Source organism: Poecilia mexicana, unplaced genomic scaffold, assembly GCF_051168715.1.
Source record: "Poecilia mexicana isolate PSO_F unplaced genomic scaffold, ASM5116871v1 scaffold_8, whole genome shotgun sequence".
Taxonomy (NCBI): domain Eukaryota; kingdom Metazoa; phylum Chordata; class Actinopteri; order Cyprinodontiformes; family Poeciliidae; genus Poecilia; species Poecilia mexicana.
The window spans coordinates 17,701,798-17,814,862 of record NW_028263377.1 but is presented as its reverse complement, the minus strand read 5'-3'; the positions used below and the strand labels follow the sequence as shown (position 1 = coordinate 17,814,862).

Genomic DNA, 113,065 nt, shown 5'->3' with positions numbered 1-113,065 from the left:
GCCCTCCCATAGATCAAAGTGATGGTGACACTACAGACATTATTTTAGGGCCTTGAGATGATATTTATATGTTTAAGTTTGCCCTGTGAATGAAATTAACATAAATTAAATAAAGTTTCTAAAAACGTATTCAAATTGCTCACTCAGACACTTTAGCTAAAATAAGAGGTTAGAGGGTAATTTGTAGCCCACTTCAATGGGCTCAATGCTCTAAGCAGGAAGCTGGGGTGCCAAGTGAACACACACAGGTGATGACTCCCCATCATATGACATTCATGCCCACAGTGAGTTGATGTAAACGTCTGAGCATACCTGAACAAATAACTGAAGTCTTTACTGAGGAGCAACATTTATTTCAAACGGGTTATTCAAAATACAAAACAAAAACAAAAAAATAGAAGAAATTACAGTTTAGCTAGGCAAAAGAAATTACAAGCAAAGACACAAGTAAGAATACATGGGTCAAAAATAGTAAGTAAAGAAAGCACCATTTTTAATGTTACAAAATTTAAAACGTTTTTATTTGGAATATCAAGTAAAATGCCAAATTAAAAAAAACAAAAACTTCAAGATTTTATTAACACTTTTTTCCTTTTTTTTTTTATACATACACACATATTGTAGTAGGGTATTAAGGCACAATGTTAAAAGCATCTGGCATTAACTGGAGGTAAGACAATAAAAAAAGACAGAGCTTGATACACTGGAAGCCGAAGTGACATCTCTTTGGTACAGCTGCATGATTTGGAAGAGACACACTATCAATGAGCATGACAATGTTAACTCGACAACATTATGTACAAAAAATATGTAAAAAAAAAATGTTATAAATATGTCTAAAAACCACAGACACTATTTACATCTTCACACTGAAGGAAGGTAGGACTATTCAACGTTTCACACTCGGTGGATTATTTTGGGATGTTGGGAAATCGATTGTCAACAAAACAGTTGTTGGAATCCACAAACGATACTTTCGACATGTGATGGGAAAACTGTATTGCTTGGATGTCAGTTCATTGTCTGTGAGTGCAGTAGGCACAGTGCGATGTTGTGATGACGAGTCTCGAAACTCTTTTATTTTCTCCCCCAGCTTTCTCTGCTCTCAATCCTTCTTCCTCAGTATGAGATAAATGAGGCCACTGATGAGACTCAGAGGGAAAGCCACCCAGGCCAGCACGTAAGAGTAGCCATAGTCTCTCTCACTCTTTGGTCTCATCACGGTGTAGATAATCGCTGCGCACATCACAAAAACACCTGGGAAAGATTTTATTTTTTCAAAATGAGAGAAAGAGAGAGAGAGAGAGAGAGATCAGGAGGGTTGCAGATGATGTCATAGCTCAGACTACTTCCTTTCAGGGTGTAACCCCTCTCAGTAATAAAGTCATACTCACTCGCCAAGATCTGGAAGATGGAGGTGAAGTAGAAGCGTCCGCCCTTAAACAGTCTGAACAGCTGATAAGCGAAAGCTAACAGGGAGACGAAGCAAAAGACTACAGCCAGGATCATCAGGGCCTGCACAGCCTGGATCCAATCTAAGGAAAGGAGAAAGAATAATTTTCAATCCTCATAATCTATAACAACAAAAAAGGTTTGTTATTCTGGAATGTGCATAAACCTTCAGTGCTGGCCTGTGAACAGTGGTAGCCGTTCTGATCTGAGTAGCAGTTATACCAAAGATCGGTGTGTCTGTCTTTTTCTAAACTCCATTGCTAAAAAAGAACAAAAAATAAATAAAATTTAAAAAAAATACAAGCAGTCATAAGCACAAACGTGTTATTCTTGTTTCCAAAAACTACAACACCAAATTGCCGCACAATGAAACAGCTGCAGCCCTAAATAGAATGCGTCGCTTACACTGGATGCTGTAGACACAATGAGGAGAATGAAAACGAGGAGGTGCAAAGCAAGCACTCCCAAAAGAATGCACAGCATGTTGGATGCAGATCTGGAGAGGCATAAGAAAGCAGAGGTAAGAAAAACACAGATTCATTCAGCAGCTCAGCACAAGTATTTACTCATTTCGACACCAGGGGGAGGCATTTCCTCACTTCTGCACCAACCGCAATGTTTACCTCAATGTGAAAGTGTCCCATTACATCGAAAGGAAAAAGAGAAAAAAGACACTTTTTAAAAGTATTTTTTTTAGTTTAATGAGTAAAGTATACTAAGATAAAACGAATCTAAAACACTTTATGTCAATTCAAGACGCCGAGCCACGTAATTATTTAAATGTGAAAATGACTTAATTACTCAGTCTTATAAACAATGTTTTCATAGTTCCTTCTAGCAAATATAACTTTATGAGAAAGCTCTGCTTGAAAAGTTTTTTTTATCGACAGTCTGTTTTACGAGCAGTCAAACTCAATCCATATGCGAGGGAAAATATCCCAGTAAGCGCCGCCGCCATGCGTAAACTTCGTTCGTCTCTGGTTTTCTCAAGAATGAAAAGTCAAAACTACGACAGTCGAGACACGTAAACCACCGAGATTTGAGCTCGCGACATCATTTTTGTATCGGTACAGTAAATCCAAAGCGGTTTTGAAGTCCAAGAAGACCTGATAGTTAAGTGAAATAAATGGTTCTTTACACATAACACTAAATTGAAATAAAAACAAAACATACATTTAGTGACTGCAAAAAAAAGAGAAAAAGTTTCAAAACTTAAATCCAACTTACAAAAGGTAGAGCAGAAGTTTTCAGTGAAAAAGGGCGTGTTGAAGAGAAGTGAAGAGTTGGGAAAGAACCGTAGCGCTTCTGCTCCTCTCGCCTCTCTCTCTCTGCAGTTACTATTCCAGATGTGTCTCATGCAGCCCAATCAGTCTGAGAACACCGCCCTGCAGGCCCTGCACGTCACCGGAGGTCTGCTCCTTTCCACCCCCCCTTCTTTCTTATTCCCGCGGAATGATATGGGCTGTGCTGAAGTGCGGAGGGCTGTACAGGGTGTCCAGTAGTATTTTGTTTTCTTGCTATAAAGTCTTGGAAATGCAGGAGGCGTTGGTCGGCTCAGTATTTTAAAGCGGAGCACTCTGCATTGTGCGTGGCTGACACACCTAATAAAGTTGCACGTTGAGTCTTCGTTTGTCTTATCCTTTTATAGCTCATTAGAAAAACTCAAGTCCTGTCTCTCATGGTTTTGGCTGTTGACAAATTGTGCGTCTTAATGCGCATTCCCTTTTATTGCACCAATAAAAACAATTTAACTCGAAACAATAAAACTGGCACAGCATTATGTTTGTATAAATAAACACGGCTTCTTTCAAAAGTCTGCCGTCTCCCTATCAGAAAGGTCACTTTTTGTTTCAGAGCTAAAAAACATTACGGTCCAACCAACAGTAGGACAATCCCACCCAAATAATAACACATCAGCTTTAAAATCTGTCATAGTCACGCTTGGGATTTATTAAACAGAATGTCATGATCTTTTTCAGATTATTTTACAATCCAGATAAATCATAATTTAACTGGATGAAATTTGCCTCCCAAAAATAATTCCATGAAGTTTGGAAGCGTCACAGAGAGCATCCCTTACAGAGCAGAAAGTTGCTGAGACTAGACTGTATGCTTTAGCAGCTATTTCTGTTCTGAACAGCTTTTTGCACTAATATTTCTTCGTCAGTGGTTTTTTCTTGTATTCTGTACAAATGCAGCACAGTTCACAAGAATTCTGTGACAAGCACTTGTTTCCAGATATTTTAGCAACCAAAAAAAGCAGACAAGAGAAAAGGACCAGCATGTTCTGAAACGGCCGGTTTGATGTTAAAGCACTAACTATATATTCTAGCAGCCATCAGCTTGTGGATCTCTGTATTTTGCCTCAATTATGTAAGGTTGAATTCCTTCTAGGTGGAAATATCCCTCTGTCTGATATTATCTGTGCTCATCACCATAGTTTTCTTTGAGGGAAGTCTCCTTCAGACTGAATGGAAATGTTTAAAAATTCCAAACTAATTATACTGAAACTCACTTATTTGTGTCAATTCTAGTAATTTCATATAATTGCCATCTCTAGAGTCTGTTCTTAAGAGAATCCATGAAATCAAGGTGACCTGCATGATTAACATGTAGAAAAAATAATTTTCTAAGCTCACTTATTTTTTTTTTTTCTTTTTGTTATATTTTGCATTGGGGGTTCTCTTGTTACATTTATGTTTCTTTATTAGACTTGAACAGTTGTTCGAAATGACTTTTTACATTATTCAAACACATAAAATGAACTGATCTGTGATTATGGCATTAGGGAATTATCTTACATTTTATACATCTATTCTAAGGTGACATGAGAACCTACTGCCTTATGACCAGAGCTTAGATTTGCTTTTTGCTGTGTACCTCAGATAATGAGCTTAGCTTGCTATGAAGAATGACTTTGACATAAACTTTTTAGCTAACTTAGCTTTAGCTAAACAAACCAAAGTTTGATGTAAACTTAAATGTGTGGTCCAGCACAGAATGTTTCTTAGCTTTTACCAAAGTGCAGTATTCATCAGTGGCAAGCAGTTCCTGGCCCAGTAAGGTCTTCTCTACACAAAAGGGTGGTTTCCTGAGTAATCCGCTTATTTAACAGTTAGTCTGAGGAAAACTGACAGCTCAACCACACAGCCAGTCCACTGATGTTTCTGTACTGATAAACATAACAAAGTTACATCAAACCGAAAGCCTGAAGCTTGTCTAATTTTGACGAATATTACACAAGCTCACCATCAAGCCAGAAGCCATGCGTTGTGGACAAGCCTTGGAAAAAGGAACAGTTCAAAGAGACAGACTACATGTCTCAGCAAAATGTTTACAGCAACAATAACCTTTTGGATGCTCAGCTTGTGACAGGCATGGGCAGCTGGGTTTAGGTATAGGGTTTGTTATGATCAATTTTCTTGTTGGTTCTTTGTGATAATTACTCTGTCCAGATTCTGTGTGTTGTCTCTGTTATTGTCTCTTGGTTCATTCTTTCATGTTCAGTTTCATAGTTTACTCCTGTGCTCTGTCTTGTGTGTATTTTCATTTATTTTTCTTAGTTGTTTGTCAGACTTGTTTCATCTTTAGGTTCGTTTTTGTCTCAGCTTAGATTAGTAAGATTAAATTGATATTTGTTTATTTTTATTCATTTGATAATGCATTCATCAGTGGACTTTTGTTTGTAGCCTTCTCCATATTAAACACCCTGACAGTTCACCACAGATATTTACTCATACAACAAACTCCAAGCATTCTTTGCTGGAGGGTAATATTTGACTAAACCAGTGTCGTCAGTTAAATTATAATCAAATTGTGTAAGCAGAATTTGTCAAAAAAAAAAAAAAGAAAAAAAAAGAATTGTTGCAAACTGAACATTAGATTTGTAAACTACAAATTGAAATATATTTGATAGGTAAATTTGACCTGCCATCTGATAGGCGAAATTGCATAGTTCAGCCATAACTGTAATTCTGCTGATTTTTTTTTTACCCTGTAAGATCTTCATATTTTACAAACCTGAGCTGCCCATATACTGACTGGTCAGAGATGCATGTCATTCCTTGTTCTGCTCAGAAATTGCAGAACAATTTCTGAGCAGAAATTGTTTGAGTGTTGTTGCCTGTGAATGAGCCCTCTAGAGGACTCATGGTATGCACAGAATGCCTATGCATGGGCGTGTGTGTGTGAGTGTGTGTGTGTGTGTCTGTGAGGCAAGCCCCATGTTCACATCTGTGTGAGTACAGAGTCGGGAGAGCTTGTCCAGTGCCAAAGGGAGTTACCATAGTGCAATGTTTGGATCATACTAAATCGATGGAACTCTCCACACAAACAAGATTTAAGGATGAGTGACCGACACTGCAGGCCACGGCTTGCCAGGTCTCTGAATCCCTCATCTCAGCAGCGTGGCAAGGCTGTAAACCAAAGCAGGATGATGATACCAGTGAAAAACAAAAACAAAACAAAAAAAATCACCCAGTTTAGACCGGGGTATCTCTTGAAAACACCCCAGTCTAAACGTAACTGCCGTCGGAGAACCAAACTCGGGCCTCTCACCCACCGGCTCTTGAAGTTTTTGGCTCGGTCAGGTGGATTCCTGTGGTCTGTGTTAGTAAACACAGAAAGGAATGAGGCTGTTGGCCGCTGCCCGGGCCGTGGGCTGCCAGGTGAAGCAGTTCTGTGTGTCCTGGCAGAGCAGGAGTTGGGCAAAGAAGCAGAGCCCATTGACACCATGAGCACTCAGCTGTAGCTGCTGCTGTTTGTGAAGATCTAATTGAAGCAGTGGTTTGGGGGCCTCTGGGAGGCAGAGCCAACAGCAGCAGGGTGATAAGATGAATATGTCTGATCTAGTGGAAGCAGGTGGGCGCAAGCTGTACACAGAATCTCCAAAAGCTTGTCACGATCCTTAAAATATAAACCTTCATTGTAATATTTTCTTGAGTATTGTGGTGAAAGACCAATACTAATTTGAACATAGTTGTAAACATGAAACAATCCTTAACTTCTGGCCACAAAGTTTAAAAGTACAAAAGGAGAACGACAGAAATTAAACCTTGTTTCCACATATAATCAAAGAATATCTGTAGGGAATATTAGTTATGCAGTCTTAATTATGGAAGCTTCATTTCAAGGAGCTTCCACCGTTTCTTTATCACTTACAGATTTATTCATAAGTGGGTACTCTGATAAACATATCAAAAAGCAATAACATGGAGCTCATAATGACGTTTTTATAAAACTAGCAGATATTTTCCTATGAATATTTCAGAAACACTTGCTTCAAAAAGAAGTCATGAGTCCCAGACGATCATTGGACTGAAAGTCTCGGTTTTGCCATGTCCTTTGTTACGTAGCTGTTTGCAAAATAACCCCCCAGACCTCCCACTTTAAATAAAAAAACACAGCTCTTCTTTCCAAATCTGGGGTTACAAAACAAAAAGGTATAAACAAAGTGAATAGAGCATGGCTTTGCAGGTGTAATTTAAACCTGGGCTTCCTCCTCTACCAAATGATTGAATGGGGGGAGGGGAGGGAGGTACCTAGTTCTCCAAAACAGCAAGCGATCAAGTTAGGGCACATACGCTTTTGCAACTTGATCGTTCGTCTGCTTAATTTTTTTTTTTTTTGTCAGAGAAGCTACTTTGTGCAAAACAGCTGACCAATTGCCAAGCTCATAGAGGCATGATAATGTTCCTACTGTCATTGAATGAGAACATGCGTTGTTAGGGCCCTGCTTAAATATGTTTTACATATGAACAGTATGTGCAGTTTAAGAGATTCTTCTAATCTGCTTTCAGTTATACTGTATCATGTTAACATGCCTGATTCTGATCAAGTCCATGCATCTATTTCGGCTTTGATGCAAATTATGTGATGTTTGTACTGCACGGTTGAGGTCAGGTCATGTTAAAGTGAATTACCATGGAATAAATCAGCCTTTGTTTGGATCCACCTACAGAAGTGGCCGGATGACTCTTTTAGGACGAGCTCATCTACAGCCACACCAAATGTAGGAGGGACGGCGGAGCGAGGAAATCTAGGTTTTGCTTTTGGTTTTGGATGCAGCCAGCACTTGGCTGCATGCAGTGCATTTAGCAGGACAGTCTGACAGGCAATTTTAAGTTTGAAATTAGACATTTACATGCACTGTATATATATTTGCAAAATACCAGCACAAAATAACAGAAATCTTGTCTTTTTTTATTCACCTCCAATTCAGAAATATAGACTACATAAATATTTGATAGTGTTGCCTTTTAAAATGTGACCTGGATCAAAATGTTTTGGGTGTCCTTCCACGGGTTCAGCACAATCATTTTCAAGACTTTTTTTCAAATCCTTATGATATAGTTGACTCAGGTTAGTACACCTCCTTGGTTGCAACTCTTCAGCTCTGCCCACAATTTTTAAGGGATTTAAAAAAAGTGCTTTGTGACGGCCTATCTAAAACATTAAAGCTGTTATCTTTAGTCTACTTTTTAATGAATTTGGAACTGTGTTTAAAGTCATTTGTGTTTAAATTCGCTGCTGATGTCTTTAGATACTGCTTAAAGATTTTCACATAATGTTGATGTTCTCTTCACCCTGTGGTTTTGCTAACTATAATTTGGATGTTTTTGGGGTTACCTTGTATTTCTTTTGGAATAATTGCTCATTTCCTCCGACTTTCTTATAAGTGGGCCTTTGTGAAGGCATAACAAATATATTTTCATCCTCATTTCTGAAGAGTTTTATGGCTGGACAACACAATGCTGTTTATACTTTCATATAATTGAACAGATAAACACTGCAACTTCAAAATTTGTAAATGATTTGCTGATTTAGTCTGATTTAACGTCAGACAGTGACAATGAAAGGTTATGTCTCCTTTTTTTTCAGTGTATCTGGATATTATAAGTGTCAAATTCCCTTTAAACTAAAGAGGCAGAACCAGAACAGTGACATTTTGACATCAGTCAGTTCATTCCACGTCTTCATTCCGTCGCAGGTTGACAAGCTCTCATTGAAAATCTGATCAAAACTGGAATGTCAAAATCCTGCATGTGTCTGTGTGCGTGTGTGTAGGTGTGTGCGTGCGTGTGTGTGTGTGTGTGTGCTGCACCCAGGTCCGGGTCAGATGCATGACTCAGTTGGTGTACAGTCCAAACAGAGGACGTTGGGATCACTCTGCCATAAATTTACTCTTCCTTCTTGTGCGTAAGAGTTGGTAGCATGGTGAAGCCCTGATCTCGGGCCTGAGCTGGTATTTGTGTTTCGTCACTTAGCGACTATCAGATAATGCAGCACAGATCACACAGGAAGAGCTAAGGAGGAATCCCCTAAAACCCAGAGCTATGCTAAAGGATTGCAAACATTCGCAATTGACTGTTGGAGTGAATTGCATTCTGACACAAGACATAAACATACACAAGAAAATTATGTTTCTGGAGGACTCAGCCCAGAACAGGAATGTTATTTTCTTTTATTATTATTATTATTATTATTATTATTATTATTATTATTATTATTATTATTTTAAATACAGCATTTCTTGTACTTCACAAAAAATAGATGCAGGTCCACTCATCAAAACAAGACAGGGTCACATTAGCTCAATCTTGCCATCCACACTTCTCTTATTTAAAATCATTAAAAGTCCAAAATGAAGCATGACTAAACAGAAGAGCTCTATTGGATATGAAATAATTAGATAAAGTAGGCTAAGGCTGTGCTACTCTCCCTTCTGAAATGTGCCTCTCCCTCCCTATAAAAAAAGGGAAATAAATCAGAGACATACATTGTGAAAAAAAAAAACAAACTCTAGATTGTGGCACTTCACTGATCCCAAACATGTGCTAATCATTAGTATCTGGCTTCCTGTTGAAATTGATGTCACTGGCACACACATCCCAACAGGCAGGATCATTATACAAACTGTTGCTTAGAATCTGAGAGATACTCTTCTCAAGGGGTTGCTTGCAGAGGCTTTTGGAACATTCCTCTTCTCTAAGTGCCAGAATGGCATCTGCCAACAAATACTTTCTTACCTAAACTGTCCAACACCTATAAGAAGAAAAAAAAAAAGGTGATTTTAACTTGTATTTAGTGCTCTAGCTTGGCAACCTATTGTTTGCTTTAGAAAGCTTCTCAGCTCAAATGTCACGATAAGGAAGTATAAACACATGAGCTCATTTACTCTCAGGTTTAGGGTGTGTTCAAAAGCTTTAGCGTTCAAGAAAATCACTGATAACCCAGAGCAATTGTGAAGATTTTCACAGATGGTGACACTTTATCGACTTCCTTCAGTCGCGTGTAAAAGCCGAGCTGGTAATAAAAACTCAGGTTGAGAGCGAAGGGTTAGGACAACAATCTTCTTTCAGTACGCTGCCAAGAAAACTTTCGCTTTTTTCACTGCCGAGATCAGACAGTGGTGAAGTCGTGAGTCATCGAGGAGTTGATGTGCGCTGGAATCCGCAATGCCTCCAGGACTTTGGTTGCTTTTCAAATTTCCTCAAGAAGAATAGATCAGATCACATGCCGGGAAATGTGGTGACACAAATACACATGTACTGGCCAGGTGAGTGTACAGCGGCCTGGCCAAAGGAAACTGTGGCCTTCTACGAAGTCCAACTTTGACGCAGCGATGTGTGTCTTTGTCTGTCGGCGTCAGTTTGGACAGCAGCCAAGAGCATTCAGCAACATCAAATCTGTGCCAAACCCACTGACAGCTCCTCTCCTCTGTGTCGGAGAGAAGTAGGAACTGAGGATGAACCGACAAAATCTTTACATGGACATTAGAAAAGCTCTGGAAGTAATTTGGCTTGAAAGCACTGACTGATCCAGAGCCAAATGATACTGTTGCTGCACCGACTTCCCTCCCCTCACCACAGCCTTAACCCTGATGCTGAACTTTGAACTCATCAAGAAAGACGAACTAATTCATTTTGCATTCATTTTGTTAGCCATGCAGGCTGACTGTGTACGGGGATCACAAGTCGGACATGTAGGGCCTGGTGTTCATTGGACAGAAACATCACTTGAAACTGTGCGTAAACGTTAAAGAAAAAAATCCACAATGGAGTATCGCTGATGACTTCGGAAATCCTCTAAACGACAATCTCTGGAATCCTGTGGTTCATATGAGTGGTTCAAAGTACATGACCTCAGCAAAATATTTTACATATCACTATGAATCTTAGTAAACACATTTCTGAGTCCTCTTAAAATTATTTTCACGATTTGTGTTTTTTTTTTTTTTTTTTTTTACATGAATCAGATCCATATAGATTTAGCCAAGTAAACAGCTACGCTACAAATACTTGTGTATGCTTGTTGTTTTACATTAATTTTCTATTTTAGGGCTCAACTTAGGGGTAATTTTACTCTGTACAATCACTGAAAATCACAAGACATGACAGTAAACAGCTCTTAATGCTGCTAGTAATTATCAATTTCTGTAGAGCTTGGTTAAGAAGGGTTCCAGATACTGATTAAATTACTCAACCTTACAGATCTCTATGGAGAACTACTTGAAGGCTTACAAGTATAGCACACCGGACAACTACTGGCACTCGTGATAGAGATGTCAATAATACTAAAATAAAGTAATTATTTATTGCGGAAACGTGACCTCCAACCTTCTTCAATTTAAGTGCATGTTTTGGTGAGTGAAAACAAACAGAAGTTCCAATATTGTTTTTTTTTAACAAGAGGTCACCACCAGCGCCAACCTTCAACGTTCCTATGAAATACATAAGCCTGAAGCATTTTTGTAATTCATTTATTTATTTTTTTTATTTTTTAAATTTACCACTGAGATGTCTTCACTGTAGTCTGTAATGGTTTTCTGGCTTTATGTTGTAAATTCGACCTAAGGCAGAGGCCCGTCCGTTGTATCCCCCTTTAAATTTAGAAAGACAAGAGAACATGGCATTAAAGGAACTATGTGCTGACGAGAGAGAAACTTAATACAAGAAAGTTGCTACAGGCCAGAACTTGTGAATATCTGCACTCACAGGAATACCTAAAATGTAAACCAACTGGTACATACCGAGTACATTTGCCTCATGCATAAGAAGAAAGCAGCTGCAATCACTGCTTTTAACACTAGCGCTAAAAATAGTCACATGGTTTATTTTTGTGGCTGTGCATTTAGTGGTTTTACAATTTGATTGTGATGTCTACAAGGCTATGAAAAGTATTTGCACTCAGATTTCTACTGTTTTCTTGCTTGCTTTTTTTTTTTTTTACTTGAATTTTTTTTTTTAAATGTCATTCATTGCACATTTTAAAAATTTTAAACAATCATTACCTGGATAAATAAAAAAGGCTGATGTGATATGAGGATTTCATTTATAAAAGGACAAACGCGATGAGAAATAACCTGAACCTAACTGAAAAAAACCCAAAAACAAAACAAAAAAAAAATCTAAATGTGGTAGATAATTTACCACACCTAACAGCAACAACTGTCCTTAAACATTTGTGATAACAGCAGGTGGTATTTTACATCCTTGTGGATGAAGAAGCTGTCAGAGGAAAAGGGGTGTGGATGGAAATTTTCCCCTCTTTTCCTTGAATAACTGCTACAATTCAGCCACAATGGACAATTTTTGAGGATGAATGTACAGTTTCAGATCGTGCTACAGCGTCTCAATCAAATGCATACCCAGAACTTGACTTGACCACGGGCAGCAGCAAGTCGTCAAGGTCCCAAAGCAGCAAAGCAGCCCCAAACCAAAAAAACCTACCACCACCATGTCTCACTGTTGGTGTGAGGAATCTCTTTCTGAAATGCTGGGTTGGTTTTACATCAGATATGACGAGGCATATAGATTTTTCAAAAAGTTCAAGTTCCTCTCTTTAGGGGCAAATACCTTTCAAAGAACTGTAAATCAGTTTTACATAGCTGAGTCTGTAAGGAGTGTGTTCCTAAGTTCAAAATCTTGACTGCAAAGAATATTAAAAGCCTGGCTAGATTGGAAATAATGTACCCTGTGCTGTCAGTTGCAAGCAGTGCAAAAAAAAAAAAAACACCAGAAACAAAAACAGTTCCCCACAGATGCTAAAACTTCATCAAAGGGGGCAATCTGGGGAAAGAATCACACCGCGGTCCATGCAATTTGATTGTAGGGCAATCTCTGTAAAATATAGAGCACAAACAACCCAGCAGTCTCGGCTTATCATAAAATGTGTCCAATGCTCCATGAAGCACAGATCTCTCAGATTAACACTTTGACCTTCCCAGAGGGAAACTTAAAAAAAAAAAAAAAAAAAAGCCCTCGCGTAGCTGCCTCGTTTTTGCGTATGGGAAGGCAAGAACGTCTTGATGTATATCGCCCCCAGCTTTTTCTTCTACACTTCTGTCAGGAACCCACCCACTCCCCTCCCAGCTCAACATCGCTTTCGATCCAAAGTGATGAGAGTCGAAGGGATATATTGTTATGCTTTACGCATTCCAGATGAGACATTAGCCCGCCCCCTCCCACACACCACACACACACACACCCATATGAGAGTTTCAAAACATGTGTTCTGCTAAGTCTCTTTATGTGATGGATTTCATTATTTCATGATCCAAAGAAGAAGGGCGTTGTCAGGAACACCAAGCAAAAGCAAGATTGTCGTGTATGTCGTTTTTTTATTTGTTCGTTCAATTAAAAGTTGAAAAAATAACTTGAAATTGTGGTGACTTTGTCATTGTTTTACTTTTTATAACACAAACTTGGCCATGTGGAACAGACTAGCGTAGCAGCTTGGTCTGGTCTCTCCACTTTTTCATAGTTTTAGGGGGGGGGGGATGGGAGGGACAGACTTAATTGAAAACATGGGCTGTTTTTATATTTTTTTCCATTATAAAGTTACCCTTTCAAAACAATTACCTGCTTTCTCATTACACGGAGACTTTCGAGTTCAGCTTCAAAGTCTTTGTAAAAGCTGAGCTGCTGAAATGTGCACCGTGTGCATCTTTTTGATAACTAATGGATTTAGTAAACAGCTGCAGTACCAACACACTTTCCCTCTCCAGACTTAACGGCCGAGAGCTGCAGATTTGTGGAAAAGTGGCAAACAAACAACACCGTCTCCCTCGCTTTCTCAGTCTCTCACAGAGAAAACTGCAACGCATCTAGACGGGACTAAGTGCCACTTTGGTGATGTTGGGGTTTTCCGAGGAGAATATTGAATTCTCTGAGGTCACGGCTGGGTTCGTAGATCTCCAGTGAGTGAAAACGACACACATGGTTCGTAGGAGAAAGGAGAAGGAAGGAGGAGAGACGGGGAGGAAGGCGGAGGCCGTGTTTTTTTTGTGTAGTCCTGAGAATTACCCGAGAAACTGTGGTGAGTTGTTGCACAATGGATGACTGGAAAGTTCATGGAAGAATGGAAACTCTGGGATGACGGCAGTGCTGTCTCACCGCTGCGGCCAATTATTCCTGTGAATATCAACACTCTTTCAGTTTCATTGTTGAGACTTTAGCTTTAGTTACCTAAGAAACAATGACTAACAAAGCAAGAAAAATTAAAAAATAAATAAATAAAAAAGGACGTCAAGACGAGGAGAATTTCCCCATATTTTCACGTTTGAAGACCTTGCCATTTATTTACTCCCTCTCCTTCGTGGAGCACAGATAGGGCAGGCTGCAGACTGCAGGCAGCTGGAGCACAAACATCCCCTGGTCACACCCAAGGCATCCCAAGCATGCAAGGCCAGGCAGTCGCAGTGGTCTCCAAATATCACCAAGTCTCTGTTGGTGACTCACTATTAATGTCTGTGCATGTGTATAAGAAAGGGCCGGTGTTTGATAGAGTGGTGAGAACCAGCGCTTTGAATGTGCCACATGTTGCTAAAAGACGGGCTCAGTGAACGCTCAGACCGATGGAGCTCCACAACAGTGAGCCAAGTGTCTTCTCTCTCTCTCCCCACAGCTATATCCTCCCAAACCCAGGGGCCAGCAGCGCTCTGACCTCCTTCTGCTTCCACCCCGTATACTCCTCCTCCAACACTTCCTGGCCCCAAAAACTCCTGAACAGCTGGAGCCTGGAGCAGGAGAACAGTAAAAAGAGGCATTTGGATGATTACTTAGCCATTCACTCCCTATGTGTTTTTTTTTTTTTTTTTTTTCCATTCCGCTCTGATTTATGTGTTGTCCAACTTCTCTTTCGCTCAGCAAGTCAGTCAAGCACCATGTAAACATTCCTCAGTCGAACATGAGTTCGGCTCCCATGAAGTCTTAGGTTTCTTTTTTTTTTTTTTTATGTCAACATGACTTTTTTAAGTATGAATGAAGCAGCTTAAACAACTCTCTTTGAACATCTCAGAGAGCTGACTGTCAGTCAGTGGATACGGCTACAGATGGAGAGGGTGGAGACGGTGGGTGGGAGGAGACATGCAAGGCTTTTCTACATGAGGTATTCTGTGCTACAGGAGATCCAGGAGATGTGCTCATGCTCAGCTGCATCTTTTGAGCCGACACGCCTTTGCATCACATGTAAAGTATTTTGTGTTCTCTCCCCCGAAACACCCTCCCCCCACCCCTTCTCTCAAGCAGTGTGGGTTTAATTCTCATGCTGAAATCCACCCAGAAACAAAACAGCTGGCAGATGTGTGTTTCTCTAAACTGTTTCGAAGATCAAAAGCTTGTTTTAGTCCAAAATTTGAGCAAACAATTACATTCTTAGCATGTGTGCCTGCAGAAGGGTGTCTGTATTTACCACTGTATTTATGCGATTACAAGATAGAGACAGGGCATGAGCCAGAGATTTTAAATGCAAAATGTGTTTTAGTGAGTAGATACAGTTAGAAATTTGAATGCACTCATTAATGACATGAATTGGGTTTTTTTTTTTTTAGTTTTTATGTGAACCTTTTTTTTCAGTGGAATGATTAAACACCAAACAATGCATTGTATACATATACACATTGTCCCTTGGCAAGTTGCAAGAGCAAATCATCTGGCTTTAGCTTGAATTCTAGCTGAATATTTAGTTGGTCAGACAGAAAATAGAGCTTTTTTTGAATAGTTGGTTTGTTGGAATGGACACAGCTTTTAATCAAAGTCCAAACATCATCAATAGAGATTAGTAAGTACCTTGGGAATGGGTGTTCTGAAATCTTACATTTTGTTTGCTTGCTTTTTTCTAATCCAACACCAGTTTTGATGTATGATGTGGGAACATTTCATCCAAAGATATTCATATTCGATAAATTAGAACATGCGCTCAAATGAGGCCCATTAGTCATATTTAAAGTACCTTTTGAAAATAAGAACCTTTGAGCGGGTACATTTCTCCTTTGAATAATTTTTTTTAAAGATCGGATGTAATATTCTAATTTTGAATGTCATGTTTTCATTACCTGTAAGTGGAAAATCACCATAATTAACAGAAACAAAGGCTTCCAAACGTCCATCTCTGTGTAATTAATCTATATAATTTGTTTCACTTAGTGATTAAGGTTTGTGAAGTCAATTACCTTCAGGAACTTAAGCTAATTTTCTCAGTAATATATATATATATATATATATATATATATAGCTGTGTAGCTGATTTCAAGTTAAATTGATACTGAATTAGAAGCATATTTCTTTATAAACTACTTCATTCTATTTTTTTCAATACATCAGCGTTACTGTTATTTAACCAACCATCTGCTTGATGCCTTTATCACGGCGCTTGACAGTTGTTGTGGTGTTTCTCTACAGTCGGAAAGCCTCCACTTTGACTTTGACGCTTATCGGGCCAGAGAAAATCGTCGGGAAGTTCAAGCAGTACAATAACCTGCACCTCACACGCTGTGTTTCTTTACAAAATGTAAATGAAAGCTTTGCATGCGTTTTACCCATGCACAAAAACGCGTTAATCTGGTTTGAGTCAATCAAATAAATACAGAAATTTAAATAAACACAGCACAAGTCAACTCAGCCCAGCAGAAACACACACACACAAAATATGCAACACATCTGTTTCACTCTGATTGGCTGTGTAGACTCGAAGGAGGAGAGCCAAAGGCCGGGCAGCGGGACAACGATTAGAGCCAGCACCGGACGGACTTTTCCCCCTCTTCTTTCCAGCTCAGCCCAGAGGGAACAGTGACCAGAGGGAGTAAAGCGTAGACCGGATGACGGAGTTGTTTAATTGAGGAGCAACACCCATGTTTTAAAGTCATCTCTCCACACAGATCTCTGGGATTCTTCACCCTCTTGTGTTGTTTTCTGACTCCGTACACACCCTGATTTATGATGCACTCGAGATTTTGGGGGGAGAGTGAAATAAACCTTCAAGCTGTTGCAGTTCTTTCCACTGGTGACAGAGCTTGTGCATCGGTTCGGATGAAAACAGGAAGGTGACAGTCTGTAATGGAAAGTCAGTCTGAGCAGCTGTGCCGGGGCTGATATTAGCAGCTGTGAAATCACAGGGTTTAATGAATTCAAATGGGGGGGGTGGAGGGGTGTTTTATAAATGTGAAAGCCATTATGGCCTGAAAAATGACTTGAATTTGGGGAATTTAAATGTCTTTAAACATAGAGGTCAACTCCAAAGCTGTCGCGCATAAAAGAAGGAACTGTTTAAAAATCTGTTTGCTGGACATTCATTTTTAAGCATAAGGAAGGTGTAGGAGATTAACTTCGCTGGGTGAGACAAAGATATTCAGAAAGTTATTGAAAGCATGCAAGTATGTGAGACATATTTCAACCGCAGAAAGAGAAGAATTGCAATGTGCTGCACAAAAAGCAGCCACATTATCAGCTATCAGTCTCAAAGTCCGTCCCTCATCTCTTTCCTAAGTTTGCTGCATTGGAATTACTCATTATGTCAGCCAGACGCGAAGAAAGACAAAATTAAAGAGGGAACTACAAGGTCAAAGTTCAAATCTGGCCTTTGGGAAGTGACCTTTTCTGATCTTTTACTGCCATATTTGCCCCACAGTGGACATGCAGTGTCTGCTCAAACAAGGTCTTCATTGTGAGGCTGTGCAGCCGTCGTGCTGATGGCTCCGTGTCCACGTTGCTGCGAGATCAACATCTGAAGCCCATTTTATCAATCAGGGGCTGGATGATCGATGGAGCGTTCAAAACAGTAAACTACGTTCACAGTCGAACGGTTAACATGTTTTTACAGGTGAGGGAACTCACAAGTTCGGCAAGTCGACGTTGGAAAATGGACGTCGTGTCACCAGCGATTTTCCTCAAGTTCATGAGCGCGGGTCTAGACTCCAGAAACGTTATCATGGAGATTGCTTTCCGTCAGGCAGCCACGGACTAGCCTTGGAAAGGAAACGGCATCTGGCGGAGACGAGTGGGATGAGAGCAACAGAGGCCCCTTCCCCAACCACTGTGGTCATGCCTGAGTGCAGGCCAGGCTGTACCTCCAAGGGTCCCAAACAGCTGCGGGGCCGTTAGCGGAGCGAGGCTGAGTTAGCGTCAGCCTGCACAACAGAGTATAAAACAGGCAAACTGTAATGTGCCTGAGTAAAGTTGGCTTTACAGGGTCACCATTTGATTCTCTGACAGGTAGAAAATGACACCACTACCGCTAGAACCGCTGACCTGGACAAAGGAAACACATAAAGTTTGTCCTTCATGTACATTGGCAAGTCTGGTAAAGAGTCTTAAAGTAAATTCAGATTTTTTTTTTTTGTTTTTAATCTTACCCCAAATATTTTTGGTAAAATCCAGCTACTAATCTAAGGGAATTTAGAAATGAGGAATGTTATTTCTAACAGAATCATAAGTCTCACACTAGCTGGCAGCCCTGACATTAATGCTTTTGACATCCCTTCTCCTAATATAAAAAAACATTTTTTCTTCACCCTTTCAAATGCTTACAGCATAAAGAAAAAGTTTTTTTTTTTTATCATTATTGCACACGACCGCCCAGTCCTCGCTCTTCTCTTGTGTTCAATGGTTTTTTTTAGCTCACCCTTCAGGTGCAGGATTTAGGCCTGGGTGCTGATGATGACAGTTAATTTGGATTTGATGAACCATCTCCGAGTTTATTTTCTCATATGTTATGGATCATTATTCTACTGCAAGGCTCACTAATCACCAATTTTCAGCCTGGCAGAGGCCAGCAGATTTTGATGTGAAGTCTCCTGCTTTAGATACTGTGCAGTCCAACAATATTATTTGGGGTTTCAGAAGAGAAGAAGACTCAGCATCACAGATCCTTCAACTTCTACAGCAGCAGACCTGAGGCAGCTTTCCGCAAATGTATCTTTGCTGCTAGAAAAACTCACATTCTTGGTTGTAAAGTCCCAGCTGGATTTAGACAGCTGTATATGCTTTTTGTGACAGAAGAAGTGAAAAGGGTTTGGCTTTTTCTTCACCTCCCTACTCGTCATCCCATGTGGTTCCTCATCCAGTCTGGTGTGTCAGTTTCAGCTGGCTTTCAGAAAAACAAACTGTTGATCTAACTAGATACAGGCAGGTCTAAGTAAGTAATGTTTTCTTGTGTCCCATCTTGCAAAGGGGCTGAGAGAAATGGTTTTCAGTGTCACATCATACCCACACCCCAGTCAAACATTTCTTTAATGCTTTTGGATTTCTTTTAAAGATTCTCAAGCACACCTTCAGCAGGGGTGCCAGTCTATGTGGAGTGTGCTCTTCATGTATTACTAGAGCAATTTTTTATTCATAAGAAAGAAAATGGATATTTGCGGAATACCCAGCTGCATTCGGGCGAGTTTAAAGCAGTTTTAGACAGTGTTCCGGCATTAGATGGAAAAACACATTTTATACAGCAGAACTGAGACCAGTCCAAGGAGGTTATGATGCAGCCTCCACTTTTATGAAGGAAACTTTTGGTTGCACAGTGACTGAGAGGGAAAAGGAGCGAGACACAAGCTGCTTCCTTTGGAACTACTTTTCCATATGACAAAGCCATAACCCATATTCTGATATTTCTGTGAGGAAAAGGAAAAAAAAAAAAAAAGTCTCTGTGTGGGAAGACCCTCAGATGCGTGCAGGCTGGTCTAATTTTTCACAGCCCCCAGCTCAGGGACCCAAAACACTTAAGGGCAAGGACGACAGAGAAGTTTTCTATCCTCCCTGATCCTACTCCCCCCTGTTGCAAATGAGTGTGTGTGTGGTCTCCTCCTGCCAGTCCTGCATTTTCTGGTTTAAGGGTCAATAGGTCAATCCTGGGTACTGGAATGTTTATGTTTTTGCTGCTCCCGTTCACAGCAGTATCCATAGTGCCGTCTTTCTCTCCTCAAAGAACAAGACCTAAACAATACTTGTATGCAATCGTAAAAGGCCTTCACTTTTGTACTAGTAAAACATCAATGTACTTGTTATGAACTATAAAATGAAATGTCTTCAGCACTTAAAAAAAATACTGTTCTGTCATGCACCTCGTCTTGGTGCGGTTAAGATTCTAAACGTACTTGAGAAGAGAGCCTCCTCGTATAAACGCAGCATCCCCTGTTGGTTAATAAGCATTTATCTGGTCTTGGTTTTAATGATTATGAGAAAGGATGTCTGGACAGGATCCAGGTTTATCATTCCCACCAACCATCACAACTACACACTTGGCAGTTTCAGAGCATGGCACTCAGCCTCCAGTTGCATGGCAGCAAGCAGCTCCCCATACTGTGGACTTGCCACACCCACTCCCACCCACCCCATCTTGTGCACAACTGCATAAGAGAAATGGCTGTTTGTTCATGACCCATAAAACCCAGTTGCGAAACGCGGCTGCAAAAATAAAAGAAATTACTGTAGCTGCTCAGGGAGGGGCCTGTATATATTTTTTGAGGGGCTCTCGTGCTAATGTGCGGGTGGAGAGGGTTGTGGGTGGGGGGGTGAAAAGGAGCAAAGCCAAAGGGCGGTTTATGAACAATTTTGTATTCTGTTCCTTTCCTCCCCCATCCCCCCCATTTTTTTTTTTTTTTTTTTTTTTTTTTTTTTTTTTTTTTACTTCCTCTCTCCCTTACTCCGTTTTAACCGTCCCCCACCTTCTCTTCCTCAGTCCCCCCTCCACCAGCAGGTTGTTTAATACTTTCCAGATTTCAGCATGCCTTCAGCCTCCTGGAAGAGTTGCAAGTCTGCTGATGGAATTTGGCAGAGAAAGGGTTGCGGGTCCAGACTGGGGCTCCTGACACTGTAAAACCAAAAGAAGCTGAGCGCCTCCCGTTGGTGGCTCCTTTAAGAGAAGAGAAAAAAAAAAGTTTTTTTTTTTCTTAGGTAAGCTAAGAACCAACGGGAAATGACATTTGACAGCCTCAGAAACAGGATGAGTGTATTTGAGCGGGAAAAACAGCTGCAAGGCAAGACTCGAGTTACAATAGGGGTCTGAATGGGGGAGGGAGGCGAGTTGAGCCACCTGAACTAATCGGGCGTCTCCGGTGTCTTGTAAAAAATGTGCGGGACAACTAGAGTAGTTGTTTTTCACAGCTTCTCTAATCCTGTAAATAAGTCTCTCTGGAAGCCCTGAATGAAACCTCACAATTGTAAATAAAATATAATGGTTATAAACTTGATAGAATTAAACAACAACAACAGAAAAAAGTATGTCAAAGAAGTAAGATAAAGAATTTGTAAAAGGTTTAATTTAGACATCAAAAATGAAAGTCAGGGTTAAACGGACACGCCTAGCAAATCCAAAAAAATGAATAACCACTAGATGGCAGTAAATGACTGAGTTTCAATTAGATCAGTAGCAAAGAACATAAAGCGGTTAAATGGATTATTAAAGATAAGATTTTCAATATCGAATAAAAAAATAATGCCTTTTTAAGATTTAGTCTCATCACAAAATTCTTTTAATCAGTCTTCAAGAGGAAAAATGACACACAGTCAGATCAATACCTCCACCGGTTTGTATTGACCACGACCAATCAATTTAAATTGCTTGTTTCACCACAAGTGTAGGAATAATGACTTTTTTCCAGCCCTCTGGCAGGTTAGACTGTGAAATATCGTGACTGTGACAAACAGAGTTAAAAGAGATTAAAATACCACTGAGGTGAGGATGAGAGAATGAATCACCAATTCACACAAAAATAAAACGGTGTTTTTTTGTTAGTTTTTTCTTTTTTAGGGAGCAGCTCTGACGGGAAGCACTCGAGCTGTTAAAACAGGCAGCACCGAACTTCAGCCGAGCTGCCAGAGGCTCGCCTGTCCGTGAAAAAAAAGCGAAGGATGGTCAAGAAAATCAAAAGTGACAAAACTGTTTGGAGTCCATGATGATGAGCTGGATGCTGGCGAGAGCTGAACGTCACGGTGATCCATCTTCCAATCAGCTGTGTGAGAGGCATTATCCCGTTATGCATGTCCGTCAGTTAAGCTTTTTTTTGCCGGTAAATAATTGATCTTTCACCCTGCTCGCATTTTAAACACAACCCATTTATCCACACACACTTTATCTTGAATCATCACATCATTTTAAGATTGTACACTTAAGAAATATAGCTCACTAAGGCCTCTATTGCTTCCTTCCTTCCTCTTCTGGGAGAGCCAAAGAATAGAGACAGGAAACGGAGGCGGCACTCAAGGAATTTCTGTGTTAAGCGCCAACTGAGTAGCACAGCATATTCTATGATGTCCTACAGTGTCCTGGAAAAGTATTTATTCCCCCTGAACTGCTTTATCTCATTTCAGAGGTGTCCAAAGTGCAGGCTGACGGGCCATTTCTGGCCCCTGCACAGATTTTGTGCAGCACGCCCCTCATTTTAAGAATTGTTGAGGTCTGGATGACATCGACGTGCCCTAATTTCCGTTCATCTCATTTTTATTAAACTTGGCTAAATTGCCATGGCTCTGGTCAGAAGTGGCCTAATCAAAGTCTAAACTTCACTGCGCAAAAAATATTCACAGCTCATCATACAATCTGACTGAGCTTCAGATATTATGCAAAAAAGGAATGACCGATGAATTTAGGTCCCCAAAAGTGCAAAGGTGGTGTAGACATACCCCACACAACCCAAAGTAGTAGTAACTACATCAAAAGGGGATCGAGCGCAGTATAAACTTTGGGGGGCCAAGGAGCATAACAGTTTTCAGATTTTTAATCCACATCCCAATTAGGTAGGACTTTATTTTTCACATAAAATTCCCACAAAATACATTGTAGACTGAAGCTGTAAGTTGACACCATGTGAAAAAGTCCAAGGAGTGCAAATACATTAGCAAGGCATCTTACCCTAACAAAATATACAACAGCAAAGTTGCGTGTGGTTCTCTTTTATTGAAAAATATAGGTTAATTTGGGCAATATAGGAAAAAGGTCGAAGATATAAAGCACAGACAACGACAGTAAGGCTTATTAAGAGTAAAGAAAACATAGCGGCTCACTCAAACAAAACAAGAAAGACATAATTACATTGTGTAGTGTGGAACTGATAAATATGTCCAGTTATGCAAACTCATCATGTACCTCCTTTGTCCTGCAAGATTTTTGCCCTTATATGGCCATCCATGTTCAAATCTTTTCATTGTGAAAGTCTAAATTAAGATCATACAGAAAAGACAAGGACTGACATGTTCAACAGGCTCTCCCAAAACCGAGTTTCACAAAATGATTTTTTTTTTTTTTGGCCTCGAATATTATAATTTGGCACATCTGTCAGTTTCAGTTAAGGCACAGAAATCAATCTGCGCAAGTCAGCTCAAGCCTCATGGATCCGATGATGCAAGAGGTAGAGACGAGCTGCAATGACTGTGCAACTTGCATAAAACCGGCAATCTTCTCCTTAATGCTCTTGCATCTATCTCTGGCTGAGGCTTCTGTTTCATCCGCGCTTCAAACGAACACAGAAAAAGAGAGGGACCTGTTTTTTTTTCCTACTAAAACAACTACAGATACTAGTAGCGTCTGGCTTACTTTTACGTGCCAGCAGATTTGAGTTTTAACCATAAAGCTTTCCTCGTGTGTAGTGATGGGGTCTGTTGAGTAATGAGCATCGGTTTTTAACTGCTCAGTTGCAGCACAGCAGATGCTCGGATGTAAAAGTGAGACAAACCGGAAGGAAGTGGTTTTCAACCGCTCTCGAGTCAAGTCAAAAAGCCAAAACAAAAAAATAACGTAGAAGGAATGCAGCTAGTTTGTGCTGATGGGAATCAGTTTAAAGAGAAAATGTGTTCAATGGAAAGGGAGATAAAAGGACAACCAAGAATGTGGCACGCGCTACTCTTCACCTCCCCGGTTTCCTGTGATAACAAGCTTCTTTGTAGTGAGCCCAATGCATCACTTTAAAGCATCCCCCTGACTGAGCTTTGCTCTGCGTGGCATCCACTAGACTAACAGAGCAGAATTTCGGTTTAGGCTTTGTGGTCCTGCAATAAAGCGGGAGATGGTTGCCCTCGGGCGGCGTCACGGGGACCCTGAGTTACATGAGCGAGAATAAGGGCAAAAAAAAAGTCTGAAAGATATGTAGCTCTGCCATAATATTTTCTGATGAAAGGGGTTTGACGCTGGGCCTCGCACTCCAGTCACAAACACAGCTCTCTTTATTGGGTCAGGACACCCACCAGTGGTGCGCTTGTGACAGAGGCCTTCTGTTCGGCTCGGGCAGCATGGTGTCCCCACAGCCAGGGAGAAAAAGCACAATGACAAACAGAAGCAAAGAGAAATTGAAAGGCTGAGTTGAGTTCGTTTTCTTTTCTTTTCTCAGCTAGTTTCTTTTCAGCCAGAACTCCCTGTTCATCTCTGGAATGGTATTCGGACAGTGAACTCCCCAATCCGTGTCAGTGTTCAAAAGGGTAAGGCGCTCTGGTGAGTAGAGTTGGGCACATCCTAAAGGAGTAATCAAACTTTCTTTATAGCCATAAAAAGCTGAAAGTTCCTGGTCCCACAGGAGCCGACTACAGTGTCGTCTTGCTGCTCGGAGTGAAAACCCACACTGCCAAAGGTCTTCCGGAGCCTGGTCATTTTGAGTCTGAACTCTTATACGTGGATCTCATCATCTTCATCCTCCAAGAAAGAGGAGAAGTTGCTCTCCTCCTCAGGCGGCGCACTGAATGTGGCGCTGTCTGTGTCTCCTGTGTAATTCTGGTAGTTTGGCTTTTCATCCAAGGCAGCGGAGCCAGAGCTCGACATGGAGCAGCTGTCCAGGTGCTGCAGATGTTTGGGACGTATCTCGGGAGTGTACTCCGGAGTGTAGGGACCTTCGTATTCCCCCCGCAGATCATTAGAGTGGGCCGGATGCTCTGCTGCATCCCTTTCTGGCTCCACCTGCTGGACTCTGCCTTCATCCTCCTCGTCCTTCTTCTCGTCGTCCTCTTCCTCACAGTGGTTGCTCAGTGCCGGCGAGGCACGGCCCTCGCTGCTTTTGCCTTCCTCGTAGCCAAGATCGTCTTCCTCCTTCTGCATCACGTCCAAGATGTCGTTCAGCATGGAGGGTCCCAAGTCGACGTGGAAGGACATGACCGACTCAGCGTGCTTCATTCCGCCTCCGCCGTAGTGGACGATACTCTCTGGCAGCTCCGTCAGTTCACCGAAGCTTCTTTCTTGCAGCTCGAGTAAGTTCGCCGCTGCAGCTGCACCGCCACCGTCTGGCTCCCCGTGCTGCTTAAACGGACTCGAAGACAAGCTCTTAGACACGAGGTTGTCCCCTCTGTTTTCGTCGTTGAGAAAAGGCAGCGACATGGCGTTTTTAACAAAGGTTGGTGAGCCTCCAGGAACCGTCAGGGCGTGATCGTTCCGCTGGTCCACTCGCGTCACCGACTGCGAGCGCTTGCTGCTCCTGAAGGTGCGTGCCAAAAGGCCGGGTCTAGGAGAGCGGGGAAAGGACGCCGTCTCTGGGGAGGGCTCCCCGGAGCGTGAGCTCAGGAAGGACGTGTCTCCAAAAGCGTCGCCACTGCGACCTACGTGCATGGTGTGACGGAAATCACCAAGGGGAGCACTTATCATCTCCCTGGTCAAGTCCATACGTGAGCGACGCTTTGTCTGGGAAGAGGTGGAAACTAGCTGCTTTAAGATCGGCATGGTGGTGTGTAGTGAGAGGTAGTCAAGATCTCAATCTTTATTAGCCTCGGAGGGAATAATGGTGCTTCTCAACTCCAGTCAGCCGGGAAACCTAGAAGTAAATAGAAATAAAACAAAATTACAAGGAGGGAACAAAAAGATGGTGAACTGCAAGTAGAGAAGGGACCAATGCAATATAAGCTAAAACCTCTCTTCAATTAAAGGTTCATTCCAACCTCACATACTGCATACAAACAACTGCTTAAAAACACACAGATTTTTCAAGCTTAAATATACAGGCAGAGCCGTTTTGTCCTCCACAACCAGAGAGTCTGCAAATGCAGGGCATTTCTGCTGCTCTATTCTGCTCAGCTTAACCTTTATCTGAGATTTTCCTTATGCATTTTGTGTAAATATTGGTTGTAGAAGTTATCTCAAAACTGTAACAATAATAGTAACTCCAGTGTGACACAAGGAAGCCACAAGACGTTTATGTAAGAATATGAAAGCTTAGTGCAATACAGAAAATTGCTTCATCCAAACCGCTATCTGCCAGAGATCTTAAAGCCTTTGGAAATTTTAGGAGCCTGAAAGGTAGGAATATTTACAAGCTAGTAATTAGAGAAAATGCTGATCAATGCTAATGATGCCTAATGTGGAAATGCCTAAAAAAAAAAAAAAAAACAGCTTTGAAATTCATCAGATCAAAAGCTAATACTTTTTGTGGGCCCTCTTTCAGGATCTCAAATACCACAAAATAAATGATGGTTCACAGCAGAAAGGCAGCAGATGGATATTCCGTCTGGAAATGGTGACTTTTCAAATAATTTCACCAGCAACTATCTGCTATAAAGTGTTGTGTTGATGATGGCAGCATTTTTTTAATCGACTTATCTTCTAAAGTTCTTTGTCTCCCCATGTCATGGTGGTATGAGAGGATCACTTGTTATGAGACTTGTCCCATAATCTTACATTTGTGAAATATTTATACAACTGAAATCATGAGAAAACCATGCTGATAATGCCTGATTTTTTTCCTCTTCATTTGCTTACAACAGAAGGACAAAAAGCACCAAGTGTTCAAATACAAGTTCTCTGGATTAGAAGTTAAAGTTATAAGCAAATGTATGTTTGTGAGCTACAGAAAAATAAACTTACAGATTCAGCCATTTTCTCCAACAAAAAAAAAAAGAAAAAAAAAAAAAAAAGGCTCCGCTAATTGCACGAACTGGAGCTAACAACTCGGTAATGAAAAGCAGGGCTCCCCGCTTATCCCTTTACTGCATTTTGGCCACTAAAATGCAGTAAAGGGATGGTGAGAGGACCACAGGATTCTATGTGAAAACGGCATTACAAGAGAGAGCAAAGCACCAACCACAGACCTCGTGGAATCAGAAAAGGATAGCTGAGGGCTGCTGGGAATAACCCGCTAGCAAGCTGAGCTTCGACTGCCTTCACACACACACAAGCACTTAAAGACACAAACACATACATTAAATAACCTTATAATTAGTAAATAAGAGCAAATTACTGCTGTGGCCTGAAGTTGACATTCACTCACTGTGGTCATGAATGTCATCGTAAAACTGAGCTTTAATGTACGACTTTCTTCCTCTAACTCAACAATTAAACATCAAGCTGAACAAGTCACCGCTTGAGAGTTTATTTAGAATGGCTATAGTAATATTAATATGTTAAGAATTATACACATAGGCCAAAAAAAGTAAATAAGATCACAGAGAATATAAGGGTAAAGCTGCCATGTGCCATATAAGTGCAGAAAGTCAGATCTCAGTCTTCAATCTTCTTAAATTAAAAAAAACAAGTTAATTAATATGCACTTCGAAGCGTTGTGTTGAGGAGAATTAGTCATGGTTGAATATAAACACATTAGGTGCTGATATAAAGCTGAGACAATGGTTTTTGGTCATTAGGTAAAGTTTGAGTTTAACAGAGACATGTCACACATTTCACCAGAGCAACACGATAGCAATTAAAATAGACAGTGTTGGCGTCACCCCCCTGGAATTTGTTTCCGCAAAATAAATTCGTAGTCACCAAGAATTAGATTTTATAATAAAAAAATAAATAAAATAAAAAAATCAGTTTTCACTACAGCCTCATTTCATTAGAAATCCCTGCAAAGGTGCAAACATTATTCTTCATAATTGTGTACCATATATTTACATTAATGATTCAACTTTACAAAAAAATACAACCAAAATATTTAGTATAGTGAATTTGAATTTCAGCAAAACATTCAACATGCACGCTTGCTTTATAATGCCTTGCAGAAATATTGATACAGGCTGTAACGCATCAGCAAACGTCAATGTACTTTACCAAGGGCCCAACACACATTAGATACAAAACAATATTTTTCTTCAACTTTAAGCGCTACTTTGCATCGGTAATCGCATACAATCCCAATAAGATACCCTGGCATTTGTGACTCAGCCTGAAAAACAAAATAGGAGGAGTTCAAGGGACATTAATACTTTTGCAAGGCTTTGTATACAGGAGAAACTCGACTTTCTCCAGCACTTTATTATTATTATGGGGAATATGGCGACTTAAGATCAAAAGACATGACCTACAATATTTCATACCGATCCTCTTCTTAAACAAATGTGTGTAAACCCTTGGAGGCTTGAGTGGCAGCTTATGGAAAGTGTTTCTGCATTATTAAAAGCTCCGACTGAGGAAACCTCACCACAGGCAGCCAGCCAGACACGCTTACTTCCTCCTCTTCCTCTTCAGGTGGTGCAACAGAGGACAGGGGCAGGGTTTTTCATTAACTATCCAACCCAATATAAAATAACACAAACAGCGAAATGTCAAGGTGGTCTGTGGAAAATACCTGCATTTGATCTTGCAGACACCTATAAAAATAAAAAAATAATAAAAACACAGACATGTCTGTAACCTGGGTGGGAAATCTAGAGGAAATGATTACCTTGTTGTACTGACGCAGCACCTTGTTTCTGCTCTTTATGCTGTCACACTAAAAACAAACAAAATAAAAGGCATCAGAATAACTGATTTGGGTTTCTAATAAGCTTTCAAAAAAAGATCAAAGGCAAGATTAGCTTTTGTTAGTGGTACCAATAAAAGAAAAAAAACAGTAATGTGGTGGCAGGCTTTTTAGTGCAATGACCTCTTTCTTTTGCCCCCGCCCCCCCTTCGCTGCTACCAGCTGAGGCTCTTCTTCTCTTCCTGTTAAGGCAGACACCTGCTTTGGTTCCCATAGAAACAATCTGCTGCAAGTAAGCAAGCAGCACCATTTCCTGTCAGAGGATGCAGACAGCTTCAGGCCTCATCGTCAAGAAAGCACACAGAACATGCTTTGTCGTTGTCTTATTATTCATTACCTTCCATATATGTTGTTGTTGTTGTTGTTGCTGCTGCTGTTGTTTGGCCCGTGTGGAATTAATTAAAATGACAGAATCAAAGATTTTTGACTGAGCTCGGATGACGATATAAAAACTTTTCCCCAAACCATAAAAGCAACACCAGCAAAACACAAACAATCATTTATTTTCCGAGAGACGTGTTTATTATTGAATCAGCCTCCCCTGCTCTTGTTATGGGAAAATAATGACAGGGATATTTTTCACACCCAGCAACAAAAGCTGCTCCTTTTTGGGCGAGTTTCTCTTGGGTGGCATAAAAGGGGAAAAAAAACAAAAAGCTGATCAAATGAGCGGGTACAAGGGGAAAGCTTGCCTCCCACTCTTCCATCTCAGCCGCAGGCCAAGATCAAGCTGAAAAGCTCAATGGAGCCTGTTTCAGGAACATCCTGGTGAAAAAAAAACAAAAAACAGGGTAACATACCACCACACAGACCATTTATCGTCAGCTCGCTCTAAACCCTTTCCAGAAGCTCTGCAGCCCCACACTGTCAGAGCTGCTCCCTGTAGCTTTAGGATGCATTTGACAGCACTGGCTGGTTTTGAAGAAGAATGGGCATGCACAACGAAGAGTGTGAATGCAAAGAGAAAGGAAAAAAAAAACAAAAAAAACCACTTAGGCCTGAGAAGGCAGCCATAAGCGTGGGAACCTCTGGGTAATAGCCTTGGGAGTCGAAGAGGGGGTTTGACTTTATAAACAGACTCATGGTCTAACTCCAGAATAACCCACTGGAGACCCAGAACGGGGGGGGGGGGGGGTATAGGAAAACAAATGGAAGACCGACTGAGGCACATCTGCATTCTTTCATTTTTGACAGTGACGATTCTCAGAAACAAACACGGTCTTCTACCCCCCCACCCCAAAAAAAAAAGAAAAAAGAAAAAAAAAAAAAAGCAGAATCTCGAGTCTCTCTGAATGATAAGTACAGATTATGAGGTTGACTGAACTGCCTTGATGTGGATGTGGTGTATTTCAGCTGCTGAGTGAAAAGGCAGCAGTGCAAGCATGCATGGAGACCGTGATAAACACGAGCACACCGGGAATGACTCCAATAGTGCCGCCAGTGTCGCACCAGCACTCTTTTCACATCTATTTGCAAAAATGCTATATTTTAGTCTGCTTCCCAAAGACGCATCTATGCCACTGGAATGCAACATTAGCTCCGGTTATGCATCATGCATCTAAATTACCCCCAGTTGTTTCGGAAACTTTGGACGAACCAAGGTTTAAAAAAAAAAATAGTTAGTTACAGTTTTAAAAACACAAAAATCCTAATAATTAGAGAAACTTTAGATACAGAGAGAACATAGTAAAGCTCTGGCATGCACCTCCATTATCCTGCAGACTGTCGTTAAAGGAAGGGTTATTGTGTATTTTCCATGCGCGTAGAGAGTTTTTATAGCACAATCAAGTACTATAAAATTCACTTGTTGCAAATTTGAATCTTTGAATCTATACCATAAGAAAAATTTGATTTCTTGGTCTATGCCTTGAATTTGGCCTCTGCCTCCAAGTAGTTCCGGCTCTTTCTAACATGCCCCTTTCACCACATCATCACAAAAATGACTGTCCCTCAAGACATTTGTAATCGTTGTTGGAAACGTTGCCAAATGGAAATGTTGGAAATGATAAAGGAAAATTCCATACTTCAAAACTGCATAGGGACGTTGAGTTTATGCTATGCGAGTCTCCTTCCAGCTCATGTTTACTCTGATACAGACCCGATATTAACTGAAATTAAAAAGCAAGTGAATATTGAGTTAATTAATATCCATTCCTTTACTTGAGATGAATGACCTCACTAGCACCTTTATCCTGAAATGTAAACCCATATAAATCTGAGACGATTAAACACTACAGAATGTCTATATGTCAAATGGAGTCAACAGTGACTTAAGCCATTAGTCCAAAATTACCCCAATAATAATAATAATAATAATATGCATCCTATATGTTTTTATAGCTTTACAAGCATTAAAAAAGTGCAAAGGACCAGGAGTTTATAGGAATGGTAAAAAGAAAACTGCAGATCAAGAGAACAGGAAAGTATTGACTGCCAGGATAATTTGTGTTTAAGACATTCACAACTTTTCACTTCTTGTCAATACTCTAAGCCATACCGTTCGATACGGATGCACAAGAGATCCCTCCTCGATGAACACTTTAGCGTGACTTATGGTCTATTTCCAGAATGAGGTATCGATGCCTTCTGTCCACTCGTTTTCATACTGTGCATATTTTTTATTCCCGTTTGGGAGAAGAGGACTGCTGCATTCATGCATCATTTAAAATCACTGACCTGAATATAGAACAGCATAACCTGAGGCTTAAAGACATGGAGAGAGAGGGGAGTGGGGGGGGGGGGGTCGCCCTGCGCGAAGACTGGCGATCGTCACTGAGGCTGCACGCGGACATGCATCTTATTTTTCAGTGAACACCAAAAAGTAAACCCTTGTAAGAGCTGCACCAACGCAACTGAGAGGCCAAAGAAGATATGAGCCAGTAATTAAGCAGACAAATTGCTTCTGGTAGATTCCATCTTCCTGCAACTCTGTTAGGAGACCTGAATGTCTCATTTAGGAAGGAGCAACCACAGGACAAACAGTGGAAATCACATTATCTCTCAATCACACAAAATGGGATCAACAGACATCCAAGCAGATGCCCTTAGAGATAAAAAAACAACAACAACACAAAACAAGGTGGACTGTTGAGAATTGACAAATTAAGCCTTCCTTTTTACACGAAAGCCAGGCAAAAACTTCAGAATTGCCTAAATGGACCACTTGAGGATTTGAAAGAAGTATGGCATTGCTAAAAACGTTCACCTCTTTCTGAATAGTTTTTTCCCCCGTCAGTTCTGCTCATGGAGACGATCAGACAAGTCTTTATATGAGTAGATGCCTGCCTGAAGAGACACTTTTATTTTAAATTTAGTTGATTTAACAGAAAAGCCTTCTGCTCATAAACTTAAAAATCTGGTATACATGGGCACAAGTGTTTTTGTAATTAAACAATGTTCATCTTAAAGCCTGTAGACTCAGGAATGATGCAAATCTGAAAGTAAGGAATGCTGAACGTAAACACTGTTACCAGTTTTGTACTTGGAAGTCCAGCTCTGTTTAAATTTTAAGGTTCTTGATACAAGAACACAATACATCACTTAGAAAATGTCATCATCGAATATGTGACTAAATCAGTAACGAAACGAATGACAAGCAGAAAGATGAAATCAGGGAATGCTGTAGTTGCAGGTAGCTTGTCTGACATAATAAATAAACAAAAGCAGAACAAGAGTTTCGAGCCATCTGCAGCCCCGCAATAGCTGACATTGGCCCAGGGGCAGACTACCATAAGCAGACTGCAAGTTCGTCAATACTACAGAGAATCAGACGGACCTGCAAACTCACAGTCGCCTCTTTTGTCGACTTTCCATCCCGGACATCACCATCGAGGATGGTCGCTGGACTGTGAACAAAGCAAGCTACAAACAGAAAACCCACAAGAGAAACGTGGGCAAAACGTGCAAGCCGCACACAGAGGATGTCTGCACTTTACAAACACACTTCCTCAAGAGACATTCTCCTATAGGTACAGCAATGGGAGGAAATACATTCTACCCCTTGAAAAAATAAAACCTTATGAAATCAAATACGCGCATTTTCGTTCTCTGCTCACACCTAGGAAGCTGAAGTGAGGCGGCGTTTTATGCTAATGTAGTGCCACACTCAGCAGTGCGTTCTGCTCTGTAAGGATGAAAGAACAGAAGAGTTTTAGAGCTTTCTGCTGCCTACAGTGCCTGTGGGTAATTGAACTTACATTCATGTCTGGAATTTCCAAATCCGTCTGTCCCGAGGTTAGTGAATAGAATATTTGATGTCAGCAGTAGGTGAGAAGATCTTGTGATATTAAAATTTCACAATATTTCTCAAAGTAGCGTCTCGCGGGGCTCTGTCCAGATGCAGTCAGCATGTTTAAGCTATTATGAGCCGCTGCTATGAAAGTAAGGGCTTTTAGCTTTACGGTTACATGTTTGAGTCTGTTGTTTAGAAGTAAGAAAGGAAGTGCCCTGTTGGCGGCTAAGACTTGCCAACAACTGTGGGTTAGGAAAAAAAAAAAAAATCACCGAATATGCATCCATTAACTTTTTCATCCGTTGTGTGGCTACTTAAAGGTATTTTGATGGAGAACAAAGGAGAATTCGTAAGAACTGTGAGAATACAATTGGCTAACCAGTCAAGAAAGTTAACATCTGCCTCTGAGCGTCTAATTCAAACTTTTAAAGTCTAGACTGCATTTGCTCATCTGTATTACTAGGTTCCGGACAGGATCAGAACTCACAAAATACAGTTTTAGATTCATGAATTGATTATTTTAATTGTGGGAGAGAAAAAAAAGAATTGTCAATGCTTTTATTGACACTTGAGTGTGATAATGAAATCGTAATAAACATTTTAGCCCAACCTAGGCAGTATTATCCTGTATTGATTATGGGCTATTTCATACAATTTGTAATGTGAATAAGATTTACAAATGGTGACAATTTCATTCTGTCCCATACATATTTTGGCTTGGAAGAGGATGTATGGGATTCCAATATTCCAAGCTGTAAACATGTCACTGTTCAATCATCAACCAAAAGTGTAAATATCTATATGTAGAATTTATATCACCATGGTCTGACTTGGTAATAGAAGAATTATGCTTTGGTGATATGATTTTCACCAGTAGCCCAGACTTGTCCTGGAACCTGAGTGTATTAGAATCCTAGCAGTCAGCTATAGAAACAAAACAACTACCACTCAGACATTTAAACATTGCATTGTGAAGGACAGCAGTGCAGGGCACTCACTACATCAAATAAACATTTTCTTTTTTTTATTATTATTATTTTAAGTTTTATAGTCCCCATCAGCTGGCTGTTGCACCACACAACCAGATCAGACAGGAAGAGAAAGGAACGGCAACAGCACTCTATTAAAAAGGCTCCCACAGCCAATAAACTGTTTCCTGTTAGCAAACAGGCCTGAAGTAAGTCAGTTAAATGTGTATCAACTGACCTCCAAGACCCGAAAGGAGATGACTTGTCTCTGTTCCATTTGCAGCCAACAAAGCCTCAAGACATGACACTCAGTCTCTCTCTCTCTCTCTGCCTCCTACTTTCTCTCTCTTGTCCGTGAAGAAACTGACAACTTTTTCCACTACAGATATATATATAAAAAACTGACAGCAGACGAGTATTCTGTATTCCCATTTGTCACATTCAAAAACGAAATGCACTCTGCATGTTAAACCAGACTGATGGGCATCACCTTTACGGCCTTACAATGGCTTTGTACTCACAAACAATGCTTTACATTCCAGCACCGCCATTATCTCTGATCAGAATTCAGTGTCAGGGCCGGGTTACTGAAATTACAGCCATCATTGCTAAACATTTGCGTCATCTGCAAGACTGCCATGGCTGAAAATGAACAGCAGTTTGGGCGAGTGGAAATTATTGGCACTACTCTATATAGCATTTAGTGTCTCAATATAATAAGAGGGACTGAACACTTCACAATGGAAGAATCAATAAAAAAAAAAAAAGCCAGACAACAAATTAGAGTTATTTATTTTGTTTTAAATACTGGGAAACATTATAAACCTCCCAAGATCTGTGAGGTCAAGAACCGCAATGAGGTCATCCATCTACTTTTATACGTAAACACACCCAGGTACTCAAACAGGTGACTAAAATGTGCAGAGAATGATTAGAATATTACCAATTAACACTGGGGCACAGATGTCAGCTTTCTGGAAGAATTACATAAACACAAACTCCCACATTTTATGCAGAAAAAACGTTGGTTGGTAATGTCCACAGGAAGGGCAGGGAGAAAATGAAGCTGCAAACCCTCCCGTCTCTCCGGAAATCAGCCTGCCCTTCCTGACCGTTCCCAGTGTAAACAAGGATTTGCTCCATTATTGTGCATTACTGACCAAACAAACACAGCCCATATCTCCATCAACACTCAATTTTAATAAGCTGCAGGGATGAGAGACCGGTGCTCGAACAACGTGCCTCACACAATGCAACGTATGGAGCTCCTTGGTTTGATTTCATCAGCCAGGTTCTCTCTATTGCAGAAAGCTGAGTCACTTCACCTGCTGACAGATTTCATTTTCGGCTTGTAGGCGTTTATAAAGCGTTTCTGAAGAAAAATGAGGTTCTGTTCTACAATACCCAGGAAGAAAACTAAGCTCGTTGGTGGAAAAATGTGCAGGTAAGTATGGGACATGAATAAATATTAAAAAGTCAGAAAAGCACAGACTGATGGAAGTTAAGAAAGCAGCTCCAAAGGAAACAAAAAAAAAACACAAAAGAGAAAGCTTTATAATAGATGGCACACAAACTGTCGTGAAACGATTAGCCATAGAGAACATATAAATTAGAATATGTAAGATTACGATCGCTCAATGATTTATGCGACCAAGTTCAAAAGGTACAAATCTGTTCCTGTGGAAAGATGTTTGGGACCAAACAGTAAGTTGCACATTTACATAAATCATAGACCAGGTCAAATGACCAACTCAACTGAATCTGACTGCATTTATTCTATGATCTTCATGAAAGTAAAAACAAAAACTTAGAAACCGTTACAATATCGTGCCTTTTCAACTACAGGTTGGTTCAAATCCAAATCTATTCATCAAAAAGAACATTTTATTCAATGTCCCGGTAACGTCTGTATAAAGCCGTCTCGGCGAAGCACCGTATTCCCAAGCAGACAATTTTTCTCCCATGTTTGTATCACTGAAGGGGAAAAAAAAAAAGGAGCGGCAATCAAAATATTTGTGACTTTCTATTTGAAGTTTGGAACAGATCATTTTCATTCTTCAAAATGATGCCGACAGATTTCAACTTTACCAAAACACAGCGCCAATGCTTCACATATCCACTGACGACTTGCTCAAATCGAAGTCATTCTGCAGCGAGAAAGCAACAAATTGCTTGCTTTCACCATGTGCTTCCAATTCATCTAGCTGCTGTTTTTAGTGTTCACAGCAGAAAAATCTGTTTTAGTTTTCCCCACACTGAGGTACAATTTGGTGTCTCGGTGTCTTTTGGTATCGTGCCATTTCCAGTGGCTGAGAAATATGTTTATTTATTCATTTATTTTTTTAAACAAAAGTCAGTATGGAACACTGAATTAGTCTAGATCCTCAAATAACTAATTAGTGAGCGAACCCATGTTAAGAATTTGCCAGTTTCTTTTGTGGGAGAAATTCTTTTAATGTAACATGATTTTTCCGGTGAGGTTTTAATTAAAAAAAAAATAAAATAAAAAAAAAAAATATATATATATATATATATATATATATATATATATATATATATATATATATATATATATATATATAGTTATTTAAAATCTCACATGCAGGAGTTTATCCAATTTCAAAAAAGTCAAAGAGTATATTAATCTGACTTCTATTTAACAAACCTTTAAAAAAAAACATTGATTTGTTTCTGGGAAGTTATTTTCACAGAAGCCAAAGATTATTTACATAAGAAATTGTGAAACCAATCTCTGGTTAGAGAGAACCCCTATTCAGACACTCTAATCAACCCCTTTAACCTAATGTCACAATCCAGACAGCCTTAGTTGATTTATTCTCTAATTTTGAAAGGGTTTATAAACACCAAATCAAGACTTCTATTCTCCTGCCCTTTTTTTTTTTTAACAAATTCATGCAGCAAGCCTAAACTGCAACCCGATCTCCAACCCAACTATTTTAATTGAATCCAAAAATAACTGAAATTGATAACTCAAAGTACAACCATCATTCTCACCCAGGAGTGCTACAAGCCAAAACATTTTTCCATTTACAGTTTGTTCATATAAAACTGGCCGTAGAGCGCCATGTTCGCTCTACACACCCCGCCTCGGGCATCGACTCCAAGATAAGTGAAGCAGCAACAATTTTTGTTACCATATCAAAAACCAAAAGTGTTCACTACTGAAGAAATTTGAAGAGTCGCCATCTGTCATGTTGCCCACTTAGCACAAGTTAAAATATTTCTTCTGTAAAATTAACCAGAAAACTTCAAAATAAAATAAAATTAAATAAAATAAGAGCTGCATGCAGGGTTTCCTTCAGTTTATTATAAGCCTGGCGGGCCACCAGGCTTTACTTATGCCCCCTCCAGGCTAAGTATTGCTCATTCATTTAATTTATTTTAAATGGTGGTATTTTTTTAAGTCTCTTTTCAAGTTTGCTGTCTACTTTAAACATTTTTTAACTCAAAATCATGGCAGGCTGCTTGATGAATGACTGCCAGTGCGCTACAACCACCAGGCTTAGCAAGTTTTCTGGGGGAAACCTTGTGCGCATTATATCTTAATTGGCATATTACACACTACAAAGACCTTTTTGGAGTTAATTCATTCAGTAGCGTGAAGTCCAAGCCGAAGCCACTTCAAGTAACAAGGCAATGGGACAGCATCAGAGAAGAAACATTTCCTGCAGCTAGCAAACTTGAGCATAATGGGTCAGGCTGGATCAGCCCAGGAAAACAATGCAGCCAAACAAAAGATACAGGAACAGACAATACAAAACAGAAAAATATCAGGCAGAGCACAAATAGGGTACTTCAAAACAAAACCCAATGTTTAGATGATGGCATTATTGTGAAAAGGAACAGGACGTCTTAGATCACAAAACAATCTAGCTGAGAGAATGAACATTTTATTTCTACAATGCTTTAATGTTCTGTGCATAATTTGAAGAGACTGTTAAATACAAAAGCAACATGTGAGGTATTTCAAGATTTGCCATAAACAAAGCTAAGCTAGTCTGTATAATAACCCCCCAAAAATCTGAACCCCCATCCACCAGTCCAAGATCTGTGAAAAAAAAAAAAAAAAGAAAAAGGGGGAAAAAAAAAAAAAACAGTTTACATTGGTATTTCCTGGAATGTGAAAGGGCCGAACAGGACACACACATAGCCTAAAACGAGCACACAAACTGCAAACATGGTCAAACATTGGTGCACAGATGTATTCTGAAAGTGACCACAAAGTAACTCAGGTTAACTCTACTGCTGCCACAGCAGCATTTCTGTAATGCTCACAAGGTGCAGGTTAAACCAGTAAACAGCACAACTTTGCAAATTACAGTAGGGCTGTTTTTCCTGAGAAATGAGACAGGAGAAGACCGTCTGAGTCCAAAAACCACCGTGTCCAACATTACCAGAAGCAGACTACCTTTGCTCTCTGCCATCATGTATCCTGTTTGCAATCACAGGTTTTCTAAATTCTAAAACAGAGTAACAGAGAGCATAATCTGAGTAACCAAAACCAGTTCTAAAGGAACTTCTGAGAAGAACAAACAGGCCAAGTATGACACATTAGTCTCAGATATGGTGCCTGCTTGTTTGCCTAGATCCATCACACAGACCGACACAATGCGACATCTCAGAAAGCCCCCAGCCTGTTCTGGTTTAAGCTGGTCGAATGCCACATTTAGAGCCGCAAAAACAAAGATGAGCTACCTAATTTGTCACACAAGCAAAAGACAACCGTAGCCTCATTTCCTCAAACAAGTGAGGTCTTGTTGGGATGGCAATAAAGGAGCAACGGCATACAAACCTGAGCCAGGTCTTTTTACACCCCCATTCAATGAGCTCATCATTTAGCATTTTTGCCAAAGATACTCATCAGGAATGTCAAGTAGGCAAAGGCCAGTTGCCAGCATTAAGGTATACTGAGATTTTGAAAAGAAAAAAAAAAAAAAATTATATATATATATATATATATATATATATTCAAAATTTTATGTCATTCAATCTCCGTAGCTTTTAGTCTTTGCAATTAAAGAGCACAAAAAAAAAGTGATTTAAGTTATGGACTGCTGGTCTGCTGGCTGAAAATACACCACCTCACTCTTTATTTGCTTACAAGAGGGAAAGAGTGGCATGAGGCACCAGTCATTTAATCACATCAACATCTTGTACTTTTACGGCTTGTTGCTGCTCCATTGTAAACATTTTTGTTCGGTTGTTGTTGTTTTGTTTTGTTTTTTTTGTCAGGATGTGGGACAGGGTTGGTTCAAAATGGTGACAAATACCTATCACCACATATCCCAAAAGAATATGTGGTGATGTGACTCCAACAGCTACTAACTACCAGCAGAAGGTCACATGTGCTAATTTGCGCTTGATCAGGAGTTGTGATCTGGAATTCTTTATAAGAAATCAACTGGCCATTGAGAACGTTAAACTATAAACTGACAAAAATGGTTTGCCAACAGGTATGAAATGGAAGAAAGAAGGGACAAAATGGACGTGCACAGGCAAAGGCAGCGCTGAGTCTGTAAGAGCAGCTTGTCATGTAAGCAGCTGACTGTGGGCTGATCTGAGCTGATAGCTTGACTAGTTAACCAGCCAAGAGTAATTTGCGTTACTCTGTAAAATGCAGAAAATCAAGCTAGTTTCTGAACAAAAAGCCCAGACTAGGTAAAGAAAATTAAATTTAGCTAACTTTTATCATTTATCATCTATTGTGTGAATACTATACAGCTTAAATATTCTTACTTAAGATTATCATACAGCGAGAATCCAAATAATGGCAACTCATCAGGCTCAGGGGTGAAAGGAACATAGCAAGAAGATGCAAAATATGGCTCATTTCCCACCATCAGTCAGTTAGCTAGTTTCCCCACTTCCTAAAGTTTGCACAAGTGTTTCAGAGCTGACGTTTTATACAGGAAGTCCGATTGTTATGAAACAGGTTTTGGTTTTATTCCCCCTTTTCTTAACACGTTCCTCAACATAGGCAATAAACAATAAATATATAAAAAAAAATACTGCTTAAGATGGTTAAATATTCATTGTCGAATAAAAATATTCGATTAATTATGCTTCCTCCACAAGGATTTATAGAGGAAAAAAAAACAAATAAGTGACCTATGTACGTCTTAGAGCACACATGGGCTAGCTACTGTGAAAGGCTCGATCATATTACAATAAAGCGCTGCTGATTCTGGGTGGGTCAGAGGCAGAACAATAACAGCTGACCGTCAGCAACCGCTCTCAGCTGGAGCACTGAAAGGGAAACGTTTATCTGCACATATTGCAAAGGCATACTTCACATTTTGAGTGCTTAGGTGCCAGTGTTTTTGTTAAAGAAAAAAAAAAAAGAAAGAAAACAAATGCATGTAGACTTACCGAGCATCCCATTCATAAAACAGCTGGTGCTCCGCTCCTAGGCCCCCAGCAGATATAGAATAACGTGGGGTGTGCGTTCATCAAACTGAATGAGATGTGAGACGCTCAGACGAGCCCTTTGTACTCCAAGCAGCGCTTTCAGAAAGCCCAGTTCGGTCTTTATGATATTAGGTCAATTCTACAGCAGCTGTCCCCGCATCCCCACAAACGATGCTTCTGCTCTGAGGCTCAGGAACTCACTACAATGCCTCCTGCTGTAAGCGTGAGTGCGTGAACACGCCCTCTTCTTCTTCTTCTTTTGTTTTTTATTGGCGGCTGGCATCCAACTTAAGGTGCATTTACCGCCACCTACCAGACTGGAGTGTGGTCATCAGAGATCTCAGAGGGAATTACATCCACCTCAATGATGTGTAGGATGTGCAAATTCACATCCTAACACACTCATTAATACCTGAATTAATGCATGAGCATGCACTGGCATACACACAAATACTTGTTCATATCCTAAATACGACTCATTAACCCAGTGTTATTTAAGAACCTAAATAAGAGATTTCTAACATAACTTGATTTATTATCTAATAGACTAATCATAGACAGTCCTATATTCTTTCTGCTTAGTAACGACTTTAAAATCTGACGTTCCTCTGAGTATTTATCACATTCTAACAAGACATGCTCCACTGTTTCCACCTGATTGCAATAATTACAAGCCCCATTTTCATGCTTTCCTATTTTAAAGAGCGAACTATTAAGTCCAGAATGTCCAATTCTAAGTCGAGACATAACTACTTCCTCTTTCCGCCTTCCACTCAGATAATTACTATCTCCCACACTCTTTTGAATTGTATATAGTTGTCTCCCATTATCATGGTTATCCCATATCTCCTGCCAAATCTTAATAATTTCTTTTTGAATAATAGATTTACCCTCATTTTTACTCAAAGGGATATTCAGATGAACAATATCTGATCTCAAGGCCTGCTTAGCTAAAATATCTACTTCCTCATTTCCTTCTATACCTACATGAGCAGGAATCCAGACAAATTGAACCAAGCATTTATTGTTATGAAGATAAAGTAATAATTGATATATTCTTAATATCAAATCTAATCTGCTAGATTTACCAGATTTAATACTTAATAATGCTGCTTGACTATCTGATGCTATGATAAATGTACTTACTTCCCTAGTATCATTATCAAGCAACCATTCTAAGGCCAATATGATGGCTGATAATTCAACTGTAAAAACAGCTAAATGGTCAGCTGTTCTCCTCTTAATCAAGACTTTATGGTGTGGGATATTCACTGCTGCTCCAGTTCTACCACTATTTGGATCTTTAGATCCATCTGTATATATAATTATGTTGTCTTTATATCTTTCAAAATATCTATTAACTACAACCCATTCTGGAGTCTTTCCCTTTTTAAGAATTTCATTTAATTGAAGATCAACTTCTGGAGTTAAAAATAACCATGGAGGAATTTCAGATTGAGGAACTGTAGCACTATACTGGAGCATAGTTAAACCAAGCTGTTTTGCCTTTATTTCCCCAATCCATCCAAAACTATTACAATTTAATTTATGATGTTCCCAACATTCCTTCAGCACCATCTTAGTTGGATGATCACCCTTATGTCCTTGTAGGTTCACCCAGTACATGTACATTAATTTCAACCTTCTTAATCTTAAAGGAAGCTCACCAGTTTCTACTTGTAAAGCAGCTAAAGACGATGTTCTGAAAGCTCCACAACAAATCCTCAATGCTTGTGTTTGCTCACTATCAAGTTTTCTCAAATGACTGTCAGCAGCTGCCATATATGCTATACTCCCATAATCCATAATAGATCTCATGAGCGCCTGATAAACTCCCAACAGTGCACTTCTTGAAGCTCCCCATTCCTGTCCTGAGAGACATCTTAACAAATTATTCACTTTTTTACATTTATTTTGAACTGATTCTATTTGATGTTTCCAAGTTAAGCTTTCATCAAAGATGACACCTAAAAACTTCACTGTTTTCACTTGTTCAAGTTTATGTTTATAAAGATTCAACGTAACTTCCTTATGTCTTCTATAAAAGCAAATTACTTGAGTCTTTGCAATTGACATCCTAAAACCCCATTTATTAGCCCAACCTTCCACTTTCAAAATGGCAGCCTGCATCTTTTTCTGTAAATAAACCAGATTATGTCCCCGAATCCATAGAGCACCATCATCTGCAAATAAAGATTTACCTATACTACTATCTATCTCATCAAAAATGTCATTAATCATAATATTAAAGAGAATTGGGCTACACACACTACCTTGTGGAGTACCATTCTCAACAGCATATCTAGAAGAGAAATTCGCTCCTACCCGAACTTCTATTTCTCTACCAAACAAAAAATCCAAAATCCAATTATAAATCTTACCTCCTATACCAATTTTCCCTAATTTAATCAATAATCCTTCTTTCCATAACATATCATATGCCTTCTCAATGTCAAAGAACACAGCTATCACTAACTCTCTATTCGCTTGAGCTTTTCTTACTTCTGACTCTAGACACAGAACTGCATCCATCGTATTTCTCCCTTTACGAAAACCACTCTGGAATGGACAAAATTTATTTTTACTCTCAATAAAATAATAAAGCCTATCTGTAACAATCCTCTCCATTATTTTCCCTAATTGAGATGTAAGAGCTATAGGTCTATAATTTGATGGGTCTTTTGCATTTTTACCAGGTTTTAAGATGGGAATTATAACTGACTGTTTCCATTCTGCCGGAATTCTCCCAGTCATCCAAATCAGATTAAACAATTTTAATATAACAGTAAGAGATGAATATTTAAAATGTTTGAGCATTACATAACACACTCCATCCTTCCCCGGAGTTGATTGCTTAACATTATTAATAGCTTTTTCTAACTCATACATAGAAAAAGGCATATCTAAATCCTGGTTTGAGACTTCTCTCCTAGTAGTAACTCCTGGATTTCCATCCAATAAATCTAATTTATTACTTTTCATTTCTTCAGATAAATTTTCTGAACTATTCACCTTAATTAACGTTACTGCTAATAAGTCAGCTTTTTCTTTATTACTAACCGCCATTTTCCCATTTAATTCTAAAACAGGTAAGGAAAACCTCTTTTTAACACCATTCATTTTCTTAATAACTCTCCATACCTCTGACAGTTTGGTCTCTCTTCCAATGGAATTACAGTACTGCCTCCAACAAGCCTTCTTAGCTTCTCTAATAGTCTTCCTAACTATAGCTTGTGCTTTCTTATATTGAATTAATGCCTCAAAGGTATGACATCTTCTTACCAATTTAAAAGCTTTATTTCTTCCCCTTATAGCAATACTACATTGCTCATTCCACCATGGAGTAGACTTTTTATTTCCTCTTCCCTTTGATTTAGGAATTGAACTTTCAGCTGCATTAATAATAACAGACTTAATCTTTGAATAACACATCTCCACATCACAAAACAAATTCTCATCCAGTTTATTAAATTGACTATCAACTAAATTTTTAAATAACTCCCAATTAGCGTTACTTAACTTCCATCTTGGAATCTGTCCTTCCTCTTCTTTTATCACTTCAGAACCAACTGAAACTAGAATAGGAAAATGATCACTGCCCATTGGAGAATCACTCATCACCTCCCAAGAAGTAATTCCAGCTAATGTATTTGAAACCAATGTTAGATCTAAAACACTCTTTAAATTCCTACAGCAATCATATCTAGTAGTGCTGCCATCATTAAGGCAAACCAGAGAATGTAACTCAAGAAATTCTTCAACAGTCAATCCATTTGCATCTGTATTAAGACTCCCCCATAAAATATTATGAGAATTGAAATCACCACACCATACAGTCTTACCTACATTTTGATCATTTACTTCATTGAGATTCTGAATGGACAACTTCTTGTTAGCATTATAAAAATTTATCACCGACATTTGGTCATTTTCTATCCAAATCTTAATAACTATTGATTCATAATTTTTCCCTATTGATTCCACTTTATATCTTATACTGTCTAGTAAAAAAGTTGCTACTCCCCCTCCTTGTCTTTCTTTTCTATCATTCCTAATTGATGTATACCCAGAGATTTTGAAATCCAGATGAGGCTTAAGCCAGGTTTCTTGAATGCAAATCAGGTGAGGTTTAACTGTCAAATCTGAAATATATTTCTTAAACTCTAGACCATTACTAATAAGACTTCTTGCATTCCACTGGAAAATAATTAACATAACGAAGAGGGGCCACCACTGCATGATTGAGGTTGAGAAGATTGCGTCTCATTTAATTTTTCCTTTATTGATTCCCAATTAACATTTTTACAATCAAGATACTTTTGGGCTGCCTTCACTATTATTTGAATTTTTTCCGTTTTCCTTTGTGTTTGAGCAGTGCAGTTAACAACTTCTACCATGAACAATACAAAATCCTCCTTTGTCATGAGTAAAGTGTCACCTTTAATCTTAGAGCATTCTGAACAATTAGATCCTTCTTTTCCTCCTCCAGACACTTTCTTTGGGTATAATATTGGTTGAACAGGAACTTTTTTCGTTGCTTCCGCATAAGTAATGCCAGTAGTGACTTTGATTTTCTGAACTTCCTCAGCTCTTTTACTAACTATGCATCCCCTAAATCCTGAACTATGCCCACCTCCACAATTACAACATTTCAGCGGAGCCCCTTCCTCACATTTCCCATACTCATGATCCCCAGCACATCTCCCACATTTCTGTTTCCCCTTACACACTGCCGCGACATGTCCAAATTTCTGGCATTTAAAGCACCGCAGCGGCGGAGGAATAAATGGTCGGACATCATAGCTCATATATCCCACAAACACTTTATCTGGCAGACTGTTCTCTTCAAATTTTAACATGATAGAAAAACTATCACTCCTCTCTCCATTTTTATTTCTTTTCAATCGTTTGGCTTCCACCACTTTCCCTCCTGAAACATTAGACTTGATCTCATCAATTGGCACATCAGGTGGAATCCCCGAAATGACTCCGCATACATACTTCTTGTCATCCAAAAGTCTTCCTCTCACATTCTCACCAAGGATTCTTTTTATATTCAGCGCCCTTTCTTTTTGTTTAATATCATTACAGATAATCAATAACGATCCATCTCTTAATATTTTAACAAATTTCACCTTTCCAACCAGTGAATTGATTTCTTTTGTCAGCTTTATTGGATTCCACTTCCCAAAGGACACACCCTCTTTGACAAACTTCAGAACTATTTTAAATTCTGACATCTTAACAGTTTCTCCTTCAGCCTCAGAAACAGATGATTCTATTTGTTGTCTTGATTTTTTCCGTTTATGCTTAGCTTTTTGAATATGCCAAGGTCCTTCATTTTCCACATCATCAGCACCCTCTTCCATTTCCGCAAAATCACTACCTGACACATTTCCCTCTGACATCCTTCCAACCATTCACAGTCTGGTCGTGCCTTTTCCGCCTTTGCTCCCAATCCGTGTTGCCGTCAAGTCTTCAGGCCACACGCCCTCTTTTTTCCGCGTCTCCTTAAAGACGCAGGGTGCCGGCGGCCGGCGGCTGCTCTGATTGGCTCTAATCAGCTAGGGACGCAGGCTGCGTCATGTGAAATTACACTACACTAATGGAACAGGAGGGGGGAAATAACTCCTGTAGTAAAAACAAAAAATGCTGTTAAAATAGCTGCTTGATGAATGGTATTTTTCTTTAACTATCCATAAACATTATCTGCACGTATGTAGTTAAGTTTAACTTGTTTTTCCCCCTCTTACCTCTTACCAATGTATACTTACTTAAGCTGCCAACATCAAATTACAAACAAATAAATACATATAATTTTGTTATATTTATATGTTTTATACTGTAGATTTTCTTTTGGTGATGTTTTAAAGACTTCAACCTCGTTGATAGTGTTAGTATTTTCTAGGTGGAAAACAAAAAAACATGGTCATCTTTTAATGGGATTTTTTAAAAATATTTGAATCTTTTCCACAAAAGATCTCATAATAAACTTTAAATAAGATGCACCGAGATTCAAAATGGTGTATATTTGACTTTATAAACTCAGTATAATGTGCTTTTTCTTTGTATGTTGTTTTTTTTTTTTTTGGGGGGGGGGGGGGAGTAGGGTCAAATTTGAGGTAATTTCTAAAACATTTCTAGACTGGTTAATTAAATGCTAAAGCCAAGAACAGAGGATTTTGTTTTAAAAGCAGAACAGAATGAAAACAGTAAAAGGCTGCCAAAGAATGACGATAGCGGGATGAAGGTCACAGCTCGTTTCACCAAAGGAGAGCAACCAACTCTGGACAGCTGAAATATATGAAATACATGAATTACAACAAGCTTATAACACCAGTTATATAAGAGCAAAACAACAAAATAAGATCTTAAAATATTTATGTTAGAAGCTTATTAATGTAGTTTGTTAAACAATTCTAATATATATATATATATATATATATATATATATATATATATATATATATATATATATATATATATATATACATATATATATATATATATATATTATTGTTCAGATCGTGATTGAATTCATCAATCCCAATACCTACATTTTTTGGCAGATACTCAGACATCCTTCCTGAACTCCTGAGGTGAGGACAAGACATCTCACCTTGTGCTAGTCATGTGCTGGCCCTCTGGCCCTCATTTCCCATATATGGTTGGCTCTTTACACCAACTGGCTTACAGTACCATGAAAAAAAAAAAAATAATAAACTTATTTTCATCCAAACATGGAAATTGTACATACACATTCTTTTTCTAAGCCGTTCATTTATATTTGTCATGTGAAGGGAAAAAGTGTGAATTCTCCAAGAAGGGCTTGCATTCCTGGCTGAGTGAAATATTCATTTGATCTTGTGTATTTCAGCTTGATAAGCAGTCCCCAGTCAGTGGCCACCCAGTGGCGTTGTTTACAATGCAAATTAGCAGGAAATACATTCCAGGCTCTGTATACGCACCCTTAAATCAGGAGAAAGGAATGTGTGAGCGGCTCACAGAGGGCAAATGTCACTCTACCTAGACAGAATCTACACTTTAGTCTGAACACAGATATTTCCCAGTCATGTAGTTATCAGCTCATGGTGTTCTTCAAACTGCAGTCGGTTTCGCCTTTGGCTTTTTCCCAGAACAGTCTGTCCCACCGACTGGTGGGAGAATACGTGACTCTTTATGTTAAGAATTTGAGTGCAGTGGCCTTCCATTTAGGCTGTGATGTCTTTTGACATAATGACGCCTGAACGCATCAGCTCAACTGCTCTCTTCCTAACCAGCTGACACGCACTCAGAGTGGAAATGAAATGTGTTCAGAGAAAGAGATTTTTTTTTTCCAACAAATTTGAAAATAAAGATCAGAGCCTTTTATCTTCCGCTGCAAACCACCGAAAAGAGAAGGGAATTTTCAAGTGAATGTAAAAAGGCAAAATGACAACTTTCTTCAACAAAACGAAAAGTCAAATGGAATCCAAGTTGGCAATTATATCCTTACAAAAGAACAACATTCTTCCACTCTTGCATTTTTAGCTTTAACAGCTTGACTGCTCCTTTTAGTCAAACATCAGAAGAAGAAAAAAATGCTTTCAATACTACGAAAGAGAACACTATCAATATTTTCTCAGTGTGAGTTTAATTCGTCTTTTGATGTTCCTACATATTTCTTAGACCTGGAATTCGGAGAAATCATTAACCTCTTACTTTTGTTAAATGGTAAATAAATATTTCTCCCGTCACTCAACGCCTAAGGCAATTTAAAGTGCAAACCAAATATTATCACTTCCCACTTAATACTCAGAGCAGTGTAGACGTGTGTATTTATCATAGGTCCATACTGCTGAACAAACTTTAGTCAAAATGGGAAATATAGCAAAGAGCCACTGGGGAAAGTTTCAGTAATTGGCTTCCTCCAGAGCAAGATGCCTAGAGCTGGCAACGTATTTAACAAGACAGTTATTCACATCAGCAAATGTAGGTTTGGGTGGCTTTTCCATTGATAAGTAGAATCAGCATTTGTGAAGTACAATTTGAATTTACTCAAGTAATCTTTGTCTGATTGTACAACGTAGGGGTAACAAAAAAAAAAAAAAAAAAAAAAAAAGCAAAATCAGAAGAAAGCTGTTGGAGCCCAAATATTTGTTTTCACAGCACTGTACGACTGACTAATACAATTTTAAAAACCATGTTTTTTTTTTATTTCTGCTGTTGCTCTTCGCTTAATATGTCGCCGTTTTAGAGTCGCCAGTCTAGCTGATCGACAAATGTACTCTGATTCATAACACCAAAGACAGTCAGAATCAGGACACCTTAAATAGATCCCATGAGGAGATGTGAAGATGTAAAAAAAAAACAACAAAAAAAATGAGACCGATGTGAAGCTTCTTCCCTCATTGTGTGGGAGAATGTGAGCGAGCAATACATTTCTGTCTCTCTTAGAAGATAAACCGCAGTTCTGGAAATGTTAAATAAAATAAAAAAAGTACCATTATTCTATATTTAGCGTTTAAAACTGAGCTTCAGCTGATAAGTTTTCTGAAACACACATTCAGAGTGACTACTCAAAAAAAAAAAAAAAAAAAAATCACAAGTTTTTCACTTTCTGGTTTAACTAAATTCCTCTCCATAACTAATCAATTATTTATGAATGACTGCCCTGTCTTCTGCGAATATAGAAACCTCTCTTTTGTTGCAATTCACTGTATGATAAAGTGAAGAAAAAAAGATCAGGATGAACATTTCTCTAGAATAGACTCATGCTAACGCCATCTGCATGATTTCTCCCCGTCATGTTTAAAATCAGTGTTTTTTGGCCTGAAATAAGGAGATTACCCAAACACCTGTCCCAATTTTCAGCATGCCTGCACCAGATCTGGCTCCTCTTCCAACTCTTCCCCTGGAACTCGTGCTCCTCGTGCATCTGAATCATTTCTCCGCTGTTGCTGAGAGAATCAGGTCACTCCCGCACTGTGGGATCAAGTGTCAGTAATCGCTTTATATTCCCCGGCCATGCAAAAAGGGTCTGCTGACGGCTGACCCTGTAAAATGCCTGTCTGGAAAGTCTGATATGGTTTCTATTTTCTTTAAAACCATTGTTTACACAGCGGCTATGAAGCTCCACTAATCCTCTCATATGTCAACAGTGTAAATCCCCTGACTAATTTGCCAACAAATTTATTATTCTTCATTAATATTCCATCACGTTCTATAATGTTCCGATGATTCATGAACAAAAACTAAAAAAAGAATATGTTTTGAGCGGCTATCCTTCTGTTTCCTTCGTTGCTGAGATGCATTTATGTTCAGAGTGAATACTTTTGGGCTATTTCTCCAGACTGCAAACATGTTTTATTCAGTTGGGTTCTATTCCAGCACAGAAATGTCCCGTGGAGCTGTTGTGGAGACCTGGCTTGTGCAAAAGTGATGCAAAGAAACAACATTACACCACATTAACATTTTCCTAGTAGCAACACGAACAACTTAGAAAACCGCAAGTTTTGGATTTTGAAGACATTATTGAATAAATCTCTCTGACATAAGCTTGGTTTCGTTAGTGTGACGTTTAGCAAATTCTCACCGACCCAAAACAAGAAATGTTTTATCCGATTGACTTTCAGGAAAAACAGTGCATGTCTCTTTTTATCCTGTGTATGCAAACTTCGGAGTTAAACTGTATTAATTTGTGTATCCTGTCAGAAAAAGTATTATGTTGGAAGAAAGCTTGTTCAGGTCTTCTGGACACATGAGGGTAGTTTAGAGGTTCATCTTACAGCAGAACAACAGTCAGAGCTAAAATAGAAGTGTTTAAATCAAGGCATGTTCACCTGGAATGGTTCAGGGAAAACACAGGTCTAAGCCTAATTGAAAATCTTTGGCGAGTCTGATTGCTTGCTGTTAGCAAACTATCCTTTCAATGTGGTAAATTCTGAGCTATTTTGAAATGTATATATATATATATATATATATATATATATATATATATATATATATATATATATATATAGTTTGACATTTTCATGGTTTTAACTTGAAGAAAGGGAGTTTCTCTTTATGACTTTGACTGCTGTAAGAGGAAATAATCCGTGTGGATCAAAAATATCCTTTGGTTTGGTCCCTCGGTATTATAAGACACATGTAGACATGTTGATGGACTGAGCCCCGGTCCACAATCAGCATCCTCAGACAACCACACAAAAGGTGCCACAACGTTTTAATGTGATTCATAGCATTTGTCACTAGTGATGTTCGGAACGTCTGAGCTTGAAGCTGATTGATATAAATATCTGGTAAACAATATGAGACAAGTACATACAGTAAACAATAAACTGGAGCTCCAGCAGTGACTAGACGGAGTGAGAAACCCAAAGAAGGCAACCGAGGGCGACAATGACCCTCTCGCTCCAGATCAGAGTCCATTCCTCAGTGTTTTTGTCCTCAGTCGGACGGTACTTTCTCCTTCCAAGCTAGTTTGTCCATTTTCAATAAGCCATGTGGTCCATACTCTATATGGATCTATGGTGTTTTTTTTTCTCTTCTTCATAAAGCTCTCATGAAAAACAAATATACAATAGTTTTATAACAAGGATTCTTTTTCTTCAGAACTCTCTGTTCTGTTTTTCCTTGTTCACATTGTTGATCCATCAAATGTACCCTAATGGTTGCAGAAAACCTCTCGAATGATTGTCTTTTCAGAAAATACAGAATACATAGATTAACCAAACAAACGCGCTAAACACAGTCATACTTACACACTCTTCACAGAGGAGAAAAGCACTATTTAAAATGCCTGCAATGCTTAATATTGAGCAAAACACTCTGTCATTCAGACAGAACAAAATATACAAAAAAGGAAAAAAAAGCAAAAGCAAAATATAAATAAACCAACAAAGAAAATCAAAGACTTGTCCTCTGGGTGGTTGCTAGGAGGAGAGTTGTGTGTCAAACAAAGGAGGAGAAGCCCGCGGTAGGTGCCTGAGCGGCACAGCCCAGGCTGCTGGGGGGCCGGTAGAGGGTGCTGTGCTGGCTTGGGGGGTCGGAGGAGAGCAGCGAGGGGGTGGGAGTCCGGCTTCCCTTGGGCCTGAACAGATTTCCCTGGCCCGGGCCCTGGCACTGGGGCTGCGGGGACGGGGCGCTCTGGGGAAGGAGTGGAGGCAGAGGGGGCACGGGCGGCGGGTGCGGGCGGGACTCCTGTTCCACGAGGGGCTCGGGCTGGGCGTAGCCGTACGCAGGAGGACGAGAGACGCCTTTCTGCTGCCGCCGCCAGGAGTTGTAGTAGGTGGGGTCGCTGATGTAGTGGTTGACGAAGGAGTGGGTCTTCTGTCGGCTCTGATCCATCTCGTACTCGCTGTCGCTTCCCTGCAAGAACGCAACAGTCAAAACGCCAGAAGAGAGAGAGACACACACACGCACAGAAGAAAAAAAAAAAAACAGTCCTGACAGCTACATTTTCATCCACTCGTAATCGAGGCTAATTCTATTTCTACTACTGAGCTGTTCGCTGACAGACACAATGCTGAATCACAGCACAGCAGGAAACCTCTACTCACAACTGTAAATCTATTAAGGCATGGAACATCCAACAGGAGCAGACCATCATTTCTATTAGGAATCCATCAAGTCGGCTCACCTATAGCTCCGTGGAGCACGGACGTGATAAGTGTACACAAGAGCATCCTGGAATTGGATAAAGATATTGTTTACAGGATTGCTTTCTGGCTTTCTCGTAATGTTAATCTCATAAGTTATGAATGATTGTGTGGATCCTTTATCGTACTGGCTCAGAAACAAAAACGGCAACAAAAAAAAAAAAAAGGAAAAAAAAAAAGGACAGCAAATTACTCCTGAAGAGAACGTTAAGCTTTGCGTGCATGACAAACGCTTACTCGTGCGCTAGTCCGTTGAGATACTACAGCCTAGCAGATGTCGAAGGACCATTTGTTTGGACAAGTGGCTGGTAAACAGTGGGAGGCTATGCAGAGGAAAAAGAATAACACCAGGTTTTGTCTCCGGGGAGAACACTGTTTGTTCGGCTCGGACAATGTTGTGACTGCAGGTAGCAGATAAATGAGCGGGAGTGCGGACGACTTGCTCGGAACAGCTCTTTTTGCCTTTTCCACCTTTCAGTTGCTCTTATCAGATTAAACCCTCGTCTGATTACCAATTCCGCACACCTTGTAATGAGCTGGGCCCAGCTAAATTAATAAATGAATACCTGCTAGAGAAACACTAATTAGTTTTGAAGACATTTTAGCACACAGGGGGCACGTGCAGTAGCTGAGCACCGTTTTCTTCCTTGAAAAGTCAGTAATAAAAGATTCAGAGATGTCAGCAGTGACTCGGATATGCTAATAGGGAATACTTAATTTCCAGATGATCCACTTGAGGCGGATTGTCAGGCAAAATTGCTTTAATTTATTGCAGGAAACACTGGCCCACGGTCATAAAACTGTCTGCTTTTTAACTATAGCAAAGTGAGGTAAAATAATCTTTTTTGAAAAGGTTACAACTTTCCCCCGGAGAAATTTGTCACTTTGAGAAACGGATAGAGCCGAATTTTTACTTTTTAATCCCCGTCCGCTTCCTGTTACAGACTGTAAGCCAGCGTTGCCACCAACCTGAGAGTCAGAAACCTCAGAGGGTTTTTCAGTCAAGCTGCTGCTTTCCGCCGGGATCAGGTCATTATATTTAGTGCTGACATCCTCATCCGAGTAGTGCAGGCTTCCAGGACTGGGTCTTGGAGGAGACCTGAAGAGATTGGGGAAGATGAGCACAGATGAAACACTGAGTGTGTGATTTTACAGCTAAAATAAGACTCTGAAACAAATGTGAGCAAAGTACTTTAAAAAGAAAAGTCCTTTTCACACTCTTCACCGCGACACTCAGGAAATCTGGTTTTCAGTTTCCAGCTTTGAATGTTTTTAAAAAATGCACAATAATGAGAGACTCAAGACAGTGTCACTAACTATAAAAGGGAAAAATGATCAACTATTTCAGAGAACCAGCAGAACAATGCATATTCTTGGATGCCCTTAACAGAACATTCAAGACAGACGGCGTAATTGGCTATTCCTCGTTACTCTGTCCTTCAAATCGCTGGAGATGATCAGTTTTAAGTTAGCACAGGGTTTATTCAGCTAATTTAAGCCTTCATAGACCCCCAAACAGAATCCTTCACAAGAGACTATTCACTTGATAACGTATGCCATTTTGTAGTTATTCAACCCGAATGATTTGAAAAAAAAAAAAAATGAGTCAGAGATGCAGAGTTCCTGTAGAAAAGCTCAGTAATGAAAAACCAAATAAAGTAAGAAAAGACTCCTTCATTTCTGTTGGATCCAGTCATTATGCTCATGAACTGAAGAAACGGAAGCATCCAGATGCAATTTTTTTTTTTTTTTTCATTTCTTCTGAAGTAATGACTGCTTCTGTGCATAAGGTCTAAAACTGACCTGGACCATAAGAAAGTTAAAATGGGCCACTACCTTCACTTAACTGAGCTACGTCAGTGGGTTTAAAATGGGGAATTGTGCCAACCAAGCATTAAAGACAAACATGTCATGAAAAATGACATTTGTTCCTTTGCATGTTTTGCTCATGGGCTTTTGGGTCAGATTTGCAAGAGTAAAAAACAAGCCGAAATAAGGCGAAGTAATGATAAAAAAAAAAAAAAAAACAAAAAAAAAACCTACAACAATCGAAGAAGTAGAATGTCTGAAGAGGAAATAAAGACAAAAAAAAATCATCATTAGCAAAAATGTATGTTGTTCTATAATGTATGTATTCAAAAATTTAAATATGTATGTTTAACAGCCTTCACAAGACTGGTCTACAGTCGTATGGTAACAATCATCCAATTGAATAGTTATTATGCTTGATTGATTGATTGATTAAACACAAGCAATACAGAAGTATTTTTCTTTTACCTCTACTACTGTTAGTTTGCCTGAAGAACGTCATTCTAATGAAACCTTAGTAGAATGTGTGAAGGTTCTCAAAAAAGGTAAATAATAACCTTCCCTTTGAGACAAGAGTTTTCTTGGCTTGCTTAAAGTACCAGTGGCACAAAAACAAGTGTTTAAATGGAAAATGTTGAAAGTGGGGTTAGAAGAGACAAACAAACTGTGATGTCAAGTGAAATATTAATGCACAAAGCAGACAACCTTGACTATTTCTCAAATAAAGCTTGAAATGTGTTGAGTTACACAAGCAGAAGCGACATTACTGCTTCCTTTTAAAAGCAAGGTTGGACAACCCAGCGTGACGACGGCCTTGAAACTGTTGAAACAACAAACACGTATACATCTCCTTCAGGTTGGAGAGGATGGATGTGTGAGGGCGGACTCAGACAAGTTTCAGACATCAAAAAGACTCAGCCTCGTGAGTGGGAGCATCCTGGATCCCTTTGATCCCCTTTTCTGGCCTCCACGATCAAGGAGAACATGGCACATTAACCTGCATTTGAATGCACTGGCCAGTACATTCCACGATAATGTGCACACTGACGTGTGCAAATACATCTGTTTCATCTGGTTTGTGCATTTGCGGTGACAAGATGCAGACTGTTAGGCTGTAACAAAGGTCAACCGTCTGACCATGACCCAATGCCTCTACTCAACCTCCTCCTGCTGCAGCATCTGCGAAACCCCTCTTATCAAATGTTTAGCTAAACATTACCAAACTGCCGGAGCACCGAAGTCCTGCTGACAGTAGTTTATGTTGGGATAACTCTCACAGCGCTGCAGCAAAGGCTAAAGGGCCAAGAGAAAAAAAGCAGCTCTGACCCAAAAGCACTCTTTGTCTCAAGCAGAGATGGGCAGACAAAGAGCATAGGCAGATGCTGTTGAATGCTAATCGGCTGGCATTGTGCTGTTCCCCTGTATAGTTTGCTGCTTCCCAAAACACTGAATATAAATGAGCAGAGAGGAAGGAGGCTCAGATGGGTGGCTCAATATCTGAAGACTGACAGCACACAGAGGTACAATATAAATTCTTATCAGTATTCCGAGTGAAACTGACTATGCATAAGGAAAAAGGGGGAAACAATGGTTTAAGTTTGAGAAGTGCAAATTTTGGAATAAAAAAAAATAACGGTATAAAAGTTGTCAATTGAATGGTACAACACGACATGTGTTATGTTTCAGAGCCAAAGTATTCAATTTAGAAACCGTGACATAGTTTTAAAAACTGAATTTACTGAAACAAGAGAGACTTCCACATCTGTTTAAAACAGAATCACCATTTACCATGTAAGGGTGATGACATGTCGCTTGGAATGTGCATCTGCTGTAAGCAGGAAACGGTTTTCTTGACTTACAAGAAAACTGCAAGTCAGTGGGATAATGTTGAATGTTTTTGGATAGCACATAAAAAGGATATGGGTGCACATTCTTACCTTATGAAAACACCTTAGTTGAAAGTCATTTTACTAACAGGACAGAATTATGCTCATTCACGCAAAACATTCCCTGATGGAAACACTTTTTGCGTCAGGATGATTAGAAAAATTTGAAACGTGGCTTTAAAGGACGTGGTAACCCAAGACACACATGCATGACACAATCCACGCTACTGTGATGACAGGTCACTATGCTAGAGTCTGCATCCAGAACACTGAGTCGACTGTGGCTACTGTGAAAAAATGTGTTTTGTTAACCATGTTTTTAACTTATCTCTCCTCTATCAGTACAAACTGACCGCTGTTATAAAGTCCTCCACATGTTTTACAGTAGTCCAAATGAATGCTTTTAAATGACTTGCTAGCCTTCCCGTCTCCCAGCTGATGCACACTGGAGCCTTTCCTCACTACTTTCTTTTTGGGTGACCATCGTGTTAAGAATGAATGCCCCTGTTTTGCATTCTATACGTGGCATAATTTAACTTTCAGCAAAGTTCTTGGCAGTCTTTTGGCTGTGTTCTTTCTATCAATCTTTTTAACCTGTTTCTCCACTGTAGACATACAAATGAGCACTTAGTGGAAGATACAAACTCTTACAGAGTTGAAAAGTGCTCTTATAAATAGGATTTAAGTTATTTCAACAGAGAAAAAAACAGCTTACCGGGTGTAGATGCCGTTTTTGCGGCAGAATGAGTTTTTCCCAGAAAGGCGTCTGTTGTTGAGCTCCAGGGCAGGGAAGCGTCCTTCATCCAGACGTACCATCTCTCCATGGGTCAGAGGAAGCGAGGTGCAGTTCGAGTGGTTGCCTAGAAATTTTTTTACGAAGATGACACTTTGTTTGCATTGGGATGAACTCTGCACAGGAAATATGTCGCTCATGTATTTTCAAAACAAGCAATTTTATGAATCACTTCTATTCTTTTGTAACATATGCAAAAAACAAAAGCTAAAAAAACCAAAACATTATTAGATAATAATTAACTTTAGTTAAACAGATCATCCACAGTAAAACAAAAATTCTAATGATTCTTTCCTTATGCACTACTAACTAAACTTGTTGGACGACTAGATTATTTAAAGACATAAGCCTTATTATTATGGCATAATTACCTACGCACCATACGTAATTACCAATGCAGAAAACAAACTGGGTTTCTTGGAACAGTTGCGTCAATTAGGATAATTGACAATCTTGCAAATCTCCCTCTTGATGCGATGGCATAGGAGCCACTGGTGCTGTAGTTTTACAATTACTCTCCATCTAATTAATGGCCCCGGCATTAAGCCGCTGCCAAGCCATTTGTCGTGTTATTGATCTTCGCTGCAGTTCAAGTCGGACAATAATATTTGTCTACTTCAGCTCCCTTACCGATAACCTTTACTCTCATGTTTCTGCTGTCAGCCAGACAATGTAGGAAAATCAACATAATGGGTTTAATTGTGTGTGCCTCTGCACTCTTGTTCTATAAAATAGACTTCAGCCGGTGAATCATTAAGCTTCCATTTCTCTGTAGACTTGTCCAAGATGAAGACCAATTCCGCCCTGCGGCTTAAGTTGCATGAGCACAATAAATGCGTGGTGGTCAGCCGCATTTCCTACCTGAGTCCGTTTTCTTGGTGTATTTTTTACTCTGGCCTCGGATAATGAGGATGAAAACAAGGAGGAGGATGAAGATGAGGCCGACCAGAGCAATAACGACCAAGAACCACCACTCCTCGTAGAAAGGAGACACTTTCTGGGCTGAAAAAAAAAAAAAAAAAAAAAAAAAAAAGAAACAACCATTGAGAAGCATAAACATTCAAGTAGAGTCAATAAAATGCACAGGTTTAGTTATAAAAAACAAAACAAAACAAAAAAAACAGTATCACTGACAAATGAATTTCTTCCAGTAAATCAAATTAACAACTAAAAATCATATTATGTTAACAAAAAACAAGATGATGTGGTTCAAATATAATTTTCTATTAGTTTTGATGATTATGCAATACAACTAATAAACACCCCAAATTCGCTCAGATTAGGAAATTATCTAGGTACCACTAAAATATTGGAATGTTGGCCAAAAACCATTGACTGACAAGTGCACTTTTAAGCAGAATTTACCTGATATGGAAGGGGACGGGGCACTGGGGGAGCCATAGCCATAATCGTTGACCGCAATTACTCGAAAGTCATAGGTGACCCCTTCTCGAAGCATTTCCAGATTGAGCGTGTACGATGTCACTTCTTTGGGAATGTCTTTAATAAGAATATCCCACAATCCTTCATCTGTTTGGGCAAAAAGAAATGTTTACAGAAACCAGTGGCGCATCGCACAGACTCAGTAAGGTGTGGTCGCTCACCAGAAGGTCTGGCCTCAATCACGTATCGCGTAATGGGCGCACGGCCTTGATCTCCACTTGTCCAATGCAGAGTGAGGGCGGAGCCATATCGTGAAATAAATGGCTCTCCGGGAGGACCGGGGGCTCCTTAGGAGGTAAAAATAGCCGGACATCATGTCACAGATGTTCTTCAAAGGCTTTATTGCTTGACATGAGAGAGAGAAACCAGCGATACATAGCAGCCTTATCGGACAGTACCTTCGCCAGGCCCGGTAGTGATGTTGGCCTCCACTTCAGGGCCGTACGTGAGCGTTTTAGCCCGAATGCGGAAGTTGTAAGTGACGCCGTCTGCCAGGTCTTTGATCTTCATCCACAGAGGAGAGCTGCCCTTTACATCCACCGTCACTATCTTACTGACACCTGGAGTGCGAGGAGAGGAGTCTGTACAGGAAACACTAAGACTCTAGATACTGCTTTCAACAAATCACAGAAAACCAAGCTTTGAGCAAAGATCAGAAATAGTTACACACAAGACCAAAAAGGCAACCGGGGACAGGAATATTTGCATGGAAAGCAGAAAAAAATGTTTTATTTCCAGGAGCTCTTTAGTTGTCAAGAGAGGAAAAGACCAAGAGATATTTATGTGTTTATTGCTTTGCTTGCTTCACTTTGTGCTCGCTACCCAAGGGACGACAGCGGCTTTAGTTCGGCTTTCCTAGTCTGCTCTCAATTACTTGACAATCTGGTCAAGGAAACAACACTTAGCCAGCTATTAACCATGTTTCTCGCAGTAAAAGAGGAAGCTGTAGAGAGGCTCACAAGAGCATTCCAGCGTAATTTATCAGCCTTGCCTTACACGTTACTGCAGGGTCTATACCCATCTGCAGCAAATTAGAACACAAGCTTAAGCAGCATGATTTAAAAACGAAAATGGTTAAGAGAGGAGAGGTTGTAAATCACTGCCTGAGAGAGTCATCTGAGGAATGTCAAGAGAAGAGGAACGCTGTCAGGCTAAAGGCGGATTTTCCTCACCGTCGACTGGAGTGCAGGGCTCATAAACCAGACGGTAGCCTTCGATGATGCCGTTGGCCTGCTTCGGCTCCCCCCAGGACACGTTCAACGAAGTTGTGGTCAGCTCGCTGAAGTGGATGTAGCTGGGAGCAGTGGGTGCTTTTGACAGAAGGATAAAATGTAATTACAGTCAGATTCCTCATTAGACTTCAGTGCCTCGCAAAAAAGGATTCCAGTCAATTCCACTTTTCCACATTTCGTCATGTCGCTCCCATAAACTCTAACCTAATTTACTTGAATTTCAATTTGAAGTCATAAACGGACACAAAATAGTGCACAGTGGGAGGAAAAGAAGAGATGGTTGCTGTTTTTCTTTCCCAATTTGAAAAGTGTGAGGTAAGTCGTATTGAGTCCCTTTCCTCCAAGGCCTTAAAATAAAACCCAGAAAGACCAATTCCATTAAAACGTAACTTAATCAGTAAATAGTCCACCTGTGTATAATTTAAGCTGTGCATAAATACAACCGTTCTGGGAAGGAATGAAAAGGTTTGTAAGAGGAAAATAGAAAGGAAACAGGCATCTGACAGGCTATGGATACAGTTTAAACCAAAGTTAGGTTATTATAAGGCAATAACCTAAGCTTAAAATATCTAACATTCAATTTGTACCAAAAATGAAAAAAATAAAAACAAAAACAAAACAATGGACACATCATGCTGTGGGGATGCTTTGCTGATTAGAAAATAAATGAAGCAAGATTCAGGGCAATACTTGGGGAAAAAAAGCGTGTTTTCAAAAAACACCTTTGACAAGGACAACGACTTCAAACACACAACTGGAGCTACAATGAAATTGTTTAGATCAGACATCTCAAACTATTGTTTCTGGAGCCCTGCTGTCCTACAGTTGTCAGATGTTTCCCTCATCCAACACGTTTGAAAAAAATGGCTGATTTGTATCCTCAGCATGCAGTCAAGTTCTACAGAGTCCTACTGAGACTTTTTTTTGTTGAAAACCACCATATTCCATCAGATTTGGGTTTGTGGATGTAATGAGACTTAACCTGAAAAAGAATACCTTTACAAGTGTTGCAAAATTATCGCACTCTTCTCTGAAAAAATGTAAGCCATTTCAAAGTACATATTTATTTTCATAACATGTAATTGATGGCATCGCAAAAACAAATTTTTATTATTTTCCATGTAATTTATCATTTAGGACTTATTACTTTAAAAGGGGGCAGTAAACACGTCTCTCCATTTGCTTTAAGCATTTCAAACAGCGACGCGACTTTATTTTATAATGAAAAGACGTTGAATTGCACCGAAGGGCAGACTGAAAACACCACGAGACGAAACAAAGAGACACAAGAACAGCAGAAAATATTCAGCCGTTGTTTCTCTAAAGGTATTCTACTAGATTAAGCATATTGATTTATCATTTGGATAAAGGAGCCTGTGACTGGAAAAAGTCGACTGCGGCTTAGAAAATCAGCCTCCGACCTTGAAGAAGAGCTGTGAGAGTTCTGCCTGCTGAGCCAACCCCGATTCAGCTGAGTGTCAGGATTTAGCCGCAATTCAGCAGAAGGAATGAAAGATCACAAAAGCTTGTATTGGCTGTGTTCCCAGTGCTCAGTGGTGAAAAGAGCCAAAATTCCAGACAGTGTTTTAAAGTTCTCAGCACTTTCTAACCTTTATCAATGTCATAAGTTTCAAAGGGCACAAAAGACCAGAATCATCTTGACTGTAAACATTCTTTTTTTTTTTTTTTTTGCTGAAATCCCACAGGAGGGAATCTAACTTGCTTCTAAGCAAAGACGTAAAATTGTGGCCAGAATCTAATCAGCACCCATCATTCTTGATAGTCCTTTTTTCATGTTGTTCTACTGTTCCTCACTGTGGAGTGTCCTGAAATAATAGGCAAAAAGCCTCTGATCTCTCATGCTATTCCTCAAGAGACGACACTAAACTGCTTAAAAAAATAATAGCATAAAGCTTCCTGCTGAATTCAAGCAGTGGCTGAGTTTGCAGTGTTCCAGTAACTCAAAAACCCCTATGAATTGACTTTAAAGTCATCTATTATTCTCTTTATAGGCTTCTTCTGGGACTACATCATATAACCCACATGAGAACCCTACACAGTGTCTAGATCTGGAGAGGGGGTGGGGGTATCACTGAGTGCAAAAACATTTGCAAAGTTAGCATTGGGTTGGAAACGTATGAGGCTGCAAAGTGGAGCAGGATACTGAAAAAAAAAAAAAGAAAGGTTTGGCACCAAAATAAATGCCGGTGGTCTATTGAATAATCTTATCCGCATTTGCACCTGCTTGCTGAGTGCGCCCTCTGGTGGGCAGGGAGCGTGGCCCATCCCCTGCAGCATTGAAGGCTGCCACGCTGATCATGTAGGTGGTGTAGCCTGTCAGGTTTTTAAGCTTCACCCCGAGCTCTGGCAGGAAGAGAGTTCGCAGGCGCTCCGTCTCGTTCTGGAGCTGAAACTCCCAGAAGTAGATCTGCGGACAGAGTCATCGCATGGCTTTCTGGCGGGACGTCAGACAAATACTGGAGGCACAATTGAAAGCGCGCACAATCCTGATACCTTGTAACCCTGTATGTCTCCGTTCTGAGCATCCAGAGGAGGCGGGTCCCAGGTAACGTCCAGCTGAGTAGCTGTTGAAGACTGGACCACCACGTTTTGAGGAGGAGCGGTTGGGACTGGAGGGAAAAAGGGAGAAAACGTTCAACGAGAAGCTGTTTATGTTTGTTTAAAACCTGAGGAATAATAACTGGAGGTAAAACTGGGTGCAAACTGAGAAATTAACCCTACCCGCCTCTCCGACAAACACTTCCTGCGGTGCACTGCTTGGACCCTCCCCAACCGCATTATACACGCTGAGTCGGATCTCGTAGCGCTTGTGTTTGTTCAAGTCTAACAGGGAAGAATGCAATGTGGCATTGTAATCGAGCACTTAAGAGTGCAAAAAAGAGCAAAAAACTGAAAATAAAAATCCAGGAGAAACACCCATTCACACGGCGAGATAAGATCACACCCAACACAGACAGCAGAGCGGTTCAGAAATATAATGCAAACTGATCAAAAGACAGGACTGTTGTGGAAGCATGTGGGAAGACTTGCCAGTGATTAAAAAGAAGGAAACCATGCTGAAATAATGACAGGGCAGCTTGCAGAGATTAAAGTCTCTCACACACACACACACACACACATGCACACACACACACACACACACACACACATAAATGAGAAAAAGCGGTGGGTACAGCTGAGTGGGAGGATGCTGCTGACTATTGCAGTAAATAACACAAATGCACGACTTTGTGGGAATAATATTCACTAAATGGTATTTAAGCTAAAGGAGAGTGATGGGAAATCCACAAGGGGCAATGTAAGACTTACTGTCGAGTTCATACTGGGTTAAAGAGGATTCTGTCAAGTTTCTGACGCTGTATGGAGCTGGGAGGTCGGACGCAACATAGGAAATATTGGGAGATACGAGAATTTTATTATAATTATAATTTTTTTTTTGAATAAGACAGATGCAAAAAAGCATGTCAGTAATATTATTAGAGCTTACATGTGAAATCAGCCCAGGTTGCAGACGGACTGTTTACTGTGCGGACAGAGAAGCTGCGAAGGCGATCGTAGTGCAACTCCCTGTACCTGACTCTGAATCCCAGCAGAACTCCGTTTAAGTGATCCTCTGACGGGGGCTAAAAGGAAAATGAGATCTTCTTAATGCATAACATCTTAATATTACGAAAGAATTGCCAGGGGGGCCGGTTGGTGTCATAACAAGGATAAAATATCGGATGCCCTTAAAATTCTGAATCAACATTTGAAACGAGGCAAATCATCCAGCAAATACCTGCCAACGAACCAGTACGGACGTGGTGGTGTGAGGAGTAACAGACAGTATGGTCGGGGCTTTGTCTGGAGCTTCACAGGATTAAAAGATATGTTAGCAGTGCTGACATGTTGTATAGGACAGCTTTTGTAAAAAAAAAACAACATAGTGTTGACAAACTATACGCTGTAAGAATTCAGAGCCCACTGATTCACATGAAGAGTATTTTAGTACAACAAAAGGGTCCTGAAAGTAACAGCTTGTTCTGTCCACCGATGAAGGTTACTTACTGTCCTGTAGTGTAGTAATGGCCTCGCTCTCCTCGCTGTATTCGCTGTCTCCAATGTCGTTTGTGGCTTTGACTCGAAACTGGTAGGAGGTGAAAGGCTTTAACCTGTAAACAAGAGGAAAAAGTCATTTATAGGCGGACGTTACACAGGCGTTTAAGTAAATCTGATCATTTAAGAAATTCAATTTAAAAGGTAAAAACTCAAATACAGATTTATTTCACATATATACATATGTTTAATTTAGGTTACAGCTAATCACACCTCAAAATTTTATTCTTTGAGCATCAACTAAAGTCAATGAAAAAAAAAAAAAAATCAATCGAGACATTGTATGTCACGGCTATGTTACGGCTGTTGACTTGACATTTGTCCAACAGACAGTAAATGACCCGCTCCACAAGGAGGGTAAGCGACAAAAGGTCATTGCTAAAATTGGATCGCCTTTGCACACCGTTGATGGAAAGTTAAGTGGTAGGAAAAACATGTCAGAGAAAGCAAGCAACCGAATATCTGCAGCCTTCAGGGGACTGTGATGTATTCCACATTCGAGAGTTTGACAGAGATTGAAAAGGTGTGTCAACAATCACTATTGCAAAAGCTGATTCAGTCAACTGAATGGTCAGTCAGTTCGACTTGACTGGTCAGCAAACAGGCCAGATCTGAATGCCATAGAAAGTCTGTGGACCTCTGTCAAGGGACAGATGAGAGGCACTGGACCCAACAATGAAGACCAGTTGGGGACCATCAAAGCAACCTGGACTTCCTTAACGCCTTAGAACCACAGGCTGATCGCCTCCATGCCATGTTATATTGATATAATAATTCATGAACAAAAGCCAAGACACACTGAGGCCTATGCTTATATATACCATGCAACACATATATTACTTTTATTATTATGATATTTACCTGTCCACTATGTAGGAGTTTGTTTCATGGCTGACTGATGCCGAGTGAACTGTCCAGTTGCTGTCCGGCAGCTCTCTATACTGCACTGTATAGTAACGAACGGGAGATAGGCCGTCGCTGCCTGGTTCCCATGACAACAGAACTCTGCGAGCCTGGACATCTTCTTGAGGAACGACGGGGCGACTGGTGGGTTGAGGCCGAGCTGAGGGGCACACGCACACACACGCACACACGCACGCAATCCCGCTTAATCTAAATATCGAGATGTAAATACACTTTAAAAACACATTTGAGCTGCAGTATCTGACTCTCACCTCTTTTCTCCGTGGTGACCACCAGAGCCTCTGCGGCCTCACCCCAACCTTTGCGCGTCTGAGCGGTGAGACGGAATATGTAAACCATTTCGGGTTTCAGTGCGGCTGCTGTGTACTGTCGCGCGCTGGGGCTCAGCACATCCACAGTGGCAGCGTTGCTGTTCGAAGAGTTTCTTCTATAGGTGATCTGATAAGCTGAAATATGTGAATGGGAGTGAAATCAGAGTGTAGAAATGTGGTAATATAGTTTAAAATTAAAACATAAAGGGACATTTCATGGAAATCAAATGTCTAACAATTTAGTCAAAATGAAAAGAAAAAAAAAAATCTAATTTTGGTCGTGAAAATGTTTCTTTGTCTGCCTCGTGTTACTTTAGCAAATATTTTCCTTGTTTTATGTTTTGGTCCTCCATAAATGATTTCACGTCGTTTTTGACTTTCAGGACTCCTGCAGCCTTTTGAACCCAAACGCTATTTAAAAATGCAACACAAATAACTCTCCACTGCCTCGCCCGACCGCGTAATCTTACCGAGGATGATGCCGTTGGGCTGCGCAGGGGGCTGCCAGATGAGTCTGACTGAGGTTGTTCTGACTTCAGGGAACAGAATGCCAACCGGAGGCCCTGGTACTATCACACATACGATAAAATATAAATTATTAATAGTCCTTGGAGATTTCTCTATTATGAAACAAAATAACCTAGCAAAGACAGTAAGAACATGTTTTTACTTAGACACAATGCGCTAAAACTTTAAGCTTGCAGGGAAAGCCGCAACATTTTCAAAATAAATGTTGGCACACAACTATGGTTTATTTATTCACGTATTTATTTATTTATTTTTAGTGTCGTGTAAGCTTAGGAATTTTTTTTATTTTATATAAACTCATAATAACCAGTATCAAAGTTGTGTAGAATATAACAAGTCAAAAGTTTTAATCTATATGAAAACAAGGTAGAAACAATAAAAAATAAAATAAATAAATACTCTGAGACAAAAAAATACATTAAAAATAAGAGAATATAGTTAGAATGCAGTAAAAGTATGACGCATAGATATTTTAACAGTGCTGAACATTTGACTTTTTCATATTCAAGGCATAACAGACCACACCCACTTGTCTCTATAGAATGGACTGTAGCAAATATTATTAAATAAGCTATTCCAAACCAGCAGTTTCCAAATATTTTATTCCAAACTATTGGTTTGGAATGAAATCAACATTTTGATCATCTAATGTCCGATTTGTAAAAGTCGTGTTTACCATCATCCAGTGTCCTCTCTAGAATAGGAGGCGAGCTGCTCCTTCCGTCTCCGATTCGCGTGAAGGCCAGGACTTGGATCTCATACAGAACATACTTCCCCAGACCAGTCAGCTGGACACTATGACTGTTGTTGCCCTCTACTGTCCAGAAGTGGGGTGCTGTGTCCGAGTCTTTCTCCTTATACACAACCTGAACGACGCGGAAGATTTACAATAATGTGACTTCTAAAAAAGAAAAAAAGAAAAGAAAAGTAGTTTGAAATAGACGAATGTCAAATTAAAATGACCTTGTAGCCCAGGATGAGTCCGTTGCGGTCTGCCTCTTGGACTTCTCCCCAGCGCACGAGGATGCTGCTGGAGGTGGTGGCAAATGCCGACACATTTGTGGGGCCACTGGACGGCACTGCAGTAGAAGACTGCATTGTTTTACTGCCGTTCAATAATAATTACAGGGTCTGAGTTCTCTACATTCACTCTTAATCCTCCTCACCAGACTCCCTGGTCCTGCCATGGACTGCTTGGCTCCAAGGTCCTGACCCGATGCCGTTGACAGCCTGAACTCTGACCTCGTACTCCGTCCACTCTTCTAAGTCCTCTATGGTGAACTCTCTCTCCAGCCGGTCCATGATGACGTGAGACAGAACGCCCCCTTTTGATCCTGCTTTGAAGTACTGGATGCGGTAGCCGACAAAATCTGGATTGCCATTGTATTCCCACTCTGGAAGAGGCTGAGAGGATTGTTTTTTTGTTTTTTTTTTACCTTCCCACTCATGGTTTAAAACCGATATGAATTACTTCTTCCTTGTCGGGGTCCATAATGAAGTAATAACACATGAGAGGCTGCACTTAACAGCAATTTAACAACGCACGAAAGGCATCAACAAAAACTGTGAGAGGCAGTTAGCAGTTTATAAAGTGATGCTTTGTGCTTAACCCAGTTAAAACAGAACTGCAGGACATTTATATAAGGATAGTGATTCTCTAAAGTGTACACACATGCCTGGTAAAATGCATTTTTTTCAATGTAAAAATTACACTTTCTTCACATATGATCTTACACATATCCTGTAAATTTCTAGTAAAAAAAAATCACAAGGGTAAAAAAAAAAAAAAATATATTTTTATTTCATTTTTATCTTATGTTGCCACCTGCCATCAATTATAGTAAATCTGATAAACCTGGAATGTATAAATCTGGAGAAGTTTTGAAGGGTTGAGTGGGAAGATTCTATCAAATCAGGATGTGTGTTAGACTCCTACCAAAAAAAGACTAAATGCTAATTTAGAACAAAATGTGGTTCAAGAAGATCTTCTTGTGTGCACAGTTGTGCTATTGAACATTTTTGTTTTATATTTTAAATCTCAGTATATATATAATCTTTTCAAGTTTCCTGCTTCTTGACATTTTAATGGTGTCCGTTATGATTCAACTTTAGGTTTTCTGAACAGCAGCCTAAAGAAAGCTGGAGGTTTTATAACGTCCAGCTTTAGTGCCGGTCATTAAGCTACGTCATCAGCCTGCAGAGCAGATTCCACTGCTGACAACCCCCTGTTTCTGTAAATCCAGGTAGATCCGCTCTTTTTAATCTTGCAATGGCTTCAGTGATATGACAAATCTCTGTGACTCATGTCTTAAGCACCGGTGCAGGGATGGTAATAGACAGATGTGGTAAAGAATACACAGCCAAATGCTGATGCAGAAAGCAGGCATCCCAAGGACACCAGCATGTTCAGCTTTCAACATCCCTATCAGTAATATTGCATGTGCTCATTTATCTTATTAAAAAAAATAAAAGCCCCAATAGTGCAAAAACGAGAGCTGAAAAAGTTACTGAATGTCAAACTTTATAATACCTAATCACCTAAATCGAGTTTTTACTAAGCTTATCTACCAACTCAAGGACATTTTGCCAATTTCCTTTTTAGTCCCATCATTACATTTAAAGCATATACTCAAGAGAGACGTTAAAAGAAAATAAGCCATTTCAAATCGTTCATCGCAAAATCTGAAGAATGTCCCTGAAAATCTAATTAAACTACCCAGTGTCGCGCTGCTTTTATCAGGACCAGTAGGCAGTGAAGTCTTACCACCCAGCGAAGCCACAGGCTGGTCTCACTGGCTGTGCGCAGGGTCACGTTGGCAGGGGAGATGTCTGGAGGAGCTTGAAGCGTCTGGATCTTCCTGGACGGCTGACTGGGAGGACTGGTGCCAACAATGTTGACCTGACGCATCCTGAACCTGAAATAAATGAAACCTGCTGTTAGCAGACATAACCTCTCAGCCATCCATACTGTTTAATATGAAAAGGAAAACAAACAAAAAAAACCCTCACATAAGATAGTCACTGTACTTTAACAATGCTATGACATTGAGAGTGCCTCCAAAGGTATTCATATGCCAAGGACATTTTGCATAATGTCAACTTTGTATTAAAATGACACTTTATGACAACAGTCATAAATATTCATGAAGGCTTATTCATGTTCATGACAGGTGTTTATGACAGTGCCATGTCAGTCTTATTCAACCCCTTTCAAATAAAGTGTTACCGGATTATCTTAGGTTTTGTTATGTTAGAGACAAAGACATATTTTCATGTGTGAATATGATTGGGATTTTTATGTGAGACAACAATACAAGGCATAACTGTGAAGTGGAAAAACATGATTGATCTAGGTCTCTAATTTAACCTATCAATACTTTCCAATGCATCTCTGGCTTTACTATTTTTGTCCTGCTAGGAGGTGAACTTTTTACTGTCCACTATGTTCTCTATTTTTTAAATAATGTTCCTTTGCAAACATTTGGATCTTTCATAGAAGAACTCTATTTAAACTGAATAATTACATAGAAATTAACACTATTTCCAAATTTTATTTCCGAAGGCAACTGTCTGCTCTGAATTTTATTTAGGATTATCAGCTTAAAGTGGACACAATATGCAAGCATCATAGCCTATCCCAAAAAAAGAATAAAGATAAAAATAAAAAATCAATGTGTGTAGAAAGAATTGCATAATTATCCTTTCAACTTATAATAATATGCTGCTTTGTGTTGGTCCAAAACATCAAATCACATTAACGTACATTGAAATTTGTGATTCTAATAAAACAAAATATGAAGTACCTTTAGCAAAGTCATTTAGAACCTTTTGTGATATACTGTGTTTTTAAACATACAACTTAAAAAAAACGGTAGTACCAAAAGGCAACCAATTTAAACTGAGGAGTAAAATACGGGGCGGAAGAATAAAGACATTTTCAGTTAAATTTGAGTGAAGTCGGGAGGATGCTTTTTATATGCATTGCATGAGTGTAAGAGTTTGTTGGTATGCATGTGTGCACCTGTAAAAAGTGTAAGGGTTTAGGTCGAGGACCTCCAGCGACCTAGCATCAGGTTCATTAGCCAGCTCCTGAACCATCAGCCACTCTTCGTTTTCCCCAATTACACCAATCTGAAATGCACAGGGAAATGAGCTTGCATAAGCAGCTAAGCAAATGAAACTGACAAAAAAAAAAAAAAAAAAAAATCCAGTTAATGAATGCGCTGCTGTTGGAAGTTAAAATAAAGGTGAATTTTGTCTTACCTGAGCTTCAACCAACCAGCGAGAAATCGACGTCTTGCCATCATAGCCTGGTTTGAACTGCAGGCTGACCGAACGTGGGCCGATGTTAGAGATGGCCAAGTTGGTGGGAGGACCGGGCAGCTCTGCTCAAAGAAGATTTAGAGGGAACCAGCAAACAGATCATGTGTCACGGCAGAAAAGAAGCCGGCTTCTTGTCCAATCAGTTTCTGTAATTGTCATGTCACTTCTCAGCTCTCATTAGAACACTGACCTGGAGGCACACCGGACGATATGGTCGATGCGGAAAGCTGACCTTGGCCTTTGGAAGTCATGGCCGCCACTTGAATGGTGTAAGTAGTGAGTGCAGTGAGTCCTGTAACCTTATACTCCTGAGTCAGGTTGGGCAAGTAATGGGTCACTCTGGTGTTGGTCCTGTTGAACTCCTCCCAGGAGATACGATACCCTGGAATACATTTTAAAATACTGTAACATAAACAAAAACAAAAAACAAAAACAAAACAAAACAAAACAAAACTGATCTTCTGAGATTTCAGTAACATAAAAAAGGGCTCTGAAGTGTTCACTTCAATTTCTTGAAGTATTGTCTTGTTACCACCACACATTTCAATCTACTTTATTAGGACTTTATATGACAGACCAGCACAGAGACGTGAATAATTGTGAAGTTGACCTAAAATGACACATGCCTTAAGAAGCTACCTCATTAGTGAAAATAATCCACGAGTAGGATTTCATCTCAATACACAACTGTTCTGTGAAGACTTCAGAGGTTTTTCTTTTTTTTTTTTTTTTTTTTTTTTTAGAAATACATGAGGGAACAATCAGGATTATAAAGATCAAAGTACAACATAAAGGTTGGTGATAAAGTTGTAGAGAAGGTTAAAGCAGAGTTAAGTTATGAAACACATCAAAAGGGGAAAAAAACAACAAAAAAAAAAAAACGTCTGTTCGGTCAATCCATCATCCAAACATAAAAAAAAAAAGAACAGAGTAAATCCAAATCTACTCAAGCGCCTAAACTGAGAAAGTAGACAAGGAGAACATGAACTAAAAACAAAGTCAGGGTGTAATTGGAGGTGCTAGAAAAAAAATAAATCAAAAGTAAGACATGCAATCTACAGGTGCATGGAGAGTGGCAAAGATCTGGAAAGGTCAAAACTCCTGTGACAGTTGAGGTACTGAACTCCCTCTCCCTCTACTTTATTAACCAGCCAACACATTCTGGTTGGTGATAAAGGGGGTAGTGTTGCTCACATCTTCACCTCAACAATATAGTACATTGAAGTTTGTAACGAGACAAACTTGGAAAAGTTCGGAGGATTTAAGTCATTTTGCAAAGCACCGACACATTACACTTTTTAGCTACCTGTAAGGATGCCGTTTTTCTCTTGTGGCTCCTTCCAGCTGACCTTTAATGACGTGTCCAGGATGTCTGTGAAACTAAGGTGTCCTACGGCACCTGGGGCTAAAAACAGAACAAGCAAAAATCGAATCAGGCCCCAAAACATCACTCTTTTCAATGATATTTTAGTTAAATTAAATCTGAACAAAACCTCGCATTTAAACAAAAAATACATACTATCCTCATGTGTTCGTATCCGCTGAGGGGGGCTACGGGGCCCATCTCCAGGGGTAGTGAAGCATAACACCGAAGTGTAGTATTCTGTGAACTTTTTAAGGCCAGAGATGTAACCCACATGCACGCTGTCCTGAAAGTTGGGCCGCACCATAACCGCCGTGACCTCGTTAGAGCGACTGGGTTCCCATGCCAAGAGCTGGAAATGAGGCGATAGAAAACACGGAACATTGTGCAAGTAATTAAAAATAATACAAAAAAAAAAATAGAAGAAGTTATCGCAAGCAATTAACAATAATTAAGCTCATGACAAGCTGAATAATGAGATTTTCAGCACAATGATATATTATTAGTTCTTTATCAGATGAAGGCAAAAGACTGCCCTGCTACCACTAGCCACTAGAGTGCACTAGTTGACAGAACGGAGGTGCTCACCTTGTATCCTTGGTTGATTCCATTGATAAACTGAGGACTTGGGGCACTCCAGGTGTAACGCACAGTGGTGGAGTTGACAGCTTCAGCTTGTACGTTTCCCGGTGGCACAGTGGGCACTGATCCAAAGAGAGGAGAAAACAAGAGATTCAGGGAGGCATAGGGATTAGAGAAGACACGGGGAGACAAGCAAAGAGATGAAAAGAAAGAGGAATAGTAATGAGATGGGGGTGGGGGGAAAGCGGGACTTGGAATTTTACAAGAGCTATTCTTTTCAGACCGGACTTCCATTCGAAGCGTGAGAATCGGGGTGAGGGAACCTCGATATTAGCTCATTTGGGAAGGTAAGAACACGGCAGTCGAACGGGGTGTGAGAGCGACTGCCTCAGGCGGCTTCCAGGTAAACCCTGCAGCGGTTTGTTTGAAGTGAGCACGCCATCCTGATGTAACACCGGAAAACAGTTAGTGAGTTGCACATTAATGACGCTGATGGGACCATATCAGTCCTGATGTCCTCTCTGAATTCTCTCAAAATCCCATCTAAATGTTAACACTGATCCAGATTTAATTATTCAGGGGAATAGAAAAAAAAAAACCAAACAAACCCAACAACAATTGCTGAATGTTTAGCTGAACAACGTAAACACCTATCTTATTGGCGTTATCCAATAAAACAGCTCAGATGATGAAATCCATTTTTTTGCAGTTGAGGCAAAATATACAAAAAACTAAACACTTAAGGTTTTTCCTAAACACCAGTCTTTTGTTTTATAAGAAATGTAGCACCACATTAAAGCTTATTAAGATCTTTGACTTGTAAATTAAGCGGGTATCTCACAGAGAGTGTTAATTTAAAAAAAAAAAATTCACAACAGAATCCATTATTCCTGAAACATGTGAAGTATTTTCTAATCTGACTGTGACAGATTGGCAGAAATAAATGCCATTCCTTTACTAATAACAACAGACAATGTGCAGTGGAAGAAAAAATATTTTTCAGTAGGTAGAGGAACTCTTACGGGCGCTTTATTTATTTATTCATTCTTTTTTGTGTGTGTGAGCACCTGAAAATATTTAGTGATGCACCGTTTTCCTTGAAACACTTGATTTACCATGACAGGGATTCACAGTTATGAGTCTGTTTGGTCTTCCAGAATTTTAAAAGGCCTAAAAATGCATAAAATATGCAACGCTTGAGGTGTTCCATATGGTAAAGGCTGTTGCAGGATTTCAAACTACATATTAACTTTGATGTGACTGGCCAAGACATTTACCAAACCAAGCAAAGGCCGGGTTGTCAGTATTCCTTGTTTTCTTGTTTGTTCGAAGCTTTTTTTTTAATTTTTATGAATCGCTCCTATTAGTGTTCAGATTTATACTCAATAATAAAATGCTATTGACAGTCACTGTGGGAATGTGCGATTTAAAAGGCTGAGCCTCATTATTTTCTAAAAAGCCAGGCATTTTGAAGCTTAGCTCCTTCTGGAAGCAACATAGATTTTGGTGGTTTATAGTAACTGTGACTCTGATCCTCACAAGAGAGAGAAAGGAAGACGAGTATATTTGAATCAGTAGGCATGACGGTACCACGGCATGCGAAAGGAAAGTTCTAATTACTTTACTCAGCATGAACAAATGAAGAACAAATCATTCTAAACCAAATCCTTAAGAACCATGGAGAGGTATGACACAAGAGTGACACTTGTCAGCCAAATTAGCATTTGGTTGACAGGATTAATTAAATATGTTCTAAGAAAGTCCAACAAACTTTTTTAATTATTCGTTATAAATAAACATTTCTCAACTCACAAGTTGTTACAAGTCTGAATATCATTGACAAATTATTTGGCCGTAGATTAGGTGCATGTTTTGGCAGAGCGTGGTACAAGTTAAACATAATCAAAGTTTTTGAACCTTTTGTTTTAGTACTAAAACTGCGTAATCCAATATCAAATTAATACGATCCAGTAAAACAGTTGCTTGGCTGAGTAAATTAATCCAGGAACCAGTAACAGAGTAAAGATGTGGGTAAAGTTTAAAGGAGGGATAGATGATAAAATATCATCAGACATACCCTGCAGCGCTGTTCAATCCAATTTTTCACAAATGTAAAACCTATGGCACAGTTGCAAATCTGCAAAGACATGGCCGTCCTACACACGGAAGCAGCCAAGATGGTACCTGTGGAGGAGCTGCAGAGATCCACAACTCGGGTGGAAAAAATAGTCAACACAACGAGCATTTATTGTGCACTCCCTACATCAGGACTTTAAGGAGGAGTAGCAAGAAAATCATGGTTGAGAGAAAGTCTTTAAAGTTTGCCTCAAGTTGAGAAAGAAAAAAAAAGGTAAAATCCCCCCCCCACCCCACAAAAAAAAAAAAAATAAATAAATAAAAAAATACATATAAAATTGTTGTTGGAATTGATCATTTGGTTTCCAGGGAGCTAAATCTCCGAATGATCGGGGAGATGGTCTTAATCAATAGTTCTTCTCAGGTTGGCGGTCGTTCAATGTTTTCTTTGAACCTTACCTGCTTGTTTAACTAAGCGTGGACAAGGTACTCAACCATTTTTAGACGAATGTGTTTCTTTTGTTTGTTCAGCCAGTTAACTCAGATCCATGAATCATTCAGATATAAAAAAATACTCTCCTAAGCACAAAAGATGAATGTCAAGTGTTGTGTCCTCAAACAGCAGATAACAAAGCAAACAACTGTACAGTGCAGTAAAGAGGTTTTGCTCTCTTACAGATTTATTCTCACTTCCATATTATAGTTTTGTTAACCTTGTTTCAGCTCACCAAACAAGGCTTAAATCAGACTATAACATCCAGAGTTAATAAAATATGCAGTTTTCAAATGATAGTTTCATTAATTTTAGGGGGGGGGGATGACTATAGGTTGCAAAAAAACGCCATCAAGCATTTGAAGTAACTGCTAATTAGTCTTTTACGTCACTGTGGAGGAATTCTGCCACCATGTTCAATGTAGAATTGCTATAATTCAACCACATTGGAGTAATTTACATGTAGAATCCTGGTGTGCTTGAAATGACTGTCCTGCTACAATACTGAGCTCAAGATCATGGCCAGGCATTATCCTACATAATTTGGTCATTGAAAGTCTAACTCATGGTTCCACTGATTAATCGTCATTGTGATATTAAATCGGCAATGAAAACCGTCTCACTGAAAGTCTTGATGGATCATCATGATGTGTCCTGCCAAATGTGTAACAGGTTTTTCTGATCTTTTGGTTGCATTGGTTCCTTTGCAACCAGCTGGAAAAATCACTGATGGTAATTGCGGTAGGCAGCAACTCCGGGGAAGATTGACCACTTTTCCATCTTTTTTTTTTCAATTTGTGGTTAATGGCCCTCATTGTGGTTTGCTAGAGACCAAAAGCCTCGGTGAATCGTTTTGTGAACCTTTTGCAGACTGATAGATATTGCTGATTTATTTCTCATTTTTTCTTGAATGTTTTCTAGATCAGAGCATGACCTTCTGCTTTTTGTAATGGAGATCAGCCTACTTCCTGATGTCAGAGATGTTATGTTTAATTGATGTCCTTTTTCTAAAGGTCTGGCAGTGATCAGGCCTGGGCGTGCCAAGTAAAACTGAATCAAAAATGTTGAAAATCATAGATAATTTAGGATTTAATAAAGTGGGCTAGACTCATTTGGAAAGTCTCCTCCCCCTCTAGTTAGATCATCTTTTAAAAACAGCTTAGATTATTTTAGATGACTCTATATATATATAAAAAAAGAACTACAAAAAAAAATCTATATATATATATATATATAAAAAGAACTACAAAAAAACCAAAAACAAAAACAAAACTGACAGAAATAATCTTCTCTTCTGGTTGTTCTAAAGCAGCACCAACCAGCTAATTCCCAAATAGGTATTAACTGAAAACTAAGGTGATCAACTCCATTAAAAATATGTTTTCTATATTTTGTCACAAACTTTACGGAATTCTTAACACAAAAAATAAAAGCAGAAACTTCAAAACAAAGAAAAAAACAACTTAACACGCTGTGAGTAATAAGGTAATGAACTTTGTGTTGTACAGTGTTGCAGCATCTATAAAGATGTTTTAGCTTAAAAAAAATGCTACAGGGCAAGCAAGCAATGTCTTTTCAACTCTGCTTTTCTGTGCTGACTGCAAACTTCTAAAATAAGCAACATAAATAGTGCTGCCTTAACGATGTGGGCGCTGGTGTGTCTTTCTTAATGCTACTGCGGTGAAAACTCCCAAGAAAACTCCTAATTTGATCATTAAAACCAGATTACTGCATTAAGTTATAAGCACAAATTTCATGCTGCAGGCTGAATATCAAGCCCCCCCACCCCCGACAAAAAAACCCCAAAAAACCCCACTTAAACATAAAGTAAATGGAATATGTAAAACTAAATGAACTGCACTCCCTCTAAGTAGGGAACTTTTGATCCACATAAACAATCTTTTATTTGAGCCAGCACAACCTACAAGTCCTGTTTTTGTTGCTCTTACCTCCTTGCAGGGTCCACTCTGTGACTTTATGGCTATAGACGCCTGTGCCTGCTCCGTTGTAGGCTGCCACCTCAATCTCATAGTTTGTCCAGATGATGAGGTCCTCCAGGAGCAGGCTGCTCTGGTCAGGGTTGGTGATGTTTTTCATCTGACAATCGACTGGAAGCCCTGACAGACAATACCTGGCAGCAGTGGGAGTAATTGATGGACGCGGGAGGCAAGGACAATATAGTCAGGCAACAAGATTAGTAAGATAAAAAAAAACATATATATATATATATATATATATATATATATATATATATATATATATATATATATATATATATATATATATATATATATATATATATATATGCATCTCATTGAGCTAAATTGTTACACAAAAACTGGCATTACATTTATTAACTCGTCCAAACAGCACTGACCCGACTGGGCAACTATCCTTGGAAAAGAAAAAAGAAATGGCAGGTTTTCTTACCTGATGATGTAGCCTTGAAGAGGCCCATTCTGATGGCTCTCTGGGGGTGGCTGCCACTGGATCATTATAGACTGATTGGTGCGGCCACTTGCGATGACAGTTTGAGGTGGTGCGCTGGGAGGCTCCTCGGGTAGAGTCAGTCTACAGCGAAAAAAAAAAAAAAAAGAAAGCAAAAGAGGAAAGAGAGGTACAAGAAGAGACAAGGAGAGAAGCCATGCATTAATTATCACACGTTTCTGCATATTTCTATCCCATTTCATCATAGCGCATCAAGTCATGATAAAGCCTTGCTTTTGTATTTCTTTTTTTTTTTCTTTTTTTTTTGGAAAAAGCTCCACGAAGAAAAGTTGTGGAAGTAGGGTCGTGTTTTAGCCTAAAACATATTCCCCATACTGCTGTCCGCAGAGGGACCACTCGCTGTGGCAGAGAAAAGATCAAAGAGGCCTTGGCGAAAGTGGAGCAGCACGATGGAGAGAATGATAGCGAGGAACAAGAAGGAGAGCTCCATGAAGATTTTTCTTTTAAGTCAATTTAAGATGACATCTTGATTTCTTCCCAACGTGCCGGAGCAGCCCCTCTGGAGGAGATAAAGCAGAGTGTTTAGGATCAAAGAAGTGCCTTGGAAAAGTGTTGCTCTCACAGATGCAGAAACCCCCCGTCTCCGTCTTCTCCCCTTGTTTTGGCGAATTCACCAGGGGATTCTGTAAATGAGCGCTGGTAACAAAAGCACTGTGATGGTATGTGGTTGCTTTCACTTGCAGGTGTAAAAGAAGGGAATGTTGACAAGGGCCATGTCAAACAGTTGTGTGTACAGGCGAATAACATCAGATCCTGTTTGAGTTTGCCCTTTATGAGATTGTTTGGTCTCGCTAATCGACAGAATCCACCTGAGATTCTGGGTCCGCGCCTCTTCAAAGCCTCGGTTTATTTCACTCGTGAAGCACAGCGACGACAGTTAATATGAAGGAAAGAGAGGAAGCTGGGTCAGGGCACCCATCAAATCTTCTCAAAGCACATTTTAAGCTCATTCACACTTATATCTTGAAAAAATATGGTCCGACCGAAAGCTGGTTCATCTCTCCCTCAATTGCGTAAGAGCGAAGATTTGGGGGGGAAAAAAAAAAAAAAGTGGTCTTACAGGATTCTCTATTGAACTGCCAAGATAAAATCTAGGGGGAGAACGAGTTGTTCCAGGGCAATATAAGCCCTCCAAGTGCAATACTTTTCTCCGGACCACTGTTCAAATTAAGTTATATAGACTCCGATTGGTGTTTTAGGGATTTTTGAGCACCCACCGATCCGTCTCTTTGCTGAACTGTCCTCTGCCGACGTCGTTGACAGCACACAGGCGGAACTGGTAGGAACGTGCTGGGATGAGGCCGCCGACAACCACCCCTGTCGACTCAGGCTCAATGTTAGCCAACAGTACCGTCCAAGGGGCATCTGAGATAGAAAACATGAGACAAAGCGAGGTGTGAGCAAAACACACTAAATATTAAAGCGTTTTTTTTTTTTCTCAGGCTGAGGAAATTTTCAGGAGCATCTCCTGTGTGCAGGCAAACTCAAATTTGAATTCTGTGCTATATTATTGCTTCATTTTCTGTAATAATATTGCAGTCACCTATACAAACAAGTCATTTATTTTGCATGCACTCCCTCTAAAGATCAGATTGCAATTCAATTATCTAAAACCCAGATCCCATCTGCATCCTCAGATCCATTTTCTTTTTAATGAGTTGTCATTTTCTCAATTTAACCAAAGCTTAAATGAGAAATGGTCGAACAATTTAGCCTCTACGGGTGAAAACATCATAACTTTGATTTTATCCGGAGGAAGAAAGATTAAAAAAAAAAAAAGGAGATAGGAGCATTGGACATCAACACAATTTAGTTCCCATGGAACCGATGGGTGAGGCAATTCAGTTACACTGATTGCAAAAGGCATGAAAGGATGCAGCTGGCAATTTAAGGGAAACAATAGAGACGTAATATAATAAAGGGGCTGCAAATTTGTACATCACACAAGAAAGAAGAAGAAACTTGACTTCTGAAATTACAAACAAGAAGAATTTAAAGTGAAGGCTTACTGTTTTCAGAGACCTCCATGGTATACCGGATCAGTGGGCTGTTGCCATCGAAGGCCTGGGCCCACGTGAGGTTAATGGCTCTCTTTTCTGTGCTACTCAGGATCGCCACCGGGTTCTCTGGAGCATGAGGCAGTTGCCTGTATGCACACGTGTGTTTATGAGAAACAAGTGATCAATAATTATCATGTGCTTAAGTGTTTTGAGTTTCTGATTTTGTGTGATTCCTGTAAAGTTTCTCTCAGATCTAAAAAAAAAACAAAAAAACAAAACAAAAAAAAAAACAGTGCACACATAAATTTAGTTTTGTTATAATTATTAATTCAGACAGGATAAATAACAGAACTAGACAGCTAAGCTGAGAGTCTTCCATTGTAGATTTTAAAGGTGTTTCATCGATTGCAGAGGGGAGCGACAATAAATTGCAACAGCGAAGAAAACAGCCATCAATCATTACCTCCCCAGACTAAAGTAGGGAAGGAAAAAAAAAAGGAGAAAAAAAAAGTCCAGACATCAAGATCAAGATCAGTTAGATAAGGTGCAGACCTGACTCGGAGGTGGGCACTACGGGAATCGTTGCCCCCCACCGAGGTCACCCTGCAGGTATATGTTCCGATGTCGCCCGACCACGTCTGGGAGATGTGGAGGGTCCCGTCAGGATCCAGGCGCAGGCGGGGCGACGAGTTCACGTCAATCACCGAGCCGCTCTTCTCCCACACATACCTGGCAGGATTGAGAAGCGTGTCAAACGCACATTCACCGGGACACATACACCGGCTTGTGCCTTTCCACTCTTTACTCCCGAGTGTTGTGACAGTAAATCTGTTTTCCTTGTGTCAGATCATACGGCAAACACAGAAGCTGCTGACACTGATGAAAAGCCTTGTGAAGTGGGTAACAAAGTGTTCTGAATGTGGAAAAAAAAACATCTCTCTCTCTCTCCGTCTCAGCCGCACATACAGCGCACATCATATCATCCAACCATTCCACTCCATGTCATGTCAGACATCCACCCGCACATACGATCCCTCTTATGCATGCATCGAGGCATGCAAGTGCCACAAGCCAGTGTGATTAATTGCAGCTATTCGGGCTCTCCGGCTAATCTCCTCTGTGTTGCATTTAATTAAAGGCGCTGTCTGAGGTTATTACGCTGTTTACATATTCATCTGTTTACCCTGCAATCTGATCAATGTCGCAGGCCCACAGGTGACAGGCACTCTAATCACTGGGCTCCCAAGACGACATTTTGCTCCCTCAGAGACAGCTGCGTGTTCTCCGTCGCGCTCACGACTGACTCAGAAGCGAGGCGAGGCCACGAACTAATTCCTCAATCCGATCTTCAGTTTCCGAATCTCCTCGCTGGAGTCTTTCCAAGGCTGGATTACCACAAGATAGCGCCCAGATTTCATAAACTAATTAAATCCACTCTCGGTTGAGTTTGTCTTCCAGATTGAAAATGCTTCATGGTAGATCAGACCATCAATTTGGAGCGCGAATGAGCGAAAGTTACCTCATGGTGACGCTGGGGTCGTGGGTCACGCCACAGGTCATGACAGCCTTGGTTCCCTTGATGACACTCTGGTCTTGCGGTGGTTTAGTGATGCGGGTACGTGCTGTGAAAAGACCCAGAGGCTGGTGCTCAGAGACCACATGTTTGAACAGTGGATTTAACAGAGCTTAGTGGACTGGATTTTATCTTTTACTCGGTGTATCTCGGAAGCAGGATAAATCATCGCAGTAATTTCAATGGGTGTTTTGCAACGGCTGCTCAAGGACTGATAGTTTGCATTCATTTACAGTGAAAAGATTATGTTACCTTAGTGATTATAACTAGAATATCTTAAAAATTAGCGGTTGAGTGTATTACTCATAATTTCCTTTTGGAAATGAAGGTCTTTCAATGAGTGACCTTTGAAACCTGAGCATCTCTTCTGCTAATTTTTTATTTTTATTTTTTTTGACATCTCTATGAGAAATATTGCAACGAGAACCTGGTTAGGACAACTTTAAGGCAAAATTCTGCTCTTTCCGCCTTTATGTTATGATACCAATGATACTCAAAAGAACTTTCTTTTTATTTGTAGCAAAATACTTTTACTTTTGCATACTTTTACTTGTCTCCTTTTCATCAATTAGAAATAAACCAGCTACAGGAACAGGATTGCTTTCTAAAAAAAATTGACCGATTTCAGTTGACGTTTTAGCTTGTATTGTAATGTGGTCACACTTCATGTGTTTAAGTCACACCTGTGAGGTGATGGACAATGTTGAGCAAGGTGAAGCAGCTGAACCAAACAGCAATAATGACTTTTTTTTTAACCTGAAATAGTTTTTGCTAGTACAGTGGCACTCAAACTACTTTAGCATCCCTGAACAACTTCCTTCTTTTTTGACTGCTTGTCAATGAGATTGGTATTTTTCTTTTCCTTCCTTCTGATGTTGACTAGAAAGGATTGGGCTCATTATACGGAGCACTATCTTTCCTACCCTGTGTAATTTTCAGTGCAAATACCGAGCGATGCAGCAGGTATGCAGAAAACTGTCAGGATTTCAGCGCTCAGAAGCTTGATTTTGAAAGGGTACATTTTTATCTTGATTAAATAATGATTTTCAACAGCATGGTAAAACAAACAGAAAAATGATTTGGTCTCAAATAGAAAAAAAAGGCTGATTTTACAGAAAAGTATCTGCTTTAATTTACTGAGCTATTTGATTAGATTTCTTTGAATGAGTGGACTACTTTAGTTTCACTGACATCTGATGCGAAACGTATATTATGAGAAAAATAATGATCTTTTTTTAATACTTACTTCCCCACTGTATTGGTGAAGACATTTCTAATGCCAACTGTGGCTATTCGAGCGGGTTAGACCTGCTTCATTTAAGCTTACCCCACACCACGAGGTCAGCTGAGGCCTCATCAATGCCCCGCGAGTTGCTGGCCATGCAGGTGTAGGTACCGGCATCAGACAGGTGGGAGGGGCTTATGAGCAGGCTGCCTGACTCAAGCAGGGTGAACCTAGGCAGCTGGACTGAGCCGCTAGCCAAGACGCGTTCACCTGCAGGGAAGGGGCAGGAGTGATTGATGGTTTCGGAAGGAGGACAGGGAGCAAAAGAGGGGAGGACATGGTGGGGCACACGGAAAGAGCGATTAGGGCATTGGAGAAATGTCAGAGTGGCATAATAGGAGTGTAAATAGTGCAACAGAAGTAAAAAGATAAAGATTAGCTGGGGAGCATTTATATTGTGGATCTTTTCTGTAGGTCTTGTGTAACTTTGGCAAGTAAAGACAAAAAAAAAGCTGCATAATAACCGCCCCACAAGGAAGCTCACACTGTTAGCCCACGCACCTTTCTGCCAGGTGATGGCTGGGCGCGGGGCTCCTGAGGTCTCACAATGCAGAATGACTGACATGCCATCAATCACCGCGCTGTCAGAGGGGCCAGCGGTGATGTTGGGAGCAATACCTGGGTGGGATCAGCCACACACACACACACACACACGCAGACACACACACAAAGAAGCACGCATATATTTAAAGAAAATCAGGTGAGACAGAAATGATAATGAGAGACATAAACAGCTTTGTCCCTAATAAAGCAGGCGGCAGCTGAGAGCTTAATAGACTTGACAAAGAGGGCAGCCGTCAGGTCTCATTCCCAGCGACAGCTCCAAGACTCTGACAAGCCGCTCTCATCTCACTGCTTCTCCTGCTCAGAGTCTAATTCAAAAAATAGGGCAATAATTGCGCAAGCTTCCAGTGTTAGAAGTCTGTCACTGCCATGGCGATATATAGATAGATGGGTGTCGGAGAGAAGATGGGGAGCGCGACGAAAGAGGATTAGAAATAAGACAAGAGGATCAGATTTGCGAGTTCGGAAATGCAAAGACTGAGGAAGAAATGAGAATTTCCAAAGAGGCGTACTTGTAACGGCCAAGTAGGTGTTTGTCTGGATTTCTCCTGCGAGATTGCGGGCGAAGCACTGAAACATCCCAGTGTCGTCCGGCAGGAGGCCGTTGATCTGCAGGCTGCCTCCAACCAGCACCTTGTACCTGGGGATCTTCACTGGGCTGATAGGCACTGCATCTTTATACCACATAATGTCTGGCTGAGGCGTTCCTGCAGAAAAAAAGATTTACCTCCTCAACATGATGTCTACTTGTTTGTTTTGGTTTTTTTTTTTTGCTAGATTTTTATGCTTTCTTTGCCTTTCGCTCATCCAATAGCAGAAGAAACTGACTGACCTCGTGCCTGACAGGGTATATCTACCACCTTCTCCATTTCTGCGGTGATGTGACTTGGTGGCTCTTTTATGAACACAGGATATTCTGTTTCAGAAGGACAAAAGCACAGCTTCTTTAAAACATTTTACAAATGATCTTGAAAGCAAATTTTCATTCAACCCTTCTCTGTCGTACACAACGTCACTTAAATTACTCGTGGTGGTCTAAGAATCTGACTCTAAATACTCTCAAGACAGGAGCGAGCATGCTGAGGCAATACCCAGCTGCTCTGAGTGGGACTGAAGTGACAGCTGTGTTTTAATTACCAAGAACATGCAGGTAGGCGCCAGCGGTGACCGAGGGGACGCTGCTACTGCGAAGAGATGCCTCGCACTCGTAGTAGCCGCTATCTCTGACCGCAGGCAAACTGATCACAAGCCGGCGACCAAAATTCCTGATTCCTGTATTGACCACTACGCCGTCTTTCCTCCAAGTGATGCTCATTTTAACAAGAGGCCTAAAAGAGAGAGAAAGAGAGAGACAAAAAAAAGATGAAAAGGAAGGGGGAAAAAAGAGAGCAAGAGATAGAGAACGTGACATTAATACAAACTTTTATGCTGTTTCAAGGTTAAAGAGCGTTGAGGGTGAAATTTGATACATCTGTCATTCTGATTAAATCTTTGAATTGGAGATAATAGTCAGAATTCAGAGCCGGGACCGCGCGAGATAGGGAGAGCAGAGCAAAGCCTTGAATCAAAGGGAAGAATGGAGGAGAGGTACAAAACGAGAGATGTGCAAAACACTTTTTCGATCATGTTCAAACAAAAGATTTCCGGACTCATTTAAATCACAATATCTGATGTTGAGGAGAGATAAAAGTAGAGATTCGATCATCTCCATGTATGTGTGTATATATATGTATATATATATATATATATATATATATATATATATATATATATATATATATATATATATATATATACATATACATACATGTACATATATATCTATACATATACATATATATATATATATATATATATATATATATATATATATATATATATATACTGCTCAAAAAAATAAAGGGAACATTTCACTTTAATTTTGTGTGTGGCTCCAAATCCAGGCCTCCATTGGTTAATAAATTTAATTTCCATTGATGATTTTTGTGTGATTTTGTTGTCAGCACATTCAACTTTGTACAGAACAAAGTATTCAATGAGAATATTTCATTCATTCAGATCTAGGATGTGTTATTTGAGTGTTCCCTTTACTTTTTTTGAGCAGTGTATGTATATATATATATATATATATATATATATATATATATATATATATATTTTTTTTTTTTTTGTCCTTTTCCCTCCAACCGCGTTTCTTTTTGTGAATACTTACCTTGCATTGGCAACGCACTCCATGACGGCATCATTTCTTCCCACCGTTACCGTGGTGTTCTTTGGAGGGATGATGATGGAGGGGGCGATGGGGTCTGCAGGTCCTCCAACATCTATTGCATTCATTGAAACACACACACACACAGACAAAAAAGTGAAACCAATCTATAAAAGCGCTCCAACATCTGATGTAGCCTGTGCATCTGCCTGATGCAGCCAGCTGAGCATGACTGGGTCCTTACACGTAGACTGACAGTCTGTCACTATCGCCAGCAGGCAGCCAGTTTTCTATAAGCCAACTATTAACACCGCTGTCTGTACTCTAGGATCCTCTTTTTGTGCCCCACACAGCATTTCCCTGTTCAAGGTGTTAGACCAGGTGTTAGAAGCTATTATGTAATGTAATTGAGACAAACACAAAAAGCGATTAAATGCAGCACCATCACTCACTGGTTTCACGGAGCCTCCAGCCATCCATCGATTCACTGCCCTCAATCAGTGATCTCTCTCTGAATCTGATCTCATTTCTGCTCCCCTACCCCACCCCCCTCCAGCCCCGCCTCCCGGGAGGAACGGCTATGGGCCGGTGAACTCATATGGTGTTTGAGTGATTGCACGCTTACGGTGTGCTGTACGCGTGTGTTGTGCGGCCATGTTTTTGTGGGGTGCTCGATTTTCAGGGCGAGCGCAGGTTAATAAGGTTCCTAATCAACTTTTTATTATTAGTAATGTTATTCCGTGCCACCTCATTGTGAGTCTCGCCCCTTCATGGCTCGGTGTTTAATCTCAGCAGCGTTGTAACAAAGCTTCCACCTCAAACACTGCCTCTAAATGTCGACGCAGACCTTCTGAGGCTTATTACTGCTGTTGGTTAAGCTACGGACCAGCCTCGCATTTCAATACCTCGAGTAATCGGTAAACCTATTTTACTCCAAAAGGGTTTTGCATAGAAATGTAATTTAAAAAATTGATAAAGATTTGGTGTAACAGCTTAAATAGCCTTCGGTCAACGCAGATTTAGACATGAAACAGTCACACGCACAGTTGTGCAGATTCGAGAAAAAGTAGGAAGACATTTTCAAAATGCAATTAGTATGCTATACAGTTCCTCATACTCAACATCAAAATGTCAGAATATTTTAGACTTTTGTATTTTAAACACATTTTAAGTGTTGATTTAAAGAAAAAAAAAATAATCAAATTCCAATTTGAAATACATAGTAAATTTTCTCTACGTATAACAACCACAAAATCAAATGTGTCTAATTGTTAACCAGCAAAGTGAAAGATTCATATTTATCATTCCAGTGCTATGAGCCCAAACCCACATCAAAATGGGTTTTCAAATACTAACTTTGAGTTTACTGAATTGTCTCACCAACACCCAACTTTGACTCAATTTAAACTTTGTGGACTAATCTTTCTGTGGCATGAAACCAGCCAATTACTGTTAACTGTACCAATTCTTTCAAGGCGAGTGGTCAGAGAAAGCCAGCCAACACTACGTCAGAAACTTGTTTCTGAATTAAAAACACTGAGAGGTTGGGGATCAACTTACAAAAGGACATTTAACCAAATATAAGTCTGTGTTTGTGTGAGCGCACATATGAGCCCTGCATGTATAATTCTGAGTACATTTGGAATTTCTTGGTAATTTGTTTGGATATGTGATTAATATTCATAGTTATGATAAGTGCATGTGAACTTATGCCTGGAAGTGTACAGTCACTACATTTAAATTAACCTTAGAGATGGGTTTAATAGAACAAAATATTTATGAAAAATCCATCTGAGACATATTGTCGAAGGGTTTCGTGGACAAAACACGGCGATTACGTTCCAATGTGTGAAATTAAGTCGGAGACTCATATGAGCATTAACATTTTTTGCTGCGGGGATACAACCTCTCCGACAACTGAAAACAGATGAATTTTGTATCACTTCAGTCGACTGAGAGGTCAGAATTATTCCACACTTCCCCCATTACCTCATTTCATTACGACAGTACAAGCACCATATCGAGGCTGTTGTTGACTTTATTATTACAATAATTAACCAGCAGAGTGAAGAGCAATAAATCCATGCAGGAAAAAAAAAAGCCTTTCTGTCAGAGTTTCGACAAAAGAAGAAATTAATTCCTGTGTGAGTTCAGGGGATTGGTAAAGATAATCGAAATCTCTCGGGCCAAAAGTTGTTTGCTAAATTGTGAGATTGCCGCATTCGGCTGATTTGTGTAATTCATGAGCCTAATTAAGTAGGGGGATTTGAGTGGAAAAGTTGATTGACGTGGGGGCAGAGGGTGGAGAAAGAGGAATGACTGATGGAGAATCATCCACCTATGTTGTTGAAAAATGAACTAATAGCAATCTACGATGGAAAGCTCAACTCAGTCTTAAGTAGCAATAAGATTTCTACTAGATTTCTTTTAGTTCTTAACATAATAAATGCTATATTTGAGAGAAAATGTGGTTGTTTACTTATCTAACATTACAAAGTGAGAAAACGGCAATGTTTTTTCCCCCCCATAAGACACGACTGGCTCCCTGCAGAAACTAATTAATGTATTGCAGTTCATAAACTCCCTGTGTTGAGAATACCTCAAGTGTGTAATCATCCAATTATATGGCAAAATTAAACGACACAGTGACCTGCATAACAAGTCCTCGCTACTAATGTCACAGCATTGTTTACATATGTCACAGTCCAAAAACAAGTGTAAACCCAAGTCATGTCGGGTGTATTTCGCAATCTGAAGAATAAAACCTAACAAAACAAAGTGCCTTGCCACTTGAAACATTATATTATGCCAGTTTGTTTTTACTTATGACACTCAGCTTTGGCTCATTTGTATTCTCCCTCAAGAACACAATGCTCCCTTTGCTGTCTTTTCTTTCCCGATTTTCCCTGTGTCTGTGCGCGTGTGCGTGCGTGTGTGTATTTTCTCTGCAGAAATTTCCTAAATGAACAAGCGCTGCTCTGAAATGCTTATTGACTTTAAGATGCAAAAATCCAACGGCGTGATCTGCAAGGTCAGATTTGGTGAATTTCAACTATTTCTGGTCCCGGCAGATTGCTGTGTCACGCACGTTGACTGACTTACAAAGGCCGCGTTTTTACAGGCATCTGAAGAGCAGATGCAGACAGGCGTTTTTAAGAATGTGTTGGCCCTAATGGAAGCTCTTTAAAATCTTCATCCAGCACTCCTTGTCACATACATTTTAAGGGAGATGCGGTGATATTTGAGTCATTCAAAACTTGTCCTTTTGGGAGATTGAAGATATATTTAGTAACTTTTAATTGGCTTGGAGGGGTAAGCAGAGAAAGATTGATTCATTCAGATAAAAAAAAAAAAGAGAAGTGTGAGAATCTGTGTGACTTTGTTTAGATAAAACGTGACAGTAGGTGGAAGGATTGGCGAGCATCCACCGGGCTCTAATTATTAGGAATTTCATCTCTGCTTGGTCTAATGGTGCAACATTTCATTCGAAGCAGTTACAGACTTTGTTTTGCAACAGAGGTCGATCTTCTAATCTGAAGTTTTTCAGTGTGGGTGTAGTTTTCTGTTAAGTCTTCGCTTTATGTCATTTTCAGAAATCTGGTTACTGAACGGTGGGTCAGTACAGACCACGGCAAACATAGTAATTTATTAAAAACATGTTTACCTGAATTGTCCCCCTGTGTTAACCAGGGAAGCAGCCAAGAGGGACTGGATTTCATCTTGAGCCTTTTTGATGTTTATGTTAGCGTTCCACCCAGTCTGACTGAACTTCAGCTATTTTACAAAAAGGAAGGGCAAAAGTATCTGTCTCCAGATTTGATCCAAGAAAGTACTGAATTAGGCTGAATACAAATATACAGGATGCTTTTCCGATTTTACTTTTCTCTATCCTTCACAATTGCACAATATTTTGTTAGTCTACAAAATAAAATAGATGAAATGTTGTGGCTGTACAACCAGTAATTTACAACCAGAGACTAGAGGAGCAGCAGGACAAAAAGAGGACAAACATCAGGCTGCAGGTATTCAGGTGGGATTGACATTTTTTTTTGGACAAGACAAAAGAGCCCACCGATAGAGGGGGCCATTTCTGTTCCCACTGTCTGCGGTGGAAACCAACCACCTGTTTTAGAGCCGCTGCACTAAATGAATGCGTGTGTGCGTCTTCAGCTGAGATAAATAAAAACTGTTTTTCTAAATGACATTTTCATCTGTGCCAGCCTGTTGATGCAGTCTGCTGGCGACACAAACAATCTGCTGGTTAGCAGTGTCTTTCACTGCGTGGGCGAAGACGTCTGTTGCTTAACTGCGAAGTACGCTTGAGTGCCTGTGAGTGTATGTCGCTTTCTGCGCACACTTACTCTCCACTGTGAGAGTGATGGGCTGACTGGTTTTGTTCTCCCCGTTCTTGTCATTCACTGCTTGGGCGTAATACCGTCCTGCATCTGGGGCCACAGTGGACAGGATGACCAACGTGTTGTCCAGAGTGATGGCACTGATGAGGAAGAAAAATAATAATAATAATAATAATAATAATCATTAGATGCAGATTTAAGTCTGTCACTTTAGCTATAGCTGAGCCTCCAGACTGACATGAACGTAGTTGATTTTTGTTCCATTAAGAAACATCTTCACTCTGCTCTTGTGCTTAAAATATCCTCCACACCTAACCAACTATACATGTGGAGACACACACACATACACACGCATATACACGCACACACACACACACACACACACACACACACACCCCCACACACACACACACACACACAGACCCACTCAGATCATTAAATCAGTGAATAGTTGTGTCTTACAGTCAATAAATCCTAAGGGTAGACTGACACACCAGCAAGCACATAAGTTATTTCTAAAAAGCGGCACACAAAGACATTTTATGAGCACTTCCATCTACAGTTCACTGCAATTTTTTATTGTCTATTGTTATTTTCCATTTCTGAAAAAACCGAAGGGATTTCCTTTGTTTGAGTTTTGTTTGCCCGTGTGGCGCTTGTTCTGCACATACCAACACTAATTAATGGGACCTTTGACATAATACAATAGACCTTTTGAAGAATATTTGCAAGACTTGAGATGTGAACATAGTAAATCTGTATTAATCCTCTTCCAGTTGGAGAGGAAATCAATTTAAAAGTGCATACCAAAACCAGTTTCAGAGTTATCATCACATACTGATAGCCATTGCTTAAACAAACTTTGTATCTAGCGCTTGATATTTGATTTGTCTCACAAAACTGAAGTTTCATTGTCAGCTTGTTTCACTATTTTGCTGTCGGATACAATCTACTTTTCTGAAAAACAAAGTTTTGTATTCTGTGAACGTCTCTTGGAAACACAACAGGAGGCATAAGCCAACTGATCAGAGTACTGCCATAGGGCTCCAGACTTTTTAGACAAAAACGTAAAAAAAATTATGGATCGATTTGTTAAAAAGAACTGGAGCAGACTGGAATGGATTAAAAGAAAAAACACCAAATTTCAACAATCATTTAAAGAAAATGCATAAAGAAAACCTTAACTCTTTGTTGAGGATCAAGAAGTTAAAGCTGAAAGATTATAGTTTGGCTAAACTTTGGACAAAACAAGCAAAATGAAATCAATCACAAACAAGAACGTCCACTTTGATATCCATTGCATTCTTCTTTATCCAATATTTGTGCTGCATTTGTTTTAAAGTGAAGCAATAATTTTTATCTTTTTTTTTCTTTCGCATCAGGGAGGAGTGGGTTCTCCTTAGCATTTGTGCACAGAGAAAGCACAATGCTGAATATATGACTGGATGAAGTCTTGACTGGATAAATCTATTTGCTTTGTAGCATTTAAATCAACATAAGAATATCTTATTGTTGACTGGTGTTTTTTTTTTTTTTTTTTCCTTGTTCATACATAAAGTGAAGAGGAAACCTTCACTAAATTACCCTACGCTGTAAATTAATTCCTCAAAAGTCAGTTTGAGAATGATCTTGAGATTTGTAAAATAAAAAGAAAAATTATACATTTCCGATGCTTTTTTTTAAAATTAAATCTAAGCTGCTGGGGCAAAATAGAGGTGACTCGACCTGAGTGTACACAATCCATACCTGGCAGGGTTCCTTTTACCAATTTTCAGTTTGATCTTGAAGGGGAAATTTATACTTTGCTATCCAATTGTGTTTTTTTATTCGAATTCTATGGCTGTTGAAAGGAATTGCATTTCTGGGTAATAGACTTACATTTATTTTGACAAGCAGTAAAACATACAAATATTTGCTGTGTCAAAGCTACAACCAATAAATATTCATAAAATTACCTTCCCCAAATTTTAAAGACATCCTTTGCAAACTTTTCTACAAACAACAGGGTCTCGACAGACCAAACGCTGGCTAGCCTGACAGGTCAGGGTATTTGCAAAGAGCCTGTGAAATGAAAGTTGACATTAAGCATGTGGCCAGATTAGACTCTTCTTATATCAGCCACCATCTGCCTGATCGAAGTGGAAAAAACGCTCCAGGACAATTAGAAGCAGCAGCTCTCGCCGAGTCAACAGACTCTTACACAAACAGACAAGCAGGGAAACACAGACACACGCACGCAGACACACACCTGTGAATATCAATGTGGCCTGACACTAAGCAAGCAAGAAAGCGGTAAATGCTGAGTGTCCTTTCAGTGCCTCTCATCGTCACAGTGTTTTACTGCTTGTAAAAGCCAACTGTGTACTTAGCAGCTCTGGAATTGGATAAAGATTGGTGAAAGTAGCTTTGTCTACGTTTTCCCTTCCCTCTTGCCTTTTGTTTTCCGTTTGGCCTACAATCCGCAGGAAGAAAACCCATGTACCGATCTATACCTCGAGCAAGAGCCTAGAGCTCGGGGTAAAAAGTCTTCACAACAGCAACGACACAGTACAGCTGGCTGCTGAATAATAAATAAGGAGGTGGTTTCCGAGGACTGGTGGACTGCCTTCCTCTATTTGTCAGGATGACAAAATTAATCTCAGGTGATTACCTTACTGTGGCGCCTCAGGAAAATTGCATATCTAAAAAGGTGGAAATTCAAAAGACGCTAACTGCACAAGAAGAGTCACACACCGAACCCCTGACGTATTCTCCGCCTCTGACAGATTCTTACCCCTCGCACAGACGCACACACCCAATCACACGCTCACAACTCCAACCGGGGCGAGAGCTGTCAGTCAATCATATCATCAATTGAGGCCTTTTGTCGAATTTTGTCTAATTGGTTCCCCTGCTGCCTGATCCATGTCTACCCTTCAATCATTCCGCCTGCAAAGTCAATAGGGGGGGATATAATAACCCACTTTATCACTGAGAGGTGATTCAGTGATGAACACTAGGCTTGTGCCAACATTCGCTCATCAGTTATTCTGGTAAACTTGGTTCATGGCGTGAGGGGGAATAGGAGAAAATCAGCGAGCAGTATTGAACTTCTTGGAGCTCTCTGAAGGAAAAAAAATAATAATAAATTCTGCTACAGCAGCTCGAAAATTCACCAACATCTCAAGCACATCCAAACCCACACAACTTCTGCTCAATCCAACGGCAAACACACTGCGGTGGAATGCGGACTCACATGCGGCTGCTCGAGGGAATCTTGCGCCCGTCTCTGAACCACGTTATCTGGGGCCTCGGGAAACTGTGTATCCGCGGTGCGTGGATGAGAGCTCCCTCGCCCTGGGAAACAGTTTGAGATCGCTCGCCCTCCACAAATCCGCCCATATCTGGTAGACATAAAAAATAAATGAAAGTGAGAGAAAATAAAAAGAAATGTGAACACCACAGGAAACGAGGAGTGAAGAAAGAATCACCATCAACGTTCTCCTTTAATTAAGCCCAGTGACGTGCTGTAACTTTCACGAGAACAGCAATAAGCCATCACTTACAGGCAACCTGCACCTCTGTGCTGCATTGCATTATGGCACCCACTCGGTTCCTCACGATGCAGCGGTAGTGGCCAGCATGGGATCGGTCTAGCGACGGGATCAGGTACCTAATGGGCAGACAAAACCCGAGAGCAATTAGTCATCGTCAGAGTGACAAACAAAGGCATTTGTCATCTTGGGTTTTATCACCCGCGCTAAGGACACTCAATTAATTGAGATGTTTTACTGGACACCTGGAATACAGCTGAAATGGCTTTGAGCGTGAGAGGAAAATGTTCTGAAACACGGCGGAGAACTGCCGATGTGTGTGTGTGTGTGTGTGTGTGTGTGCGTGTGTGTGTGTGTGTGTGTGTGTGTGTAGAGCACAGTTGGAGCAACACAAAGGAGACACAGGCGCAGCTGAGTTCCAGACAGGCGGGACTCACGAAACCCCATTGTTATCCTGTATCTTCAGTCTGTTCAATCAAATCATACAACCACCTGTCATGTGTTTCAGACAGCCACAGCTCTGTCTCTCCCTTGACATGTCTTAGTGGTAAATGGTGTGTGAATGTGTGTGTGCGAAGCTGAAAAGATACCCCAAATATTTAGTTCTGAATTAGGACTTTTAAGACTAATTTTACAGTGCTTTGAAAAGATGTATTTTTTTCTATTGTTCCACTACCGTCACAAAGCTAATTTTAAGGTCAGGCAAAAATACCAAAGAGAACTCTCTCCCTCCCTCTCTTTTACAGAATGTTTTCTAGGCCAGATTATTGCCTTATCTGCATATTTGAGAATCACTTCAATAGAACCTGATTGGCAGCATGAAGTGCTGCATAAAGATCTCAGAAAGCAACACTTGATGTAAAGACATTCGAGATCAGATGAATATAAAGCCGCAGAGATACGGAAAGGGTCTGGAGAGGGTTACAGAGTTGTTTCTGAGACTCCAATAATAGTGAGAAATAGCTGAGAAAACATGAAACAGTAGGGAACCTTCACAATAGTGGAATAACTACTACCAAAATCACTCTAACAGTGAATCTACCTTTCATCCAAAAGGTCAAAACAAAACCAAAGGCAAAATCAAAATCACTGCCTCAGTCACACTCAGGTTCTCATAATTCAACAGTAAAAAAGTGACCATACAAAAATGATCCATGGGAGAGTCCAATGTCCAAAAACACTACTGATAAGTACAATGGACACCAGAAAATAAGTTGATAAATCCTCAACACTTCTGGGAACTTTGAAAAGTCCAAAGTGGAACATTTAAGCAAGTCTGCGTCCTGTTACATGTAAAATTAGCAGAGCCTTTCACAATATATATATATATATCTATATATATATATATATATATATATATATAGATAACTGAAGAGTGTGGTGGCAGGGTGATGATCTAGAGCTGCTTTGCTGCTTTAGAACCTTGACAACTTGTTGCTCCCTACCAGAAAACCAGGAGACTGTCTGACCTCCAGTTTGTGACCACTTGTGCTACTGAGCAGGATCCGAAAGTCGTCAACAAACCCAACTCTAAATGACTAAAACAAAAAAAAAAAAAAAATCAGCATGACAGTTTTGGACTGGCCTAGACAAAGTTTGGACTGAAATCCAAATGAGATGCTGAGACATTAGAGCGAGGTTGTTTTAGGCAGCGTTTTGGCCCTGAGAAGTTGAGCTCATCTGATAGCAGCTTTTTGAACTTTCTTAGGTTATCTTTGTCTGATCTAAAGAAATGTTTGATGCTGTGAAACATGTAAGTTTAACAAGAAAGCTCTCTTAAAAAGGCACTGTAAAGGTGTGAACCACATCCATGATCCCCGAATCTGCTAATTTGAACGTGGGGTGTGGAGGTGTGCGTGTGCGTGCGTGTGTATGTATGTGTCGGGGGGAGGCGGGGGTCAGGCGGAGGGGTTGGATTTTCTGATTAAATGGATTCCAGTTCTCCTCTTTGATCAAGGCTGGTGAAGAATAATAAGCAGAGGGCTGGCCTGCAAGGCAGACCCAGAGAACAAACCACGTGAGCAGCCAAGTGCTGGTGGAAGACAGGCCAGAGAAGAAAATGAGGGGTGGGGGTAGGAAGATCCATGGGAGAGTGGAAAAAGACAGCGAAGGGACGCTATGCGAGTCTGTTTTTGTGATAACAGCGATAGCAATCAGACAATCCCACCTAAGAGTGTTTGGCCATGTCTTGAGCTCTGGTCAGACTGTGAATAAAGTCCCGAAAGCGAGGTTGGAACTGGAAAGAAGGTGACTTTCACTGCAGACTGCAACTGTGACTGGCAGGGACACACGGGGAGAGGCTGTGTTAGCGCAGACGGAGGCTTCCTCTTGCCACAATCTTTGGTGTCAGAGGAACTCTCCATGACGGTGTTAAGAGGCTTTAAACGTGTAATATAACACGTCCAAAAGAAACATCCTGTCAGTAAAACACCATCTTTCAGCCCGTGGAGCAAGGAATCACACCCACACGGCATGGGATGATGATGAAAAATATGCACCGTTGTGTTCTATTACCACCATGATAGTTTTGACAAACAGAATGGGAGAGGAGCGAAAAGATGCATTATCTCCTCACAACATCCAAGAATGCCAAGTACGTTGTGAGACAAATTGGAATAAATCTGAAACTCCCCAAACGCCACGTGCAGGCTTCCAAGGAAGATATGCAACCAAATCTGTGGCGAATAAATCCATGCAAATGAGGTTAGGATATGAATAAAAATGAGCAATTGTGCTATTAGTTACAATTAAATGCTGTTAAAATGTCCTCGTGTGGTGAGATAATTGCAACCGGTGGAGGAAAAAAAAAAAAAAAAAAGCAATGATAACAGCAATAGCTCTGGTGCGCAAGGTCACATCCCTCACCTGTACTCCAAGGAGAACCGCGTGAGCTCGCTGCCATTGTAGATCCATTTGAACTCGAGGGGCCAGCTGCCCTCTGCCATGCAGGTCAGCACCAGGCGGTTTCCCTCCAGGTGAACCTGGGTTTGAGGAGGCTCCATCTTAAAGTAAGGTGGAACATCGTCTACTGGGAGAGAATAATTGGAGGAAAAGGTAAGTTAAGCAAAAAGTGCGACTATGCAGGAACAGAAGGTGAGGAATAAGGCGGTGGCTGTTAGGGAGAGAAAAAAAATGAAATGTTTGATTCAGTAACTCATATAAGAAGACTCACAACACATTTCAGCAGTTCACGAGAAATGAAGGCTCAGGACGAGCCATTTCCATTTTTCTTTTGCTCTTATTAAGAACTTGAAGGTCAACAAAAAATATTGCCAAAAAGCACATGGAATAAATTGCCACTGCAAACGCATCATACTTTTTCCCCCTTTCAAACTGAAATGTGCCAGCAAAGAGGTGGAGGAGCAATTTGTGCGGAAAGGAGGAGTTTAAATGAACACTTCCATACCTCTAAACCACTAAAAAGGGGATGGGGAGGAAGATGGAGTTGAATAGGGGACTGAAGCAGAAATAGACAAAGCAGATGGAGAAAAATATAGCAATCTGAAAAAAAAAATGTAATGCAGGCAATTTAGACGAGGGGAAACTGGGAACTAGGAAAGTACGGGAGGTGGCGATGGTGGAAGGGGTTGCTTTAGAAAACACTAAGTTTCCTAGTCTTAAACCCTGCTCTCTGACAGGATGAGTTATGCTTTGTACCTCCCTTCATTTATCTTTATAGTTCTCTAATGCAGCCAGATTATACAAGCCCCATCTGCAACGCTGCACACAGCCAGTCTAGCCACAAGGAAAGAAAGAAAAAAAAAGGCCTTTAAGGTGCTCCGCAAAGTCCAGAGCTGAGTTTGGAGACAAAGTGCTTTCATTTGAGCTGATGAAAAAGGCATGATCAGACCTATTGATCTGTCTGCCTCACCAGCCATGGGCGACACTCAACCAATTGCACCAGTGTTTGTGGCGTGCTAATTAAAGTCTGTATTAATAGTTGCAGCAAGCCGCTGGGGCCCTGAAGCGCGCATGGTTCAAAGTGTGCTGCAGCAGCTAACTCACTGTCATGGCTGGTCAACGGCATACCTTTTTAACTCTCCATTCACCCCCCCCCACACACACAGTTCAAACGCAAGATTTATGAGAGCGGATGCAGAGCGTGGCGCGGCGAAGCAAGGTAAATGCGAGGGCACTCCCGCAGAGCAGGGAAGGGGACACAGAAAATGGAACCTGATTGAAAGTGTAAATAAAAGAATAAGTGTGAACCTCTGTTTTCCCCCCAAAGGCGGTCATGTGAGCAGAGTGCAAACGTATAACACACACTCCCGTCATCTCTAGCGATATCTGTCTGTAGCCTGTTCCCCTTTCAATCACATTGTTCAAACGACTATAGCATGTCTTGTTTTTAAAAAGCAGTTTCTATTTTTATTTGGTAACAATACTCCTCTCCCTGGCACATCTTGCCCTATCTATCACCTCTGCAACAACTCAAAAACAAACACTATAAAACCTAAAAGGCACTTTAAACTGATCCTTGGCTGAACCATAATAAGGGAGCCATCCCTTGTTTTGTTTTTTTTGGGTTTTTTTCTCTCTGAACACAAACTGCTGGAGTGGTGGCTATGCTGTAATTCTATCCAGTAGTAAATGCATTTGGACTTGATACACACACAAATCCCCCTCAAAAAACAAAAACACTCCCTTTAGCCTGAACAAACACACACAGGCAACAACACAAGACCACATCCAATTGAGTCGGTGGCTCGCTGACGGTGTGCACTTTAGCGACTCCATCAACAAGCCGCCATTACGTAGTCGAACGTGCAAAACCAAGAACCTCAAACACACATCACTCGCCTGAGACAAGGGATCTGCATAATGCCGACTTAGTGATGTCAGACTGTGGAACGGGGGAACTGAGCGCACTCTAATCTCCTCTGTGGTTACCTGTTATGGTGCCATTCATGTGATCGCATTCCTTTCTGTCTCAAATGACCAATTAAAATAAAATCTGATTATAAATCCCCGGATGGCACTTGTGTGTGACACTTGCGACCGGTTTCACATTTAGACTGGAGTGTAGGGTTTCAGGAACAAGCATTTCAGAGGACAGAAAAATCAATGTTTAGCATTACAAAAGAACTCAGAATGAAAACGCAATTCATTTCATTTCACGGAGCCCCAGAAAAAAAAAAAAAACACAGAGTGAAACAACCAAGTCAAGTGATTTCTTTTGAGGCTTTGAGCGCTTAAGTGACCACAGGCCATCAACAGTACTCACTGCTGAAACAAGACAGGGCCAATTCATCCTCACACTGGCCTCTCTGAACTAACATGCTACCAATGAAGAATCTCTTATCTGTAGCCCCAACTCTCCTCCCTCTCATTGTGTTTTTGATTTTCACAGAGTTTGCGCCTGTTGTAGAGTCTGCTTTGATAACAAAAGTAGTATTTTCTTGACTGCTTTTGGACGAATGTAACTCAACCAATACAATCCCTGCTAAAAGTGTTTTAGAATATCCAATTTATTTCTTTACAAGACAGATCATAGTTATTTCTTATTTTTACAAACATCAAAGTGTGTAGAGGCATGCCACAACACTAATTACAATAAAATCCATTCAAAGTAAATAAATTATTTAGTGTCATGTGTAGGATTGTTGAATAATTCATTATTTATTGTACCTATACATTAGCCTTAAGCAGTCAATGATTATTTATTATTTATGTCAGGTGCGCAGGTAACATCAAGCATACTGTGAGAGAGCAGTTGATGCTACACAGCCCTGCAGTCAATCAAATGGTTGCTTTTGTTTCAACGAAGACAGAATGATTACAGAAATTACATTTAAAACTGTCTTTAAACATCTTATTTAACTGAGACGTCCAAACTATGCCCAAAATGTCCTAGTCCAGCATTTTCAATGAGCGAGTTAGACTCTTTAAATGGACAAAACAATAACTCTGACAGCATATGTTCAGCTCCCTGTCATTTTCCGAAGTCTCACATCTTGACCGAAGTACTGACATGCACCTATAGAAAAATTGATTTGCTTTCTCAAGGTTCCTAAAAAAATTGTCTTTACTTCATTTTCATCTAACCTAGAACTTTCTTCACTGTGAAACTTAATGTTGAGAGAAGAATGTTGCAGTCAGAATGATGCAATAGCACATAGGCGTGGTGCATTTACTGACCGGATGAGCACAGATCATGGAACCAACAATTACAGGTTGCCAGGCAACATTGTTGGGATATTTCTATTAGCAGGGTTGTCCTAGTGTATTATAAAAATAGCAGAAGACCACTGCCAGGTCTTTTTCATTCGGAGTATTTCTTGCTGCATGCGCTTGGATAAATCAACCAATCACAACCAGCAAGTCAAAACACTGCACCAAGCAGCTGATGTTACTAAAGAAGGAAAACTGAAATATACTGAAAAGAGCAAGTATGCTTATTATTGTCCATTTTAAATAATGGTCCTTTAAATTTCTTTTTTTTTACCTATAAATGTGATCAGGGTTGGTCCACAGTTGTACAGGACCTTAAGCAGAATATGATTTAGGGCCCTTCCCTGCCTTTTAAGTACATCAGGACCACTAACGATGTTTCAATACAGATTTTGTGGAGCCAGTAGCTAAGTTTATTTGATGATTATTTGCTGAGATGTATTTGCGAAGAAATTGATTTCAAACAAAATATTCAACTCATGGCATCAGATTTTTACCAAAGATAACGCAACAATCAATCAAACTACAAAGATTATTCCGTGCATTTTTGAAAATTAAATTTGCAAACGTCTTTCAATATTAAATTTAAATGTTAAACACATTTTTATCTCTGATTAAACTGTTAAATAAAATTTAATAGTATTGTCATTTCCATTAAAAAATGTTCAAATTGCAAAAAGTTAGAATTAATCTGATTTATTTTAATTTTATTTTTGTGTATTTAGGTATTGTCAACAATGTCATCCACTATAACATACCTTATTTACCTAGTCATATTATTAAAAATACGACAGGCCACTGGTGGACAGGCCTGGTGCCCTTATCACCAGGCTTAGAAAGTTTTCTGGGGGAAACTGTGCTAGTATTACTGGCCTGATCCAAAGAACGGATCAGAGCTATTTTCCCTTAACAGAAATCAGCTATACACCTTACTACAGGGGTGTCAAAGTCAAATGGACGGAGGGCCAAATAAAAAATTTAGCTACAAGCCGAGGGCCGGACTGATCGAATGTTCATTGAAATTTTTTTAAATGACTCATATAGTCTAGTGAACCTAATTGAACCTACTGAAAACCTAACAAATATATTCCAATATGATCAGATAAATAAAGCAATATTTTCTTATGGCTCTGTCAGTAATCTTTAATTTTCAACAGACACAACTGAAATATTTTTAAAATATAATTGGATTGAAATACAATAAAATAAAGTGCAAAAATCTATTAATCCACATATGTCAGAGTCAAGGCATTTAGATGTGTCGCCGGCGAATTACGGTACTGCAAATTTAGATGTGTCGCCGGCGACACATCTAAATTTGCAGTACCGTAATTCCGCCACACGTAGCGCTAAGTGGAAAAATTCCAACGGTTTCTGAAAGGGGAGACGTTGCACTTTCCAGCAAGTATCGGGTTAATACGGTAACTTCGCAGCTGCAGCTGCAGAGAATGTAATTAATCCGGGGGGCACTCGTTTAATAGACGGTATATTTCGGCAATAACTTGGTGGATATTGAAAGTTCCGGTTGTTATGGATACATGGGTAAGTACATCATCTCACAGAACATTTAAAGAACTACTTACAGTTCAAATAAGGAAGATATTTTTTTTCAGACGGGGTGCCGGCTTGCTGCGGTCTGCGGGCCGGTTCTAATAATAAATCAAGATCATCCCAGGGGCCGCAAAAAACCTTCTCGCGGGCCGGATGTGGCCCGCGGGCCTTGACTCTGACATATGTGCCTTACTATGTGTCCCTTTCTGGTTTCATTAAAGCATGAAATTTTATGACTCACAAGAATAGCAAGATGGATCTTGACTATAAGAGGTACTTATCTCTTCATCCGTTCTTGGCAGCGCTACATAAAGGTGAGGCTAGACGTTATTCTTACAAAAAGACAAAAGTGGATCTAGGAAGAAAATAAAGATCAGTCTCTTGGAAGAAAAGCTGCACTCTCCATTCCACTGACAAATGTAGAAAAGGCATTGGTTTGGAAGGTACATGACAGTGCCCACTGAAAGGCAGCGCATCCAGATGGAGCGCTAAGGGGAAGTCCCTCTTGACTTAAACTCCTCCAGCACTACGACTGCAGATAAAAAGCCAAACAGAACCGACAGATCTGGAGAAGACCAAAAACTGGCAATAGGAGGACCAGGGGGGGCTTTTTAATGTGGCTGCTGTGCAGAGCAGCTGCCCTCCACAGCCAATCTGCACCACCACAACCCATTCACTACAGATATAAAAACACCTTATTCTAACCTGACAGCTGAGGTTGAATGGTGGCACGACTCCAGTCGGGTCCCCCGCTGCATGTACAGAATTTTAATGGCTGTGAGACAAAGACCACAGGCACTGGGGCAGCTTTATATACCAAAGCCCATTGTGCTCTTCGTTGCACCATGCTGGCATGCAATCACACAGACTGTGTTCACATTCGGCTTTTGTCTTGTGCTATTTCTCCTGCTTTATTTGTGCTTCACCTCGTAACCCCGGCTACGCTGCGACGCTGAGGAGTTTCTTGTGTCTTCCTCTGTTTAAACCTCGGCTACCTGTGTTTCGGCCTTTGTAACCACATCTTAGATGGCACTTGGCAGTGTATCGCTGAGGTACAGCAATAGCGGAGTGACAGATTGTAGTAACAATTACGGTTCTCTAGCGATGCTCTCTCACTATCTCCATCCTTCACTGGATGTGTTTGTGTTGTAATTATCTTTATCTTCTATGCCATCTTCTATTCTCTACTACACAAGGCCATGCTCACATAGCTTCCCTGTATCATTATCTCAGTCCATCTGGCCAATAGCGGATCATGTCATCCAGGTAAATGTGGAGTTGTCATCTAGCCTCTCCAACTGGTGTCTAACATGTGAGATGGGTCATGGCAGACCTCTCTGATGGGGGTTATGCAACTGTCATGGCACTGACCTTGGCTCAGTAATAGTCTAGTGAAAGCTTAAGGGCCATTAGGGATGGCATAAAGTTTTAAGGGAAGCATACCGGAAGCAACTAGTATTTCTTCCGTTTTCAATACGCACAATGGAATACATAAAACATCTCAACAATGAGTTCTTCTCTGTCGTGTTTGCTGCTTTACAAGTTGAAATAAGAAGATTTGGGCCAAGACAATAAGCCCTTTCAATGGAGGCATTAGCAAAACACTCAAAATATAAACCACCTGTATAACCAAAGTAAACTGAAGGTCATGTTAAACACAAGCATATTTGTAAATATTCTTCTTGTATCCATGACAGCAGGCACCTATGTACAATAGGCGTTAAGTGCGTCAAAAATGACGCTGCCATGACTGAAAGAATTAGGATACAGCGGACAGGGGAAGATTGAGAGGATGAAAGCAGTGACAGTTAAACAGATGGTAGGAAAAATGCATAGTGTAATGGTCTTAAGAAGTGGGAAAAGATTTGTGGAAAGAGGGAAATGAAAAGAGAGGGAGGGGTGTCCTCCAACCACAGGCAGCAAGGTGAAGGAACCCATTACAGCAGAAGCCAAACAGGCCCGAAGACAGGTAGAGGAGATGTAGAGCCTCTGCACACTTCTACAGTCATTTACAGAAATGGCCCATGGATCTGCGTCTGCATGCCGAATGAGACCCTTTGTCCATCACAGTTCAACGCATCCCCACCATTCCCCCGACTGTATTTACGGCCTCTGAATCGGCGCACAACTTTTTTTTGCATGATTTTAGTGCAGGCTGGACTCTGCCAGGGTCATTCATCTTCTTCATCAACATGACTTCAACAAGTAGTCATGGAGAGAAAGGTGTCTGGTTAAGAACACTTAAGGTGTCGAGTTTGCTGTTTGCAGATGATGTAGTTAGTATATTGACACCTACACTCTTACTTTTAGCATGTTTTGAAACAGTCGAAGATGAAAGCCAACTCTTCTGAGTCAGAAGTCAAGATTCTCTACTGGAAAAAAGGTGAAGTGCTCCCTTCATTTAGAACAATATCAAGGAACAACATCCTGGAAAAAAATCTGAAATGAACTTCCTCCTCAAAGTGGTTATGCTTAGCTTTTGAGGTGAGGAGCTCTATTTCCAATAAGCTGCTGCTCAGAAGGAGTCATCTGAACAGAATGTCTCTTGGGTGCTCTCCCTTGAAGGATTTCTGGGAAGCCCCACTGGAAGGAGACCCGGGGGCAAAACAAAGACTTGGTGCAGTGACTAAGTTTCTGTTTTTGCCAGGGAATGCCCTGGGTTGTCCCAGAAAGAGTTGGAGAGATTTGTGTGAGAGAAGGATATGAGATCTTAAAATTACTCTTTGTCCTTACACTGGCAATACAGAGTTCTATATAGTGACGTTGAATACTCAGAGGAATAGATGAAAAAAAAGAGAGAAAAAATAGAATTTCTTGTTAAGTCATTAAACATATTTTTCTTTTTGATGCTCTGTGTGCTTTGATGTTGCAGAAAAAGTCCTCGGGTCCCCGCCGATGAAAAACAGCCTGAATCCCAGCTGCATTTAGTGAATTGCCATGGGTTAATTGATGTGTAATTGATGAGATTAATTGAGGTGTAATGTACCGCAGTGACGTGCTTGGGATCGCGCTCGCCTTGGGGCTCCGGATTGGTGCACACTTAGGTGTGCCCGTGTGTCTGCGAGGGGCTGTGGCGGCACAATTAGAAGCAGTACTGTAGCAGCCAGCCAACAAATGGAGATTTAATTAGGAGTGAAGACGGAGCGGGAGGCCGGTCAATGGGCAGCAGATTGAATTATCTGGACACACAGTCCAGCACGCAGCACAGAACAAATTCACAGGCACACAAAATCTCAAACACTCGCACACACGTATACTCACACTCGGTCTGTTTGGAATTCTTTACTGTTGGTCACACCTCGCCTTTGAGTAGATATCTCTACCTCTCTGCTCCGTTTATCTTCCTTTCGATAGATTCTCTCTTTTTTTTTTTTCCATCCTTTCTTAGATTTTCCCACCTAAATAACAGTTTCCTTTGTGCACGTTGTGGCAGTCTGCCTTACTTGGCGGCTGTGATCTGTTCCAATACAGTAGTTCTCATTTACTCTCTCCATACCCTTTCATCAGTTGTCATCCCTTCTTGCGCATTTTTCAATCACCATGTCCTTGCCATCTTTGCTCTCTGCCAAGAGGTCTCTCGATCTTATTCGGTTTTTTTGCACTTCTTCCGACTGTGCCATGATTCCCTCTCTCGTTCTCCCCGGCACTAACAGTGTATTGTACGGAGCACCCAGGGACATGTCTGTGATATCCAGGAGCCTAATTAGCAAGTCCAGCTTCTGGCAGAGAGCACACCAACTCGCAGAGGAGCACAGGCACAGGGCCCGGCCTCAATTAATGAGACCTCGCACACCCACAGCCACCATTACACGCCCTCTGCAGCATTCAGTCTCTAGCTGGCTCATCCTTGTCCGACGAGCAGTGGCGAAACCCCAGCTGAGCAACTGTGGCGAGATGTGAGAAAGTTATGTCTTTAATCATCAAGGAGTAGTCACAGAGTAGCTTGGCGGAAGATAAAGCAGGGGTTCTTGTCAGACTTTGTGGCACACAAATAAGATTTATGTTTCGGAGCAGCAGCGAGTTGTGAACACATTCTTGCCAACGACAGATTGGGTAATTCCTGAGTTTTTAAGGACAAAGCTGTATTAAATTGTTAGGGATATGGACACACATATGGGTCGGACACTAAAAGGAATGACCTAGGCTTCCAACCTGATTTAGTGATTGGTGTTATTTCCCAGGTGGGACAGACGGGGGATGAAGGGGAATGTTCTAACTTTACTCTTGGGGATATCCAGTTCTCATTTGACATCAAATACAGACAGTAACACAAGGCAGAGAAATGGCAATAATCGAATAAAGATACAGAGTAAAAGGAGCGCCACTCAGCTTCTTCTTATGGCTCGATAGAATTGGAAATAGCCCTAAGTGAATTTGGAAAGTAGGGCAAAGAGTAATGTAATAAATAAAATAAACAAACGCATTGAAATGTGAATTCCACAAGGCCCTGGGTCATTAGAGTTAATACTGTGCGTAATGCCATCTGCTGTGATTGTTTACAACAGGCTAGATAATTAGATCCTAATTAGTGGATGGTATGGTGGGGGAAACCTTATTTTATGCGCGCTGAGATGGAGATAATCAGATGCACCTGTGAAGCTGTGTTGCCTGTCCATCCTGGGACCTGTGGGCAGCTCTGTGAAGATGTAGCTGTTAGAAAGGTCCTGATTTAATTGCTCATTGCTCCAAACAGAATGTGTATCTTCTTTCCCTCCCATCATTAACATATAAATAGAGTTGTATGTATTTGGAGTCCTCTTGTCTCTTGACATTAGCAAAACCTGTGGTTCTACTTGTTCTCCTCCGTCCCACATTTTGTGTGTGTATTTTCCGTCTCGGTGTGTTTTTTTGTGCGCGTTTAAGATGAAAAATGTTCCCAGGCAAAATTCATGGACTCAAAATGCCATGTCCCATCCCTGCTTTCCTCCCCAACTGATCTCTTTGAACCTCTGAATGAGAGCAATGCCGATGGCATGCTAATAGCGTTCCGCTAAGTGCGAGGTATCATGGCGCCTGCCTTTGTAATGTATGCATGTGGAAAAGCTGGTGATTGTGATTCTCATCAGTGTGTCAGAGTGCATGGCTGCCAAACGTTGAGTGGCAGGGGCTGGCAGTAAATGCTAATGGCACGGAGCAGCTGACAGAGAAAAAAAGAATTATTACCTCCTTTCATTACATCTACATGGCCTGCCTGTCGTCCCCCCTTCCTTCCGCCGGGCCCAGGCATGAACAGCAATCAGTGTTGGGAATGTTTTATTTACCTGGTTTGAAGTAGACAAACACCGTCTTTTGCTGCAATTCATCACTGGGCTCCAGCGTTGGGATCTCAGAAAGTTTTACGACTGCTAACAGGTCACTAGGAGTCATCAATATGTAGGCATGGGTTCGCATGAGATGATCTCAGTATTACCGTGCAAGATAAAAATGCACTGTGTAGGACAAAAAATGTAGAACCAACATTTATAGCATGTTCCTTTTATTTAAGAGCAGCAGAAATGATATACCATTGATTATTACTGCTCTAATAATGTTATCTATAACATTTTCAGTTTTTTTTAACACATAATTGACTAAAGCAAAAATGTAGAATGAACAACATGTAAGGGGAGGTGCAATTGTATTACTTTTCACTTAGCAGTATAGTATTTGTTTTGAAGTGCTTATTGCACAGAAGAGACCTTTTTGTCAATCTGCTCTTCAAAGTAACACACATATCATGAACTGATATTGATAAAATGCCCTACACAGATACAGATATGTGAACATTTAAGCACGCACTTCACAGTGCACACTTGTGGATTACTGTAATAAATTTTATGCATGTTTCTTTATGTCTCACCATATGGTTATGAACAGGTTGTTTTTTTTTCTTTTTAATTTAAAATGTTAACTTTACAAATGTCTAACTAGGGCTAAGGAATAACATCCCTTTATTCAATCTAGGAAAGCCCAGATCACTATGTCATAGCTTTCTATGGCATAAGAGAATTGTGAATCTCGACAAGTGTTTTTAGCTTTCAAGCCCCAGGTATGAATTTGTTTATACCTTGCAAACACTGTTAGGGACTAAGACATTAATATATGTAAATATGTCCTATGATCTCATTAAATAAAGATATATCAGTACTGCTGTGAGTAAACCCCTGATTCTTGTTAAAAATGTGGCAACGGCTTGACGAGCCTTTAAAACCGACTTCTCCACACCTATTTAGCGTACCCCGTCTAATTTCACGTGAGAAACACAAGCTCTTTGGGAAGACCACGTTAAACGTGATATATGATCACAGGCTGATGAGTATGTGGCTGAAGTGGATGTGCTTTCATCTTCTCTCACTTCCACATAGGTCTAGAGTGTAGCAGGATCGTCACCTTTGCGAAACGAGAAGCACACGGGAGCACAAAGTCTCAGCTCCTAATTGAGACCTCTGGAGTGTGAGAACTGACAGAACAGGGTTTGTCATTTTGCTGACCCTCTGCAGCGCTCTAAAGAGGGGCCTACATCCTCTATTTTCCTCCATCATCCCTGCAGAAGTAAAAAAAATATATATATATATAAAGACCTGCTTTGTGGAGATTCGAGACACCTTCAGGTGGAACCACAAAAGCCGGCAGCCTCTTTCCAGGTCACGCGGCTCACCTCTTTCAGGCACCCACACTTTCTCTTTCACTGCTTCCACATCTGTGCGGTGCAACACTTGGAGAGAGGACAGAGGAGGAAGTCCGTCTCGAGGCATCGTCTGGGGGACAGTCGGGACTAACCCAGCAGACAGACAAAGATCTGAGCTGTCCGACGTCATGCTAATCGAGGTGTTTGGCTGGTTCTTACATGATTTCACACCACGTTGCTCAACCTCAATTATCAGACAAAAAAAAAAAGTAAAAAAGTCCCATTCAGAAATACTAATTGTTTTGTTCTCTTCATATGATCCTTTACATGGTTTAGAGCAAGAAACATGACTTGTTAAAATTGGGTGAGCATAATGACGCCTTATGTGAATGCCATGTGAATTATGCAGGCTTGAGAGTGAAAATACTGAATAATGATTAGATGCTAATTCTAACAGACCACATAAGAAGATGAAAGTTGTGTATTTCTCTTCTCTCCCCTCTGATTAGGTAAGTACTCAATTTATGGTAACAAAATGGAATATTTCTCCCTTAAATTTGATTATATACTTGTTATACACATACAATCAAATTCTGTGTACTTTGCCACCCCTCTTTTTCTTCAAATGCCTGTCATCTGTTCATCCCATGATTATTAAAAGAAACCCACATTTCCACTTGTAAGGATTGTGTCATTTTGATCGGCAAATTGCAAGCTGTCTTACATGAAAACCACGGCTCTTAATCAATAGTTCTCATAGCACAAGCGACATAAATACAGCTTGGAGCTCGTTTGCCAAGAACGCTATCTAATATATGAGGCTGATGATGTTGCTCTAATTATATTCTTAAGCTTCCACTCAAAACATCGCTCCCAGAGTGACTGCACTGATGTTGGCTGGGATGTTTTCTTCCTCTTGGAATGATAAATAAAAAGATTAAAAAAAAAAAATAAAAAATCCACTTTGTCTCTTTCTTAGTTGAGAATGTTAACTCTGCGGTGCCAATTCACATGCAAAAGAATGTGAAGTAAGCACAGGTATTAAGAAATGCAGAATTTTTTAAGTAAATACCGAGGTGGGCTCTATTCTTGACAGGCTTATACATATGCAGGAGGTCTTTACATATAAAAGGAACTTAGAACCACAGCAATTTTAGTCTTCACACAATGTCACGTACTGTATATCCTGGAGGTTATTGATTGAAATTACATAAAAATAAACTGAGACACCATCTCCCATCAGGTTAATGTATTCAGGGAGCCTTTTCTTCCCTTTCCCCCCGCTGTGTTATTGAAATGTTCCCACCGACACTGCTAACTAGCACACCGGGTTTTTTTTTTTTTTTTTTTTTTTTTAAAAAGAAGAAGAAAAAAACTTCGTGTTGGTAATTCTCTGAACTTTCTCCGCCTCTGAGGACCTGCAAAGCGTAGGGATTGACTGTAGCTGGCTGCAATCGCACATTTAAATGAGTGTGGACGATCAAGCAGATACGGCATAAAGCTGCTGGCACCCGAGAAAAGGCAAGAGCGATTTGAAGGCTTAATGCGGCCCTCCACACCACGCAGAGTTATAGCCTGCGATTTGCATCATAAACGTCTGTTAAATTTCAACTTTTGGGGGACGAGTATCACTAAATTAAAACCTGAAGCGGAGCCAAATGTGGGGACGTAGGAGTGAAACTTCTTCTTCTTTTTTTTTTTTCCCATTTTTATTTTTCTACCCATGATAGAACCTAATTCCACATTACCACATCTATAAGCCATGCATAAATACACATCAAGTGCCTTTTTTTCCCAGACACCATAATCCCTGGATAATCTTCATCCACACTATGAGCTGCAATAAATTGAAGAGACGATTCACAAATGAACATATTTACATCAGTCCCATTAGTGAAACACGGAGCAGATAGTGCTCCCAGATTGGCTGCGGCTTTCAAATGCCTTAGGCACTTTAGATTTTTATTAGAAGCATTTTAACTGAGTGTGCAATGGTAAGTAATGTGCTTTAATACACATATAATACAGTGGATTACCAGTGTGGATATTAATAAGTAATCAGTTTTATTTATTATTGCTCTTGTACCGTAATAGGTAGATGACATGTTTAATCTGTAACATGATTCAGGGGATTTATGAGCTACTGGTAGTTTATTATGGTTCTGTGTGCTGGATTCGCACAAAGTTGTGCATAATTGTAAAATGGAAGGAACGTGATACATGGTCCTCATATGTTCCGCATACAAAAATCTCAAGTGTGGCATGCATATGCATTCAGCCCCCTGATTTGATAGTTACTACAACCACTTTTCTCTCCAAGTCTTTTGGGGTCTCTACCAGCTCTGCACTTCTAAAGACTGATTTTTTTGTTTTATTTTCTGCCCCGTTCTTGTTTGCAAAACAGCACAGTGTCGGACTGGATGGAGCACATCTAAGAATCAATTTCCAATACAGTGATTTCAGTTAGTTTCAAACCCCTTTTTGCCATGCTGTCAGCGCGCGTTTGGGTTTTTTTTCCCCTTTAAACTGGTAACGCTCAATAGAGACTACAAAGTATTGCTGAGAAGGAAAAATAAATCCAGGAGGCCTTTATATAACTTTGGGAATAAGAAAGTTGAAACACTGCAATACTCCTCTTTTATGTAATCTGGCATTCTGTTACACACTCGATGAGTGTTTCAGAATGCAGCGGCAACACGCTTTAGCTACTCTGTTGAAACTTCTGCCAGGAAACGATAAATTGAGGAAGGAAAAAAAAAAACTTGGCTAAAGCTGTTAGTTATAAAGATGAGGACATGAGCCTTCAGTTTGAATTATTCTGTTCTGAGTGAAGTCAAAGGCACTACAGTCAAGTTTTAAAGGTGTGCATTATCGAGTCCTTAAAAAGACGGCACAAACTCGGTGTGCTAAACTCCATCTGTGCTGTCCATGAGCACACACACACACGCACACACACACACACACATGCACACACACACATGCACAGAGCAGCCAGGAAGATCACCTTGAGAAAAGCCTTCACTTTTCCATCTCTTTTGTGTGACACATCCAAACTTCCAATTCAAAAAGAACAGTTTAAGTGCTTTGCTCACCACCAAATAGAGCACTGTTAAATAACATCAGCATCAACTTTAAGTCACTTAGGGTTTGTCAGGTTAAAAAGAGGATCATTCAATGGAAAGTTCTCAGAAATATGAGCTCTACTCAAAATTGCCAACATGGCTTGTGTTGTGTTATTCTTTTTTTTTTTATTTTATTTTATTTTCAACCACTCAACAGCCTTGCCACTTTGTAACATGTTTAAAATCTTTCACTGCAGAATTGTGAATCACTTTCTGTATCACAGAAAAAACCCAAATACAACACACTGAAGGTTTTAATGTGTGCTTGTGTTAACTTCCAATCATCGAGCGTCAATGCCCGTTTCGGAGGCTTCTCTTTCTGCTAAATAAAGATGAATCTTCAAAAAGAGAAAGCATATGCGCACTTGTTTGCTGCGGATGCCATGCACAGTTGCAAAAATGCGCTCACACCCATGCTCCATGTATATTTTAAATCTTCGTCAGATTAAAGAAGCACGCATTCACTCCTCGGTCTTTTAATGACAGAGAGATCAAAGTCCAGCATGTCCCCGGCTGAATTGAGGGGGATCATTAGTGATGGGTCAACAGGTCATCATTAGCCGGCTTGCAACCCTTGTGAGCATGCTGACTCTGCTCATTGTGTGCGCGCCTGTACCTGTGATCATCAGATGCATCTATTTTGCTCTCTGATCTCTCCGCACAGCGTGGGAGGCGTGCGGCCCTTTTCCCTGCCGACAAATGCTTCTCCAGCGGTGAGAGCTGCCCTCTTGCATCGCACTCCCTGCCTCCATCAACTCACTTTCCATCTATTACGGCCCAACAGGATGATCTTCATGGCTGAAGCTCATTGTAAAACCCTGGCCCTGCTGATTCAATAGGCTCTGGAGGGTTCTGACAATGACCAATTCACTCACGACTATTATTCATCACAAAACCTTTCCAGCGCTCCAATAAAATCCACCACCCACCTTTCCCACTCTGTTTGGTATGCTGTAACAATCCATCACGTCCAAATGTTCTTTAGCGTACACACACACACACACGAACGTAAGCACGCATTCTCTTTCACTCTTACACACACACACACACGCACACGCACACACACCACACACACACATCACATTTTTCTCTTCCAACTCCACTGAATAAACTCTTTCTTACTTCAAAAAAAAAAATGCTATTTCGGTGCAGGGCTATTCCTTCTCTCAGCAGTTTCACATTCATTCTTCCTTCCTCTACAAACATTCGCTCCTGGCTCCACACTCCCAGCCACCCATCTAAAACCACAAGCTGCTTTTTCCCCGTTTGCCAGGGCTCCCTTTCTCACCTTCAGATGCCACCCATCCGCTGCCTCCATGCCTGACTGCTTTGACAGGCCCGGGATTCAGGTGGGGGGGATTTGATCCCTTCGTGGAGTGCTGCACCGGCAGCGATGGTCCACTCTCAAAACCACCGGACGTAGAGCCCCTGAGCCACCAATTAAAAAGTCATGAAGGCTTTTAGGGGCACACAGGGTTGCAGTTTCCCCTGCTACTCCGGATTGGCTGCCTGAAAATAGCCTTTGTGTTCCTGAGACAACAAAGGAACACGGAGGGAGCTGGGGTAGATTCGGGTTAACGGAGCAGCAGCGCGTGGGCTACTGCTTTTCCCCCTGTGCTCTGGAGCAGCTCTCTCCCAGTCCCTCACCTTCCCAAATCAGATAAAACACCCACTGCTCATGCACGGTCCCCTATATATTTCTAGTTCGTAAATAGACTTTTTCATTGTGAGAGACAACAGCTGCCCAAAATACACATCAAAGTACACATAGAGATAAAACAGAACTAATGGAAACTAATGCAACCACCTCCTAATAAAAAACAAAAGTAACAATCCGTTCACCGTTTTGATTTATGTATAGAAATATCCGGTGGAAAGTGAAGTGTCTGTGGGTCCTTTAAGAAAAGTAAATGTGCAGGTTGAGAACAACTGCTGGAGAGCCTGTGCATCTTCCACCTCGAATGCCTTCTGGCACTTATACTGTAAGTAGATGGTGACAATTTGCAACCAAGAGGCTGCAGAATACATTTATATACGCCATTATATCTGTGATAACAGAAATGTATAGGGGTCATTCAGGATTTATAAAGCTAGGTTTTAATAGAAGATTAGAAACAGTTAAAGGGACAGTCTGGATCTTTAAAGGTGAAGTTCTATGAATGTATTATTTGAAATAATTCTCTCATTTGTTAGAGATTCCCATATTGCAGTGTGGCTGCAGAAAAGTAGACAAAATACAGGCTGAGGTAGGAGGCATAAAAACAGCATGCCTCTGTGGTTTTTCCCGTCTTGTTGTTTTTAAATTAGCCACTAAAGTTGAGCTGATCAGATGCATCGGTGGACTGCTCCAGCCAGAAGCTTCTGCCAATGTGACCTCACCTTAGAAGTTATTGGGCTCAGGGCGCAGCATTTGATCCACCTGCTCAGCTGACCGCGAGTAGATCGTTTCTGACAAGACCTGGAAATACTGGAAAACCTGTACAGCTGCAAAGATGACGCCTCTCCACAAAGTACAAAAGCTTACACTTCACTCTTTCCAGGCAAGTTGGTGCTGATTTGTAGTGCTAGTGGAAACATGAAATTTGTTTGACAGAGTAAACATAGACAAAAGTAACACGTGTCTCTTTTAAAAGTGTAGACATTCATTATCTGCTAACATAGCGCTGAATCCCGCAGACAGGCACATTTTTCGTTCGGATTGTTTTAAATTGCTAACAGTTGAGGGATGTTTGTCTGATCAGGTGTCAGCATCCCACTGCTCTCGGGAGTTTGTTTACTTTTCAACAAACTCACAGCAGAAAGAGGTGTGAATTTTACAGATAAGGGGACTATCGCTGATAATATTTCAACGGAATCTCACTGGAAAGGTCAAAACTGTCCGCTTAAGGTCTTAGCTGTATCTCTAGACCTGACAGGTCTTTACATGTTTGGTCCTCAGAAGGTGTTTTGCAGAAGATCAGTTGCTGGCGTACTGCTACATACCACTCAAGTCACTGTCCTCTGTAGATATAAGTATTGACTGAAAAGGTGATGACAGTTTATAGGTATATAAAGCACTAATACCGCAAAGGCTTTGCAGAAATTGAAGTTGTTTTAAGATGATAAGCGTACCCTTTCAAACTGTGTGCAATCTTCTGCAGTCACCACATAACAAACTCATTTGAGAGATCACATTGAAGACTAATTCTTCAATGTGCTTTGCAAAGTAATATTAATTCCTGGCCTCCTGATATCACTTTACTTCTATCAGCAGAAGCCATCATCCATATCATTGTCACAAACAGCAGTCAGTCACTAATGGAATCAATAGAGCCTTACAAATATTTACAGGACAAGAAAGCCTCACGGCGATCAATTCCAATCTATACGACGGTGGAGGGTTCTACTGCGGCTCTGTTTCAGGTTAGAACAATCAATAATGTCAGATTCAGAAAAAGAGATGGACCGAAAAAAAAAAAAAAGCACATCTTGTGGTGGCATCCCTCAATCTTTCACTCAAAATGTTCTCCTTCCATCCATCATCCTGACCACTGTGATGATTCCTTTTTTCCGAAGTCCACGTTTGACATCGCGGGGTGCAACTTCCCCGCGGGGCGTCGGGAATCGCAGGGAGCGCAAGCAGCGAGGCAGTGGGAGACAGCTTTTGAAGAAAGAGGCAGCTAGTGGATGTGACAGGCTCTCAAAAAGCCTGCAAGATAACAGCATCTGCCTCTGGAAGCCTTAACAGGTAGAAAGGTAAAGTAAGGGGGTAAATGGAGGGCTGAGACTGCTTGGCAAATTCTCTGGATGATTGGATGTAAAAAAAAAAAGAGAAAAAAATGTGTTTCTCAGGTTCTGCATACATTTTGCAGGCAAACTGGAAAGCAGGCTGAGTGACAGAAAGTGAAGCAGGGCAGAGAATGAGAATTAGGGTATATTAAAAACAGATTGCTTCCATTTCTCTCTGGGGGCAGTTTTTTTTTTTCTCCCATGCACGGGGCTGTAATCCCAAGTTTATGCTCTGTAGTAACTAGCTCAATAAAATACATCAACCTAGCACATAAAAAAAGTGAATAAAACGGAGTATATA

The 113,065-nt window shown here is 40.3% G+C and overlaps 3 protein-coding genes across 7 annotated transcripts; all 3 read right to left on the bottom strand.

Moving 5' to 3' along the window:
* Window positions 1-332: 332 nt before the first annotated feature.
* LOC106918222 (peripheral myelin protein 22-like) lies at window positions 333-2,834 on the bottom strand. Its single transcript, XM_014987795.2, has 5 exons — window positions 2,680-2,834; window positions 1,858-1,948; window positions 1,619-1,712; window positions 1,395-1,535; window positions 333-1,257 (listed from the first exon to the last, which is right to left on the bottom strand). Exons 2-5 carry the CDS (start codon window positions 1,933-1,935, stop codon window positions 1,106-1,108), a joined length of 465 nt encoding a protein of 154 aa, XP_014843281.1. The 5' UTR covers window positions 1,936-1,948; window positions 2,680-2,834; the 3' UTR covers window positions 333-1,105.
* Window positions 2,835-21,161: 18,327 nt separating this feature from the next.
* cdc42ep4a (CDC42 effector protein (Rho GTPase binding) 4a) lies at window positions 21,162-40,240 on the bottom strand. Of its 3 annotated transcripts, XM_014987797.2 has the most exons (3): window positions 39,959-40,240; window positions 28,292-28,339; window positions 21,162-25,447 (listed from the first exon to the last, which is right to left on the bottom strand). In XM_014987797.2, exon 3 carries the CDS (start codon window positions 25,354-25,356, stop codon window positions 24,316-24,318), a length of 1,041 nt encoding a protein of 346 aa, XP_014843283.2. In that variant the 5' UTR covers window positions 25,357-25,447; window positions 28,292-28,339; window positions 39,959-40,240; the 3' UTR covers window positions 21,162-24,315. The 3 variants fall into 3 exon arrangements, with proteins under 3 accessions (XP_014843283.2, XP_014843282.2, XP_087864524.1); XM_014987796.2 differs by lacking the exon at window positions 28,292-28,339; XM_088008398.1 differs by lacking the exons at window positions 28,292-28,339; window positions 39,959-40,240 and adding an exon at window positions 33,807-35,404.
* Window positions 40,241-50,187: 9,947 nt separating this feature from the next.
* On the bottom strand, window positions 50,188-96,896 carry sdk2a (sidekick cell adhesion molecule 2a). 3 transcript variants are annotated; one of them, XM_088008397.1, is made up of 44 exons: window positions 94,411-96,896; window positions 91,558-91,664; window positions 91,248-91,395; window positions 88,019-88,152; window positions 83,661-83,772; window positions 82,586-82,776; window positions 82,281-82,364; window positions 81,961-82,155; window positions 81,386-81,502; window positions 80,927-81,094; window positions 79,546-79,648; window positions 78,579-78,755; window positions 78,036-78,172; window positions 77,244-77,391; window positions 75,949-76,089; window positions 75,468-75,649; window positions 70,956-71,071; window positions 70,524-70,719; window positions 70,311-70,409; window positions 69,195-69,386; window positions 68,945-69,066; window positions 68,703-68,812; window positions 67,446-67,596; window positions 65,848-66,085; window positions 65,645-65,760; window positions 65,358-65,547; window positions 64,624-64,722; window positions 64,094-64,288; window positions 63,780-63,981; window positions 62,871-62,974; window positions 62,602-62,672; window positions 62,311-62,446; window positions 62,133-62,189; window positions 61,545-61,646; window positions 61,317-61,432; window positions 61,044-61,230; window positions 58,743-58,880; window positions 57,969-58,130; window positions 57,732-57,857; window positions 57,493-57,657; window positions 56,989-57,129; window positions 56,050-56,194; window positions 52,609-52,738; window positions 50,188-51,349 (listed from the first exon to the last, which is right to left on the bottom strand). In XM_088008397.1, exons 1-44 carry the CDS (start codon window positions 94,545-94,547, stop codon window positions 50,933-50,935), a joined length of 6,504 nt encoding a protein of 2,167 aa, XP_087864523.1. In that variant the 5' UTR covers window positions 94,548-96,896; the 3' UTR covers window positions 50,188-50,932. The 3 variants fall into 3 exon arrangements, with proteins under 3 accessions (XP_087864523.1, XP_087864521.1, XP_087864522.1); XM_088008395.1 differs by having other exon boundaries at window positions 80,927-81,502; XM_088008396.1 differs by lacking the exons at window positions 91,558-91,664; window positions 94,411-96,896 and having other exon boundaries at window positions 80,927-81,502; window positions 91,248-91,543.
* Window positions 96,897-113,065: the final 16,169 nt, after the last annotated feature.

Coding starts and splice junctions, on each gene's coding strand:
- LOC106918222 (XM_014987795.2), bottom strand. CDS start 1,935: ATGCTGTGCATTCTTTTGGGAGTGCTTGCTTTGCACCTCCTCGTTTTC. Junction 1,536..1,618: donor TTCACAGGCCAGCACTGAAG/GTTTATGCACAT, acceptor TCCTTTCCTTAG/ATTGGATCCAGGCTGTGCAG. Junction 1,258..1,394: donor CATCTTCCAGATCTTGGCGA/GTGAGTATGACT, acceptor AATCTTTCCCAG/GTGTTTTTGTGATGTGCGCA.
- cdc42ep4a (XM_014987797.2), bottom strand. CDS start 25,356: ATGCCGATCTTAAAGCAGCTAGTTTCCACCTCTTCCCAGACAAAGCGT.
- sdk2a (XM_088008395.1), bottom strand. CDS start 94,547: ATGGAGCCTCCTCAAACCCAGGTTCACCTGGAGGGAAACCGCCTGGTG. Junction 79,649..80,926: donor AGCTGACCTCGTGGTGTGGG/GTAAGCTTAAAT, acceptor GTCTTTTCACAG/CACGTACCCGCATCACTAAA. Junction 71,072..75,467: donor AGAGTGGACCCTGCAAGGAG/GTAAGAGCAACA, acceptor TCTTTGGATCAG/TGCCCACTGTGCCACCGGGA.